Source organism: Hemicordylus capensis, chromosome 2 (assembly GCF_027244095.1).
Source record: "Hemicordylus capensis ecotype Gifberg chromosome 2, rHemCap1.1.pri, whole genome shotgun sequence".
Classification (NCBI taxonomy): Eukaryota; Metazoa; Chordata; class Lepidosauria; order Squamata; family Cordylidae; genus Hemicordylus; species Hemicordylus capensis.
Window position 1 is genome coordinate 139,484,258 of NC_069658.1, and position 144,179 is coordinate 139,628,436.

Sequence of the window (144,179 nt, forward strand, 5' to 3'; positions counted from 1 at the left end):
CGTCCCCAAAGCCAATTTCTGCCAGGCATCTAAGGGGCGGGTATGACTCTCCTGCTGAGATAGCTGGGGTCACGACCTCTTCCAAAATCATCAAGTCTCCCTTCCTCCTACCTAGCCCTCCCCCCACCCCAGCTGCCTTCCTTCTGTAGTTTGTAATTTTAAGGATGCAGTATTCAAAAAGGCCCAGCATGACGATGCTTTTAGAGTTGAGTGCTTATCAGACCTGCTCCATTTCTTGGCTGCCCTCCAGGGGCTACACCTTTGGCAATTAGCACAGAAGAGGAGCCCTGCTAGGCCGCACCAGAAGCCCATCTAGTCTCATATTCAGTGGCTAGTCAGAGATTTCCAGGAAGTGCCCACACACGCAGGGCATGCAGGTAGCAACCTCCCCTCTTCTTTGAGTCCAGCATATACGTATTCAGAGATATTTATTTATTATTTATTATTAAAACTTTTATACCGCCCTTCCAAAAGGCTCAGGGCGGTTTACATTAAAACACCATTAAAATCAGTTCATAATTAAAACAGAAATAATAAAGCATAAAAGCAATAATTAACAATTAAAAACATCGTAAAGGTTGAAGAGATGTGTTTTCAGGTATTTTTCGGAAATTGCCAGAGATGGGGAGGATCGTATCTCAGCAGGGAGCGCATTCCACAATCTCGGGGCTGCAGCCGAGAAGGCCCGTCTCTGTGTAGCCACCAAACAAGTTGGCGGCAACTAGAGACGGACCTCCTCAAGTGACCTTAATGGGCGGTGGGGCTCATAGCGAAGAAGACGCTCTCTTAAATACCCAGGGCCTAAGCTGTTTAGGGCTTTATAAGTTATCACTAGCACTGCTTCTGATCCTGGAGGCCCCATTTCACCATCAGGGCTAATACCTAGTGATAGATTTCCAAACCCTTCAACATTTTACGGATGGAAATTGAGATCCTCATCTATACTTGTACACCTATGTCTCATACAAAGACCATTGTCTGGGTGCCTGCTCTCCCCCACCCCACCCCAACGCACACACATTTACATTTCACTTAAGCGGAAGGCGCATTCATCTAGGAGAGACCATAGCACACCTGTGTTGAAAGGACTACACTGGCTGCCAATACGTTTCCAGGCAAAATACAAGGTGCTAGTCATTACCTATAAAGCCCTAAACAGCTTAGGCCCTGGGTATTTAAGAGAACATCATCCTCTCCATGAACCCCACCACCCATTGAGATCATCTGGAGAGGTTCACCTGTGGGTGCTACCAACTCGCCTGGCAACTACTCGGGAACAGGCCTTCTCTGTTGCAGCCCCTGGACTTTGGAATGCGTTCCCTGCTGAAACAAGAGTCTCCCCATCTCTGGCAACTTTTTAAAAGGCATTTATTCACCCAGACTTTTAATTGGACTCATGGTTTTAAATTTTTAATGTTGGTTTTAAATTATTTTAATGTTAATGCTTTTAATGTTTACATGATTGTAGTTGTTTAATTGATTTAGTTTTGCTTTTAACTGTTAATTGATTTTAATTGTTTTTATTTTGATGTAAACTGCCCAGAGCCATTTTTGGAAGGGCGGTAGATAAATCAATCAATCAATCAAATAAATAGTGCAACATTTGCTGTCTGGATAGGTAATTGGTGGGGAGGATGGAAGGCAAAGAATGCCCTGGCGTAACTAAGAAAGAATCAATTTATCCAGAGATTTAATTCTCAGAGACTCAGGGAAGGGGGTGGGGAAACCTCAAAAATAGTGGCCAACATGACACACTTGTTCCATCACTAGAACACTCCATTCGGGGGCTGCTGCAGCCACTCAGTTAGGCAGCCCCTCCAACACTGTTAAGAAAGAGCAGTTGTGCAAGCGGTGTTACCACAGGTTTTCCCATTGCAGCTAATGGTAATAACTTAGTAGTATTGCTTGTGCAGCTACTCGTTCTTATAAGTATTGGGACTGCCTGCGTGGTCCATAGCACAGAAAGCTGTGCATTCATGTTGACCAGTAACTCTAGTGCACAAGTGTGTACACTAACACAATGTTGACTGAAACAGCAACTCCCCAAACCCTTGAGGACAAAGGGGGTCAGGGTGCAATCATGCACTTGCTCCCACATCAGCTCCCCAAGAGGCTCCATGGCCACCCGCCCTTCCCCCTGTCCCTTCCCTTGTGAGGTCAGTCAGTAAGAACCCAAGCCTGCCCACCCATGTCTTACTAGAAGCATCTAGCAGCGTATCTTTCCTCAGGATCGGAGTATGCAAACTCCTGGGAGAAGAGCTGAGCATGTGGGGGGCATCTGGGAAAGAGTGGAGATCAGAAGGCTGGTAGTAAGACATGGAAGCATCTTGGCTGCTCTGGAATGCCCCACCTAAGGAGGCCAACCCTCCAGCACTGGACTGGCATCTCCAGGATTTGGTGTCAATCTCCAGGTGACTACTGAAAGCAATCCTAGTGTTGTGAATGGCTTGATATTTTATTTTATTTCACATTTTATATCCCGCTCTTCCTCCAAGGAGCCCAGAGCGGTGTACTACATACTTAGGTTTCTCTTCACAACAACCCTGTGAAGTAGGTTAGGCTGAGAGAGAAGTGACTGGCCCAGAGTCACCCAGCTAGTTTCATGGCTGAATGGAGATTTGAACTCGGGTCTCCCTGGTCCTAGTCCAGCACTCTAACCACTACACCACACTGGCTCACAATTGTGATATATGTTTTAAAGGGCGGTGTGTGTGTGTGTGTGGGGGGGTAATCTTCCGGAATAGCTTCAGTCAGAGTTGGCAACAATAGACCCACCTGGTCACAGAGCACTATAAGCAGCTGTAAAGGTAAAGTTGTGCCATCGAGTTGGTGTCAACTCCTGGCGGCCACAGAGCCCTGTGGTTGTTTTTGGTAGAATACAGGAGGGGTTTACCATTGCCTCCTCCCACACAGTATGAGATGATGCCTTTCAGCATCTTCTTGTATCACTGCTGCTCGATATAGGCGTTTCCCAAAGTCCGGGAAACAAACTAGCGGGGATTTGAACCGGCAACCTTTTGCTCCCTAGGCAAGTTACTTCCCCGCTGTGCCATTAGGTGGCTACCATACATGCTGTACCCACAGTGATATATGCAAGGACAGGTGGAGCATACGTACAGCAGAAGACCAATTTGGAGGGACTACAAACCCATGGACTACAAAAGGCCATGTACCACTTGTGGCCTACCAAGCCCTACATGATCCACCAGCCATATCTTGGGGCTTGCTGGCACCAGGTGGTTGACCACAGTGCTCCCCCTCCCTGGTGTGTGCCGTCCCAGAACTGCAGCAAAAACAGGAAGTGATGGTTAAGTGGTGGACAACCCCTTTGGCTTGATGGGTGACAAGTTGCTCAGGCCTGAGCAGCAGAAAACCTTGCAGTTAGATAGAATCAGGCCTTGAGAAACAAGGACTGAGTTTCAGTCAGCACAGCCTGTGCCCACGTTGTGTTTCTCAGGCAACTGGTGGTGGGTGGTAGTTCGCAATAGCAATTGTTTCTAAGAAAAAGGAAAAGGAAAACACCCAAAACCAAAACTCTCTCTCTCTCTCTCTCTGGTTGTTTAGTTGAGATTTGTGACTGGAGATGGAATGCAGTTCTGGATGGAAGAAAATCTACTTTCTGAAGAGTGTTGATAAAAACTGCATGGGAACACAATACTGGGTGGGAGTCTCACTTCCAGGTATAGTGGACACTTTCAGTGTGTTTTGGTCATCCCCTTGTGCCATAGTGACCCTTCCTTTGGTTTGTGTCCTCCTTGGCAATGGGGCTCCACATGCATTGATCTTTAATTGACCTTTTAATGTCTCCTGCTTGTGTATACATTACATTTTTGCATCCTTTACCTGTGGTGAATCAGTTTCCACCATCCAAGTGTTTTGCTACTGTTATGATTTTTGATACAGAAGCTGATGTATAAACCTTTGGTCGGATTGAATATGGAGGATTCCATTGCTGTAGCATCCTAGTGGACCCTTACTGTGCTGTTTTGACCAGCTGCTGGGGGAATTGATTTTCGTTAGCTTCTAGCTAATTAACAAGAAGACAGGCAATGATTATTTATCACCCACTCCCCACGGGCACACACACACACCATCTGAACTTTGCCTTCACAGAAGGGAAAATCAAGGTATGCTTTGAATTTCAAAAGCAGTGTCTGCTATTTCAGATTGGTCAGCGACTTGTAATTGCGGAGGAGACAGGCTCTCAGTCATGGCTGGCAATGCTTATGTCTGGGAGTAGGCAGCAAAGGGACAATGACATCAAGAACAATCAGGTCAGAACAGCAAGCAGACAGAGGAAATGAACCCCAAGATGTAATTCGAAAGGAACTTTATAAACAAGCCATGACATCCTGGATTCCATATGCCATCTCAAGCAGTAATTTACAAGCCAAGTGCCAGGGTATGCTAGTGTCCTATGAGAGGGCGGCTATTGTGTCATGAAAAATTAATTAATTGCATAATATAAGGCTCCAGTGAGCACAAAGTCATAAACCACAGAGGAGTTTGCCTGCTGCCTCTCTGCATGAGTAATTGTGCTGGTTTTTCCTTTGCCAGGGGTGAGTAAACTATCAAGACTTGGCATCAGTTGTGATTGGATTCAGTCACTCCAGATGCAGATCCTTGGCAGGATTACTTTGTTTCAGAGGAGGCTGCCCGTTCATCCATGCCTGAGTCTTGTTCTCCTCTTGGTGCCAATGAGTCCACAACACACACAGATCCATGGCACACCAGACATACAGGGAGTAGAATAAGTACATCCTTTTGCTTGTAACAGTGGGGGTTTTGACTTAGAAAAAGGTTTTAAATTTTATTTTTATATTTGTTTACCACTCTCTGGTAAAGAAAATAAGATCAAGATCATGGTTAGGCATGGTGATTGAGTGGGTCGTGGCCTCTCAGCTCCAGACAGTCTTGGAGGAAACTGATTATCTGACCCATTTCAAACTGGCTTTCAGGTGGGCTATGTGGTTGAGACTGCCTTGGTCAGCCTGATGGATGATCTCCAATTAGGTATTGACAGAGGGACTATGACTCGGTTGTTCCTTTTGGATCTCTCAGTGGTTTTCAGTAGCATCAACCATGGTATCCTGCTGGGTCACTTTTGTCGTGAACCCCGAGTCTGACATGGAGTGCTAGGATGAAGGGGTCATGACACCTGAGCCTGACTCTGACCAAGAGGATTCATAGGATGAGGCAAGCTTTGAGGGGCCCTCACATGCACCAATGGAAATGCCAGCACCTGCTGATCCCCCTCAACACACCTGGGTTGGAGGATGAACCAGAAGCACCCCAATCCCCACAAGCAGCCACCCAGCTACAGTGCAGCCGGTGCTTAAGAAATAGGGCACAGCCCCTTTAAGACATTCCGAGCTCAGGAATTTAAGGCCTCCACTATTTGCTGAAGCAACTTGGTTGTGGATGTGTGCTCTCCTGCTCCTAGTTTCCCTGGCTTCTGACTCTGCTTGTGTTTGGTCTTTGACCCAGCCTGCTGCTAACAGACTGATTTTGGCTTCTGACTCTCTTTGCTTCTTTTGACTCTGACTTGCCTGTTCCTAATGGACTAATCCCTGGCTCCTGACCTCCTCCTTGTTTGACTTTGCCTTGCCTGCTCCCACAGTGTGCTTCCTGCCATACCTGACCAACTCAGGTACAACAGTTTTAGGGATTGGGAGGCACTGTTTTACAGTGGTTCTACTCGTATCTCTTGGGCAGATTCCAGATGGTGTCACTTGGAGACTGTTGCTCTTCAAAGCAAGAACTACTGTATGGAGTCCCGCAAAGTTCCATATAATCTCTAATGCTTTTTAACATGTACATGAAACTGTTGGGAGAGATTGGGGGGTTTGGTGCAGCATGTTACCAATATGCTGATGACACCCAAATCTATCTCTCCACATCAGCTTAATCAGGAAATGGCACAACTTCCCTAAATGCCTGCCTGGAGGTGGTAATGGGCTGGATAAGGGATAACAAACTGAGGTTGAATCCAGATAAGAGAGGGACTGATTGTGGGGGGATGGGACTCAGCAGATGGTGTATATCTGCCTGTTCTGCATGGGGTTACACTCCCTGAGAAAGAACAGGTACATAATTTGTGAGTATTCTGGGACCCAAAGCTCTCTTTGGTCCCTCAGACTGAGACAGTGGCCAGGAATACTTTGTATCAGCTTCAGCTGATAGCCAATTATGCCATTTCTGGAGGTAAGCAACCTTAAAACAGTGGTACATATGCTGGTAACTTCCAGACTAGACTTCTGCAATGTGCTGTACATGGGGCTGCCTTTGTATATAGTTCAGAAACTGCAGTTGGTATAGAATGCAGCAGCCAGCTTGATCTCCAGGGTGTCCTGACTAGACCATATAACACCAATTTTAAGAGAACTGCACTGGCTGCTGCTATGTTTCTGAGTAAAATACAAAGTGGTGGTTATTAGTTTGGGCCCAGCTTGGGCCCAGCTTCTCCCTATAGGATACTCTGTTGTAGAGCAAGTGAGAGGACAGGGGCAGGGATGTGGAGTGGCTATGGTTTATAAGAACAGTATATCCCTTACCAGGATCCCTGTCAGAACACCTGCCTATACGGAGTGTGTGTACTTGAGTCTTGGAACCAGGGATAGATTGGGACTTCTGTTGGTGTACTGATCACCCAGCTGCCCAACAGAATCCCTAACTGAGCTGTCAGATTTGGTTGCAGAGTTGGCATTGGGGATGCCCAGGTTGTTGGTGGTGGGTGACTTCAAGTTTCACTTTGGGACTGAACTGTCAGGAGCAGCTTGGGAGTTCACAGTGGCCATGACAGCTATGGGCCTTTCCCTAGTGGTCTCAGGGGCAAAATATGTTGCTGGTCACACGCTTGATTTGGTATTTTGCTCTGATCAGGGAGGTGTTCAGTGGGTGGGACACCTATGATTTCCCCATTGTCATGGATGGACTACCACTGGGTGAAGGTTCAATTTGCAGCCACTAGTCACCTCTGCAGGAGTGAAAGGCCTATTAGGATGGTCTGCCTGAGGAGGCTACTGGATCCAATAGGATTCCAAGAAACCTTGGGGGGCTTTAATATTGGCTCTGCCGGTGAACTTGTTGACACCCTGGTGGAAGATTGGAATAATGAGCTCACTAAGGTGATAGAACCGATCGCTCCTAAGCATCCTCTCCAACCTGCTTCTAAATTACCTCCATGGTATACGGAAGAACTGCAGGAGCTGAAGCAGCTAGGTAGACGACTAGAGTGCAAGTGAAGAAGGACTTGGCGCAAATCTGACAGAGTGATTCTCTGCTATGTGTTTCTCTGCTACTATTGCGTCCGCAGGTTCACATCCAGTAGAATTGTCAAGGGTGGTGAGGGAACCAGAGGAGAGCTGGTCTTGTGGTAGCAAGCATGACTTGTCCCCTTAGCTAAGCAGGGTCCTCCCTGGTTGCATATGAATGGGAGACTTGATGTGTGAGCACTGCAAGATATTCCCCTCAGGGGATGGTGCCGCTCTGGGAAGAGCAGAAGGTTCCAAGTTCCCTCCCTGGCAACATCTCCAAGAAAGGGCTGAGAGAGATTCCTGCGTGCAACCTTGGAGAAGCCGCTGAGCTATGGTCCGACTCAGTATATGGCAGCTTCCTTTGTCCCTGACTTATACAGGCTCCTTTCTCTTTGGCTTTGGAACCATCAGTTAGCCTCTGTGAAGCTTTTAATGATTTTTTTGTAGACAAAATCTCTTGTATTCGAGCCGACCTGGATTCCATTTTTGGTACAGAGTCTTTAGTGGGGATATCCAGCAACTCCTCCTGTGCGGTTATATTGGATCAATTTCAGTTTGTGACTCCTGAGGAGATGGACAAGGTGCTTGGAACTGTGCATCCTACCACCTGTTCTCTTGACCCTTGTCCAGCATGGCTTATATTATCAAGCAGGGAGATTGTTGGAGAGGGTCTGGTTGAGATCATAAATGCTTTGCTGAGGGAAGGCAGGATGCCTCTTTGTTTAAAAGAGGCAGTTAGTATACCTCTTTTAAAGAAGCCTACATTGGATCCCTCAGAGTTGGGCAATTATAGCCCTGTCTCCAATCTCCCATGGTTAGCCAAGGTGATTGAGAAGGTGGGGGCCTCTCAACTCCAGGCAGTCTGAAGGATGAAACATTATCTAGACCCGTTTCAGACTGGCTTTCAGGAAGGTTAAGGGGTGGAGACTGTTTTGGTCCACCTGATGGATGATCTCCAAAGGGGAATTGACAGAGGGAGTGTGACTCTGTTGGTCCTTTGGGATCTCTTGGTGGCTTCTGATACCATCGACCATGGTATCCTTCTGGATCGCCTGCAGGGACTGGGTGTAGGGGGCACTGCTTTGCAGTGGTTCTGCTCATACCTCTTGGGCAGATTTCAGAAGGTGTCACTTGGAGACTGCTGCTCTGCAAAGCAAGAGGTTTTGCATGGTGTCCCTCAGGGCTCCATTTTGTTTCCAATGTTTTTTTGACATCTGCATGAAACCGCTGGGAGAGATCATCAGGGGATTTGGTGCAGGGTGTTATCAGTACGCTGATGACACCCAAATCTACTTCTCTATGTCGGCTTCATCAGGCAATGACATAACTTCCCTAAGTGCCTGTCTTGAGGCACTAATGGGCTGGATGAGGGATAATAAACTGAAACTGAATCCAAACAAGACGCCTGACACCTCAGATGGAAGTGGTGGTCAGAAGTGCTTTCGATCAGCTTTGGCTGGCTCGCCAACTGCGCCCTTTCCTGGAAGTGAGTGACCTTAAGACAGTGGTGCACATGCTGGTAACCTATATATATCTCACATTTATATCCCACTCTTCCTCTAAGGAGCCCAGAGTGGTGGACTACATACTTAAGTTTCTCCTCGCAACAACCCTGTGAAGTAGGTTAGGCTGAGAAAGAAGTGACTGGCCCAGAGTCACCCAGCAAGTCTCATGGCTGAATGGGACTCAGGTCTCCCTGGTCCTAGTCCAGCACTCTAACCACTACACTACACTGGCGGGTGTAGTTCCTTCAATAAATATGGATTTCTTCAATAAATATGCTCCATATACTTGTGGCTTTGAGAGGTTAACTGCACTTGTGGCTGCCTAATTACTCTGATAATTTGTGTGTGAGTGTGTGAAAGGGTGGGAGGGCAGGAAGGGCTTGTTACCAAAAAGAAGACCCAGAAGGAAAGGTCTAGACTTGTAAGATGTGGATAAGCCAGTGGTCACTTCAGATGTGAGCTCCTAGTTATAAGGGATGGTTCTAGCAATGACATTAATGTCCATGAAGTTTTTCACACAGGGCTTTTAAAGCCCTTTAACTCTCATCTCCTCTGGAATGGAGGGTCTCACATATCAGCCAGATTTACCCTGAGCCAGATTTACCCTGTGAGATATAGGAAAGCAGTTTACGCACAATTTGGGGGTTTTAATTGTGCGTTAGAGTGTAGCCCGATTTATATCTGGGGTAACAAAAATCCATTATTTGCTTCCGTTTGTGGGGACAACTTTGAGTTCACAGTAAAGCCTCCCAGTAAACTCACGGTAAACCCTGCTGTGTGTAAAAGTCCCTGGTCTAATTGCCAGCCGGATATATCAGGGAAATGAAGATGCCTCACAAGTTGGGAGCAGCTGTAACCTGGCTGCTGCCAATATTGTGTGAAGTAAGCCAATCACAGGGCTTTGTGGGCGCAGGTAGTTGAAATCGACTTGACGGCACACTTTACTTTTTAAGCCAATCAAGTTCTCTTCCTCCTTCCTTGGTATATACTATTCTGTTTTCCCAAGGCACTGCTACCTCCTGTTTTCCCTGCCCCTTCCCTGCCCTTCTTTTTAGTATCCCCTCCTTCCCATTTTTACAACTTAAATTCTACTAGTGGTAGAATTCTAGGTTTTCCCAGAGTTCTCACAGAGCTGCTCTCAACATTTTAATGACACCTACGTGGCTGGAGTCTCTATGTGGTACTATGATTTTAATGTTAAGAAGCTCCTACCTGTCCTACACCTCTGTGACATTAGAACAATTCAGCCAGTCACAGCCAGAGGCTTTGCCACCACACGCTCCCTTAGCACACGACAATATCAATTTTCACAGCAGCTGATCCTTGAGCTTAAAGTTGAAGTAATGCTTGCATTGAATGTGTTGGAGACAGAGAAGGTTTTTGGGCAGTCTGACAGTCAAAGTTTAAAGCAACTGCTCCTTCAAGGAAGATGCATGTTTTGCTTCTCCAAGGGTTCTCTGATTAATGCTGGCTTTAAAGGAGGTGGACTATTGACTTGGATATTTTGGTACTCCAAGTAAAAAGTCACATTAAAAACATATTGCCTCATAAGGATCTCAGATCACCTAGATAGCTGTTTGTTTGTTTATATTTCTATACTGCCTGATATGTGCATCTCTAGGTGGTGTACAAAATTTAAAATATTTAAAAGTTACAGATTAAAATACAATAAAAACAATATAATAAAATAGTTATTAAAACAAGTTTTTACAATTATTAAAATTGATTCTAATTAAAAGCCTGTGAAAACAGGAGCGTCTTGAGTTCTTCCTGAAAACAAACAGAGAAGGAGATGCTCTTATTTCAGGAGGGAGCATATGCCAAAGCCCTGAGGCAGCCACAGAGAAAGTTGCCACCAAACAAGCCAGTGGCATCTGTAACTGGATCTCTCCAGAAGATTGTAACAGGAGGCAGGGTTTATGACAAAGGAGGTGCTCTCTTAGATAAAGGTGAAGTGTGTTGTCAAGTCAGTGTCGACTCCTGGCGACCACAGAGCCCTGTGGTTGTCTTTGGTAGAATACAGGAGGGGGTTACCACTGCCATCTCCCACATAGTATGAGATGATGCCTTTCAGCATCTTCCTGGATCGCTGCTGCCCAATATAGGTGTTGTCCATAGTCTGGGAAACATACCAGTGGGGATTCGAACTGGCACCCTCTGGCTTGCTAGTCAAGTCTTAAATAGTCGGGACCTAATCTGTTAAGGGCTTTATAGGTAAGAACCAGCACTTTGTATTTCACCCAGAAACATATCGGCAGCCAGTGCAGTTCTTTCAAGACTGGTGTTATGTGGTCCCTTCGTGTTGTCCCAGAGACCAATCTGGCTGCTGCATTCTGTACCAATTGTAGTTTCCAGACTACGTACAAAGGCAGCCCACATAGAGTATATTACAGTAGTCAAGCCTGGAGGTTACCAACATATGTGCCACTGTTTTAAGGTCATTCACCTCTAGAAATGGGCATAGGTGACGTATCAGCCAACGCTGATATAAAGCGCTCCTGGCCACCGCCTCAACCTGAGAAACCAGGGAGAGCTTTGGGTCCAGGAGCACTCCCAGACGATGTACCTGATCTTTCAGGGGGAGTGCAACCCCATCCAGAACAGGCAGAGCCAAACATTTTACTGCATAAAACCTAAATTTGTTTGTTTGTTTGTTTGTTTGTTTGTTTGTTTGATTTATATACCTCCCTTCCAAAAATGGCTCAGGGCGGTTTACATTTATGCCGTAAAGAGCCATGCCTAAAATAAAATAATAATGCATAGAGCAAATTTGTAGTAACGCTAGAAGAACCTTTAATGTACCGATGGCAGAGTTTAACAGCAGGTTTGGATGATCCATCTGACTGGCCACACCTGTGTGTTAACATCCTGCATAATTTTCGATGAGGCAGTATATAAATGTGATAAATAAATAAATAATTTGGAGGCATTTGCCAAGCTCTGACACAGCTGGTTCCTTTTGTGAACCACCTAGAACCTTCAGAGTCTGGCGGTATAGGTAGTTAGCAAGTAAGTAAGTACGTGTGTACATACATACATTCTTAAATAATGGAGTGGGCAGGGCTGATTGCATGTACTGTCTGAATCAGACACATAATTTGAAAATATTTATGGACAAGTGTTCAGACCTAAAAGATACCCATTAAGAACAGAAGTAGAACGTTTTATACAGTGAAACATCCTGAAGCAGAGACAAATTGTTGAATGAGATGGGCTTGTTTATGAAGACACAATCACTGGGTATGCTTTGTTAATTTTGATTGGCAGGTTTGGGGAAAGAAAAGGGTTAGATGGACCAGTGGAAGGGCTGGGGTGGGTTGTTGTAATATGTGAGATGGCTCACTTTTTGAGCCATTTGTGGCACACTGGAATCTGGAGGAGCAATATTCATTATTTATTTATATTTATATTTATATTCCACTCTTCCTCCAAGGAGCCCAGAGCAGTGCACATAGTTGTTTCTCTTCGCAACAACCCTGTGAAGTAGGTTAGGCAGAGAGAGAAGTGACTGGCCCAGAGTCACCCAGCAAGTATCATGGCCGAATGGGGATTTGAACTCAAGTCTCCCTGGTCCTAGTCCAGCAGTCTGACCACTACACCAGAGAATTGTGAGGCACAGAATTACTAAAGATGGACTTTGGATTCATTTGGGTTCTATCATCCGGGAATAATTTTATTTGGTGGGGGGGACCAAAGTGGCAGACAAATGCCATTCTGAGGCATTTGCCAAGCTCTGATACAGCTGGTTCCTGTACTGTCTGAAAGCTCAAAATGCACATCTTTGCAGAAAATGAATAAAAAGAGGATAAAAACTGGCACCCGGTTTTAATAAAGCACACGCCCAGTCCCCCCCGCCCCCCAGCTTCTGAATCTCTGCAGAGTGTGGAGCCCATGGACATGACAACATTGCAGGCTCTGCATACATCCTTTGCCTAAGAACTGGAGAATCTAGAAGGAAGACTGTTTGGACAACTTTTCCGCATTGGGGACTGTGGAGCAAACATGAGGGCAGAACTGGGAGGGACAAGCATGTCAGCATGAACATGTTTTGCACATGCCTATTGAACTCATACAAGTGATGAAAAAAAAATCCAACTATACAGAGCCAGTGGCTGCTTGGATTAGGCAGGAAAGACTCAGTTATATTGTTTTGCACTTGCAAAAGCAGCAGGACATTTCAAGAGCAACCTTTGCCAAGTTAGTTATTCCCTTGCGAGGAGTGAACACTTGAGGTTTATGGTGGTGTTGTGATACTGTATTTCCCCCAAAGGAAGAGGACCCTGAATTTAAGATGGCTCCTGATTTTTAACATCAAAGAACTTGGGGGGGAAGTAAGTAAGTACATTGGATTCAGGTATATACGGTATTTATTTAGTTCAAAAACATGTAAGCTATGCTCAGGAGAGCAGGCAAGCATCCAGTCAGATACTGCTAGTTTCTATAGTAGCACAACTCCTCCCACCCCACAAAGTAAACAATAAACTTGGACTCCACTCTCTTTATCTGTCAGATTAGCTTCAAATCTCAGGCTGTGCTCCCTTGTCTTCTGGCTACATCCCAACAACTGAAATCTTTCCTTGTTCCCATTCCTCTCCAAGCAGATGGGATAGGCCCAGTAGCTGCCAGCTATCACCACATATTGAACACATGGATTTGCCTTATGCTGAGACCATTGGTCTCTCTAATTCAGTATTGTCTACACTGACCCACAATGGCTCTTCAGAAACTGAGGCAGAGATCTTTCTCAGTCTTACCTGGCATTGCCAGGAAATTGTGGACGATGCAAGTCATTTAATGGTACTGGAGAAAGACATGCTGTTCTGGCAGCTCCAGGTCTTAACACTCGCATCAGTTTCGGAGGATGAAAACAACTGAAGGAAGCCCGGGCGGGTGCTTGGCTGGGCGGGGGGGGTGTCAGTCATGTGACTGCAGTGGGCCCCCAGACAACTGTCTCCTCTTGCCCTATTATAGTTACGCCCCTGGCACCTACTGCATATAAAGCATGCACTTTATCACCGAGCTATACCCCAAGCATCTTCAGATATTAAATATACAAAAGCCTTGAGAGGAGGGGCATCTGCCTATCCAAAGATGCTTGCAGCAATATTTACAATCAAGTGGGGTACTACTCCATTTTCTAGAAGCAGACAAGGGGGAGAAATCTAGAACCCTGAAGCCTCTTCCTCAGTGAATGGTCAATGTTGTACCTTGCCAGTGCTTGGGAGAAGATGCTCTCACCCTCATAGCTTTGAGATGAGGTAAGAACACTTCTATTTGCCATTCTGAATTTCCACAATAAGTGCTCAGCCACCCAATTGGTTCTTGTGATGGAAGAAACTTTGTTTTTCTCATAAGAGGACTGGGTGTGTGTGTGTGTGTGTGTGTGTGTGTGTGTGTGTGTGTGTGTGTTCTTGCCAATATACCTTTAATGGTATTTTTTGTGTGTGTGTTGTTTGCTGCAGAATTCATTTGATCAGAACATATCTGGCTAAGCACCAACTGTATTACACTCATTACTCTTGGGAATTAAGCCCGAGTCTTCAAAGCCACTGGTTGCCTTTGTAAATGCATGACTTGCCTCCAGAAAACAAAAAACTGAATCTACAAATAGCCAAAGCAGCTATTAAAATCTCTGCATGGAGTGGCAAGGTTTTGGAAGTTCTTGTAAAAGGTTTTCAAGCTGCAGGTCTCTTATTCTTGATTGCAGTTTACTGAGGTCTGAATTCTCATTATGACTCTATCTGACACAATGGTCAATCAAAATCTACTCCATTTTTTGCTTCAGTGGGAAAACATGGCTAATATGCAACATGACAGGCCATGGAACAGCATGTAGTGTAATCTTATGACTGTTTCATAATCACTAGCAAGAGACTCACCTACCCCATGGCTTTCTTCAGATGAAATGCGGTCACCCTATGGTTTTGCAACAATTGAAAATCTTCGATGAAAAGCAGTTGATTTGGGTAGGCTGAAGTGTAATAGGCTGGTTAAAAATACGAAATCAACATTTGGTTTTGTTTAAGTGGCCATGGTATCATGTCAACTAGAAATGTAAGTTCTCTTTTCTGTTCTCCTTCTTCTGAGTAGGGCTGAGCCCCACCCAAGGTGTGTGTGTGTGTGTGTGTGTGTGTGTGAGAGAGAGAGAGAGAGAGAGAGAGAGAGAGAGAGAGAGAGAGAGAGGGAGATGCCACCGGCTCATCCGGTGGCTGTTCAGCGATGAGCCTTCTCCATTGCTGCCCAAGGCTTTGGAACACACTTCCTGCTGAAATAAGAGCCTCCCCATCTCTTACAACTTTTAAAAATGCAGTCAAGAAGCATTTGTTCACCCAGGCTTTTAATTGGATATTTTTTTATTGTGCTTTAATTATGCTTTAATAGTTTTAACTTTTAAATTATAATTGTTGAAATGTTTTAATCTTTTTATTGGTTGTTTTTATTCTCTTGTAAACTGCCCAGAGAACTTGCGTTTTGGGTGGTATAAAAATATGTTAGATAGATAGATAGATAGATTCAGGCTGGTGGTGACATTGTTGGAGGCAATTTTAGGTGACATTTTTGTAAGTTACAGGGGTTAGCTTGACACTGGTAGCAGTGGCAGCAGCAGTGATTATTGTTCTTTGTTTTGCTTTTCAGCCTTTTATTTAAACTTTGTTGCAGTGCAGCTCTTTTTGGCAGCTGAAAACCAATATTTCCCCCCCAGAATACCCTGGATGCAGCATTGTGACACACACACACACACCACACACACACACACACACACTCTCTCTCTCTGTTATGACTGGCCTTATACTTGTTGGAAGTGAAGGACTCTGCGCTGGCTCATGCCTCAGTGACAGAGGGGGACAGATTAGTGAGTCTGAGGCCTAGAGGGGTCGAGACATTGGTCATCGCTTCTCTACTGCTCTGACATTATCCCTTTGATATGTAGATTGCTACTCTCAGGGACTTACTTACTTACTGCCTCTTCCTCTTTCCCTTTCTTCTCCCTTGCAACCCACACGCTCCTCTCTCCCTGCACCATGTGTGCAGAGATGCAGAAACCATCCCTCTGCATCCAGCTCGCTAGATAGATTAGAGAACCTATCTCTCCACTTTCCTATCTAGAATGGAGTTCTCCAATAAAGACTCCTTATATTGATTTGAAACTATGAACTGGATCCAAGTTTCTTTTATTCTCAGCCTACACGCATGCCTAGGCAGACTCCGCTGTGTTGTGCCTCAGTGCACTCTACTGTAATAGAAGGGTATCTCTCACCAGAGAGACTTCCCAACAGTACTAATAACCATTTCTCTCTTGGCCTTAATCTTTCTTACCTGCAAAGAGAAAATAATAATAATAATAATAATAATAATAATAATAATGATGATGATGATGATGATGATGATGATGTATTGCCTTTGACCAGAACTGTTTTTTGCAATTAACCAACCAATACAGTGGAACCTGCAGATTAAATGGCTCACATAACACAGACAGCCCCGTTGATAGAAAAGCAAGGAATGCATGCTGGCTACTGAGCTCGCAGAGCTTCCATGGCTCTTAAGAACTGTGTCACTGCTGTAGCAACGCTGCTGTCACTGAGAATAATGAGAGCAGCCTTGCTTCGATGGTGATGCAATTCTTAGGAGTCATGGAGGTTCTGCAAGCTCCGTAGCAGTGAGAGTGCAGTTTGCCACCACACAGAGCCAGTATGTCTGCCCTTGCATCAGTCTTTAAGGAGAAAGAACCTGCACAAGCAAAAAACAATCCTGTGTTTCGGTGGTATACAGAGTTCCACAAGTCCCCTGCCCTTGCCACTGTGATTAAAAGGTCTGTGTGGAAAGACAACCTATCAGATCGTTGGATATTTTGCTAAAATGTGTATGAGCTGGACAGTTTAGTATCCATTTCCTTCCACTGTTCTGTGTCCCCATTCCCTGTAACCTCCATCTGACCGATTCTGTCTGGGTCGCTAGGAGAAAACAAATGAATAAACATGTCACCATTCAGAACTCATTTGTACCTCTCTGGCATTTGTTTCTTTACTAGTTGTGCATGAAGCAAATTGAACCTATTGTTTCAATGTTTCATTTGTTTCAAAATCAACGCAAACCTCTAGTGTCCAGAAATTACACAATTTGCTTGAGAGACTTGCTGGTAGGGATGTGCGAACTGGTTCGAATCCAAACCCGGGCAGTTTGGCGGTTTGGATCTGAACCGAACCAGTCATCAGGTTCGGGTTGCAGGTTCGAATTCAAACCGAACCGGGGGTGGTTCGATTCAGACCGGTTTGGACCAGTTTGGATCAGTTTGGACACCCAAAAATTGGTAGGATGGTAGCTGGCACCCAGGGGTACCTGTCACCCAAACCCCAAAGCAATCGGACACCCATACGATTTTTTATGAATTTTTGAAAATTATTTGTATTTTTTTCTCATAGGATATAATGGGACTCGAACCAGGCCATTATTCCTTATTGTGGAGCACCCATGGGTGCCAACAACCATGCAAACTCTGAAGCAATCAGACACCCCTATTTTTTTTTATGAATATCTGAATTATTTTTAATTACTTTTCTCATAGAGTATAATGGGACCCAAACCAGTCCATATCCCCTATTGTGGAGCACCGAGGGGCACAAAAGCAGGGTGGGAGGTAGACAGACAGGGGTGCCTACCACCCCAAAAATCCCAAGGCAATTGGACACTCCTCTGATTATTGGTGAATTGTTAAATTATTTTTGAATTCCTCATAGAGAATAATTAGGATTGCAGCAAATGTATAGCTTCACGTCGGGGGGAAAGGGGTGTTGTAGAGTGGAGTGTGGTGGCTGGTAGTTCCTAGGGTGGGCAAGGAAGCTATCAGAATTACTTGAAAGGAATTGGGCAAAGGGGTGATTTTTAAGTGATTTTTTAAGTTTACGCGTCTTTAAGATTTTTCTCCATAAAGAAGCATGGAGGTGTCAGTAAATGTATAGCTTCACGTCGGGGGCAAAGGGGTGGCCTAGAGCAGTGTGGGGTTGGTGGTAGTGCCAGGTAGGGGCAAGGAAGCTACCTGAATTTTTTCAAAGGATTTGGGCAGAGGGCTGATTTTTGGTTAATTGTTGAAGTTTACGCGTCTTTAAGGTTTTTCCTCATAATAAGTTATAATGGAGCTTTCAGCAGCCCCATAAGTGCACTTGGGGGGTGCTGGGGTGGCCCAGAGCGAGTGGTGGTGTAGTGCACATAGGGTGCCAACCACCCCCATGGGGTTTCTAACCCATGGGGTACAGGGTTCTGTTGTTTCTGAGGTATTGAGTGTGGATTCTATGATAGCATATTAGAGTGGATTCATGGTGGCTCATTGAAAATCTCAAATAAAAATAATTTTTAAAAATTCATAAAAAATCGTGCGAGTGTCTGATTGCTTTAGGGTTTGGGTGACAGGTACCCCTGGGTGCCAGCTACCATCCTACCAATTTTTGGGCGTCCAAACCGGTCCGAACCGGTTCAGATCCGAACCGAACCAGGGGTGGTTCGAACAAAACCAAAACCGAACCACCCCCTCCTGGTTCGGACCCGGTTTGGATCCGAACCGAACCGGGCGAACCGGTTTTGTGCACATCCCTACTTGCTGGGGCCCATCAGAAGCAATATTTGATGGAACAAACAACATACTGAGCTGCTAGTCCAAGCCCTCCTCTAATGAGACAAACAGAAAACTTGTACAGCAAACTCTAGGACAGGTAGTAAGAGAAACAGAGAGAAATGTGCCTCCCTAAGTGATATGCTTTCTCAAGAACTACAATTCCCTGTCCAGTCCTTCGTTCTTCTTGTGGACATTTCCTGGGCGCAAGCTAGCTGTGGAGTGGCAGCAGGAAGGATGGATGAGGGCCATAATAACCAGGTACAATGACATCAAAGGGGCAGTGGGAACCAGCCCCTGAGCATGAAGAGAGGATTGGCAGCACTGTTCCCTCTAAGGTGTGCACATGTGCACGTGCTCACAAGTTTTTGGATGTCCGCTCAGTACATTTTAGATCCCGCTCACGTTGAATCAGGAAGGCCCCACTCCAAATGCAGGTGCGCACACACTGCCTTGATACCACATAGTGGCTAGAGTGCTGGACTAGGACTGGGGAGACCCGAGTTCAAATCCCCATTCAGCCATGAGACTTGCTGGGTGACTCGAGGCCAGTCACTTCTCTCTCAGCCTAAGCTACTTCACAGGGTTGTTGTGAGGAGAAACCTAAGTATGTAGTACACCGCTCTGGGGCTCCTTGGAGGAAGAGCGGGATATAAAATGTTAAAAAATAATAAAAATAATAAAAAAGAAAATAAGAAAACTCATTCCGCACAGAGATGAAAAAAGGATTAGAGGGAACACTGACTGGCAGCTTGAGATTGACCTCTGGAGTGCATAGAAAAACTGAAAGTAGACCCAAGGACAGGGAAGAGTGTTCAAAGGGCCCTGGTGGTCCCTCCTGTAGAATGAATACATATACATGCCCTTGGTGCTTTCCAGATTAGACCCTGCAATGGGGTCATGATGGATCTCTGAAGTGTGCTTCCACACTTCCTGTGTTGTGACACCGCAGTCCCTATGCTGACAGCAGGGTGCCGTTCATATTTCCAATGCCTTGTTTCGAATTTAATCGCTGCAATATAGTGCTATAACATTGTATATCTGGTGTTTAAAAGTTGCTGTTTGGGGGGGGGGTTGTTAGTTTTTGTGAGACTGCTCCCCTGCTGGGCACTTTGCTATTTACGTTTTGAATGCGATTTGCCTGAACGAAAGCATTTTGCCGCTGTTGAGCAGCTAACATGGAAAGCGTCCTGACTGCTGCCATGCCTGGTTTTAAACACAGGCTGTGCTTATATTGTAGTCAGAAATGTTAGGAGTTTAAATAAAGGGGACCAAAAAGAACACCAATCAACCCTCCAATTTTTCAAAACAGGCAAGGGATCAAAGGGAAGGAGAGGGGGACCCAGAAAGATGTTAGGTGCGGGCACTGGTGGGGGAAGGAGTTTCAGGAATTGCAAGTCTGGTCTCTATGCTTTGCTGTGGTTTTCAAAGTGGAGTTTCCATGATGCCTGAAGTGGAACCATACTGCAAAGCATTCCTCTACTTTTTAGTAATGCACACACACACACACGTCAAGGATGGTGCACTCAGCAAGAATAATCTTAGCAGAGAGATTTTATCCTGTGTAAGCGAAGGCGGAATTCCTTTTTTAAGGTGGCACTTCAAGGTTTCTTTTAACGCTTTCATTTAAAATAGTTTTTTAACATTTTAAAAGCCTCCTGATTAATTGTGTGGGGGGGCATATTTATAATTGATCAAAAGCTTTTTACATTCTTAACCTTTCTCATTAATTAACTCAACACAGCAATCCTACTGGTGATATTTCCCTCCCTTCCCCCAGCCCCTCCTGCAGTGTATGTAAAATATGTACTGTTTCCCTGAGTCTTGGCAACACAAGAATCTCACCAGACAAAACAGATGAAGAGTGGGAACAGAAATAGAGGAAAATGTGACGTCGAACAACCAACATATATTATTAGTATTATTCAACTTCATTTCTTAGTGCTTGTTGGTAACATAAATAAAGGCTCATCAGGTACCTTGACCAAGCCAAGAACCTTTAGCCAAACCACTAAAGGTTTATGATCATCCCCACAAATCAGCCAAAACTACTGGTGTCTAACTAGCAGGAACAAAATTTCTGAAGAAACGTGAAATAGAAAAGCTTCCAAGTAGTTCCTTGAAATTCAGCCAGGAGTGTTCTTTGGAATACTAATAACCCATCAATAAGCCTATATGATCAGAATACCCAGATCTCTTCCTTGAGACAAGGCCTGCATAACAAACATACAGGCCTTCTTAGATCACGAATTCAAGGTCCACTGAGGAAGTAAGACCCATCTTAGTACTGACACCCAAATTTGTCCAATATACATATATTAATCAGCACATGTCAGGGTGCTGGAGTGAATTGGGCACATTTAGGGAGACACGACATTTTTTATAAGTTTGGGGAGTGGGTCCAGTGGGAATATACTGTACTTTATCTTATAGCACATCTCTGTGGGCTTCAGTGGCAGTGCTTGAAATGTTGCTGCTCCTACCGCCAGCCAACACCTACACCTGCTAAGTTGTCCTGGAATGTATCAGGAATAATGTGACATCACCAGTGCATTCTGGGGCAGCGGGCGGGACGGAGGGTAATGGCGGACAGCAAGTGCTGTCTACCAGGAACTGCAGCTTCACTTCAAGTGTTGCTGCTGCCCGCAGCAGATGTGCAGCATGTTCTGTAAAGAAAAGTAGTATGCCATTTCTAATCATGCAGAAGGCTCTGGGTTCAATCTCTGACAATTCCAGCTTAAACAAACAAAAAGGAACAAGTCTGCTGACACCTTGGAATCTTGCAATCAGTGTTCCCTCTAAGACAGAGCTGCACAACTCAAATGCCCTGGTGGGCCGGAACCATCCACCACTTGGCATGCAGGGGCCGAGGTCAAATTTTTAGCACATTATTACATTACAATTAAACATACTATTAATTACTTGTGGATCTATTCCCACTGTCAATGGACCATAGTTTTAACCAAGGACAGTGGCCAGAGAACAGGTCCTGTCTTTGCTCAATCATTGGGGCCCCTGGAGTGCATGCTGGCCCCAAACAAATGCCAAGTCCTCTCCTCTCCCTAAATTGTTGTTGCTTTCAGGATGCAATGCTAGGCATGCTTACATGGGAGTAAGCCTCACTGGAGCATATTTCTGAGAAAGCATGCACAGGATGGCACTATGAGGCAGTTTCCAGCTCCTATGTTGCTGCAGGATACCTGGGGGCCAGTAAAATAGTCCCTGTGGGCCGAATCTGGCCCCCAGGCCTTATGTTGTGCAGGCCTGCTCTAAGAGAATGTCCCAGATGTTGTTGACTACAACTCCCAGCCTCCTCAGCCAAAGCCCACTGCAGCTAGGGATTCTGGGAGAAGCAGTCAATAACACCTGGGATTCTCTCTTATAGGGAATACTGCTTGCTATTAAAGTAAACAGTAGTGGGTTAGATGTACCAATAATGTGACTCAGTATACAACAGTTTCATCTGTTCAGCTTGATCCTGAAATTATTTATAAACGGATGCTGCTAGTAGTAGTTATTCTGAAGCAGTTTGCAAGTGTTCTCTCTTTTCAGTGTTTCTCCAGTGCTGTTCCAGCATCAAAAGAGGAGTGGCTTGTCCCACTCTGTTAGTTAGGAACGCAAATTGCATCAACAAATGTTGAGCTGTGTAAAACTTTAACATGAAGCATGTACCTATGAAGAATATGGTCAGGAAGGTCTGAGGAGGCTAGGGAAGCTTGTTGGGATGTTCTGGGGTTTTTTTCTTTTCTTTTCTTTAAAGAGTGGCAGTAATTCATAACACACTTTTTTCCTCCAGCAGGCTCCTCTTTCTTATTAGGCAAAGTAAGCAAGATTAAACCAGAGTAAGCAAAGTAATCCTGTTCTAAAAAGCAAACAGCCACCACTGCCACACAACAATTAACGTCATGGTGGTGGTGGTGGTTTCTCCTCCTTTCTTTCGGAAAATGCAAAAATGGCAAGGGATAAGTCAGTTTTGCAAGCCTCCCTTACCTCCTTTGTGTAGAGTGGCCACTGGTGGAAGGGAAGTCATGGGCGGATGATGGTCCACGTGCGGAAATTTGTGCACGGTGGAAGGTGTCTGGATTGTGCCTGTTAATCCCAGCGATTGTATGGGCACCTACATGTCTTGATGCTTGGACTCTGTATGTGAAGTTTGGATGCTCCATTTTTCAAAGTTGCAAACTGCATTATTGGGGCTTACATATATTTGGGTATAGGCATGTAGGCTCTCGTGGAAACTCACCAGTCCTCTTCTCACAAATTCTTCATGTCAACCTGAGGATGGGGTGGCAGGACTGCACGTGCTGTCTCTACCCTGATTACAATCCACCCACTGGCAATTTATCCCAATGGGCGTCACCCATTGTGGCTAGGGATGATGGGAGTTGTAGTCCAACAGCATGTGGTGACCCAGGGTTGGGAACTTCTGCTGTACATTAATCTAGGGTGGAGGAATTGGGGAATGCACATGTTGCATGAAGCAGTCCCTTAGACTTGGAGCTCTGGAAGAAGCAACTTCCGAATCATGGAAAACTTCATAAAATATTTTAGTTAAGCCCCAAGAGGTTGAATGTGGGCTAGGTCAATTGCAGTATGGTGTAATTAATCTGGTAAAATCTCAAATATATTGTGTTTTGATTATTTTCAGCCCCAACTGTTGTGCGCCATCATCAAACACTGACTGCAGTCCCCTCCACATACTTACTTCAGAGTAAGTCACCCTGAAATCAATGGGGCTTACTTCTGATTAAACATGGTTAGAATCAAGCAGTTTGTTAACATTATCTGTTCACAATAGGACATTTAGTTTTCTGCCTCTGACAGCATCTGCTTCTGGCTTCTGAGGGGTGGGGACAAATGGATGACTCTCTCCTTAGATCTTCTCCCATGGGAAAGAGTGAAGAAATATGGCTGATGACATGCGAGAAATGGCTGTTACTCCTGCATTCATACATGGCATCCATAAGGCAATGGAGTTTGCCAATGCTCCCTATTAATTTTACTTTGCAAGGAGGCATGAAACATTTAGACTCGGTATGAAATATTCAGGTTCCCCCATGATTATTTTTGAAAGGATCCATGAATAATTTAAAGATAAATGTAATAACACAATTGAAAGCTCAAGTGCCCAGATTAGAGGGAGAGGAAGGGAAAGAAGAGGGGTGGGGGACCCAGGATTGGAAAGATGACAGGCCTTGCAAAGGTATAATGAAAACGTCTTGGACTGAAGGTCATACAACAAGTGAAGGGCCAAAAATTATTCACTGAAATATAGGTTTGGAAGTTAGAAAGTTCAGTCTGACCTTCTACAGAATTGAAGTTGTTAACCCATAACTCCTGCTTCGATGCCTGTCACTCATGAGTGCGCCTCTCTCTCTCTCTCTGCACACACACACACACACACACACACACACACACACACACACACACACACACACTTCCTTTTATTCTGCCCTTCCTCTAAAAAGCTCAGAGCAGTTTACATGGGCCCTCCTTTTATCCTCACAATAGTTCTGTGACTTAAATTAGGATATTCCAGATGACAATCTGACTTGCCCTGCCCACCACACAATTAAGGACATGAGCTTGCATGTCCCACCCCCCTACCCTACCTCCCGCCGCTCCTTATGTGCTGTTCCACTTTTTTAAATCACGGAGTGGGGTGGGAAGCGGTTTGTTACCCCTCACACATCTAATTTAAATACCACTACGTCCCACTTTTTCACAGCTCCAATTGTTCCCCACCCCAGTCTCCACTCAAGAGTCCAGGAGCACAGCCACCACTGAATGACGGATGGAGAAAACAATGCTTCCTGGCCACCGGTGTCCAGGGGCTGCCCAGCCAGCAAAGAATGTGCTTGCCCGCTGGGAGAAGCTGACTGGCGGCACATCAAGACCAGGAGAGCTGGTCTTGTAGCCTCAAGCATGAACGGTTCCCTTTGCTAAGCAGGGTCCACCCTGGGTTGCATTTGAATGGTAGACTACATGTGTGAGCACTGTAAGATATTCCCCTTAGGTGGTGGGGCCGCTCTAGGAAGAGCATCTGCTTGCTTGCTTGCAGAAGGTTGCAAGTTCCATTCCTGGCATCTCCAAGATAAGGCTGAGAGAGAGTCCTGCCTGTAACCTTGGAGAAGCCACTGCCAGTCTGTGTAGACAATATTGAGCTACATGGACCAATGGTCTGACTCAGTATAAGGCAACTTCCTATGTTCCTATCCATGCCCCAATGCCAGCCATGCCCTGTGATGCCAGCATGGTGGCATGCTTCTGATGCCAGAGCAAGGGACGTGGACCTACTGTCCATCAGCCTCTCCCATCTGGCAAATCCTTTGTTCTGGCTGGGTGCTTCCTTTTGCTTTCTTACTTGTGAGGGAGAGAAAGGAAGCACTGACCAAGTGAACAAAGTGCTCGCTGGCTGGGAGAGGCCAACAGGCAGCTATGTTGGCATCAGGGGGTATGGCCAGTCACAAGGGGTGTGGCCAGCAGGAGGGTCTATTTTCAAGGTCCCAGGATGGAGTTCCGACCTTGCTATGCCCCTGTATGAGTCAATAAATCATCCTTTGTGCATTCAAAGAGCACTAAGAAAATGGCTGAGCAAAAGGCCTTTTCCAAAGCCACAAGTAATAGGTAGGATAGAGAAACTCAGATTCTGGTACCCGGAAGGGATATAGTATTATTATTACTATCTACATTTTATATGCAGCTCTTCCTCCAAGGAGCCCAGAGCGGTGTACTACATACTTAAGCTTCTCCTCACAACAACCCTGTGAAGTAGGTTAGGCTGAGAGAGAAGTGACTGGCCCAGAGTCACCCAGCTAGTCTCATGGCTGAATGGGAATTTGAACTCGGGTCTCCCCGGTCCTAGTCCAGCACTACACCACGCTGGCTCTGTATAGGGGCAGAGTCCAAAAACAGCTCTGGTGAGGATGGACTGGAGTCCAAACACTCGTGGTGGAAAAACCTGGTGCAAAAGTGTCTTATCAGTTCAGGTGTGCAGTTCTAGCTGTGAGGAAACGAGACTGACTTTCTCTTTGCTATTCTGGCAAAGAACAGCTAAAAAAAGAAAAAAGAGACAGGTATTTTTTAAAATATAAAACCCGGAAGCCAAAAACCAAGCAACTAAGCAGACCAGCTTGTTTTCTGGTGTTGACAACCCTCGCAACAGGTGAGCAACTCAGCTAGAGACCCCAAGTCAGCTGGTCCTCAGACTTCTCAAGGCCGAGGCATGAACTGGATACACCTTATGAATATTGCATGCTCCATTCTCCGAGTGTACTCCAGGCTCCCATCAACAGCCTCAGTGTCAACATCATCAACAGATCCTCCTACCTTGTTCCTGTCACAGCAGACAGTAGAGTACAGCGGATTCTCTTCTGAACAAGACCTGCATAGTATATGCTCCAGCAGTTATTAAACACATCACTCACTGTTGATGTGACCTTCAGAAGAGATCATCAGACAGTCGAGTCGGCACTGCACAAACTGATCAGTACCTGATCAGAATTATTTCTCGTGTAGGCAGCGCTTGCCAAGGGAAAAATTCCAGTCACTGCCCATATCCACTCCCCAAATAATAACCACCATGCCAAGTCTTATTTGCCTGTTTACTGCAAAAAGGTAATCTTTTGATGCATCTAGTTCACTGCTGCCATAATATATAAGCCCTCTGTGACGTGCTCAGGATGCTAATAGAATGATGTGGTAGTATAGTGCCCAAGGCTGTAACCTGGTCAGGATCTCACCTCAGCTATGGATTTGCTGGGTGTCGTTAGGCAAGCTCCTGTCTTTCAGTCTCAACCCCTCTCCCTTGCCCCTGGGGGACAACAATATTGGCCTACCTTACACAGTTGTTGTAAAGATGAGATAACCTACTAATTTCACATACATTATATTGCTTTCTGAATCCAGTGCATTATAATTCTAGGGTTCTTGTTTCCTCTGGGTGTGTATTTTATCTTCTCATGTGTACATATTTTATTTTGCTAACTTTTTATGATGGCACCTTTATGTCGATTGAACATTTAAGTACAAACATATTTTAATATCTGCACTTTCTGCTTTGTTCCTTGGCCACCAGTAATGCAATGATCTGGAATTTAATGGAAACCCAGAGGCCAGGCCCTGTGACTGCGGAGTGATAAGTTAGCATGTTGGCCTAGGCCTGGAGAGACATCTCTGCTCAGCTATAAAGTTAACTGGATGAGCTTGGGCCAATCACTCTCTCTCAGCCTAACCTACCTCACAGGGTTGTTGTGAAGATAAATGTGGGGAGGAAGAACCACATATGTCACTCTGAGCTCCATAGAAGAGGGGGCAGGATATGAAGCCTATAAATAAATCCTCAACTTACTCCCCCCACAAGGCAAAAGACTTATCAGGGAAGCAGAGGAGAGATATAAACCCATACATTTAAAACAATCACTAACCAATATGGAGGTTGCTGTTTGAATGAATGTTGCTTGTTGTTTCCTACTAAGGAATGATATTTGGCTTAGAAGGCAGTAGGGAACTTCTTATACATCTGCAGCAGGATGTGAAGCAGCAAGTTAAGGTGACAGCTGTCAGTCACTGCAACATGAGAAAGAAGAAAGGAGAGAAGGGGAGGAAGTGGGGAAAGGTGGAAAGAGATTCAGGTTATGGCTGCCCACCTCTTGGCTGCTCCCAGTTTCCTCCCAATTTCTGTCTTAAACGTTACACTATTAATTATTTGTAATTACACCATTACCAATAGGTTACACTGTTTAGACAGTTGAAAGAAAATTGTTGCATTGATTGCACAAGTACGTGTTTTTGGCCTGGATCCTTCCAAAGAACTTCATAATTAAATAAGTTGTATTACTGGCTGAATATAGGAGTGTCTCAGGGTGTTCTGCTGTTTTGTTTTATTTATTTATTTATTTAGCATTTATATACTGCTTTTCAGGCGAACCTCCCAAAGCAGTTCTTATCACACAACAGTATATGCAACACTACCAAGAATAGTTTGCATTGGTTTTTAAGTTTCAATAGTGGAATGGCATCATTACTGTTTAGCTACTGACAAATCCGTTCAGCTACCACACAAAACTCTTGGGGGACTTAATAACATCAACTATAGTTGATGATTGAGTTGATGTGATGGTTGGTGATTAGCATAGATTTCCTGTTTCTCTCCTATGTAAATCAACTGCAGCTAAACTAAATATGATAAGCAAAGTTCACATTTCCTGTTTCTCTCCTATGTAAATCAACTCCAGCTAAACTAAATATAAAAAGCAAAGCAGAGTTCAGATTGGACGTTGTCCTAAATTCACAACATGCATGTCTGAACTGTTATAAGGTGCAAGTCTTTGCATCCAGCATTTGTAAAAACAATTAGCACTTACAATTAGCACTTACTTAAAAACAATTAATCTTTAGGATCATCATCATCCTTTATCACAGTCATAGACCAGCATAATTAATCTTTATGTAATTAGCTATTTCTCACCTTCCACTGGGTAATGCTGCTTTTTAAGTGGCTAACTTAGGCAAGGTTTTGCACACTACCAATGACATGTTTACCTCACCGGGCAGCCTGAACTAATGCAGATTGCATCGGACTGATGAAACTTAATCCTAGATGTCCTTTCTCTCCAGTGAAGCACTCAGCACCAAGTACAAAAAGGCAGTGGTGGCACCTGCATAGGGGCAAAATGGGCACAGCCCTCCTAAAGATCTCCACCTGCAGCTGCTGCCATGCTATTCACATAACTATAAGTTGCAAGCATAATTTTGAATTCAGGAACCTATGCGTGCCCTCTATCTCTCAAGAATCAACTGCTCCAGGACCTGCAGTTTGTGTGGCTACACATGTGCCTTGTGTGGCTCCAGGCTCTGTGTCCTTGATGGACTATATTAGCATAAGAATTCCCTCCCCAATGTTAATATTAAAAAGCCTCCTAGCCAATAATCAGCTTTTTGTTTGTTGTCACAAGATGGGTTAGTCCTCCAGCAGCCCCTTCCAGGTCATCCAGGAGCCTCAGCCAATAAGGAAAGGCTCAGCTATGATTGATTTACCTGACCACTAACCAGAAGCATCTGGAGTCAGGCACAGTTTTTGAATAGGGCTGGAAGGAAGTGGGAAGCCCTATTTTTATTAGAGAGAGCATAATGTTTTGGTGTTCCATCTTTTGTGAAACGTGGTTGTAGATTTTGCAAAATGTGGGCATTCAGTCTGCAAGCAAATGGAGTTCAGAAAAGGTAGGAGCTCAAACAAGCCCTCAGAACGCATTGAATTTCTCCAGCATTTGCTGGGAGCTTTAATCTTTTCCTTTACTTTTTTCTGTTTGAAAATTTCACTAGCAAATCTTAGTAACATTCAGATCTAGAAAATGGGGTGGGAAAGGGATGGGATATAGTGGACTGACACTTCCTCTCGGGAGTTATTTTCATAACAGCCACCTCCTTTCTTCCCCCTTATTCTGGGACTTGAAAGAAAGCCTCCTTCATCTTTCTCTTACTCTCTCATCTCTCGGGAGGGAGTCTTGTTTTTTTTAAGCTTCCAAGTAAAACAAGGTATAAGAATTCTGAGATTATTGCCTTCTATTTTATGAGCAACCTAATAGGCACAGCTTGGATACCAGGGAAATACAGAATAGTCAAATAGCTGCACCTCTCCCTATAGTCATAACAGCTTTTGTTTGCTGTTGGTTGGTTATTTTGGTTTTTTTTAAAGCTTTTTTTGGGGGGGAGGTGAGTGGTAGTTGTATTGAAAGGAGAGATCTTCAGCATAAATTCTTTGGTCAAGTCTGTGATCTATATGGTTTAATTTTCAAATCTGATAAAGTAAATGTTGCATAGAATTGCAGCCAATTCTACACAGTTTCCAAGTAAAGCCTTAATGCACTCATGGGGCCTTACTCCCAAGTAACTGTTATGTGCATAGGATTGCAGCCAGAGGCGTAACTATAGGGGGGGCGGGGGGGCACGTGCCCCAGGCGCCATCTTTTCTGGTCACGTGGGGGGCGCCGCCATGACCAAATTCTTTTTAAAAAAAATTTAATTTTTTGTTAATACAAATGTTTCCTGCTCAGTGCAGCAGCGCTGCAGCAGTCAAGGGAGCGCGTCGGTGCCCCCTTCCCCACGAGCAGTCCCTTCTGCGCCGCCTGCGCCCCCCCCCATTGCTTTGCTGGCGCCTGGCGGCCAGTCAGTGGCCTGGCTTGGCGGCGGTGGCAGGCGCTTGTGAGGAAAAACCTAAGTATAATGTAGTATGTTGGGGGGGCGGTGGGGGGGGCGCCATTTCAGTGCTTGCCCCGGGCGCCGTTTTCCCTAGTTACGCCTCTGATTGCAGCCTAAGTTTATATTGTGAGAGAGGGAGGGAAAAAAGGCTTGAATTCTTTTTAAAAAGAGTGCATGTGCATCTTTGTGAGAAGGAAGGAAACTAGTGGGCTCTCTCTGCGTGTGGTGCGGGCTGGGGGTGGGGGGCAAATACCTTGTAGTATTTTCAAGCAGAGCGAAATTTGAAACTGCAAATAAGTGCTCAAGAATCCAACCCCATCCCCACTTCAAGTGGTGTTCTTAGCCAAGTCCTGCATGGGGAGGAGAGAGCTGAGATTGCAAGGAGGGGGAGAAACTGAGACAATGTTGATAGAAGGGATGGAGCTACTGAGGACAAGAAGAGGCATGGAGACTTGAGAGAGAGAGAGGAGTCATTGCTACTTTCCACACTGACACCCACCATGTACCACTTTAAGGGCCGGATTCCTTTACTCTCAGCCAACCAAGGGGTGGATTTAGCGCTAAATAGCCAGCTGCCAAGTGCTGGTTTGGATTATGGAGATTTTGGCTGAGACAAGTAAACAACTTTACAGCCTGGAGAAAACCATGGGATTGCTCTTCCATATCTTTTAAACTTGTCTTTGGACCTCCTTACTCTTAACCACACCTATGGTTACTCCTACCCCATTGGACCGGTGGTTCCACATTACATGTGAATGCAGCCATTGTCTAACTTGTAATTTCAATGAGACTACTTGGAATAATCTTCCTCATCATATCAGCCAGTATTATTATCCCCAGACAGCAGACCAGGGAGGTAAGGGGCTGCAGCTGAGAGAATAGTGAGGCTACACTATTCTCTCCTCCCAGATTTCTGGCAGAGGAAAGCTTTGAGCTAGGAATTTCCCAGCTCACTCTCATTTCTAGGACATGGACTCTCTTTTTTGTAAACTGAAGGAAATCAAATTGAAAATGGAAGTTTTCAATAGATACATTTTTGTGCAAGGAGAAAATATTCAAGAGGTTTCTCTGGGTTAAAGCATGTGGGGGGGAGCCCTTGTAAGTGCTGCCACAGGAGGGGGATTGCCCTATCTTGGAGATGCCAGGGAGGGAACTTGGAACCTTCTGCTCTTCCCAGAGTGGCTCCATCCCCTGAGGGGTATCTCTTACAATGCTGCTCACACATCAAGTCTCCCATTCACATGCAACCAGGGCAGACCCTGCTTAGCGAAGGGAACAAGTCATGCTTGCTACCACAAGATCAAAGGCTGCAGTCTGGAAGTGCCGTTGGTCTGCTCCTTTTCATTGCACCAGTGCTTCCTTGCTCTGGATATCAGCCAGCGTTCTAAACCCTTGGAGCAGGAATGGAACAAACTACAAAATGAGGGTTTTGGGAAAGGACTACACAAATAGGGTGGAGCCTGAGCAAGTTCCAAGCCCCCTTCCCCACTGTCCCTGCCATGCCTCCACAGCTACTCCACTCCCATGAAGTTAAACAACACACGTGAGCGAATAGGTGGGGTGCAGGCTCCCCATCAAATTGTCCATATACCTCCCTCTCAGCATACCTGGAGGTGACGCGCTGCACCTTGCCATATAAGCAGAGACATCTTCAGACATCTGGTTTTGTATTGCAGCACCCCCTTCACCAAAGGCTCCCTCACAAAACAAGCATGTTCTGGTAGTATTGTTGAGACTTTCATATCTGGGATAACCATTAATGGTTTGGAGTAAAGAAGGTACTGGGTGATGCTATTAGGTTAGGCATATTTTTATAAACGACTATGCAAGGCTGCCCCAGTCATGATGCAGATGGAAAGCAAAACCGTCTGTAACTGAATACAAAATATCTTAGTTCAGACCTAGCCAACCTGAGGTTTCTCCAGTTGCTGTTGGTTTACAACTCCCAATTTCTTCAGCAACAATAAATGGTCTTAGGTCAGTCTTAGTGACTCAGATGAGTGAGCAAGCTTGGCCTAGAGGTTTTTTACAGGGGTCAGTGAATGTCACCTGTCCTGCTCCGATCTACTGGTGTAAGGAAGCTTTCTGTCCCCTCTTTTGGCCAGAGCTGACTTCCTGCTGTACATTCCCCTGGAGACCAACTCAAGACCGGTTGCAGGTTCCAGTCTTGGCATGTATGCTTGGAGTTGGGCCTAAGAGTGGAGGGAGAATTAGGGTTGCTCTGACTGCAGCCGTTCCGGAAGATGTTTTTCGCCAATGTGAAGCCATTCAGATCTCTGGGATTGTTTTGAACAGTCATAGGTTGATGCGGATTCCTGGGGACTCTGGGCCAGTCCTGGAGGATGCTTGGCAACTCCAGGAGGGACCCTCAAAATACACTTTTTAAAACTGGGCCCAGGAAATCCTGCTGGTGACCCTAATTGGTATGTGAATGGTCTCGTCACTATGGTGTTCTTAGTCAATGTTAGCGGGGGTGGGGGGGGGAGAGCAAGCCATTTACAATTTGATTGCATGTGTGCTGTATGAATATTAAGTACTGCTCTGTCTATTTCCCCCTCCCCTCCTCACCCTTGCTCTGTGATTAGGCAAGCAAAAGCTAACGTTTGACTCAGTCCTATAGCATACAAAAGATACTATAGCCAATTTACATCTACAAGAGGCTTTCTCAGGGTAAAGAATAAAACCTTACTGTGCAAAATGGTTGCTGCACTGAGGCTAATCAATACTTGCCTGATGGATGGCCTGCCAGGAGTCTTTCAAGCACATCAATTCAGTGGCTAGATTTTCTGCTTGCTCACTGCTTAACAAAATAAATAGAGACGAATCAAGGCATTTAACATTAAGCTCCGACTCAGGATTCAGCTTGTTTAAAATGCACTGCCATTCGCAGACTCCTTTCTTGTTAAAAATGCAAAGGTCTGAATCATTTTTTTAAAAGTGTGTGTGTGTGTGTGTGTGTGTGTGTGTGTGTGTGTGTGTGTATACACACACACACACACACAGCAGAATCAGGTCCTAAATAAAAGCATGCTTTAGGAGCAAGTCTTTTAGGGAAATTGTACTGTTTTTGAAAAGAATAAAGGAAACTATTCCCTTCATTTTCATGGGCTGCAATTTCTTATGCTAGGGATAGGCAACTTAGACCCAGGGGGACATGTCTATGACCCCTTCTCATTTGACCTGTCATCTTTCTAGCAGCCATAACATACCTCAGCTACTTACTCCCAAGCTTTCTTCACAGGCAAAGTACAAAATATGATGTACAAAATATAGGGGCTAGGTTATTTATCATTATTTTTATTTATTATATTTCTATTCCACTCTTTCTCCAAAGAGCCCAGAGTGGTATACATGGCTTTGTTTATCCTTACAACAATCTTGTGAGGTAGGTTAGGCTGAGAGATACGTGACTGGCCCAGAGACACCCAGTGAGTTTCATGGCTGTATGGAGATTTGAACTCGAGTCTGCCTGATCCTAGTCCAACACTCTAACCACGACACCACTTATAATGGGCTTAGACAAATTATTGGAGGACACGGCTATCAATGGCTACTAGTTTGAAAGGCTATAGAGGCTAAGGAAGCCTCTGAATACCATTGAAAGGTGGGAGATGGTGGGGGTCAGTATTCTCTCTATTTTTTTTCATCTGTGTGCGGCATGAATTTTGCTCTGGGTGGCAGTATCAAGGCAGTGTATGCACACGTGCATTCAGAGTGGGGCCTTCCTGATTCAGCCTGAGCGGGCCTGATCCAGCAAGTCTCTTCTTATGTTCTTACTAATTGAAACTGGACAAACATCTCTGCTGTGTTAACTTCACTGGCTTCCAGCTTGTTACTGGGCCCAATTCGAGGTGATGGTAATTTCCTTTCATGCCTGAAATGGCCTAGGACCAGAGACCTCAAGGGCTGCTTATGACCATATCAACCTGTGCAGATGTTGAGATCAGCCTTGGAAGCCCTTCTCGGTTCCTACCTTATCAGAAACATGGGAACTGTGAAGGGGCTCCTCTCCTCTCTGTGGACCAGCCTATCTGGTGAGGTTCACCTGGCACAAAATCTATTTTCCTTTTGGCACCAGTGAAAGCCTTTTAATTTGTTCAGGCATTTGAGATCATTTGACTTCTATGTGCTGCTGAGTCCATAACTGTTATTTATTGTTGTCTTTAATTGTTGTAATCCAACCTGAGAAGTTGGTTAGCTGAAGAGCAGGGTAAAAATTATATGTATGTATAATTTAATTTAATTTAAATGGCTTTTTCACCCCTCTCTCCTTCCCAGTGCAGATCACAGAAGTTCCATAAGACTTCTCCCTGTTTGGAATTTAGTTGTTCTTGCCAGTTGAAAAACATGCAAGGGTTCTTTAGGTTAGGAGCACACAGAAGGCATGTCTGTGTTACACAGCCCTTTTTGCCTATGTCTTGGCTTGCATGAGAGTGAGTTAGTTGGCTGGGTCAATATTGCACTTGCTCAGTTAAACATATGATCCCAGTTGAAAAGTAGTTACCAGCAAAAGTCTTACAAACACATGCTATTGCAGGGGTGCAGATCCACCCCCCAACAACCCAAGCATTTGAGGATTCCCCCACCCTGTCATTTTTCTGAACTTGTGCCAAACTAATAACCCATATCTTCAATCCAAAACCCCATATTTTCCCCCGCCAAGTGTATTTCTTCTTCTTCCCCCAAATTTAAGTGTGGAGTTGCTCCTCAAGCTGTCTCTCTGTCTGTACCCCTCTGCTATCTATCCATATAATACACTAAGGTTGTATGTGGCAAGCCCTGCCCCTGCCGCAGCTGCAACCAATGAAAATGCAGGGGCGAGGTTTTCACGTACAACCTTTGTCCGAGATGGGAATGGCAGCAGAGACAGTGATGACAGGGCTCAGCGCTGGTGGCAGAGGGGGCTGCGAAAGCTCCTTCCATGGGCCCACATTTTGGGGCTCTCTGAGAGAGCCCCCAAGTGGGCCATAAACAGCCCAACGACATTTGGGTGGCAGGCCGGCTATCGCCGCTGCCAGTGCACCATCATCGCCCATCCTCTCTGCCACCCTGGGGTGGGTTAAGGTGGGGGAGGTGCCAGGAAGGAGGTTTTGCCACCTCCGCTGCCATCCCAGATGACAGGGGGTGGCTGGGGTGGGAGGAAGGCGGTGCAAGGAGCTGAATTGGTGGTGAGCAGGGAAGACAGGGGGAACTAGCATGGAGATGCTCTGTACCAGGCCAGCTAGTTCTACATACTATGTTTTCTTGATGTCAGATGCTTATACTTCAAGCATCATTGCTGTTATCTGGGATTTTGAATACAAAATCCAATAGGCAGCAACCACAAGTGGGAAATATTGTAGCAAATGGTAAGCTTGGTCCTCCAAGAAAACATTGATCAAATTTTGGTATCTGCCCAGCTACTGTGCTATCAACGGACATCACACTCTTCAGAGCAGTATGCACAAAAGAAAAAAGGCAGTCTTTGTTCAGAAGAATTTACAGTCCTAAATGTTGATAGTAGTGGAAAGGGATGGGATGGGCTGTGAGGCAGGCATAACAAGGGATGAATATGGGCAAATGCAGTTGCAGGTATTTGAGTTCTGTTATAGAATAAGACTAAGTTATGTCTGGACTTCATAGAAAAGGTGGGTTTGAAACCCCAGAACACTGGTAAGTGAGATTGCTTGTGTGTTGCACAATCGCCAGCCACCTCTTGGGATCCTTCGATCTATGCAGGAGTGGCCCATGTATGTTTGTGTGCAGAATCAAGGTCCTGCTTTCTGTTCCAATGCCATTGCCATGGACAAAGAGGGCAATGTAAGGGGGTTGGAGGTGCTGAGAATGTGCTGGATCCTTTGACAGGTTGCTGTTTTAAGCAAAGAGGCCTGGATGATAGGCAGCGAGTCCCTGGTTCTCTTCTGCAAGCTTATTGGTGCCCTATGCCACCAAACAACTAGAAGATCCAGACTAGTTTTCTTCTTTGACACCTTCTCGTCCATCTTGTGTAGGGCACGGGCAAGGAGACCTATCTATGCTAGCTAGTTTGGAATATTTGTAAGTATGTTGCTGAATACTGCACACTTAGAGGTTTTTACCAGGTGAACTGTAAAATGTCATAGTGCTGTAAAAGGTACATAAACAGATCACAGTATATAGTATTGGCTATATATTTTATTTATTTATTTATTTATTTATCTATTTATTTATTTATTAGATTTGTATACCGCACTTCCAAAATGGCTTAGGGCGGTTTACAGCATGATAAAAACAATTAAAACAAGTTAACAATTAAAATCAAACTATTAAAACACAATAAAACCAATGAAACAGCTAAAACCTTGGAAATCAGGGCAACAACTTAAAACAATTTAAAACAGTTAGTAAATCATTTAAAACCCTGGAAGCCAGGCCAAACAGATAGGTTTTAAGGGCTCTCTTGAAGGACAGCAATGATCTCAAATTACGAATTTTTGCCAGGAGTGCATTTCACAGCCCAGGATGAGCTACAGAGAAGGCTTGCCTCTGTGTTGCCACCAGATGAACCGGTGACAACTGGAGACAAACCTCCTCAGATGACCTTAACGTGCAGTGGGGATCATGTAGAAGAAAGTGCTCTCTTAGATAACTCGGACCTAAGCCATAGTGATGATATGAAAAAGGCATGTGGTTGGAAAGGGTGGTTACAAAGGATAGATGCCAGAGAACCATCTTAGCTTTATTACATTTTTATTCCCCCACTCCTTCTCCAAGGAGCTCAGGGCAGCATACATGGTTCTTCCTATCTCTATTTTATACTCACAAAAACCCACCTCACCGCCTAGAGTCTTGGCCATTCCAGAGGAAACCCAAGGTGGGGAGGGAACGCTGCAAGAGGAAACTGCATGGGCCCCCCCCCCCCATTTGCATACAAAGAGGTCTGGCTCCGTTGCCAAGGGAACTCAGTCCAGAGAGAGAGGTCACATGACCGCCAGCAAGGAGACTGCTCCTGGAATGAGGCCAACTGGGACTAATGCCTTTATATGTTTTCTGTGTAACTAATTTGGCCACAAGGTGGGGAACTGTCCCAAGAATCAGACAAAGAAAGCTGACTTTACAGAAAGAGATTTAAAGGGCTTTAAGACTGCTGATTCAAATAAGAATTTCAGTGTTTCCCTGTTTCAAGGAGATGGAAAATTCATATTAGATAGTGGTTCCACGAGTCATATATCAAATTGTTTGGATTTCTATACTGAACTGTTTGATATTCCTGAAGAGATTGTTCATTTGGGCAATAATGCTACAATTAAAGCAAAGAAGAAAGACGAAGGAATTTTGTATTGCGAGTTATTGGATGGATCAACTAATGAGTTTTTTGTGAGATATGTTTTGTATATCCCTGACTTCTCAAGCTCCTTGCTTTCAATATCCAAGCTAGAGAAACAAGGCTGTGAACTGTATATTAGAAATGGACAATGTGTTGTTACCCAAAATGGAGAAGTTTGCCTTGTAAGCTCTGAATGCAAAGGCCTGTACAGAGTACAGGAGCAACCTGTACCAAAGACAGACAGAGAAAGACCAGCCCGGTCCAAACCTGAAACATGCCAGCCCAATGAAGTGAACCTTGCTCAGTCATGCTCACATGAAAACTGCTTGCAACTGTGGCATAGACTCCTGGGACACAGGAGCTATGAGACGATCCAGAACATGAAGGAAAGGGGATTAGCTGATGGCATTGATTTTGTACCATGTGACATTGTGACTAACTGTGTTTGTTGTCTTGAGTCCAAAGCAGTTAACCAGCCATTTCCTAAGCAGAGTGAAAGGAAGACCAGAAGACCCCTGGAGCTGATCCACAGCGACATATCTGGACCACTACCAGCAACCATCAGTAATTTCAAATATTTTCTCACATTCATCGATGATTTCTCATGATACATGATTGTAGTTCTACTAAAGGAGAAATCACAGATGCTCAAGAAACTCCAGGACTACATGGCCATGGCAAGCACCAAATTTGAGCGAAAGCCAGAGATCCTGCACACAGACAATGGAGGAGAATATATGTCCAGTGCCACACAGCAGTTCCTGAGAGAACATGGAATTGTGCATCAAACCATGGTAGCTTACAAAAGAGAGTCTCATAAAGGAAAAATAGAAGCCTCCTGGATATGGTAAGATCCATGCTTGCTGATGCACACCTCCCACAGAAACTATGGGGAGAAGGCATCATGACTGCTACATACATACAAAACAGAATGCACACAAAGCCTGTAGGAACAACACCATATGAACTTTGGCATGGTCATAAGCCGTCCATGACGTATTTGCGTGTCTTTGGAAGCACGGCTTACTCATACATCCCAAAGGAAAAAAAGACTAAGTTAGGGTCTAGGGCCACAAAATGGATTTTTGTAGGCTACTCAGCACAATCCAAAGGCTACAGAATTCTGGATCCTGACACCAACAAGATAACCATAAGCAGATCGGTGTATTTTGATGAGAATGAAAGAATGCATCTTCAGAGGGGGAGAATGAAAGAATGCATCTTCAGAGGGGGCCTACACCGAAGCAAGCAACCAAACCAAGCACCCTGATGACTGGATTATGCTTCCTGATCTCAGAGGAATTGAGGAGGAGGAGACAGCAGATCCAGATCCAACCACAGTCAACACAGAGACCCCCAGCGGTCCACCAGATGCACCTGAGATAATGGAAAGGACCACAGAGGGTGAGGTGAGGCGCTCAACGCGCTCAACCAGAGGTGTTCCAGCCTCGAGACTGTCCTACCTCACAAGAATGGCGGAACAACCAGAACCCTCATCATGGGGTTGGGTTCTCATCATGGGAGGAAATATCCCAGCTACCACAACCAGAAGCCCAGAAGTGGAAACAAGCTGCAATTGAAGAGCTTGAGGCTCTACAGAAAAATAAAACCTGGACTCTTACTAAGTTACCTCAAGGGAGAAAAGTTATAGGCTGCAAATGCGTTTTCAGACTCAGAAATGATGCTGATGGTGAGATTCAGCGCTACAAAGCCAGATTAGAGGTGAAAGGATATTCACAGAAATATGGAGATGATTGTGATTAAACATTTGCACCAGTGGTCAAACATATCACAGTAAGGACTCTTTTAAGCATTGCTACTAGCAAAGGAATGCATATTGAACACCTAGACGTGAAAACTGCATTCTTGCATGGCGAACTAGAAGAGGACATTTACATGCAACAACCACCAGGTTTCTTAGAGAAAGGCAAAGAGAACCTTGTATGCAAACAGCAAAAGAGCATTTATGGTTTAAAACAGGCTGCCAGAGCATGGAACCCAAAACTAAACGATATGCTGCTTCAAGCAAATTTCAAAAGAAGTGAAGCTGATCCCTGCCTGTACACCAAATGCAGAGATGGCAAATGGACTTACATTTTGGCGTATGTTGATGATTTGATTCTTGCCTATGAGAATCCAGATGACAGCAAGGAAATAATGCATCATCTGAATAGAGATGTGGAAGTCAAGCGACTTGGCAACATTGCACACTACTTGGGCATTCAAGTACAAAGAGAGAAAGATGGAAGTTTTCTCATCAACCAAGAACAGAAAATTAAAGACTTGATAAACCTGCTCAGACTGGAATATGTGAATCCTAAACCAACTCCAATGGAAATGAAGTACATAAAGCAAGAATATCAAACTGAGCCACCATCTGACAACCATAGATATCGTGAAGCATTGGGTACGCTTCTATACATTAGTACACTCACTAGGCCAGATATTAGTACAGCAGTTGGCTTACTTTGCAGAAAGACTGCATCACCAAGAGTCGAGAACTGGGATGCAATTAAGAGACTTGTTAAGTATCTAAAGAGTACTGCGCACTTTATGCTCAAGCTGCCAGCTAACAGTGAACAAAAACTAGAAGCATACATAGATGCAGACTGGAGTGGAGACCTAACAGAAAGGAAATCCACCAGCGGTCACATAATTTTCTATGGAGATGGAGCCATAAGCTGGTCAAGCACTAAGCAAGACATAACAGCATCATCAACCACTGAAGCAGAATATGTATCAGCTGCACAGGGCTGTCGAGATACAATGGCTGTGTCAACTACTGAAAGATCTAGGTATAGATGTACCACAGCCCATACCAGTGTATGAAGACAAGCAAAGCTGCATTCAACTCTCCAAACAAGAAGATGTAAAGAGGCGTAGCAAACATTTTGATGTGAAGTACCATGTAGTGAGAAATCTGCAAAAGGATGGACTAATCAAGCTGATCTACTGCCCAACAAATGAAATGCTTGCAGATATACTCACCAAACCACTACCAAGACCCTGCTTTGAAAAGCTGAGAGAGAAAATGAATCTTGTGAACTGAGTCACGAGACATTGAGAGGGGGTGTTGGAAGTGAAGGACTATACGCTGTCTCTTGTCTCAATGACATAGGAGGACATACTAGTGAGTCAGAGGGCTAGAGGGTCAAGACACTGGTCATCCCTTCTCTACTGCTCTGACACTGTCCCTTTGGAATGTAGATTGCTACTCTCAGGGACATTTCCTTCCTGCCTGCCTTATCACTTCCTCTCTCCCTTCTCTTCCTGTTCCTTCTACCTTGCAACATGCAAGCTCCACTCCCTGCACCATGTGTGCAGAGATGCAGAATCCATCTGCATCCAGCTAGCTAGCTAGATTAGAGATCCTAACTCCTCACTTTCCTATCTAGAATGGAGTTCTCTAATAAATATAATTTATATTGATTTGAAACTATGAACTGGCTCCAAGTTACTTTACTCTCAGCATACATGCATGCCTAACTAAATTCCGCTGTGTTGTGCCTCTGTGCACTCTGTTATAATGAAAAAGGGTTTCTCCTACCACAGAGAATTCCCAACAGTATATAAGAAAATTTTAATAAACAAAGAAACAAACAAACCCTATGAGGTAGGTTAGGCCAAGAGATAGTGACTAGCTGGAAAATCATCCTTCAATGCAATGTGAGCTTTAATTTGCTTTAATAAACTTTAATTTGCTGTTTTAGCTGCTAGTAGTGGTGGATGTTGCTGGTAAACGTTTAAAACAAAGAGATAGGATTTTAAAACACAAATGCCATCTGTGGTGTTTGGGGGTGTTCTATTTGTTCCTTTGTTTTGCCAAATGAATGTCACAAACAACACAGAATATTATGATGTATGTTTGACACTTCAACATCAGCTGCGATGGCGCAGTGGGAAAGCAGCTTGCCTAGGGAGCAAGAGGCTGTTGGTTCGAAGCCCGCCAGTGTGCTTCCCAGACTGTGCCTAGTAAATATATATTTGTAGTCACCTATATCAGGCAGCAGCGATATAGGAAGGGTGCTGGAGGTGGATGCTGACTTCTGTGACAAACGGCAAAGGCATCATCTCATATTTCACAGGAGAAAGGCAATGGTAAACCCCTCCTGTATTCTACCAAGAAAACCACATGGCTCTGTGGTTGCCAGGAGTCCACACTGACTCAACGGCACAATCTTTCCTCTCCTTGACACTTCAACACCATTCTCTCTTCAGCTATTAATCATCTCAATCTCTTTCCTTTAATAAAGTCAGTTTCTAGCACTTACATTTGCACCAAGAGGTAAAAAGGTAATCGCAACATGCCCCCAAAGTACAAAAAACAGGAAAGAATACTGAAAAAATCTCTCTTCTATTTTGCAGAAATCAGGGCTAATACCTGCATCTTTCTTAAGCTAAGCTGGAGGGAATGAGCAACGGCTTAGCTTCTGGTTGGTTGGTTTTGAGGTTGTTTTTTTTAACATCAGAGATTTAAGAACTCTGCCAGAGAAGAATTAATTCACAGTGTTTGTAGTTATACCTCTTGTTTACAACTTCAATAACTTCTCTCTGTTAATCTCCTGCTGATGAGTCTGCTAGAGCCCCTGGATAAATAATTATTGGATTTAGAGGCCTACTTTGCATCAGCGCAGACAACCCTCTCTCAAGGCTTCCTTCAGGTGAGTCAGAGGAAATTTACTTGACCAGAAGTCTTTATTTAGTGAATGTGTAGAGGTGAGATCCTGTAGAGCACAGTGGGATGCAGGAAAGATTAGGGTAGGGAAGGGATGGGATAGAACTCAAGTATTTCTTTTATTGTTAAATTTATATACCACCTTTCATAAAATATCTCAAGGCAGTTTAGAGCAGGTAGATATCTGGGTGAGCTTGAAGTAGGTAAAGCTGTGCCGTTGAGTCGGTGTCGATTCCTGGAGACCACAGATCCATGTGGCTTACTTAGGAAGAATACAGGAGGGGTTTACCATTGCCCTCTCCTGCGCAGTCTGAGATGATGCTTTTCAGCATCTTCCTGTATTGCTGTTGCCCAATATAGGTGTTCACCATAGTCTGGGAAACATACCTGAGGGGATTTGAACCAGCAACCTCTTGCTCTGTAGGCAAGTTACTTCCCTGCGGCACCATTAGGTGGCTTGGGTGAGCTCAGGGACCCTTAAAACTGCCCTCCATTGTCCCATAGACCCTGGAGGTCCTGTTTCTCCCCTTCCTCTGTATCTGCCTTGCTTCCATTTTCTATCTTGTCTAATATGCTCTTGTGAGCAAGTGGCACCATTAACTATAATGACATTTAGACGAATAGGATCCACTTATTCTGAGTTCCAACCCAGTGTCCTTGTGACTGCTTGACAAAAGAGAAGAAGCTGGAACATAAATTAAGCATTTTGTATTGTTTAGAATATGACGTGGTTGGGAGGCCAGTAAGAGGGTGCTGGGGCAAGCCAGGTTGTGGTGGGCCCTGGGGCAAAGCCCTGTGATGGGCCCCTCATGGTGCTCTGCCCCGCTGTGTATCCCCAACTAGGGATGTGCAAAAAATTTCGGGCACAGATCGATCTGTGCCCGAAATGAGCAATTTCGGGTGATTTGGGGCCGAACCGAATCACCCCTGATGCCCCCCAATATTTTGGGGGGCCGAGCTGAATCACCTGAATTTTGGGGCCGAAAAATTCGGGTGATTCGGCTCATGACCGTTTTTTTTGGGAATTTTTGAAGTTTTAGTGACTTTGGGGCAGTTCGGGGACATAGCATGGGATCTGGGCAAAAAAGAGTGGGCTGGGGTGGTAGTGCCTAATGGGTGGAGGCTACCACCCCAATTTCAGGGGGATTGGGCAGAGGGCTGATATTTTTGGGGATTTTTGAAGTTTTGGTGTCTTTGGGGCAGATTGGGGGCAGAAAGTGGATCTGCCCTAAAAGAGTGGGGTGGGCTGGTAGATAGTGCCTAATGGGTGGAGGCTACCACCCACCCCCAATTTCAGAGTGATTGGGCAGAGGGCTGAATTTTGGTGAATTTCTGAGGTTTTTCTTCATAAGGTGCAGTGTGCTAGATTGATCCATTCATCATGTTCTTAGTAAATGAGAGTGTGAAAAAGTGAAAGTGGGGTCATGAGAGTTGTTTAATTGAAAAAAATCTCATTTGCTATCATCGAATGAGAATTCACACCTCAGAAAATAAGGGAATAACATCCCTTCAGAAAAACTTCTGAGGGGACGGGTGAAATTGGGGACGGGTGGTAGCCTCCACCCATTAGGCACTATCTACCACCCCACCCCACTCTTTTGGGGCAGATCCACTTTCTGCCCCCAATCTGCCCCAAAGACACTAAAACTTCAGAAATTTCCCCAAAATCAGCCCTTTGCCCAATCCCCCTGAAATTGGGGTGGTATCCTGCACCCATTAGGCACTACCACCCCACCCTACTCTTTTTGCCCAGATCCCATTCTATGCCCCCGAACTGCCCCAAAGTCACTAAAACTTCAAAAATTCCCCAAAAATCAGCCCTTTGCCCAATCCTCCTGAAATTGGGGTGGTAGCTTCCACCCATTGGGCACTACCACCCCACCCCAATATTTTGCCCCTGGGCCCCTTTCCCCCCTGAATCGATTCAGATTCAGATTAAATCCGAATCCGAACCGAATCAAGGGTGATTCGGGTGGCCCATATTCGGGCACAAAACAGAACAGGGGTGATTCGGTTCGGGTCCCAAACCGAATAACTGAAAATCCAAATTGCACACTCCTATCCCCAACTCTGACCATCCCTGCTCCACCCCCATGCATGCACCCACACCACCTGATGGGAGGCTGGGGTAGGGGATGCCATGGCATTGGGCAAGGGGGATGATGAGGACAGGATGGTTGATGGACTAGATGCTCCCTCCCCAGTCTTAGTGGCGCATCTCTTGCTTCTCCCCCTTGGTGAATGGCCTTGTTCCTCAAGTCCTCTACACTACTTCAGGGGACTCTCCTTTGCACAGGGGAGAGCAGAAGGGGGCAGCAGGGCTTAGTCTCTCGTGTCACTGCAAGTCTTTTGCAGCACCAGTGCCTTCTCCCACCTGCCTTACCATCCACAAATGGAAGGTTTCCATTCAGTGGCGCATCTAGGTAATTTTGGAGCCCAGACCTGAAGGGCTTCAGGGGGGCCCCTTTAATTTTTTTTTTTTTAAGAAAAGAAAACCTGCATTTGCAAATGTCCTGGACCCAGAAGCCTGCCCCTGCCCTGCCGATCTTTGCCATTTTCTTTATACTTCAAAGTTGTTTATTTCTTTGCCGGGAGGTGGGGGGTGAGCCCAGCAGGCCTTCCGTGTGGCAGTGGTGGGCACAGTGGCTGGTGGGCCTGTCCATCCGGGCTTTGAGCACCAGCGAGATGCTTCAGCACTCCTGCGCAGTGCAAGTATTGAGCGTTGCAAGCCCGTGATGTCACATGGATCATCTCTGTTTCCATTTGCAGATGAAGAGGCAAGTGGGAGCAGGCGACAGCACTGTGGTAACCTTGCAGTGCCTCTGTCTGTGGGCTCTGGGGCTTTGGAGGTCAGACAGGAGCCCTCAGCCAGGGCCCAGATTGACTGACCTCCGACTCTGGCTCCAAGAGAAAGATCCCAACGTAGCACAGATGCATTAAAGTGCTATCTCGTTTGGTATGACCCAATTTTTCCGAGGTAGGAAGGTTTAGAAGAGCTTTTCAGAGAGTTCATTTCCTCGCAAGGCAAGAGTACTGATGGCAGCCCTACCCTTTGAAGCAAACCTCATCTCCTCGCCCCGAAAGCATATCCTTAGACACTCCCAAGTTCCTTTCTCGCAAGCTGAGTGCAGGAACTCAGTCTTTCTTCTACTTTGCTGGCTATATTCTGAACTCATACTAAAGAGTTTTATTATTATTATTATTTTAATATTATTATTATTTTAATATTTTATTATTATTACTTTAAAGAGTTTTAAACTCTTACTAAACTCTTTCTTTCTAGTCTTCACCCGAACAGATGGGGTGTGTCCAGCATTCAGTAGCAGCCATCAAAAGCTGTCTATGCTCATTTGCAGTCCTATCTGAAGCATATTTACTCTGAAGTAAGTCTGAATTAAATATGGCTTCTTCCCTTATAAGCATGTAGCCTTAAGGCAGCATCTTCTAGTCATCCATTCTTGGCCACCTTTAGCTAAGGAGCAACCTTAGTTAAAGAGCAAAAGAGCAACCAAAATCTCTTGCACAGAGCAGAAGAAGGGTTTGATTTTCTAGTGAAGTTCTAACTCTGCATATTCATCAAGGGGTGAGGTTTCTTTCTCCTAGATCAGGTGTAGCCAACTTTTGCATTCTTGGAGGCTGCCCTGTTTTCCAGAAGGAAGCCTAGAAGCCGGAGGTTTATTTTGTCACACACACCGACCACTTATACATGGTCCAGCTCTGTGATAGAAGAAGTGTCATTTCACATAAGATTCATGATTATGGAGCACCTGCCTTCAGACATCACCTGATGCAACCCATTGCATAAGAAACCCAAATGAGCTGAGATATTATACTGGAGCTTTTGAAAGTGCTTTTATATCTTTATGATAAAAGGCAAACTTCTTACCACCACAATTAACATTTGGGAGGCTTACAGTGGTCAGATGGGAAGGGGCTATAGTTCAGGGACAGAGAACATGCCTTGCATGCAGAAGGTTCCATGTTCAGACCCTGATGACTCTGGCTAAAAGCAGGATCTCAGATAGCAGGCCTGTGTTGTTACACTGAGTGGTTGGAGATCCAGTTCCAGATGGCATTGACCTTTTGCACCAATAACCTTAATGACTACTAGGGGCATTGGGAGTAGAGACAGTCAGGGTCCATTTCTCTTTCTTGTTTATCTCTGCCTCTATGACCCCTCTATTGATAGAGTGGACTCAGGAACGTCCTGGGAGTGGATTCTTTCTCCTTCTCCTTCTCCTTCTCCTCTTTCTCCTCTTTCTCCTCCTTCCCCTTCTCCTTCCCAGAATGTCTAGCTCTCTCTCTAACCACCATGTTTCTATAGGTCTCTCTCTCTGACCACCATGTAGCCAGCACTTAAGTATAGTTCTTTTCTATCATAATGTACGTCTGAATAAAGTAGATTAGTTCAACCTTACATGAATCTCCACACTTATCATTTGCAAGCTATTGCCCCTGAGACCCTGTTAACCTCTCATGTAATGAGAATGAGTTAGCTCCTCCAATACTGTGCTATGTGAGTAATTACCCCGAACATGAGTAACCAAACAAACCCATCAGTCTTGGCACAGCCTGCCTTACGTACCTCGTGGAATCTGACATCTGTCACTCATTTAAAATCTCTGTGACAGATATTGCGTTCTGCCAGGAAAGTGGGGCAGGATATGCTGGGACGGGTGGATTTGGATGACACAACCAATATCTACAATGGAAAGAAAGGCTTGTGTGGGCATGGGCGTGGTGCAGGCTCCCAGGGCAGCAGCAATCTCGGTCACTGCCATTATGTCTGAACCCACCCAGTAGGATGAGCATACACACTGCAAGCATACCCCCTGCAACTGCTTTCAGCTTCAGATAAACTCTTTTTCTCTCTACAAAATGTCCGTACATCAATAATGTTCTGATGATAATAGGGTGGTGAGTGATTGCAATGAAACCTACCTAAATTCCACCCAGTTATTTTTCTGTACTTCAAACATTTTGTGATTAACTGGGCTGTAGTTCCTGAATTTTGAAACATTTGCTTTGAATATGCCTAAGTAATGGCTTATACTTAAGGAAAACATTTCTATTTACAGTCCTAGCTGTATGCTTGACCACCCAAACAGTGGCAATAGTCTTGGCAGCTACAAATTGCTCTAATAAAACAGCAGTGCCATAACTTTACATGGCATTTTACAGGATGCATGTAGGACACAAGTGAAATAAATCACTCCACAGCTTTGTTATTTATCTTGCATCTCATGATAAATGGCTGTTTTGTTATACTTTGCTTAAAATGTTTAGTAGCAAGTTGGCCCTTTTATGTCTATGGTAGAAGATCATATTGCCTAGGAGAACAAATGATCCCTTAATCACTTGGCTCTGGTGACTTTGTTCACTGTGGTGTCAGGAATTCAGCAGAGCATTTCATTGCATCTGCTTAACTTTTATTCCAGTTTTGCTTGTTTGGGGCCTCAGTGAAACTTGTTAGTTCCACTTATTTCAGAGGGACTTGCAAACCAACATGGAAACTAACAGGAAAAAGGAATGCTAGCTGTCCATTAAGAAACTGAGACTGGACTTCAGAAAAATCACACAGTAGGACCCATATGGCACCATGGCAGAACTCACACATGTACAAGGTCCCCACTTCAACCATTGCCATCTCCTGCTAAAGGATCGCAGGTAGCAGATTTTGCAAAGATCTCTGCCTAAGACACTGGAGAGCTGCTCACCAATCAGAATTGACAGTATCAGGCTGGGTGGACCAACCAAATCTTGGGTTTGGCATATAAGGCAGATTAATATACTGCATCTAGACGCACAACACAATGAATATTTATACACTGCTTTTCAACGAAATCCCTGAAAGTGGTTTACTTAGAAATAAATAAATAAATAATTTCCCTGTCCCCAAAGGGCTCACAATCTAAAAAAGAAACCTAGGAGACACCAGCAAGAATCAATGGAGGGATGCTGTGCTGGGGATGGGTAGGGCCAGTTGCTCTCCCTCTGCTAAATAAAGAAAATCACCACTTTAAAAAGGTGCCTCTTTGCTCAGTTAGCATCTATAGTTATGTTCAGATGCTCCCAACAATGAAAAAAGCAAGATTCTGGCACAAGCCTTGTAGAGCAATCTTCTTTAGTTCCTGAGTGAAGAAGATGTAATATCAGTTGTATAGTCATGAGGCCAGTGTGGAAGCGCTCACACTGTGTATTATACAGCTGTGCCTTTCCCTCTCTATAGTTTAGAGCTGAAAAAGTTAGTTAGTTGTTTATTTATGATCTTAGATCAAACATAGAGCTGAAAAATAAAGTTCTTTGCTGCAAAAGCCAGCTGTAGTCAGTGCCAACTGGCTAGTATCTATAACATCCCTCCAACTGGAGCAGTGTTGTAACAGTGTTTTATTAAAAAAAACACTACACCCACACATTTATCAACTATAAGTATGTAAGTGCACTTGCAGTGCTTTAAAACATGAAATGTCTGGGGTAGGGGAGAGGACTGAAGGCTGATTCAGTGCTCAGATTGATAGAATTTGTGACTATTGTGAAATTGTGATTGTGCAAATTGTGAGAAAACTGGACTCTGAATGAAGACTCAAGTCCTCTTTGACTCCTCTTTAAATATGATGCCTGTCTTAAGAGAACTGAGATTCTAGGACTTTGGACAACATCATATTTTTAAAAGCAGCCATATTTTAAAACTGAACAAGGACTGAAGTACCAATCCTATTGGCCCTACTCACGGATTCCTATCATGCTAAGGCACAGGCAAAGGGCTTTTTAACCACCTTCCCTTTTATTGAAACAGAGGTTTTGGAAGAGACTTCCCTTTGATATAACTCAGTTGCTTGCTTGCATTTGCTTGTACATGGGAGTCAGGAGCTGAGGTGCACAAAGGAAAGGTTTGACAAAGGGAAGGGAGGGGCAAGTGTTAAAGAGTTCTTTGCCTATGGCTTAGTCTTCATAGGAGAAAGTAGCCAGGATGCATAAAGTTGTAGGTCTTTGGAATAGGTACCATGTTGGGGGCTTTTAAGCCTGGAAGCCACCACCACTACCTGTTTAATCACTGATCAGTTAATTACTGATTGTGTTAAATATTTCTTTTTATCAATGCCAAATCTACCATCAATCTTCTTTAAAATGGATGCCAAGTTCTAATGTAATGAGAGATGGAGAGAAATTTCAATCACTCGTCATTTCATAGACCTCTCTCAGGTCTCCCCATACTCTCTCCATTTTTGTACACCTGAGCTTTTCCAAGTCTAAAATATCCTTTTTGAGATAGCGTGACCAGAGCTGTGCACGGTATACTCGGCATTTCTTTGTGCCCCGACCTGATATCACCATAGTCTACCTACCATTAGTGTTAGACCTAATGCCAGCCTATTTTCCAGGCTACTCTGAAGTGACTTCTCTTTGCCTCTGATTACAGTTAGCTCTGATATGGTACAACTTGGTCCTTCCCATTCTCTGCTGCTTCACACACTGTTCTGCTAAAAAGGACATTGCAGGCAGGGTTGAACTAATAATGTACAAGGCCTTTAATGCTCTACATAAACAACTGCCTGCTTGCCTAGGTAGCATTTTTGATCACCGATGCTAGCTGAAGTATATCACAACTGATTTGGAGAGAGAGAGAGAGAAAACGTACCTTGTTTTCTCTTGCGAATTCTAATTCTTTAGCACCATTTTCTATATACTCAAATACAAGAAGAAGGATGTTTCTGAATCTGTAAGCCATTTGAATTACTGGTAATAGTAAAATCTGCTGTCTTATTCGCTTGTGCAGTGCCTGATAATCACTAAATATTAATGCATGTTGGACAGGGTAATTAGCAGCAACAAACGGTGCTGGTACATATTTAATATAGCTTTCAATGTATTAAACAGCACAAAAACTTGACTATTAGGGGTTTGGGTCAGATCATGGAGGATAGGTCTATCACTGGCTATTAGTCCTGATGTTGATATTGGATCTCCATGTTCAGTGGCTTGTATATCTCTGAATACCAGTTGCTCTGGAGCAGAGATTTTCAGTTTTGGGTCCCGAGATGTTATTGGACTTCAGCTCCCATAATCCCCAACCAAAGGCCACAGGGGCTGGGGATTATGGGAGCTGAAGTCCAATAACATCTGGGGATTGAAGTCCAACAACATCCAGTGTTGAGAATCCCTGCTCTGGAGCAACAGCAGGAGAGGGCTGCTGCCCTCAAGTCCTGCTTGTGAGCTTCCTGAAGGCATCTGATTGGCCCCTGTGGAAACAGGTTGCTTGATTAGATGGACAGATGATGTCACTTGCTGATGTTATTAATAGTTGGTCCATTGATGTCAATGCGGGTTTATGTCAATGGGAAGTTCAGCTGTCATGAACTAGAGGGATCCTGTGCACAGCCTCCTCCAGCCCCCAGCATGAATTCAGGGCATTTTAGGTAGGGTTAAGTAACTGCTTCAGATGCTGGATTGGTGGGGGATGTGGTGGGGGGCCATTGTATACATGCACCTCTTACTACCACATCATTTAGCTGGCTTGGCTGCCCCATCCTATCTGGCAGTGAGCATACTGCTGCTGCCTCATTCTCTGCCCATCATTCATTTCCTCCACACTTCTTCCACTTCCTTCCTTAACCTCTGCCTTTTGAAAAGGCAGGAGTGTGACAAGTGGGAGGTGAGTAGGAAGAGGAGCAGCAGTGTGGTGGTGTCACCAGCAGCACCAGTGCCTCTCCAGGTTAGGAAAGATGGGGAGGGAGATCACTGTGGGTGGGGAGATTGAGGGGGATGGCTGTGGGCAGTGCAGGACAGGGGAGATATCTGTGTATCAGGTGGAAAAGGGAAAATCACCACAGGGTGGGTGGGAAAGAGTGTACTGCAGAGATGAGGACCAGCACCAACCCATACTGCCTCAAATGCTCTGAGTGGGGATGGGGTGGCTTGTGCCAGGACAGATGTTAGCAGGAAGATTAGAAGGACCCAAACCTTCCTGGGGTCAGGCTTTTTCTAGTCAGATAGCCAGGCCAGAGTATCTGACTGAGAGTTCAGACACTATGCAGAACTATGGTTTACTTTAACCGGTTCATTTAACAAGCCTGGATTATTAAGAGACAATCATCAAATCTTGGTTTGTTTTACAGTATCATGGTTTGTTCAGGTCCCACCTCTTCTCTTTACCTCCCATGATCTAGGCTTGTCTCTCTCCATGTGAGAGCCTTGCAGGTTCAGGCATCATATGAAACCATGGTTAGGACAAACCAACCAACCAACTTCAAATTTTGGATCCAGATTGTGGTTTGCTCAAAATAAGCACAGTTTGTTGACTGGTGAAGATTCATACAAACTAATCACAGTGAGACAAAATAAACCATGATTCTGTATGATGTGTGAACCCTCCCTTTAGATCAGAGTAGTACAAGCTTATGACATTTTGTTGCCTGAAGCTGAATAGAAATGGCACCCCTCTTTCTGCTCCCCTCACCCTTTCTCTTTCCCCCCTAAAACAAAGGAACATTCAGTTCCTTCCTTCCTTCCTTCCTTCCTTCCTTTCTTATCAGGAAGGGGGAGGCATGGTGGTGTTATTTTGACTTCCTCCTTCTGCAGGCCGTCTATTGGAGAGGGAGGAAGGCTGCTGGATAGGATGCTATACTGCCCCTGATTCATGGTAGGAGAGGCCCTGACTTGGATAGCCAAGCTGAGGTCAGTTCCTAAAAGGCAATAGAAACAGAAAGAGAAGCAGGCCACAGAAATGATGGGATCAAGAAGTCGGGGGAAAGCTTGCAGGATTTATAGTCCAACAACATCTGGAGAGTCTCAGGCTGGGCACCCCTAGCCTAAGTTGCAGTCGGCAAGGTCGATAGGCAAGGAGCAGATCCCAAGCCCAGCTGCACACTGTCAATGCTTTGTTGCACAAAATATGCTAACAGGCAGGGCTGCCAGCTCTGGAAGCTGAACATCCTGATACTTCAGTGGTGCCTGGAGGATCCCAGATGGAGCCTTATGAGTCCAGTGGTGAAGACCAGGGCAGAGCCAGCAGTGGCAGCTGGGCCTGAAGCAGTTTCTGGAGGTGGAGACCAGCACAAGCAGAGCCCTTTCTCACGATCTGTGAGAAAGGGCTTGAAGAGGCAGGGTAGGGCAGGAAGCCTCAAAAAGCTCACCTACCCCACAGGCAGTGTTCTCTCTGACAAGCTTTCCCAGATGTTATTGACTATGGCTCCCAGAATCGCCAAGCAAAGGCTATTGCAGATGGGGATCCTGGGAGTTGTAGTCAACAACATCTGGGAATCCCTGTTAGAGGGAACCCTGCCCACAGGCCCCCGGAACTCCCATAGTTCATGGTGCATTATGGGGATTCCCCCGATGCTGGCCGGGAGCCCCTGCGAGCAGCCAGGGCTGGCAGACAATTGAAAAATGGGGCTAAGGGAGTTAGCTAGTTCCCTTAACTCTGTTTAAGGGGGTGGCTGTCTTGGTGGGTTTGCCACTGAGGTGCCGCCGGGATCGGGTGCGATCCCAGTGGTTCTCACGCGCGGGCAGGACTGGGCTTGGCTTCACTAGCCTGGTTTTGCCTGCACATGAGAACGGCCTCATGGTCTCTTTATAGATGGCAGGAGTGGAGAACTGAGGCTCTCCAGCTGTTTCTGGACTACACCGTGTGGCTGGGGATGTAGGGAATTGTAGTCCAACAGCACCTGGAGAGGCTCAGGTCGATCACCTCTAACCTACAACTATTTATTTTTTTTTAAAGCTGAGGGGAAAAGTAGTTGCCAATGCCCTTTGCTTTTCTGGCCGCCAGCCAGAAAGCAAGAAAACCAGGCATGCCATTTACTTTCTGCTTGGTTATCAGCTATACTGTCAGGAGAGGAAACTGTAGGGAAAGAAGACAGTGACTAATCATGATGGGGGGCGGTGACGGGGTGGGGAGGGAGACAAAGCAAAGAGGTAGTGAAGCTATTAGGCCCCAGGAGGCCGGTGGTTTTCCATAGCTCTAGGCCAGCTCCTAAAAGGCTTGCCATTTGGGCATGCTGTGAACAATGACCCCGATACACCCCTCTATTCTGATCTTGTCGGAAGTTTCACAGTTGGATCTCTTTTTAGGCTGATATTTAACACACCCAGTGCTCCATTCAGAACTTGCATTTTGATAAATGTCAATGGAGAATGTGCGAGTTATTTAGAGCCCACCTCTCATGTTATACTCATCATCACCTCAAAAGCAGTAACTGGTAAGGAAGGCTCTCCTGAGCAGCTGATTGTTCCTAGGGGTTGAGAGAGGGAGGAGCAGGGACCATTGGCTGCTAGGAGGAGGTGAGACAGCCGGAGACAGACAACAGAAGGGGAAAAGGCAGCCAGAGGCTCCTGCTGCCTGCTGGGTTTGTCCATGGTTTGTTCTTGCTTTCTTTGCCTGTTTCCAGAGGGGCTTTAGAAGTCTCAGCAGTCAGCAGCCCTCTTTGAGCATTAAACTGAACGCATGGAGAGAGGGCAAGGGCCGCAGATCAGCTAGCCTGCCATACACTCTTGTCGCTGACATATTCTGCACTCCCCTGCATTCAGTGCTTGATCTGAGGAGTTTCTCTCTGCGTTATGGAATTCCGAAGGGCCTCCAGACTGACTATGGGGAGAGCACAGGGTGTGGTGTGGCCATTGAGCATGTTGGTGGGGTGTGTAGTGAGCCAGTGTGCTCCTCCCTCTTCCCTCATTTGAATGCCTGAAGGGAGCTAGAGCGTGGCTTACAAGTGGTGTGTGTGTGTGAGAGAGAGGGGGGGTGGGGGGTGGGGGTGGGGGTGGGGGTCACCAGGCTGACACTATACTACCACACTATACTACCTGTGCTGGGAATTGGAGAACCTGTGCACTGCTGCCCCATGTGGCAGCCAGCTGAACTACAGGCATGGAGTTCTCAGGCCTGTGTTGACCCCGCCCACCCAGATGGTTCATTGGATCTCTCCAGAACATGAAGAATACAAAGGCTGCCTGTCTAGGCTCAGACGTTGCCTCTGTTTCAAGCTTTACTTGGCCCTTGTGTATTGTGCTTGCTGGTTTGACGATGTGGCTTCTCTGACCTCTGCCTTACCACTTAACCCCTGGCATTTGGTTTGTCTACCTGGCTGGACCCTGGACTCTGTTCCTGACCCCTGGCTCACTGCTTGGCCTCTGGTTCCTGGTTTGTCTGCTTGGCTTTGACCCTTGCCTTTGGTGTGGACACCTGGCTTGCATCCTGACTCCAGTTCAGTTCTAGTCAGTTTCCTCACTCCTGGTTCTCTTCTGGACTCAATTTCCGACTTCAATGTACCTTCCAGTGGTTGCCCATGACAAGGGATAGCCCAAGGCATTTGCATACCTGAGGCAAGGTGAAAAATGCCCCCCTTACCTTTCTCCTCACTTAGAGCCCTCACAAAGGTTTTCAAGGGTCGGGTCAGAAGCTTCTGATCTGACCCTTGCAAGCATTCTGTGTGAGAAGGAAAGTTGTCAGCAGCTCCCTCTCTTCATACAGAGCCATTGCAAAGGTCAGACTGGGTGACATCTGCAAAGCCTTGGAGGGAAAATGTGCCCCTCTTCCTCCTACTTGGTGCGGGGGTGGTGGTAGGGTTGCCAACTGTCCCTCATTATGCAGGATGTCCCTCATTTCAGAGATGAAATGTTGGTCCCTATAGGGACAGTATCCATCCCTCATTTGTCCCTCATTTATTCAAAAGCATATAATACAATTACATATAAGTCAATGATACTCAGGCTCTTGATTACCACTTATTCTGGAACTTGTGTCCCTCTTTCTGGCAATGAAATGTTGGCAACCCAGGTGGTGGCAGCAATCACCATTCCTGCTCCTCTCGCTGGTCACATCCTGTCCTTTCCTTGTTGATGGCGGGATATGGGACGGAGGAGAAAGGGCAGCAGCCGTGGCTGATGTGCCACAAACACGTGATTTGGGTGCAAGGGTGGGTCCAGGTTGGAGGAGGCGGCTGGCACTGGGCCTGCAGAGGCCGTCAGTCCTCTGCCATTCTAGGTGGCAGCCTTGTCTCACTAGCAGGGCACCCCTCCCTGTGACCCAGTGCCGACAATGGTTTGTGGTTGTGATGCCCATTTCAATGAGACAAGGAACTTCAAAAGTCACTTTGGCTGCCTCGATTTTTTTATTTATTTTTGCTCTAGAGCTTGGAGCACCTTATAATATGGGCAGCCAATTATGCCAGACTGAAACCGGCCACCTGTATCTACCTGCTTATTCCTGCCTTTTTGGCTGGTAGATATTGTCATCCTATGCCGCTACAGGTTCTCAGTTTTAGCTTTTGTTCCCAGTTCTTTTGGCCTACTGAACCATGTGGGCTGAATCCTTGATTATAAACTGCCTTGAGTCATTTTGGAAAGGTGGTATATAAATTGAATGAATGAATGAATGAATGAATAAAACCAGCTCTCCTGAGCCTCACCTGACTCAGTTCTGATAGCAGCCCTACTTGGTAGACTTCTCCCTTGGTGCAGCGTCTGCTCATTTTTTGTTGAGGCCTGTCTGCTTTTTAGTGGCATGTTGTCTTTAGTGGCAGGAGTTGACACCAACTAGATGGCACACTTTACTTTACTTCCAACTGATATGCCTCTCAGTCTTGCATTTCAAAGGCTACAATTAGAGGTCTCTGCATACCCACTTGGCAAAGTATATACTTGAATTTCTCAGAAATGGCAAATTGCATCCTATTCTTTTCTCATTTATCTTGATTTATATTCCCTCCTGTCCCAGGGGCTTTAATTGGGCAAAATAAAGGAGGAGGAGGAGGAGGAGGTAATATATTTGTAAAAATTGAACATTATTATCCCCATTAGGTCAAAAGTTAACAAAAAGAAACCCCTGTCACAAGTTAAATTATGCACCACATAGAAGATGAATAATGGTTTTGTTGGCAACATGTAAGGTGTTTTCAGCAACTCTGACACCCTCATTTCCTTAGGAAGAAAATGGAACATTCGCTCGCTTATCTTCTAACCAACTCATTATGAAAGAGAAATATCTGCTTTTTCTCACATGGTGCACTGGCAGAGCAGCTCTGGGTATACTGTGCCTCTCCCTAAAAACCTTCCAGCAGATTTTGTCCTTATCTTTATGTTTCCTCATGACTTCTTGATTATTACAACTCAAAGCATATGAACAAGGGCTCTGTTTGAAAGTTTCTGAGCAAGAAAAGTATGGCAGCAGGAACAGAGGATCATTTGCTGCTTCCCCAGTTTGTAGGAGTATTCTATGGTTCTCCTGCCCATATTTATTTATTTTTACATTTATATTCTGTTCTTCCTCCAAGGAGCCCAGAGCAGTGTACATAATTAAGTTTCTCCTCACAACAGCCCTGTGAGGTTGCTTAGGCTGAGAGAGAAGTGACTGGCCCAGAGTCACCCAGCAAGTATCATGGCTAAATTTGGGTCTCCTCAGCCCTAGTCCAACACTCTAACCACTACACCACGCTGCTTAGGAGCAGCAGGTATTATAAGCAGGCATTTGCATAAGCAAATGACCCATTTGCTTAGTGTTGGAATTTTTAGACCGACACCATATAGGAACACTTGCTTACGAAATCAGAACTATTTCTCATGCTGAAATAGAAGTTCATAAGAAAGATAGGATCAGGAAGCTGCAGTCAGACCTTTAGTCCATCTAGCTCAGTAATAATATCTACACTGACTGGCAATGTCTCTCCAAGGTTTCAGGTAGGAGTCTTTCCCACCTCTACCTGGAGACACAGGGATTGAACATAGGACCTTCTGCAGAAGAGATGCTCCATCACTGAGCTACAGCCCCATCCCCATGGTAAGGTGATTGCTAGTGATATTGGTAGCACCTACAACACAAATAATATCAGAAATTGAGAGGACTGAAGAAGGGGTGGATGACAACCTTTGGAGATCTCACAAGCCAAATAAGTACCTGGGAAGTAGAGAAGAGAACAGGGGTGGATTAACCTTTTTGCTGGCTATAGGCAAGGGCTTTTGCTGTCCTTATTAAAAAAGTATGGGAGGGGGCAAGAGGAAAGTCCCTTTCCTGGGGGGGGGGAAGTCCCCCTCCACTTTTTTTTCAAAAAATGCATGATGTAGCTGCTGCAGGGACTGGGAGGGGGAGTGACCGGATAGTTAAGGAAAAATTAATTGCCTAAAAGACCGCCTGCCAGATGGGGCGCGGTGGAGGTGGCTGGCTTCAGGATGGTGGTGGTGAGGAGGGGAGTTCCCCCGCTTGTTTACCTTTAGAAGCTTGCCACTGAGAGCGGCAAGCTTAGCTCCTCCCTCCCTCCTCGGCCCCTCTTAAGTGATTGCACACAGGCAGGCTGAGATTCCGCCTTCCACTCTGCTATAGGCTGCAGCAGAGCTAGAGTTTCCACTCGCCCCCCTCCCCGCAGCTATTACCACAGCCATGACTTTGAAAGAAAATGAAGGAGGCAGGAGGAGGACTTCCCTCTTCCAGCAGAGGCAAGGCAAAATTTGAGGAGCCACTGCTCCTCAAATTTTGCCCCCATAGGCAGACGCCTCCTCTGTCTCTGCGTTAATCCGCCAGTGGAGGAGAATGACTGAACCTTCCCTTCCAGATTTGTGTATGACAAGATCAGAGATTCTTGGATACTTTGAGGGACTGGGAAATGTTAATCAGTCTGAAAGAAAGGATTTAACAAATAGGAATCTATCTATCTGTCTGTCTATCTATCTATCTATCTATCTATCTATCTATCTATCTATCTATCTATCTATTTCACTAAGACGGTCCATGTGTGGATCAAGGGGAATGCATTGGGGAAAACTTGTGAGAGCCACTGAACTCTCTCAAGGAACTCTCGTGGAGAGGCAGGGGGAGAAGCAAACTGGCCCAGAAGGTCGCAGGGCACGTGGCGAGGGGGTGGTGGAAGCGAGTGAGACAGAGGCAGGGGGAGAAGCAAGTGAGAGGTGGAGGGAGACCCGAGGGAGAGCTGGGGGCAAGTGAGATGGAGGCAGGGGGAAAGCAAGCGAGAGGTGGAGGGAGAGCAAACTGGCCCAGCAGGTTGCCGGGCTGGTGGCAAGGGGGTGGTGGCGGGGCCATGCCATGCCCGGCGGGGAAGGGAAGCGCGGCTGGGCTGGCGGGCAGCAAAGCTGTGCCGCTGAGAAGAGCCTGGCTGGTTGGGAGGCAGAGCTGCACCTCGCCCGGCGGGGAAGGAAAGTGCTTCCAGCGGATGGGGAGGGAAAGGTGAGAGGAGGCGGCAGGGGAAGGAAGGCGCAGCGACAAACTAGCGGCGCAGATGCCATGCACCAGGTCTGCTAGTTATTTTAATTTTCAGGAATGCAAATGGCATTCACAGTTTATAACTGCACAGCAATGGGCTTCTGAACAGTTATCATGGAACAGATACAATAAGTGACTAGATGAGTGAGATGCTGGGCCCTTGGGCCAGTTGCACAGAATGGGCAAGGGTCCTAAATCATCCAGCACCATGTGAAATAGCAAGGCATTCAGCCATTTTAACTGGTGAGAGTCAGCAATCCCAATAGCAAGCTGGCCAGCTATCTCAGCAAAGAACTCTGCTGAGCATAGCAAGGCAGTCAGACCTTTGGATGTTAGAATTCATCATAACATGTAAAATCCTACCCTCACAAAAATTACATAACTAGTATAGTCCAACCTCACAAAAAGTACGTAATTGTTCAAAGGCACTGTGTGTGTGACAATGCGCAGTGATATGAAACCTCTGCCTGTGGTGTTTGATCGATGATGGCTGTTTTACACACGTGCACCATCATTTGAAGTTACACATGCTCATCATGTGATCAGTGTATGTGTAATGTGTGAATCAGTCCCAGGCTAACCTATTTTATCATTCCGAACAAAATAAGTCCCATGGTTAGCCCATTTGCCTCGACACATACAGAGATAAACATTCTCTCTCACTCACACAGACCTATCCTTAGCCACTCCTCCTCAATGATCTGTCTGTGTTTCTTCTCCTGTTTTTCTGTGTTTCATGTGTCGTGGAAGGTCTATGCCAGGCCTGCTCAACTTAGGCCCCCCAGCTGTTTTTGGACTACAACTCCCATAATTTTCAGCCACAGCAGCCAATAGCCAGGAATTATGGGAATTGTAGGCCAACATCTGCAGGAGGGCAGAAGTTGAGCAGGCCTGGTCTATGCAAATACCTGGGAGGAAGGGAGTGGAATATTGCCCAGGGCTAAGCATGCAACCTCAATGAAAATTCAACAAATATGCTGAGCGATGTCAAGCCAGGACGTCAAGAGTGGCTCCAAGCACAGATGGGAACAGCAGTGTTCAAACACCAGCGCCCCCCATGGTTGGCAAATGGATGAATCTTCTGGATTAGCCAAGCCTAATTAAAAAAACAAAAACATGAAGTATAGCTTTCTGACACTGCCTGCAGAATAGTACCTATTCCACAATTCGAACTTTTGCAATTTACCTTAAGGACTTTAGGTGGAGAACACAGACTCCAGGCGTAGTATTTACTTCCAGGTGGGGTATTTAGTCTGGAATTATCACTCTTGGTTCACTCATTCTTTATGGGAGGGGGTGTCACATGACATTGTCACCCATCTGCTGACAAACCATACTTTCCCCAAACTGAAAACACTGGCTGAAATGATGAGGAAAATTACTCAGCATAGTCCCATTGAAATTAAAAGGGCAAGTTAGGCAATGCCTTTAACTTAATGCTCCCTAGTATCTTTCCCTTGTTATCATTGGATAGGCACTGCTCGAGTTGGTGAGAGAACTGTGTTAGGAAACTCCATACCTATGGTCTTTCATCTGAGGCAATCCTCTCTTTGAGATTGGTAAGGGCCAAATAACTTATTAAATGAAGTATCTGGGATATTGAGTTTCAGAATGACCTGTCAAGGACACCTAGGTCATTCAGCCTGCTCACTGGTAGGATGAGAACTCTCCCAACAGATTATCTATCCCTCCTCACCTTCCATAAACTTAGATGGGCCTTCTCGGGGGGCCCGTATGAATGCCTTCCCATTGGAACTACTGGCTGGCAGATATAGCAGAATTCCAGTTGAGCAGAGATATTGCCTCTGTAACTTGGAGATCACACATCTTTTATATAGGTCTTAGTTGAAGGTTAATTTGCCCTGTTTTACATAACCTGCCAGGACAATCAGACTCGAATTCTATGTCAAATATTTGTTAACAGATGCAAATCCGTCTATCATACACACCGCTTTGAAATTCTGTTGTTCTGCAATACAGGTTCGATGTGCTCTGCTTGCTAATGGTTAGATCCAGTGTACAGATATGTTATCAGTATGGCTATGTTTAAATTTTACATTTGTTTTATATGTTTTGATATTGGTCAAAGACTGTAATAAAGACTGACTGACTGGCAATGCCTTTTAACTTCAATGGGACTACTTTGAGACATTTTCCTCCTCATTAACCCCTGCTAACTGGGCAAAGAGGCACCTTTTAATATGGTGATGCTCTATTTAGCAGGGGGAGAGTAACTGGCCCTATCCACCCCCAGCACAGTACCTCCACTGACTGTTGCTGGTGTCTATCTTATGTTTCTTTTAGATTGTGAGCCCTTTGGGGACAGGGATCCATCTTACTTATCTATCTATCTATCTATCTATCTATCTATCTATCTATCTATCTATCTATCTATCTATTCTTTCTCTGTGTAAACTGCCCTGAGCCATTTTTAGAAGGGCAGTATAGAAATTGAATAAATTAATAATAATAATATAATAAATAAAAATTCCAGCCATTGTATTTATTAATGGGGGAAATCCAATTTTAAAAAACCAAACAAACATCAAAAGCTCTTCAATCTCTCCCAGGTGTATAGTAGACCAATCATAGTGCAACTGTCCCATTCCTTTTTGGTGAGGTGCTTCATGAGAGAGCATTCTCTGTATCCCTCTAGGCATTTCATGTCTCCGGCGGTTTTATGCCCTTCCTCTCTGGCAATGGGACTTTCTCACTTTAGTCCTTCCCTTTTTAAACAGTATTGCCTTCTGTCAATGTTTTGCTTTCTAAGTCACAGCAAGGAGTGAGAAAAGAGGATTTAGGATTGGAATTACAGGGAGGGAGGCGGCGGCTGTGTTTAACCCTGTAAATGCATTAAAATCACCCCACCCCAGATACCCATGTATTTAGGACTGGGGAAGTGAGGGTTGCACATCCCACTGCATGTATGGAAGCAGAGCTGCTTTTTCACTTGCACATAAAGTAGAAAAGCAACAAGTGCTGCTAAAATGCCCACATCTGAGAAGCACTCCAGGTCTGGATTCTGATAGTCACCCAAAGCCCTGGCCTGACCCTGATAAGAAAAGGGCAGGATGACCAGCAGAGAACACTGTATTGTAGCAGTAGCTTGATTGCCCATCTCCTCTTGCTGGTCATAGTGACAGGCAGATATTCTTCCTAGCCAGTGACTGGAGCTCTGCCATTTGTAGTTTTTAAATGAGTGAATGATAGGCTTCTGAAAAGTCTATAACAGCCCCAGTGTGAAGCTGGTGCCCTGGGACTGGATCAACAATCCATCTCACTTACATGGAGTGGTTTAAATCCACTGCTTTTGAAATCAATAAATCACTTACCTATTTGCATGTGGAGCAGTGAGGCCATCATTGAGTGCTTATTAAATTGTTCATACTCAGTGTTATTGCAAGCACTGACCTTTTTCAATTTCGTTTATAATTCTATCAAACTCCTTAAAAAAACCCAACACAAAACCAACTTGGCTCTTTGCCCTAACGATATCCAATCATGGTGACTTCACAGCTTGGTTATATAGCTCATGAAAAGGTTTCATTGTAGCCATTTGAGGTTTATGGTCTGTAAATGTCTGTGTCTGCTGGCCCTGGTTTTAGACAGTAATGAAATTATGTAGCCGAATCTCTCCAGAAGTATGTTATTTCATATACCTCTATCAGCATCTCCACAGATGTGTGCTTCCATTTTCAAAAAAAGAGGTGACTGTAATAACCTATGGAGATAAGGAACTTTACGAAGCTTTTCAAAATCCACAGGGCCAACTGCTTGTTCAGATTCTGAGGTATGAGTTTTTTTAGATGACTTGCAGACTAGCTCCTCGCATAATTTGACTATGCCAACATGTAAGGATACATCATAGCTATATTGCAGGGCTGACAAGAGAGTAGGATTGTGCAAGCCGGCTCAACCTCAAGCTGGCTCAAACATGAACTGACTCGGTTCATGGGGCTCGACCTTGAACCAGGCCCGGTCCAGCCCAAGGTCGAGCTGAACATCCCGGGCCGGGTCAGGCCCAATTGGGGGATGCCAGATACATTAAAATTAGTTATTTTAAAAATGGCAGACTTACCGCTGCCGAAAGCTTTGGGTGCTGTGGGGGTGTGTGTCTCTGGCGGTTCCCCCCCCACTAGCCTCCCCCCGGACTCCTATGGGCTGTTTCGGCCCTCTGTGAACATGGTGTACATTTTTTAGGCCACTGGACATACACGTAGGCCATTTGTATGGTCAGATTGAGACCTGGCGATGCAAATGGCCCACATGCATGTGTGGTGGCCTAAAAAATGGCTATTACACATTCACAGAGGGCCGAAACTGCCCTGAAATGGCCCGTAGGAGACCAGGGGGGAGGCTGTCAGGGGGAGGGAGAACCACCAGAGAACCGCAGCAGCACCCCCGAGGCTCCCAAAGCCCTCAGCAGTGGTAAGTCTGCCTTAAAAACAAACCAACCACATGTTAACGTGTTTGGCACCCCAAACCGGGCCTGAACCAGTTTGAACCGAACCAGGCCCCCAAGTGCCAAAACCAAACATATCTGGTGCGGTTTGAGTCTGGTTCAGACCTGAACTGAACCAGGCAAACTGGTTTTGTGCACATCCCTACAAGAGAGCATCAATTTGACCATCCCTGAGAGCTGACATTAGTTTTGCTTTCAAACATGCTCTTCAAAATTCTCCCCTGAAAGTGTTGATATCAAATATTCTCCAGAACTTTGCTCTCTGCTTAAATATTCTAGTATTTGATGTCTGCAAAATCCTTCACATCTGAGGCCACAGAGATTGCTCCAAAGAGCCTGGATATCTGTATCTGAAATTCAATGATATTTTAGGGCATGTGCCCTATATATTATCCAGGCTGACAGGAAAGAGGGAATCTGAGACCCCCTGCAACTGGCATGCGGTGATATTTATTATGAGACTGGATTGATAGTTGTTATAAAGTCTGGGAGTACTTCTGGATCTACACCTCTCCCTGGTTTCTAAGGTTGAGGCGGTGGCCAGGGGTGCTTTCTATCAGCTTCGGCTGATACGCCAGCTGTGTCCGTTTCTTGAGATGAATGACCTCAAAACAGTGGTACATCTGCTGGTATCCTCCAGACTTGACTTCTGCAATGCGCTCTATGTGGGGCTGCCTTTGTACGTAGTCTGGAAGCTTCAGTTGGTACAAAATGCGGCAGCCAGGTTGGTCTCTGGGTCATCTCGGAGAGAACACATCACTCCTTTGTTAATAGAGTTACACTGGCTGCCAATAGGTTTCCGGGCAAAATACAAAGTGCTTGTCATAACTTATAAAGCCCTAAATGGCTTAGGCCCTGGGTATCTAAGAGAACCTCTTCTTCATTATGATCCCCACCGCCCACTGAGGTTATCCAGAGAGGTCCATCTCCAGTTGCCGCCAGCTCGGCTGGTGGCCACATGAGGACAGGCTTTCTCGGTTGCTGCCCCGAGACTGTGGAATGCGCTCCCTGCTGAGATACGATCCTCCCCATCTCTGACAATTTTTAGAAAGCATTTGAAAACCTACCTCTTCACCCAAGTTTTTTTCTGTTCTTTAAATTTTAAGGTTTTAATTCATGGTTGATTTTTAAATTGTAGAGTTGTTTTAGGTTTTTGTATGTATTTTAACTTGTTTTATACTGTTATTAACCGCCCAGAGATGAAAGTTTGGGGCAGTGTACAAATGTGATAGATAGACAGATAAAATGGTATATCACAGTGGTTTTAATGTTCTGCCTTCACAGAACACTTTCCACAGTGACATTTGCCAAGAACCTTCTGAGGGTCTGCCACAGAACTGCTGCAGTGGATTCTGGGACATACTGTAGAGCACACACTTCACATGGGGTTCTGTTGGCACTCATCATTGCCCTTACGGTGAACTCAAAGTGCACCTGAGAATGCACTCAGCCTTCCCCTGTGGCTGTGCATTGTAGAGGAAGATAGAGGGAATTAACAAGCTGTCTGTTCTTCTGGTCAAGGAATCCCATAAGTTTCCAAAGAACCCAGTGTTCCCCCCAATCAAGGACAGGCAGCCTTTACTCCCTAGCTTCTGTTGAACTACAATTCCCATCATCCCCAGCCACTTAGTGGCTGAGGATGACTAGAGTTGTAGTTAAAAAAAACCAGCTGGAGAGCCAACATTGCTTACCCTTGCCCCAGATAATAGTCTAAAAACTCCTCGTATATATGTAACAGTATTTTATATCTAACATGTGATAATGTTTTGTTATATAGCATATTAAATGTGACATTTCATGATGATTAGTACTGGACAGTTGACAATTTATTATTCTTATCAGGAGTTTGCCAAAATTAAGACAAGCTATTGGGAGATGGCAGCAAGTCCAAAGCAGCCGAATGCAGAATGAAAAAGTTCACATTCCAAAGCCACATTTGGATTTTTCTTCCAGGTTTCTCAGTTAAAAATGTGAAGGGAGAAATTGGAACATCCAGCTAATGTTTTGAATATTTGTGAATTTTCATACCAGTCCTATATAATGTTGTATGACTTCTAGATGGGCTTGCAAGTGTAAGGGGAGCCAAAATTTATGCAGCATCCCTCTAGGACAGATACATAGGTTCCTGCATGCAAGTATACTTGCATCTTAGCCCTCTTCAGGCATTATAAAAAGTAGGGGATTCTGAACTTATGTACAATATCTCCAAGAGCATGTTCTGAAGCCCACATCCCCCCACCCCCCACACATACACACACTGTCCATGGTTATAGCATTTGTCTGCATTCCTGAACAGAGCTAAATTCATCCTGTAATTGGAACCCTTGCATTCTGTTGGCATTTCAATGGCAGGAAGAATCTGTACACAAGTTATAGCATTTGTCTCTGCAGACAAACATTGTAGCCATGAACAGATGAGGTGAGACCTGGAGTGGAGTATAACGGAGTGGAAAGTGAGGCTTGCTAAGTTTATTGAACAAAGTTACTAAGGTGTATTACTTAACTATTACCAAATCATAAACAGTCCTACTCTGCGTGAAAGATCATCCTAACAGAAAAATAAGTCTGAAGCATCCAGCAAGAAATACAGACTGACCAGTCTACAGAACTGATGATTGACACAAACATTCTAAACTCTTCCACAAACCTATACACAGATATACAGGCAATACATCAGCGACAAGGACAACGTATATACACATAAATCCCAAAAGGACCAAGCTTCTGAGTAGATCAGTGCAGGGCAGGGTTCATGAGCACAGTATATATGACTAAAGCATCCCCACTTTTAATAATGCCTGAACAGGACTACTACAGTGTGAAAAGCAATCTCCAGTCATCTTAATCCTAATTTGTTTCAGATGAACAATCTCTCCGAACACTTCCACATATCAGAGTTGATATAGATATGTCACAGGAGAATTTCTGACTGTGCCATTTCAGACTGTAAATGGAGACTGTATATTCCAGACCTTGCAAGGAGAAGTCTAGGACAGAGCTGTTATGTCTGAATTGTATCAGTTTTCTATGGACAGGAAGATATTCAGACATGATATTCCCCAGCTACAGTTTGGAATGATATGCTTTCAGAAACTATTGTGGCATTCATTTGATAAATTCTAAGTTGATAGCTGGACAGAATTTTCAGAAGTTAGCCAATGTGGTAAAGACTGGGTGTGAAAAGCTCTTATGTGGCAGCAAACATGCATTTTCAATGTGCTCAAGTATGGTAGAGATCCATGGTCAATACTGCATGTAAAATTGTTTGTGTGTATGTACTGATAATGACATGTGTGGGAAAGCTTTAAAGCACCGTCAAAATATGTGTACATTCTATTGTCTTAGCACTAATTCAAATGCTCAGGTAGGCATGTGGTATAGTTCACCACATGACTGTATCATCACTGTATCTAAGTGTGCCCTCATAAAAAACTCCCTTCTCATTTAAGGTGGGTATTTGAGAGGACTGTATCACATGAGAATTCGACACAGAGGTGCGTTCAAACCAGCAGTCCTCCATGAGCATTTTGAGTGGCATGAACCACTGTACCATATGGTCACTCGGACATTTGAATCCTCTCTTACGTCCAAATGAGTTTGGTTAGAGCTGGAGTGGTAGTTACTTGATGATATTTATTTTATTTATTTAGTTTTGTTTTATTGTGTTTTTATTGTATTTATGGCTGTGAATTGCCTAGAGCTTTCTTAAATGAATAAATAAATAAATAAAATAAAAGTCAATTTTATTTATTTACTCATTCATTCATTCATTTATGAAGGCTCTAGGCAGTTCACAACCATAAATACAATAAAACAAAACTAAATAAATAAAATAAATAACATTGTTTTCATAGTTTATTTTATTATGTTTTTATTGTGTTTATGGTTGTGGTCAGATGTCCTGTGTGACTTGACGGCTTTGAGATTAGGCAAAAGGAAGATCTCAATTAAAAATTAAAAGTTGGATCCATTCATTTTCCTGTAGCTCCAAATGGATGGATTGTATTTTGGTTGTTCCTCTCCATTGCCACTAAGGGGCATTGTTTACTTTCATACTAGGTAAAGGTTTTTTGTGTGTGTAGATGATTGTATAACTTTTTGCTAAACAAGCTCATGATGAGATTATCTGTATTTAAAAAAGACTAAAGTAGGCTTTGGGATCAGCAAAGAGGTTATCTTTATTTCTCTCAGATATTGAATAGAACTCGCTTTCCCTTGCTCAGATCCCTCCTAGATATTCAGTATGAAATACTAACAATTGCACATGCATCAGAAGATGTATGACAGAGAAGGGGAGTGGCAATCAACTCATTTCAACAGGATGTATTTTTAAGACCTCTAAGTCATCTACATTTATGTTGATTCCTAGGATTATTATGTACGGAATCAAGATTTGTTCTCATAGAACAAATGAGAACAATCTCATCACTAATAACAGAGCTTCCATCATGATTTTATTTACAAATAAGTTGTCAGGTGCTGAGACGATCTCTAATACTCGAATGAGAGCAGATGTCAACAGAACAAAAGGTTAGTGGGAACCACCGCTAAATAGAAATAAGCAAATATGCTGAGATGCAGTCACCAGATGCTCATGAACAAAAATACTCATTGAACACTATTACATTCCAAAGACAATCTGTGTCTACCTAATAGGAAGCCACATGTGAACTCCCTGATGTAGAAAATCACTGTGGCTGCTGTTACTGATGATGATGGATTGGCACAAATGGAGTTGGGCTAAAGTGTAGTACTAGAATTTGCTGTGGTGGATGTGATTGCCATTAGAGCACAATTTATTATGGCTGGGGATTATGGGAGCTGTAGTAGCCGCAAGGTAGGCATCTGGAACGCAAGTGGAGAAGAACTCGGCTCAAATTTGGCAGCACACACCATAGAGCCCAGTTGAAGGTTGATATGGCTGCAGTGCGTGCAGCAAAAACCAATTTTGGTCTGCGCACATTGCATCTGCAGATTCATGTTCAGCAGAGTTATCCTGGGTTGTGAGGAGTTTCACTCAAGCTCCTTCTGTTTTGAATCAGTCCCTGGAGACTATATACTGCTCTAACGCTTTTAATGGGTTCTTTGGGGATAACCTCCAACTTGGACTCCACTATTTCTGCAGAGTCTATTAAGGGGTTGTCCAGCAATCCCTCTTGCAGTATTAGATTTGATCAGTTTCAATCTGTGACGCCCGAGGATGTGGACAAACTACTTGGAGCGGTGCAACCTACCACTTGTTCTCTGGATCCTTGCCTGACTTGGCTGCTTCTATCTAGCAAGGAAATTATTGGAGGTGGCCTAGTTAATCATTAACTCATCACTGAGGGAGGTAGGATGCCTCCCTGTTTGAAGGAGGCAATGGTTAGACCACTTCTTAAGAAGTCTTCCCTAGATCCCTCAGCAATGGATAGTTACAGGCCAGCCTCCAGCCTCCCATGGTTGTGCAAGGTGATTGAGAAACTGGTGGTTAGCCAGCTCCAGGTGGTTTTGGAGGAAACATTATCTATTCTAGACCAATTTCAAACTGGTTTTAGAGCAGGCTATGGAATTGAGACAGCCTTGGTTGGCCTGATGCATGACCTTTACCAGGCAATCGACAGAGAGAGTGTGACTCTGTTGGTTGTTTTGATCTCTTGGTGGTGTTCAGTACCATTGGCCACGGTATCCTTCTGGATTGCCTGGAAGAGTTGGGGATAGGAGGCACTGCTTTTTAGTGGATCTGCTCCTATTGGGTAGATTCCAGATGGTGGAGCTTGGTGATGGATGCTCTTCGAAATGGGAGCTATTATATGGGTTCCTCAGGGTTCCATTCTGTCACCAATGCTTTTTAGTATCTACATGAAACTGTTGGGTGAGGTCATCAGGAGATTTGGTGCAAGGTGTTATCAGTATACTATGACACCCAAATCTATTTCTCCTTTTCATCACCATCATCAGGGAAATGGTAGTTATTTTTTAAATGCCTGCTGGCAGGCAGTAACAAAAGTGCATGAGAGACAACAAATTGAAGCTGAATCCAAGCAAGACGGAGGTGCTCATTGTGGGGAATCGGAATTTGAGAGATGAGTTAGAACTTCCTGTGCTGGATGGGGTTACACTCCCCCAGAAGGAACAGGTTCACAGCTTGGGAGTGCTCTTGGATCCAGGACTCACCCTGGTATCTCTGGTGGAGGCTATGACAAGGAGCACCTTCCATCCGCTTCGGCTGATTCATCCTTGAAGAGAATGATCTCAAAACAGTAGTGCATCAGCTGGTAACCTCCAGGCTTGACTATTGCAATACGCTCTACATGGGCTGCCTTTGCACGTAGTTCAGAAATTTAAGTTAGTTCAAAATGTGATAGCCAGACTGGTCTCTGGGGTAACCTGGAGAGAACATATTATGCCTATTTTAAAACAGTTGCACTGGAAAAATACAAAGTGCTGGTTATTACCTTTAAAGACCTGAGTGGCTTAGGTCTGGGTTACTTTAGAGAGTACCTTCTTCTGTATGATCCCCACTGCACATTGAGGTTGTCTGGGAAGGTCCAGTTACCACTGGCTCATCTGGTGGAGACTCAGAACCGGGCCTTCTCTGCAGCTGCTCCTGGGCTGTGGAATGAACTCCCAGCAGAAATTCGTAGTTTGGGCTCATTGTTGGCTTTCAAGAGAGCCCTGAAAACTTATCTGTTTGGCCTGGCCTTCCAAGGGCGTTGAATTGTTTTTTTAAAAACTTAAAACTGGTTTTAAATTTGTTTTTATATCGTTTTAGGACAATTGTTTTAAATGGTGTTTTGTTTTCATTTTCGTAGACCTCCCAGAGTCTTTCGATGCTTAGGGTGGTATAGAAAAGTAAGTAAGTAAATACACACATACATACATACATTAAATAAAAGTTCAGCAACAGCTGGAGGGCCAGGTTTGCCCACCTCTGCATGAGAGGCTTCACAGGCATCCTGAGTCGTCATTTGTACTTGTTTACAGGGCACCTGAGAAGTCATTACTGACATGCAGTTCCCACAATGTCGACAGTTAGACTGAAGGATCTTTGAGGCAGTGATCTTTCTTTTTGGCTTAGGCTGTAATGTTATTGAGTGCATTGACAGTGCTGAATAAACTAGTAACAGGTTATTTTATGATTCATGATCTATAGCACTTTAGCTTACACACTGGTTTATACCTTATACCAGTGGCGGCCAGTGAGGGTGGCCTGGGGGTGGAGGGGTTGGCGGCAAGAGGTACCTTTAGAAGTCTTTACCGGTAATACCGCCGGCACCTGGAAGACAGAAGAATCTTTAGGTTTTCCATTCTAGAAAGTGTTGAGCAAAGCTAACCTGTTAGAAAAGACAAGATCACTTTTAAAAGTGGTCTACTGTCTCAATAGCTTATTTATGTATTGTTTGTTTCCCCCCCTATGTAAACTGCTTTGAAAACTTTGGTTGAAGAGCGCTATATAAATACTCGTAGTAATAATAATAGGTTAATTTTCTTGCTAAATTTCATTCTAGCTCAGGCCCCCATCCAGGAAAGTCTCGGGCTCCACTTCAGAGCCTCGGTAGCTTTCTCTTCCACTAGTACCTGAATTGTGATTAAATAGCAGTATTTATTTAAATGTAACAAACAAAACCATACATATATCCCATGAATCCAAAACTTCTCACGTTCTCCCAAAGTCTGGATGCACCAAGATAAGTCTGTCTTCTCTGGTCTAAGTCATGGATAATTCTGGGCTTCAGTCTATTGGGCAGTGTCTGACATTTACTCACGGACAACATTGCAATAAAGCAAGTCCATTAAGTGGCAGCAAGCAAGTTCCTATGATTCATCTGATCTTCACAGCTTCATCTACCTGTAACTGCAGAGCAGGACCCCAGCTTTTAAGAGTTTTCCATATTATCCACTCCATAAAGACTACAGCAAGGAAGGAAAACACAAGCTGCCCCCGCCCACCGCCCTGCCTCTGTGCTTTCAGGCAACAGGGTCTTGAGCACAAAACTTGGCAATCTTCTTTCAGGTCCTCAGCCCAACAACAGTTCAGCTCTTACAGACCTCGTAATAAGACCCAATAGTAAGCAATCAGCACTTCACTCACAGTGTGTGCCCCCTCAACTCATTGATCCACATAGGTTCCCAAGTGGGGAAGGCTGTGGTGGTGGGGAGGCAGGAGCCTAAGTGCCTTTCCCTCCCACACGAACAGAGTTCAAACAGGACTCGGCCGCCCACACGAGTGGCATGGCAGTGATGGCGATCAGGAGGCAGGGAAAGGAAGCCGGGCCGCCAGATATCCCACAATACACTGCGCGAACGGCGCAGTGCATTGGGAAATCTCCCGGCTGCTCAGCCCGCCCCCCACCCCCACCCCTGGTGTGTCTTCACTCACCACTCAGCATCTGGGAAGTAGCCATAAATAACCCAAGCAGAAACTTATTTCCTAACCTATTATAGACTTGTATAGTTGTCAGATATCTAAAGAAATCCCACCCAACATGCATATAGCAATAGCAGCAATAGCACTTACATTTATATACTGCTCTATAGCTGGAAGCTCTCTAAGCGGTTTACAATGATTTAGCATATTGCCCCCCAACATTCTGGGTACTCATTTTACTGACCTCGGAAGGATGGAAGGCTGAGTCAACCTTGAGCCCCTGGTCAGGATCGAACTTGTAACCTTCTGGTTACAGGGCAGCAGTTTTACCACTGCGCCACCAGGGGCTCAGTGGTAAAAAGACCCCTTTTCAGCAATGCATCTTGGTTTCCCTTATGTATTATTTAATCATGGATGCAGTACCAGTTTCCACCATTAGATAACTGCAGTTTACATTTTTCTGACGTTTTACTAGTAGGGGAGGCCCCGTCATTGTCCGAGCACAGGCATTTTGTGTAGAATAGATCATTATACTTATAGGAAAAGTATACTTCTCAAGAAATTAAATATATGTAATAGAATTTTTTATTAATGTGCTTGCAAAAGGGAAGTAAAAACAGTTTGAAATCTGTAGTATGTCAACTTCAAACACTATTCATTTTATTGAATAATTATCATATATGAGCCATTTTTGGAAGGGTGGTATAGAAATGGAATAAAATAAATAAATATTAAATTTGAATCCTAGTAAATTTGACTCTGAGAAGGATCATCTGCTTCTCTTGGGCATGATATCATTTTTGAATTATTGATCTGATTATTGAGTATTAAAAATATGTTGAGAACAATTAACAGTTAAAATCTGATGCTTATATTCAGAAAAAATACAAATTTTAATTTTTAACTTTTCTCCTAGCATATTCCAAAGCTAAAAGTAGTGCATTTAGCTAATTTAAGTGACAGGATTGTGTATGCAACATTTGGTATCTGTAGGTAATCGGGAAGTATGACTTTATTTTGCATAAACACAGTCACAATCAAACTCTTCAAAAATATATAATAGATAGATCTGTATAGCACCTAACAAGGTCCTTATGCAAGAAAGTCTGGTTTTAGTCTTTGTTTCTGACAGTTTTGCAAATTCCAAAATTTGCCCACTTCTGCCTTCTTGTGGATTTTAGCTTGCATATTTTAATCAGCTATCCTAGATGTTAAGCAAAAAGGACCTTCTTGGTACTGCTGTTTGGTATTTGCAATCCATATCTCGCTTAATTTAAACACCAATTGCATTGTGTTGGAAATGTCAGTAAAGAAGACACTTTTTTGCACTTTCTGCAAATTGTAACGAGGCAGAAAGTATCAGGGATGGCAGAAACTGCTTGCTTCCACTTTGGAAGAAATTGGGCTGAACTGGATTTCTGAAGAAAGATTCCACCAGATTAATTCTGAAATCTAGTGGACACCAGAAGAGCTATCCCAAGCACAGACTGGTGGCTGCTAGCCCTTGCTGCATATGCCTGAAGGCCTCTTCAGAATCCACCAGACCTGCCAATGGAATATAGGCACCAGAGCAGCCTCCATGCTTGCTGCAGTATCACCTCATGATAATTTGTCTTGATGGCGCCAAAGTGCAATTGGGAGTAAGTCAGTAGTTTAACCATTGATAAGACATCACAAAAGTACAGAGAGTAAGGAACCTGGATCTTTTATTTGTTTGTTTGTTTGTTTGTTTGTTTGTTTGTTTGTTTTAACATTTATATCCCGCTCTTCATCCAAGGAGCCCCCAGTGGTGCACTACATACTTGAGTTTCTCTTTCACAACAACCCTGTGAAGTAGGTTAGGCTGAGAGAGAAGTGACTGGCCCAGAGTCACCCAGCAAGTATTATGGCTGAATGGGGATTTGAACTCGGGTCTCCCTGGTCCTAGTCCAGCATGAACCAAGGAGGCTTGCTGAGAGGCTCCCCTACAGCTCAGGCCCAGAGAAGGGCTCTTGTAATGTACATGGCTGCTTAATTATTCAAAATCCACATAAAGAGTCCAATAAATATTGTATTGTGTATTTTCTCCCCCATGTTTCTGGTCTGTCATGATTTAACGTGTGTGTTTATCTCACATTTAATGTTGCGTTGTAAGTCGCCCAGAGAACAATTTGCTGTGGGGCGTCTAACAAAGTGTTGTTATTAATAATAAGAATAAAATCAGCACAAGCGCAGCTGCCCTTGAGACCAGCCACAGATTCCAGTCTTCATCACCACGGCCAATGGCTATTATAATAGCAATTCCCATAGCTCTTTTCGTCGTCTAAAATGCCATTCCTAACTTGGTGTTTTCAGATTCTAAGAAGGTTTGGACAAAGTAGTGGCAGCTCTTTTGTGAACATCAAGTTCCCTGCTCTCCCTGCAGGGACTCATTAAAGGCTGCTGCAAGGCAAGTAGAGATAGCAGTCCTGGCAGAGCAGCTGACTCAAATTCTAGCTGGAACACAATATGAAATCAATTGCTCAGTGACTCATCGGCCGAACTTACAAAGGGCCACATACTGCCTCTTCCATCCCTAAAAGACCTAGACCCTTGACTTACTCTCAGTACCATTTAAAAGAGAGATATTTTCTAAATGCAAATCCTTTGGCTGTTGCTCAAATTTCCATATGGAATATTACACACACACACACACACACCCCAATTCTGGATTTCCCCCCTTTCACGTATATGGTGTCTGAGTTTGGCTTTGGTTCATTGCTGAGAATAACGTTAGTTTAGGGAACTCTGCCGTTCACTCTCTTTCTGCCAACTTTCACAGAATAAACAAACCTGGATGACAGGCTATAGAGGGGACTGAGTCAGACACATTCCTTCTCGCCCACGCTGGATCAGAGCTTAATGTGTGCCAAGATTCACCAGGGCTTTGCCCCAGCATCTGTTTTCAGTGCCAAGGCTCAGCTCTGAAAGAACAGACAAAAGTGCCTCTGAGCAGATGCGGAGTATGATTTTCTTCAACGCCTAGCCATGGCAGAACATCCCCACACATCGGGGTCAGGGAGAAGAGCTTCCAAGATCAGAAGGTGGTGTTTCTAGATGTGAGCCCCAGATGTGTGGGGTTAAAAAAAACACAGAACAAACAAAGCACTGTGGGGTGCATTTCGATATGTGGAATGAATTAGGGCAAGGGTTCCCAACTGGTGGTACCTACACCCCTGGGGTACTAGAAGGGCTCTCAGGAGGCCCCCTTGCCTCCTCACACTGCAGAAAATAGCTGTGTGATTTGTTCCCCATCTGAGGATCCCCGGCTTGAAGATGACCCATACTCAACAATGTGTCTGTTGCAGAAGGGGAGGAAGGAGGGTGAAGACCCTCCTCCTCTGCTCCTGGCTGGCTGTGCTCAGCCTATCCCCTCGCCTCAGCTTGACAGACAGGCTTCAGCCAGCATGTTCTCATGACAGAGCTGCAACACCTTCTTGAGTGTCTGCTACACATGTGGCAGAAGCTTACATTTGCAAAAAAAATGAATCTGTGAAACAAATAGTCTTATTTAGGGGGAAGAGTTATATAGGCAGCACCCTTCCCCCTCCTCTCAGAGATCTTGATGGAGAGGCTGTGTATGATACTTTACAGAATAGTAAACAGGTCCCTGCCCCAAGAAGCTTACAATATAAGTTGTATATGATAGCATGGCCACAATCCATCACAGAGTTAGATGCATTCAATCCCATTTATATCCATGGCTGGCATTATGAGGGAAATTACCCACTGAAATTAAAAGCACAAGTTAGGCATTGGGCATTCAGCCAGTGGGCTTAAATGTGCTAATATTGTGTTGGATTGTGACCTATGTTAACCGCTTTTTATATTTTGATTATGCAATTAATACATTTGGGGGTTTGTAATGCACTAAGTTGTCCAACATCTATTAATTGCAAGGATAATCCTTCTTTGCTCTTTGTGCTTCAGCTGCTGTTCATGATGATACTACGCACTTGATCTGAGCCAAAAGGCCGATGGAAGGAGCAATTCCTCTTTGTTATGTCTCTTCCCCACCACTCTGCCATATCATGACATAAAATGTGGTCTGTGCCATTTTGTTATCTTTGGTGCCTACAGTGTACTGCAAACTTTTCTCCCCTCTCTTCTCGTCTTGACACAAGCCTGACCAGTGCATCAGAGCTGCCCTTGGGCACCTTGCCGACCACATGGAAAGCTTTGGCTAAGGCCTGGTACGTGTGCTTAAAGCTTGCATAACTTGGATAAGTAAGTGAGTAAGCAGCGGTTTTGCTGTTTGGGCCCTAGGTCATGACAAACGCAGCAGTGCACCATTAAGTGAGAAAGTAGCTTAGAGAGCAACACCAGCCTGGTTTCCTCAGCAGGAGCCAGAAATGCTGAAGCATAGTTAACTTCAGGGGTTTGGAAGACGGCGACTGGGAAGGGTGCAGTTATCTGCTTGTCATAACAAGCTATATAACCTGCCAGGCACAGTCTCCACCGTTAGATTTTTAAGTAATATGTGTTTTGTGCTTAATCTCCTGTCCATATGCTAAAGATATGTAAGGCTGCCATCATGGGAGCTTGGGAAACGTAATTGAAATCCATAAGCCTTGACTACCCTCCCCGCCGCCCCGTTATTGCCAAATTATATATTTTTAAAAACCCTGTAGCCTTCTAAAAAAAAATGTGGGCAAGGGGATCAGAAGAAAAGCTAAGGGGCCTGCACCTCATCTACCCCACTGTAATTCAGCCATTGTGTAGTATTTTCTCCTTGCATATCTCAGCCAAGCTCCTGGATTCTAAAGTGAGCACCAGTTACAGCAGCTCTCTTTTCAAATTATTTGGTGTTTGCCAGATGTGTATCCTACTGCTTCTCCAAGGAGCTCAGTCTGGTGTTGGGGCTGTCCCATTTCATCCTCATAGCGGCTCAACAAGGTAGGCTAGACTGTGAGTGTCAGATCCAAGCGGGGAAGGACAAGGTGAGGCTGAAGCAGATCTCTCCAAATGATGAAAGCAGCAGAGTCCCCTTATTGTTCAGACCACAGAACAAGCTGTGGAGAGGAGAGCTGGTCTTGTGGCAGCAAGCATGACTTGTCCCCATAGCTAAGCAAGGTGTGCCCTGGTTGCATATGAATGGGAGACTAGAAGTGTGAGCACTGCAAGATATTCCCCTCAGGGGATGGAGCCACTCTGGGAAGAGCAGAAGGTTCCAAGTTCCCCCCCTGGCTTCTCCAAGATAGGACTGAGAGAGATTCCTGCCTGCAACCTTGGAGAAGCCACTGCCAGTCTGTGAAGACAATACTGAGCTAGATCGACCAATGGTCTGACTCAGTTTATGGCAGTTTCCTATGTTTCCTAAGCTGACCTGGAGGCTTTTATAGATGTCACATGACCCTCTCTGGCCTACTGATAGAAGTTTCTTTTGCCAGCTTGGCTGGTCTCCCTGCTATTCCATCCTCTGGCCAGAGACGGGTGGTAGCAGACAGGCTGAATCCTTGCCTGTCATTCTCCGATTCCAGGATCTAGTGTGGGCTTAATTCTTGACAGACAGCAGGTTGCCCAAGGCCATCCAGTGAGCTTTGAGGATCTGAATCTAGGTTCAAGTCCAACATCCTGCTCATTATATCACTGGATTTCAGATGCTAAGCAATGCTGCAAGTCATTACCAGAAGTGTGATATGAAAGTAGGGAGATGCAAGGAGAATCGGAAATGTGTCAAGCCAACAAGGCAAATGTGTCAAGCAACAAACAATAGCTTTGCATTCTTCAGCATATGATCAAAGCTGAAGACAGAGAGGCTGCATTTCCAGAACTCTAATGACTCAGTCAGGGTTTCCTGATATCTTCTAGGAGGAATGGTCCACATGTATAATGATATTGAATGTCAATGCAGATGCAATACATTCCCTTTCGCAGAGGAAAAGGGAAGGTCCCTGTGCATATAGCCCTTTCAGCTACACTCTGAAATGTGAGGCAAGCATTCATATGAAACCTCATAGAGGAAGAGCCATGGTGGAGCAGGGGGGGATGGAGTGGTGGACAGGAAAAGAGTCATGCTCCCTCCCACCCCCATGTCTCTGCTCCCAACTGTGCCCTCCTGAATCAGCTTATCATTTAACAAGGGTAGTTGGTGGTCTACCTTTACAGACATTTAGCACTTAGCACTTACATTTATATACCGCTTTTATAGCCGGAGCTCTCTAAGCGGTTTACAATGATTTAGCATATTGCCCCCAACATTCTGGGTACTCATTTTACCGACCTCGGAAGGATGGAAGGCTGAGTCAACCTTGAGCCCCTGGTCAGGATCGAACTTGCAACCTTCTGGTTACAGGGCGGCAGTTTTACCACTGCGCCACCAGGGGCTCTTTGCCTGTAATGTGTAGGGCAGGAATGCTAGCTTGGGTTCATCCCATTGTGCATCTCAGAATACTTATCATTGACACACAGCATATTGGAATAGTTATCATTGGCTTACATGATGCACAGACCCCCCTTGATGATAGAAGGAGGGCTGCGGGTCCACAAGGAGCTTTCAGCATCCCTGGCACAACAGCCTGTTCAGTATGTATAAATCTGTACCTAAGGGTCTTGCAGCCCAACAAGAACATTTAGAGATGTAAGTTTTGGGCGGTATAAAAACATGTTAAATAAATAAATAAATAAATAAATAAAGACAAGCAGAAAGCGCTTTTGGAGGCAGGGGAGAGATGCACAAATGGCTCCCTCTCCCCTTCCGTGCCCAGTTCGTTGTGCATCATATAAGCCACGGAATCGAAACAGAAGTCAGATTCTGGACTATATTGAAATTATTATTTTAAGAGCATGAGAATATGATTTAAGCACAGATACTGTTGACATTTTCCTCCAGGCCAGACTTATGTTAACCATTACAGCTAAAGTTAAGTATTTCTAAGTTGTATTGATTTCTGTGGGAGCATTAAGCACATACTTAAATCTCTACCACTGAAATCAGTGGGAGAAGAGGTGCTTAACGCTGGTGAGATTGTGCCCTACATTTTCTATATATTATTGCAGGGCCGCCTCAGGTTTCAGGGGGCCCTCGGCAAACTGACCTCCATGCACCTATCTGCCCCCCCACCCAATTAATGGTGGGGCATAGCTTGGTGAATGGGATGGGAGGGAGGAGGCAATATCAGAACAGCCTTCTTGACTAAGAAAGCACACCCACACACCATTACTGCACAAAAGCTTTGATCACAGAGGTCATCCCAGGAGATTGGCAAGGGGCCTTTCTGAGGGCCTTGGACCCTCGGCAGTTGCCCAACTAGGCCGCCCCCTTACGCGGGTCCTGTTATTGCAAATATTTATCCTTTCAGAAGAAGACCAAATTATGGAGAACTTCATGACTGAATTGTTCAGGTCCAAAGTAAACTGAAACTTAGTAAACCCACAGTTCTCATCAAACATTTACTTCCCTTCAAGAACAGTGATAACAAGCTAATTGTAACGGCATGGTAGTGCTCTTCTGCAGCTAGCATGCATTTCAGCAGGGCTTGTGCAGGAGAACTTCCCCCCAAACTCTGCACAAGTGCAGAACCCGTGTGGTAACTTTTTAAAAATTGCCTGTTTTTGAAGTCCAGGGGTAGGGAAGACATATGTATACATATTCACAACACAGTTCTTCCAAGATCCCTTTGACCCAATTTTGACATTATTGGGCATACCACCTGAATAGAGAAGGAATAACCCCTGATCAGTGGAACTAGCTAATGAGAGCCCTTCTTGCAGCTAAGCATATAGTTCTACAAAATTGGAAATTTAGACACTCTGCAGATATGGAAAATTGGGTCTCTGACTTGATCACTCTTGCAGCGCATGAATGTCCCCCTTTTTTGTAAAAGAATGTGTTTTTCTAAGTACAAGAAAATCCAATCTGAGTTTCTGGAACTATTTTCAGTGTAGGAGCAGAATAATCACCCCCCTTTCCTTCTCCCCCCCCCCGCCTGATTCCCTTTTCTTCCTTTATTTCATCTATCTATCTATCTATCTATCTATCTATCTATCTATCTATCTATCTATCAAATTTATACACCGCCAAAAATCTTGTCTCTGGGCGGCAAACAAATGTTGAGTGACAGTATTTGAAATCTGGGATTCTGCAAGGAATCTGTTCTTCTGCTTAATCTAGTTTATAGTGGAGCAATATTCTACCAAATGACAAGGAAAAAAACAACCCTCTGACCTGCTCACGTGCATTTCACAGCACCTTGATCCACAGAAATGAGCAGGTGACTTTTTCAGAATATAGAGATGAGCACATCACCTGTTAATGTCTACAGATCAAGCTGCCATGAAAGGCACAGAAGCCGAGGCAAGTGGAAAAAAGCTGGCAACCCTAACTTAACCTAGTTACTAGAAGTGCTATTTCATATTTCAGTAGAGGGAGAAGGGGACAAAGTCAAGGGAGAACAAGATTCACAGCAAGGCTCAAGGTTTTTGGATATATTCAAGATTAAATTGCCACCCCACCCACAAAAGTGCACTTTAAGAGTATTTATTATGGTTATTTTCTTTTAAATAGCTAATAATAGCTATCGCAATATTATCAGCACAGTTCAGACTCACTTTTTCTGATGCAAAGAAATGTGTGCCTTTTGCATGCCTACCTAGTACATAGGGCCATTTGTTGATAAGAATAGTTGCTCATTATGTTGACAGAACAAGTGATCTCTGACAAGGGGCCAGAAATAAAGGTACTTCTGAAAAATAATTGCACATGGTCTGAAATGCATGAATGGGTTGCAGTGTCCCCTCTCCCTAAATGGTGCCCCTGATAATCTTACTCAGATTAGTTGGAAGTTCAATGGAATTTGCTTGCAAGGAACTGTTCTTAGAAATCCTAAAAAATAAAGTTATAACAAAAAAACCACTGGGGGACCCTACATCATAATGGCATCATTATCTTCTCCCTTGCCTGCAAGACACTTCATTCGATTCTTTTAGTCCTCCAAGGGAAGCAACCAATTCTGCCTCCTGTGGCGTTAAATGGATGGTGACTGGAGCCTGAATTTGATTATAACGAAGAGCCAAATTGCACCCCAGAGAGCCATACTTGGAGAGGAGGAGGCAACCCACACAAGCACATGCTAAAAACGGCTGGTGTGTGTGGGAGTCTTGGAAAAGAGATGGAAACAGCATTGGCAGGCATCCACCTCCTGCACAATGCATGCCCCCCCCCCCCGCCCATAGGTTTGTAGTTTCAAAGTTTAGAGGTGGCCAGGGTAATTGCACCAGCAACCTATCATTGTCTAGAAGAAAAAAGAAGAAGAAAGCAACAGTCTTTGCAACAGTACCTTCCAGAGAAGAGGTAAAAAAATAAAAATAAATTAAAAAACAATTATTAACAAATATTTTTGAAATGTGAAAACATGGTTTTCATGATGTCCAAAGATCTGCCTTTCTCTCTACCAAACCTCATTATGTTTACATATCATACACAATTTCAGTCCATTGGGACACTCAAGGATGTTGCTGAACTTTAATGAAGCATGACTTAAAAAGTGAATCAGGATCAGCAAGCCCCACAGAGCTGATCATGAGAATAAGGGCATGATTCCCTTATAATACCCTTAAAAGGGCAGCCCAGCCTGGGTTAGGCTGTGTGTGTGAAGTGCCAGGAGCGAGGTTGCTCTCTGCCAAGCCCCACTTTCAAACCCGGCATTTAGCTGAGGTTAAGCAACCCCTGCGGTTCACGTAACCTCAGCCGGTAATCATCTGGGTGATCGTAATCATCTGGGTGATCGTTGCTGGGTTAAACAGCATCCCACTGCCATTTCTGCTAACATTTCTGCTAACTAACCCCTGCTAACTGGGCAAAGAGGCACCTTTTTAATGTGGTGATTCTCTTTATTTAGCAGGGGGAGAGTAACTGGCCCTATCCATCCCTAGCACACTACTTCCAGTGACTGTTGCTGGTGCCTATCTTATGTTTCTTTTTAGATTGTGAGCCCTTCAGGGACAGGGAACCATTTCATTTATGTATTTATTGTTTCTCTATGTAAACCGCCCTGAGCCATTTTTGGAAGGGCAGTATAGAAATTGAATTAATAATAATAATAATAATAATAATAATAATTATTATTATTATTATTATTATTATTATTATTTTATTATTTCTGGCAGCAAGCCAGGGGTGGGGGGGGGAGGAGTGGCTGTGCCAAGTGTGGTGGCTGCTCCAATGAGAGCTGCCGCCACTCTCGTGCCCCGGGGCACCCTGGGAAGTGGGAGAGGGAAGTCCTTCTAGGGTCTCCCTTTGCTGCGCCGCTGCTCATGTGAGTGCGGGGCATGGTGGAGGGGAGGATAGCAGCTGCTCGTCTGCCAGGGAAGGCAGGCCAGCTCCTGCCTTCCCCGCAGTCCGCCCACCGTATGCATGACCTCACTGTCGTATGCATGACCTCATTGGTCGTATGCATGACCTCACTGTCAGAATTTCAGGGCAATCCTAGTCAAACAGCTTCAATTAACCAGCATGTAAACAGGATCGATAACAAGGATCCTGGTTAAATGTTCGTCAGTCAGATCGGTTTGACCAGAATTGCCCTGAAATTCTCACAAGCAGCTCCATGGGGCTCGCTGATCCTGATTAATGTTTTGGCCAAGATCCTTGTGAGTTTGAGAACGCAGCCTTTTAGTTCAAAATTTCAAAACAGCCTTTCTAGGAGATGCTCAAGATGACTTAAAATAGATGAAAATAAAACAATACACGATAATAAATAACTATTAACAGAAACAATAGCTGAAAACAAACTCAGATTATATAAAATAAACTTTTTGAAAAGGCTTTAAATATAAAAAAGAGCAGCAGCACAAATTCATAACTCTGGGCAGGTTTGTTAGTGGGGTTTTTTTAGGAAAGTCTCCTGAAACAGCAGTCTTCTAAAAAGCAGGCGGTGAGAAGGCCAGGCAGGACGCTCCTGGAAGACAGTTCCAGAATCCAGATTCTGAATGCCACAACTGAATAGGTTCTGTCTCTGGTATCCATCCCCTGAATGCCCAATGAAGTGGAGTGGAGTTCTCTGGGCAGGCTTGTATTGGGGGAGGTGATTCTTGAAATTTTATTTATTTAATTTATTTTTACCTTTATATCCTGCTCTTCCTCCAAGGAGCCCAGAGCAGTGGTCCCATGTGGTCCCAAATATTCTGGTCCCAGGTGGTTAGGGCTTTAAAAGTGAAAACCAGCACCTGGGATTCAGCCCAGAAGCAAATTTATAACCAGTGAAAGCGGTTCATTTGTATAGTGTCTTATTTTTGGGTGCTTAGGCAATAATAGATCATCAGTCAATCATCATCATATTGCAGGATCAGTGTAATCTTAGGGGAGATGAGTTAGTCTTGCAGCAGTGAGCATAAATTGTCCCTTTGCTAAGCAGGATCCACCCTGGTTTGCATTTGAATGGATGACTGCATGTGAACACTCAGTGGTAGAGCATCTGCTTTGCTCTACCACTGAGGTCCCAGATTCAATCCCTAGTACCCCCAGGTAGGGCTGGGAGAGACTCCTGCCTGAAACTTTGGAGATCCACTGTCAATCATTGCCAATCAGTACTGAACTGGGTGGTCTGACTTGGTATAAGGCAGTTTCCAATGTAATGTAATGTAATGTGATCTGATCTACCAGCTTCAGTCAAAACTCTGGCAGTCACATTTTGAACCAATTGAAGCTTCCCAGCTGTCTTCAAGGGCAGTTCCACAAAGAGCTCATCACAGCAGTCTAACTTGGACATGACGAGAGCATGAATGATTAAGGTCAGGTCTGCTTTCTCCAAGAAACAGTGCAGTTGGTATATAAGGCAAAGCTCATAATAAGCACTCCTGGCCACCACTGTCACCTGAACATCCAGGAAAATGGCTGGATCTAGGAGTACTCCCAAATTGTGCTTTGGGGGAGTGCAAAACATGCTGTCCAATACAGGCTGAACACGAGGTTCTAGCTCACCACAATCCCATCCCAACCTCTGTTTTGCATGGATGGTGCTTCTGTTTGTCCATTCTCATCCAGTCTATAAGAACATAAGAACAGCCCTGCTGGATCAGGCCCAAACCCTATATACTCCAGCATTCTGTTTCACACAGTAGCCCACCAGATATCTATGAGAAGCCCACAGGCAAGAGCTGAAGGCATGTCCCCTCTCCTTGCAGCTGGTATTTAGAGGCATCTTGCCTCTGAGGCTGGAGGTGGCCTATAGCCACCAGACTAGAAGCCATTGATAGACCTGTCCTCCATGAATGTGAGCAAATGCTGGTTCTCTTATACTTAGCAGGGGGAGAAAAGCAGACCCTATTCAACCCACCATAGACTCTCTTTCAGTAGTGGTTGCTTGTATCTTGTGTCTATGTGTGTATGTTTAAAAAATTCTGAGCCTTTTTGGGACAGGACCCCCCCCCCCGATTTCTCTGTTATGTAAACAGGTTTGTGAACTTTTTATTGATAAGTGGTATATACATAATTCTAAATACTAACTAATAAAAATAACAGGGTTGCACTCCTTCACCTATCTCGCAATGTGGGTCACTCACAAGGGTGACCAAGGCAAATTCGGTTCCAAACCAGGCATAAAACCAGATTTCAAAGGATCTAAACAATCTGATATAGCCAAGAAAATCTGAACTGGTTTACCACCATGTGCTCAGGTATCTTTCCCAAATATGGTGGATTGGAGAGGAGTTGAAACTCAATGGTAGGGGACATGCTCTATATGCAGAAGGTCCCAGACTCCATCCCAGTATCTCTATGTAGGGTAGGGAATGCCCCTGTCTGAAACGTTGGATAGCTGCTGCCATTCACTGTTGGCAATGCCGAACGACCTGGACCAATGTCTCAGTATATGGCAGCTTCCAACATCTCTATTATTTGAAATGGGGAGAAAGTTGCTACAATTGACAGGTTCAAGGGATTCCCCCCTCCCCAGAAGATATTTCACCATAGCCTCTTTCAGAGATTTCTGGAGGGGCTTTAGAACCTTCCCTTCCCTCAAGGAAACATTTACCTCTGCAAACCACTTGACTTAATAAGTCAGTGTTGTATTCTGTCCAGTAATCTTTTGTATTTCGTTGTTTGGACATTTGCCCCAGTGCAGTTCCTATAGAGAGTGTGGGGGAGGGGTGAGAAACGAAAGAGGAGGGAAAGGATAAGGAGAAAATGGAGTTGTTGTGGAATAAACCTTTAGTTAAATCTACATAAGATCATGTCTTTGGATGTATGAGGGAAGCAGCTATAAAACAGTTGGTATGGACAAGAATCAAGAGGACATGCAGTGAGTCTCACCTCTCCAAGGATTTTGTCCTCATAATTCCCTAGTGGAGAGAGATTTCTAGGCAAATATCAAAATGAATGGGACTTCTTGGACATGCAAGAGATCTATGTTATGATATGAATGATTGCACATAGATCTAGAGATCTAGGTTAGTGGGTCTGTTTTTCTGTCTTATAGCTACCATTTTGAAGCCATCACAATATCTTGCAGTGGAGGATCATAAAACATTTTTAAAAATTTAATGGGGGGGGGAATGATCACAAAAACTAGGAAAAAATCAACAAAGTCAATGAGATAGAATAATGAATGAATAATAGCCACCATTATATTTAAACAATTAAGCAAAAATTACCAGTATATTGAAATGGAAGCACAGCTCATTCCTGCATCAAGTGATGCTTACAAGGGGAAGAACTAATTGTCTGTGAGACATCCAGATTAACTTCACCAAAGGCAAATGAGGTTAGGCTCCCATACTTTTAATTGTTATGCAGGAGATGGAATTTCAGCTGGTGCATTTCCCCACACACATGCCACATCCCCTCTTCTACACAATTGTTAAAGGTTAGCAAAATGTATACTGTATTGCAAAGACCTCTGGACCAGAATTGCCTCTCATCTCCTCTGCACACACAGACACATTTCATCTTCCTGTGGGATGCTTGCCAAGAAGACCAGGCCACTCACCATGACAGTGCCCTCAAGTGCAGTGTTTTACTTATTCCTGTAAGAGTGAATACCAACCATTTGTTTACATGGGAGCAGGGCTCAGTCAAGGATGCCATTATGATGAATATTATGATGAATATTTATATACTGCTTTTCAACAAAAGTTCCCAAAGCAGTTTACATAGATACAAATAAATAAATTAAATTAAATGGTTCCCTGTCCCCAAAGGGCTCACAATCTAAAAAAGAAACATAAGATAGACAGCAACAGCCACTGGAGAGATGGTGCGCTGGGGATGGATAGGGCCTGTTGCTTCCCCCCTGCTAAATAAAGAGAATCACCACCTTAAAAAGATGCCTCTTTGCTCAGTTAGCAGGGGAAGTGCTAACCATTAGAGTGAACCTTAGCCCTGGCTTGGCCATCCATTAAGAACCAAGCTTGCTCCTACCTGCATGTGCTATCTCTTGGTTATGCTAAGCAGGCCTGCTCAACGTAGGCCCCTCCAGCTGTTTGGGGACTACAACTCCTATAATCACCAGCCACAGTGGCCAATAGCCAGGGATGATGGGGATTGTAGGCCAACTTCTGGAGGAGGGGTGAAGTTGAGCAGCCCTGTGTTAGAGTGTGATGGTGGAATGTTGGGACCTAACTTGTATATACATGTATTATATACAGAAGTCTTGTTTGCCTTTGCATCTGGTCACCCTCATCCAGATACTTGGCCTAAAATCTTAATGCAAACTGGGAGAAGTCAAATTCTCCCAAGATACTTTTGCTCTGCTTTCTTAAATCTCCAACACCCACCCCTTATCTTTTGCAATAGCCCTCTCTGTCTGTCTGCTAAGCACTCCCTGTCACGCCATCAGATCCCAGACACTCTCCTTTCTCAGGGGGATTGTGTCAGAGAGACAAAGCTCAGAGCTGTGGAATTTAAGTACAGCAACAATCCACTCCCTCTAGGCCTAGCACTGTAGACCTTGGTTTCATCATTTGTGAAATAAATAGTCCCTCTTAAAGATCTGGGACAAAGATTCTGCAGGAGAAAAAAGCTACAGATTTTGAGAGAGTGAGTGAGAGAGAATGGTACTAGGCTGTAGACAGACAATCCTTCTGATTAACATTGAAGGTAATAGGATACATCACTTCCCAAGGACTTCAAACATATTGTAAGGCCCTGAATACCAGGGCATCAAACATAGAGACCTGGAGCCTTATCAGGCCCATATGGATCCCCAATATGGCCCCTGCTGTTGAATGATTGATTGATTAAGTGCTGTCAAGTCAGTGTTGACTCTTAGTGACCACATAGATAGATTCTCTCCAGGATGATCTGTTTTCAACTTGGCCTTTAACGTCTCTCAGTGGTGCATTCATTGCTGTCGTAATCAAGTCCATCCACTTTGATGCTGGTCGCTCTCTTCTTCTCTTTCCTTCAACTTTCCCCAGCATTATGGACTTCTCAAGGGAGCTGGGTCTTTGCATAATGTGTCCAAAGTATGATAGATTGAGCCTGGTCATTTGTACCTCAAGTGAAAATTCTGGATTGATTTGTTCTATGATCCATTTATTTGTTTTCCTGGCTGTCCATGGTCTTCTCAAGTCTTCTCCAGCACCAAAGTTCAAAAGCATCAATAGTTTTTCTGTCTTGCTTCTTCAAAGTCCAGCTTTCACATCCATAGAGTGTCATGGGTAAAACCATTGTCTGAATGATTCTGATCTTTGTAGGTATAGACACGTCACAGCATCTAAATATCCTTTCCAAGGCCTTCATTGCAACCCTACCAACTGCTAGTCTGCGGTGTATTTCTTGACTGCTGGATCCTTTACTGTTGATGGTCGATCCTAAAAGGCAGAAGCTCTCCACCACTTCAGTGTCTTCATTGCCAATTCTGAGGCTGGTTGCTGAACCTGTTGTCATTAGTTTAGTCTTCTTTACATTTAGTTGTAGTCCCATTTTTCCACTGTGCTTCTTGACTGTCATTACTAAAGCTTGCAGATCATCTGCATTCTCCGCTATCAGAGTGGTGTCATCAGTGTAGCGCAAGTACCCCTGCTGTACTCCACAATAAATCAAATAGATATTCTGTTATGGAGGTGCTCCAGACTGCAGTTCTTAGTGGAGCAGCTGTCATATCGAGTGAAAAGCTTGCAGCAGGTCAATGTTTCTCACACTGAAGGGCGGGGGTGGGTGGGAGGCAGGCTGGCAGGCAGCAAGGTAGGGCCTTTAATAGCAGCAGATCCTCTGTTTTGCCCCACCCTTATTGAAGATACTCTAGGCCAGGGGTTCCTAATCATCCCCAGCCACAATGGCCTTTGGCCTATGCAATGAAAGGCTTGCAGAGGTCTTTGGAAACTGATGCACAGAACTGTAAAACTGAGACAGAATATGTCTTTTTGGTGGTTGGGGGTGGGAAACCAAAAGTGTGCCCTCAGGTGTTTGATACCAGGTGGGACATTTGGCCCTGCAGCTTATTTGAATGTGATCTTCTTGATGTACACACACATACTTTTTTCTTCTTCATCCCACCGTCCTCTCTAGTCAAGCCTGTTTTCCAGGTTTTTTAATTGCTTCCTCTGAAAACCTGGGCAGAGAGATGATGATAGTGGGATAACTGTGCAAAGCATGGACAGCAGTGGCTCCATCATACCACCTTCAGGTCTCTGAAAAAGCTATCATGTGCCTTTTGCCAAAAAGAGACTGTTTCTGCAACCATTAAAAGCAAGTTGGATTTCCAGGAATGTTCTCGTTGATTGACAAGAAATCACTCAATTGATCCTGCAAGAAATCATGCATGTGTACAGAGATGAGACTGGAGTGCCATACATACCATCCAAAGCGCGATAGTGAAAAACAGGCACCCCTTTAAAAAGAAATGGACACCGTCCTCCATGAAGTTCTCTTGTGCAAGCCCCACTGAAATGCATGGGAGTTCTGCAAGGCCACACATGTGCTCTTTTTCAGTTCCCAGCCATTCCAATGCCATTGTGCAGGAGAACTTTATGGAGGACTGAGCACAGTGAATGCATAAGGGGTTCATGGTAAAATAGCAGCTCAAGGAGTCAACTGCTCTTATGTGGACAGGTGGCAAGAGATCCACACTGTGGCATAAAACAGGATCTTCAAAGCGAGGCATTTCCCAATAGCCCGCAAAAGCACATTTCACATGTAGATGATGCAAGTTTTCCTATTTTTGTTTCCCCACACACCTCTCACTCCAAAAACACCAAGATATTCAGAAACTGAAAATTCAGTAACATGTGCTGTTTTGGTTCTAATTGAGGTCTGGAGGTTGCGGGATTACATATTATGTATATGGAAATACATTATAGCTTTGGAGGAAAAACAAGAATGTATATTTCAAATTATAACGAAGTGTTCTGTTGTTTTGATCCACCCTGGATAAGTTAAAAAAGTAAATACCTTAACCTTTTTTCACCCAAGCCTGCAAAATCAAGCATTTCATTGAATAATAGTATCATGCTCCGACATTTCTAAGTAGTAAAGTAGCTACTCCCCACCCCACACAATTCATTTCAACTGCAGAACCTTCTCCATAACATTTAAGTGTTACATACTTTTGATCTGCCTACTAAGGGTGTTTTTCTTCTTCTTATTGCAGGAGTTCTCCACTTTGGGTTCCCATATGATTTTGGACCACAACTCACATCATCCCCAGCCACAATGGGCTTCGAATCCAAGGTTGAGAAATGTTTCCCAAGGTTTCCCTTTTCACAGGGAAAGTCTGGTGCAAAACTACGGATATTTTCTGTTCAGCAACAGGCTTAACAAGGTTCAGCAGTGTAATCCTGATGTGGTTTCAGCAGGGGCCTTTTTGAATGCTGATGAGCAGTGGGGAAGAGCAAGATGCAATTGGCCTAATCTCTTCATATCTAATAAAGAGTAACTGATAAGGAGTAACTTTAAAAAAACCCCAACCCAGTTACATTCGAACACAAAAGTACATGGGTTACACATACACATACATGGGATACACATGAGAGTTTTCTGGCCCCTGGCAGTTGATGATGCTATCTAGGTCCTGGGCTCTTGCTTGCAGAGAGATGAGGCCAGAAGGCGCTGCAGGTAGATTCAGGTGCTGGCTGGTGATGGTAACACTGTGACAGTCCACAAAAGCAGCCCTTCTACTAATCTGTGTTATGGAAGGACAAGTCCCCTTGGTATTATGGGTACCAGTTCCCACCATCACCATCACTTTTATCATTGTCATCAATGGAAGAGTAAGCTCACTACAGCAGCTATGATGCTATACACACCCTTGCTGCCACCAGCAGAATCGATACCAACTCCAAATTTACTACCAGGACCTCTTCCCTTCATATAGCCAAATATACTACACTCAGGTCTCTGAGGTGTGCATAACCAGTAATATCTGTTGTTTTCTGTAAAACATTTTCCCAAAACACAGTTATCAGTGGACACCTCCATATCATATGATATGTCAGCTCGTAATTGTTTTACGCATCTGGAAACTTGACTGAAAAGCCAGATAAAAACATACTTTTATACAATTTTTAAGTTTTTATAATATTAGATTATTAATAAAAGCAACCACATATATAATTGTAGTCTTTGTTTCCATCTCCCTCTGTTCAGTGCAAGCTTGCCTGTCCTGAAGTCAACTGATTGATTGGGTGAACTTAGTTCAGGTGAAACCAAAGGTCTGCTTTTGTAAATAACCTTATGAAACTCTGGGCCTCTTGTTAGGAACTGGGTGCAGCCTTTTCCAGGCTTGGGCAAAAAGTGTCTTGCAAAAGAAAGGTTTAGGGTATTTCTTTGGTTAGAATTAGAGAATTAGACTCTCCAAAGAGATAGGCATTGCCTTTACTGAATTCACAGAACTCTTTGTTAAGGTTGCCAACTTCTTTTCCTGAAGCCCAGGGGCTTGTGCCTTTAGCCACAGCAGCTATCTGATTTGCCTTTCTTCCTCCTAGGACCAGCCTATTCATCCAGATAAATCATACAGTATAGAATTCCTGGGGCTGTCCTATTTCAGTCTGCATATGGAGGATTGTGTGTTTGAATGCTCTTTCTGCATAAACAATAGTTCATTGCATGCATAAAACTAGACAAGGAAGTTATGCCACAGCTAGCACCCACTACATAATAATATAGTAGGTGAGTTAATTAGCCAAATTGTCCACCAGAAACGACAGGCAAGAAGTACTTTTCAGACCATCTCAGTCTTCTCTACTACTCTGCAGTAAGGAGCCTTGAGGGAAAGTGGTGTGTGGGGTGTGCTAGTAATACAGAGATCCTATGTTAGCGACACTTCTTGGTTTTATTTATCTATCTATCTATCTATCTATCTATTTATTTATTTATTCGATTTCTATACCGCCCTTCCAAAAATGGCTCAGCACGGTTTACAGAGAAATAATAAATAAATAAGATGGATCCCTGTCTCCAAAGGGCTCACAATCTAAAAAGAAACATAAGATAGACACCAGCAACAGTCAGTGGAGGTACTGTGCTGGGGGTGGATAGGGCCAGTTACTCTCCCCCTGCTAAATAAAGAGAATCACCACGTTAAAAAGTGCCTCTTTGCCAAGTTAGCAGGGTTAACTGGGTATTATATGTCACATCCCCCCGCCGCCTGTCATGCCCTCGATCTTGGACAGCGAGGAGGAAGGGGAAGCTGTCAACTTTCCAGGCGATGCAGGAGTGTCTGAGGGGCAGAGCCCGGCTGTCAGTGGTCATGAAATAGCTGTGGTTAATGATTCAGAACAGGCACAACAACCTGAGGCAGCAGAAATTGCGAAAGACCAATCTGAAGAAGAGCTATACAACCAGCCCCCGCTGACTCCGCAACAGCAGCGTGTCACGAGACGCCAGGATCAATTGGAGACTATTAGGAGAAGCAAACGCCTATTGCAGAGGGCTGATAAGCCTTGAATGCCTGCCAGCTGGGAGCTCTCGGCTTGCACTAAAAATCACGTCACCAGTCTTCTACTCACTGCTAAAAAACAACATTCATCATCCCTTGTGCCGACAGCATGCAGCCAAGTCCGGTCGAGACAAACTTCCCAAGCCGTATCCAGTTTCAGCAGCTTCACTGTGTCTCGTGATCTTCCCTGGCAGTCGGCCAGACTTTGACACCGCCAACCCCATTCTGGGCTTCTGTATTTTTAACTGTGGTTTGGACTGGAGTGTTAGGCCGTCTTAGGTGCACGGATCCAACAGATCCCATGCTGCGCTCCCAGACAGTCCTGATCTGCAGACTGGGAGACTGCAAGCGGGGAGAAACTGGCTGTGTGGGCCTCCTCCTTCACATGAAGGACAGCTACAGCAGCCAACCAAGAGGGAGGAGATTCCTTCCTTTTGTGCAGCTTGCTGATGGCAGAATCTGGATGACATGATGCTGCCTTCAAATCTGAGGTTTTGGCAGCAAAACTCAAAGAAAACCGAAGATTCCAATTCAGTTTGGCGGGGGGAGGGGGACTGACCCGCAGTTCAGTGAATCTGTGGGTTCACAGATTCATACGACCACAATCTCAAACCTCTGGTATAGTTGCCTCTGGTTTAGTGTTATGTCTGAAGGCAGCCTTAATGACGCAGTTTCTTAAGGTGGTCAGCAGATATCACTGGTTTTGACATGAGTACTTTGAAAAGGAAAGGAGTGAGGTACCTGAAACACATAATAGTAGAACTTTACTAGCTGCTTGCTCTTCAAGAGGCCCAGCCTCCATTGAAAACCATGGGCACTTTTAAGGCAACGAAACACTGGCATTGTTAAACCAGAGGTCCAGGCGGCAAACCTCACTACAAACCGAACGTACAAATCAGAGTCTGGGGAGGGAAACCGCGGGTCCATTTTCTGTCTTAACTGCAGTTGCCTACATTCGGACATCCAGAAACTAAAACCATTCACTTCCAGTTTAATGTTATGTGCAAATGCAGCCAATTAAAAGTAATTAAGCTTCTGATTAAGTTTTCAGCCGGTATGGAGTGTACATCAGGTCTGAATTTTCTAAACCTTTAAATGTCCTGGAAGGTGAAGGGAAGAAAGGGTTTTGGAGCACGAGTAATCAACCCATGGCACATATTTAAAGATTCTCTGTATTACATAATCATAATCATAATCATAATCATAATCATAATCATAAATAGGGTTCCCTGATCTGAAATCCAGAGACTGTCATTTATCTGTAAAGCTCCTGTGCGGTGGGAGACAAGGCAGCTGCCGTAGCTCCTCTTAAGCTTGGCATCTACACCCTTTTCTGACCTGCTGTAAATAATCGTCATGGTGGCAAAACTGCTGCCTGCTGCTGCAGGACAACTGTTACATTCAGCTGCCAGGAGGTGGTGGAGTGAGCTGCACAGTTGCTGAGTGGACAGGCTTGCACAGTACAGGCTGCTGTTCCCCCACCTGGAAGGCCAGGTAGGAATTTTGCTGCCATGAGGGATTATTTGCAACAGACCAGAGAGCAAGGAGGACACCAGGGCCAGGGAAGGAATGGACAGGGGAACCAGAGCTGTTTTTTTCTCCAACTGCAACAGAAAGAGAAAGACAATTTCTGGTTTTTGGGCCTGGCAACTTAATACATATTAATTAATCATGTTATACTACCTCTGGTTGCCCCATTTCCCTGATCACTGAAACACACACACACACACACCCCATGCTACATCAAAACTATTAAGGAAATCACCTTCTTAGTTTATCGAACTAAAATCCCTGAAATGCTTTCATTATGAATAATTTGAAACAAATGACACACAGAAACTTTCTTGCCTGACACATGAAAACTACCTTGCCTGTTTCCCAGGTATTTGTGAGATTTTGGTTTCTTACAGACAATGTTATTAATGGCTCCTCCAAGGCAGACTCCACAGGGGCTACAGCTTGTAGTTAACTCATGCTTGGAGTTTGATCTTTGCAGAGCTTTAAGCCTCTTAGGAAGACACTGAATGGGGTCTTTATGTAAGTCAAACACAGAGCCATTTATTACCTCTGGAGATCATTGCATAGTGAGTAAGCAGAGTGGTTTGTAAGAATAACTGTTTTCATTTATCTCCATTCTCCTATGACAACATCAGGATTATGTAAACACTAGAAAAGGACTACAAATGCAGATTAGCTATCTCTACTCCCCACCCCAACCCCAGATTTTTGCCAGCCACATATCTTAGTAGCAGCTTTATGTAAAATTAATAGTTTACATGAGAATTAAGTTAGGCCTATACAATTTGTTAAAGTTGCCAATTGATTATAGATTATACGCATTAAAAAGGTAAAGCGCGGTGGAGTCGGTGTCAACTCCTGGTGACCACAGAGTCATGTGGTTTTCTTTGGTAGAATACAGGAAGGGTTTACCATTGCCATCTCCCACACAGTCTGAGATGATGCCTTTCAGCATTTTCCTATATCGCTGCTGCCCAATACTAGCAGGGATTCAAACCAGCAACCTCTTGCTTCCTAGGCAAGTTACTTCCCTGCTGCACCATTAGGTGGCTCAGATATAGATATTATCACCTCTTAATATCTGCAGATAAAGCTGCTGCTAGACACAGTTCAGTAGAAAATTTGGCAACCCTATGAGCACTGAATAAGAGGGGACAACACTGGTGGCTGGACATGGGAGTTCAGATAATAAACTGAAAGTCTCCTGATGCTCTCCAAAATGCTTATTTTCATAGTGTTGGCCATTTTCTTAAAATTCTGCTCAACGGTTTACTTACTTACTTACTTATTTATATACTGCCCAAACCTCAAGTCTCTGGGTGGTTTACAACAAAACAATAAAAACAACTGATAAAAAGATTAAAATATTACAACAATTTAAAATTTAAAATGTTAAAACGATTAAAAACACAATTAAAACAATATCTAATTAAAAGCCTGGGTGAACAAATCCGTCTTGACTGCCTTTTTAAAAGTTGTAAGAGATGGGGAGGCTCTTATTTCAACAGAAAGTGTGTTCAAAAGCTTTGGGGCAGCAACGGAGAAGGCCTGTCCCTGAGTAGCCCCCAGATGAGCTGGTGGCACCTGCAGATGAACCTCTCCAGATGATCAGAATGGGCAGTGTGGTTCATAGCGAAGAAGGCATTCTCTTAAATACCCAGGGCCCAAGCTGTTTAGGGCTTTATAGGTTATAACCAAAACCTTGTATTTTGCTTGGAAACTTATCGGCAACCAGTGTAGATATTTTAAGATGGGAGTGATATGGTCTCTCCTAGATGACCCAGAGACCAACCAGGCTGCTGCATTCTGGACCAACTGCAGTTTCCAGACTACGTTCAAAGGCAGCCCCACATAGAGTGCATTGCAGTAGTCAAATCTGGAGGTGGCCAGCAGGTGTACTACTGTTCTGAGGTCATTTATCTGAAGAAACAGACACAACTGGCGAATCAGCCAAAGCTGATAAAAGACTCCTTTGGCCACTGCCTCAACCTGGTACACCAGGGAGAGGTTTGTGTCCAGAAGCACCCCCAGATGGCGTACCTGCTCCTTCTGGGGAAGTGTGACTCCATCCAGAACTGGCAGATCAAAACCATCTCCCAAGTTCCAACCCCGCACAATAAGTACCTACATCTTATCTGGATTCAGCCTCAGCTTGTTACCTCTCATCCAATCCATCACTGCCTCCAGGCAGGCATTTAGGTAGGTTATGCCTTCTCCTGATGATGCTGACATGGAGAAAAAGATTTGGGTGACATCAGCATTCTGATAACACCCTGTACCAAATCTCCTGATGATCTCTCCCAGCTGTTTCATGTAGATGTTAAATAACATCAGAGCCCTGAGGGACAACATACCGCTGTTCAGTTTTTGAAGACCAACAGTCCCCAAGGGACACCATCTAGAATCTGCCCAAGAGGTAAGGGCGGAACCACTGCAAAGCAGTGCCTCCCACCCCCAACCTCCTCAGCTGCTTCAGAAGGAGACTGTGGTCAATAGTATCGAAAACTGCTGAGAGGCCCAAGAGGACCAATAGAGTCACACTTCCTCTGTCAATTCCCAATTGGAGATCATCCATCAGGCTGACCAAGGCAGTCTCCACCCCATAGCCCACCCAAAAGCCAGTCTGAAACAGGTCTAAAAAATCAGTTTCATCCAAGACTGCCTGGAGTTGGGAGGCCACCACCCTCTCAATTACCTTGCCCAACCATGGAAGGTTGGAGGCAGGCCTGTAGTTGCTCAACTCTGAAGAATCTAAGACAGGCTTCCTCTGAAGTGGTCTAATAATTGCCTCCTTAAGGCAAGGAGGCATCCTGCCCTTCCTTAGAGAAGCATTTATGATCTCTGCTAGGCCTTCTACAACAACTTCCCTACCAGATAGTATTAGCCATGCTGGGTAAGGGTCAAGAGAACATGTGGTAGGCCGCATCACTCCAAGCAGCTTGCCCACATCCTTATGAGTCACAAACTTAAACTGATCCAGCCTGAACACATAAGAGGAGTCGCTGGACACCTCCGATTCAGACACTGCAGTAATTGTGGGGTCTAAATCCAAGTCGGCCTGAATATGAGATATTTTATCCATTAAAAAATCGTTAAACATGCACAGCGGGTAATAGATGGTTCCAAATTCTGATTCAAGGGAGGAGCAGCACTTACTAGCCCTCTCACAACACTGAACATCTCCATTGGACGTGACCTTGCAGACGCAATACGGGCTGAAAAGAATCGCTTCTTTGCTACCCGTATTGTCAGAGAATAGATCTTCAAATGGGCTCTATGTTGCAATCTGTTGTATTCGAGTCAAAGCTTCCTCCACTTGCACTCCAGTCATCTACCTTGCCGCTTCAGCCCCCGTAGTTCTTCCGTATACCAAGGGGCCAATTTTGAAGTGGGTTGGAGAGGATGCTTAGGAGAGATCATGTCTACTGCCCTGGTGAATTTGCTGTTCCATTTCTCCACCAGGGCATCAACAAGGTCACAAGCAGAGCCAACACCAAATCTCTCCACAGCTTCTTGGAAACCTATTGGATCCAATAACTGACTCAGGCAGACCATTCTAATGGGCCCCTCACCCCTGCAAAGGTGGGGAGTGACTGTGAGTCCAACCTTAACCAGATGGTGGTCCGTCCATGACAATGGGGAAATCACAGGAGTCCCCACCCACGGAACACCACCCTGATCAGAATGAAAGACCAGATCAAGCGTGTGACCTGCAATGTGCATTGGTCCTGAGACCCTTTAGGATAGGCCAATAGTTGTCATGGTCGCTATGAACTCCTGAGCTACTCCAGACAAATTGGTCCCAAAGTGGACATTGAAGTCCCCCAGCACCACAAACCTGGGGGACTCCAACGCCAAATCCGAGACCAAGTCCGTCAGCTCAGTTAGGGAATCTATCAGGCAGCGGGGCGATTGGTACACCAACAGAAGTCCCAGTCTATATCTGGTCCCCAAACGTTGGTACGCACATTCAATATGGTCAGACACTTCAACAGGGATCCTGGTCAGGGAGAGCTTATTCTTATAGACCACAGCCACTCTACCTCCCTGCCCATGTCCCCACACCTGCTCCGTCCTCAACAGAATACCCTGGAGAGAGAAGCTGGGACCAGACTGGGCCACCAGCCTCCGCCAACCAAGTCTCTGTAATACATACCAGATCTGCCCCTTCATCCAGAATCAAATCATGGATGGTTTCTGACTTGTTCTGGACAGACCTGGCATTACAGAGGAGCAAGGTGAGGGTCTGTGGGAGGTTGGTACTGGTCTCCAAGGTCAAAGAGCTGGCAGGACAGCAGGAAGGAGAAACAGCTAGATTTCCCTTCCCCTGTAATGACTCGCTGACCTGCCAACTTTACTTCTTCCATTTTCCACCACCACAGGAATAGTCATCCCACAGTCAGTGGACACACACCCCTGTCTCCCCATCCCCAGACAAACCAAGACACACGTGAAACACCTAGGACCTAAAAAGAAAAGAAAAGAAGAAGAAGAAGCAAAAATAAAATACCACCTGGCCCTCACCCTCGTTGTCCTCCAAGGTGGCTTCTCCAAAGGGGTGACCCCTGTTGGTGTCACCCACTTGGTGGCAGGCCCACCACCACAGAGCAGCAGTCCTTTTATAAGCTCAGAAAGATGGCTAGTCTGGGCAGCTGGTCCTCAAGAACTGCTGACTCACTCCCCCTGGCCCCAATCCCACACAGACTCACCCACAGGGCAGCAGCCACAGCCCCACAAGTTGGGGCACACAGGCTGACAACAGCAGACAGCAGCTACACAGGCTCTCATCACTGGGCAGCAGCTGTCTCTGGGAAGCCGTTGTTAAGGTGTCCTCCTCCCTGCAAGGCTCCTGGCAAATGGTGACACTGCATCCAGGGCATATGGGTAAAAAATGGTCATTGCTAGGTGACTGAAAATGTATCTAGGAACTCTTGGAATGTGCAACAGCAAAAGCAAGAGTCTGCCTTTTATTTTCTAGAAAAAAGAAAAGTAACAAAAATGCATGCTATTAATAAAATGAATAAAATTTTAGGAAATAGGAAATGAAATGAATCAGCACTCAACAAATCCAGTGAAAATTATTTTTCCCCTTTATGGGGTATTCTTCCTTGCATGCAGCTGCTTCTCTGCTTATCCTAATTCTGTTTTATTTGGAAAGCAGAAGTGTGGTTGTCAGAGACAGGAGAATCTGTTCCCATGGCTCAAATGATTTGTTTAAAAAATATATGAAGACAAAAGGGAGAGGGAGAGTTCAGAACTTGTTGGCAACTGATGCTCCTCCATCCCAGAAAGACAAAGCTCTGCAAAAACTAAATGTTTTCACTCCGACACCCCCCGCCCCCCGATCACTCAGCCAATCCTTTCCTCACTCTTGCACATTTATGTAGCCTGGCCAAGGACTGTCTGGAGCAACGGCATATTTCTCTTGCTACAGAAGTGGCCAAGGAGCCATGTGAGATGCAAGCACTTGATCCACAGAGAGGGGAAATAACCAATGGGAGAAGAGACTTGGCTACCACACCCACCACCCAGCCCTGGAAAGAGAAGAGGCCAGCATCCGTCTCTGTGTGTTGTTGGTTTTTTGGTTTGTTTGTTTTTTTTACATTGCATGCTTTTTAAAAAATGGCTGGCAAGACAACCAGATGAACTTGGCGGGTGGTATCTGGCTCTGTAGCTTTATTAACTAAACTGTACTCAAAAAACGCAGCATGATCTGTTTTAAATCCAAAGCCTGGATTTTTCTGGAATCAAGCTTTTATTGTCTACATCCATTCCTTGTATAAATAAAACAGAAGATCCTTTCTACTGTAAAGTGAAAGAGAAGAAAGCTAAACACAGCCCCCCTACCACCACAACCCTGACTAGTAGATTGAAGAGATGTCAGCTTTGGCAATTAGAGAGAGGATTAGGGACAACCAAAGAACAGAGTTGCCATTCTATCTGGAAGAGACTTATATAAATGAGAGATGCTTTCCAGCCACTGAGTAAAATGGAGCAACCTAAAAGGCAAAGACAGAAGGAGGACAATACTAGATCATCAACAGGTGCTCTGAAACAGAGAACCCCTAAGCTTCCTTCTCCTAATTTTTATTCTCCCTCTTGTCAATGACCATTATGGCCCCCGAAAACATTCTCCTCCCAGCCCCTGCCTGAGTGTGACTTTGTTTTGTTGTGCTTTTATGTGTATAAAATTGTAAAAACAAACCTTTAATAAAGCTATTAATAGAGTTGATGTCCCCCACCGCCGGAATTTTGGGTTTCACCTGGATTTTAAGCACCTCACCCAGATTGCTTAGCCCACCCAGATTCGCCCGGATTTCAGCTTCCATTAAAAAAAAACACACGGGTTCCGACCAGAGGCATATCTAGGGAAAATAGCGCCTAGGGCAAACACTGAAATTGTGCCCCCTGTCCAAGCATCTGACACCCATCTTTGAGATAACTTTACCATAATATCAGCTGAAAAATACAAGTCAGGCTCGTTAATCTTATAATATTTCAAAAACTATTTAGCAGTGGACTTAGCCAGACCAAAAAAATGCTGGAAAACTACAAATTTCAGTATGCGGGGGCTCATGAAATACCCAAATACTATGTGGAGGTGTACTTGGAAAACTAAACAGAAGTGCCTGTCTAATTCTCTACTATGCATTGTAGCATCACCATTACATAAGTTTTAAAAATCAATGGAGAATTTGACATTTCCCAGATACTCTGTAAATAGTTAAAGGATATGCAGAGTAAACTGTGTCACTGCTTGGAATATATTCTAGACTTTCAGAAAGACAGTTAAAATGAGAGAAAGCAAGAAACTCCCAGTGGGCCTTAATATTAAGGATTTCACACTGATTCAAAGACAAACTCACCATTAATAGCCATATTAGCAAGACATCACATTTAACTCACTTATCACAAGAAGCAAAGTAAGAACAAATGAATACAATCCTAGCTCATAAGCGTAAGCTCCGCATTCACAAGCCCTGATTCTCTGTACATAGTGCCAATCAGAATATGTGTACAGTGTCTTATGTTATATTATATTATATATTTATTTTTACCTGTAGCCCTTTTGTGGGGGCTTCCTAAAGGCTGGGGGGTTGCAAAGGTTCCCCCTCACCCCGCTGGCCTCTAGGGCCTCGCAGGGACCATTTGAACATGTGCGGTGGCCATTTTTAAAAATAATCTGTTAAAAAAAAGGCCACTGAAAACAAAATGGCCACTGTGCATGCTCAAATGGCTTCTGCAAGGCCTGGCATGACCTAGGGCCTCACAGAGGCCATGTGAGCATGCACGGTGGCCATTTTGTTTTCAGCAGCCTTTAAAAAAAAATTTACAAAATGGCCCCCCCTTCTAGTGGCGCCCGGGGCACGTGCCCTGCCTGCCCTACCCTAGATATGCCCCTGGTTCCGACAAGCACAGAAAGCAGGGTAGTTCTAAGCTTCTAAGGTAGCCTGTGGGTAGGAGCATTTCCCTTCGCCCTCTGACCCAAAATGATGCTAGGGTTGCTAGGCCACAATCAGAAAACAATATCTATTCCAGATGCTACAATGTGTATCAAGGAGAGCAGGGGCGGAACATATCTATGGGCAAAGTGGGCGGCACTCACCTTAAATTTCATTTTCACCATGTTGTCTCTGCCTCCATTTTGTATGCCTACTGCTTCCCTCTGTTGTTCCTTGCTGCTCTTGCCTGCAGCCTGCTACTGTTTAAGAGTTGTGAGGTGGGCGACAGTAGCACCAACCTGAAATAACAAATGAAAAGCCCAAGATCTTTAAAAAAATTAATAATCATAAGGCAGGAGCCAAAAAGCATGTTCACTTTTATTTTGCAAAGTGGGTGGTCCTAGGACTGCCCTATTAACCAATCAGATAGGGACTAAGCTGATTGACTCTTCAGGTAGCCAATCAGAGTGCCCAGAGGGTGGGGAATTCTTTCAGCTGCTCAGAATAATCCAATCACCATTTTGGTTAGAGAGCAAGTAGGCTCTATAGCTGCCCACAATTGGCTCCACCTCTCACTACCTGTGGCTCCACCCATCACCTGCCCTGCCTAGCACCCCTTCCCCCCAAGAACCACCAGCTCCACTGAAGGAGAGAAACAGGAGCAGACAACAGCAATTGTGGGAAGAAGCTGCGTCTGCCTTGTCTGCTAATTTATTAGTGGTTTAAAAGTAGAAGGAAGATCTCTTTGATGAAGTCTAGCAACTCTATCAATGACTGGAGCAAACATCCTATCAAATCATGGGGCTGATGGGCTAGAATATTCAGCTGGCCCAGAATGCATCAGTCTGGGGCTAGCATGATAAGTCATATTGTACCAATCTTGTGTAAGCGTCACTGGCAACTAATTGGTTTCTGGGCTCAAATCAGGGTGCTGGCTTTGGCCTATAAAGTCCTAAATAGTAGGCTTGTGCACAGACCTAAAGGTTGGAGTAGGGTCTGACCCGAACTTTACCAACCCTGCAAATGTCAGGTCGGGGTCCTTTGGACTCCTCCAAAAGTCAGGGTTGGATTTGGGGTTGGGATTGGGAACAGGTCAGAGAGTCAGGACAAGCAGAATTTGTTTTTAAATAAGCATGGATACTTACTCTTTTAACCCGAAAGAAAAGTATCACACAACACCAGACCAGCGTCGCAGAGAAACGTAACAGAAATCCAAGAGGAAGTGATATGACATCAGAGAATTGTGTGGAAAACCTGGAAATTGGCTAGCATCTGCGGATAAAGGATTTAAAATGGGCTAGAAAACTTTTTTTAAACCTTCAAAAAAATTAAACATGCAAGTGGATAGATAGGGCAGAAGATGGAGCGCCCCCACCCTTGCACCTGTGATCACAAGTGGTGGGGGGACCATCTCACTGCCATTTGGCGTTCTGGAGGATGCCTATTTTTTACAAAGGGGTTGGAAAAGTCCAACTTTAACTGGGGTATTTAAGTTTGGGTTCGGACTCTTTCCAAACCCCTCTGATTCCAGTTACATCGGATCATGTCCGATTTTACCAGTCCCAACTTTGCACAGACCTGCTAGCAGGCCTGCTCAACTTAGGCCCCCCAGCTCTTTTTGGACTACAACTCCCATAATCCCCAGCCACAGTGGCCAATAGCCAGGGATTATGGGGTTTGTAGGCCAACATCTGCAGGAGGGCCAAAGTTGAGCAGCCATGGGGGCCACAATATCTCAGGAACAAGCTCTATCTCAGGAACCTATCTCAAGAAACAATATCTCAGAAAATTTGCTCAGCTTCTGAAGTCCTCCTTGAAGTCCTGCCCTAACCAAAGTTTGGTTGGTGAGAGTGAGAGAGAAGAGCACATGCCCCCACCTTTCTTCTGTGGTACCCAGACTATGCTGTGTCCTCCCCAGAGAGGACTATTTGCCCCCCTCTTTGCCTGCTTATATATGGGCACATAACAGGTTTATTTCATAGGGCATTTTTTTTTTAGTTAGAACTTTTAGGTTTGGTTATTTTATTGCCTCTGCTTATATGGCTTGATGACTTGTGCATTATATTCTTCTGTTTTATTGTTGTATTTGTGTTGCTGTATGTTGCCTTATGAACCTGCCTTGTCAATTTGCTTTGGATATTTATATCTAAAGTTGAGATATAAATATTATTTAAATAATTAAACAAATCCCCAAGCAGATGTTTCCCATGGGCACTTACACAAACGTTAGGCAGGAAGGTCAATTTCTCCACTCTTCAGGAGGATATCAAACACCTAAAGCACTCGATAGATCCATATCCGGCCTATCCTGGATCATCTCCAAGGAAGGAGATACCAGAACTTTCCTAGGCAAATCCTTCCATTGGTCAGCAGATGTTACAACCAGGAATGTTTTCCTCATAGCTAATCAAACCATACCTTCCTGAAATTTAAAACCCATTGCTTCATTTCCTGTCCTCCTGCAAACAGGCTTGACACATTTCACACAGCAGAACAATTTGACATGATACTTTCCTGGAGTCCATACTCTCTCCCGATGAATCTTCCTTTGAGTTGTATATTTTAATGAGTTTCTAAACAAGGAAACTACCTTATTAATGCACTGTAAAATATGCTAGTTTATCCAGCATAGAACTAGGCACATATATCTATTCTGGAGCTCTGATTCTGTTTCTCAGAGATATTATTTATATATTTGTCTGTCTGTCTGTCTGGTATCTCACTTGTGTCCTGCTTTATCTTAAAGGACCTCAATGCAGCTTGGGGGCTTCCAAGTTTTTCCACCTCAGTCCTGCTAAACAGGTCAGGCTGAGTGCTGACGACTTGCCCAAGGCCACCCAGCGAGCTTGATGGCTGAGTAGAGTAATCCAGATCCAACATTTTCTCTTATGGAGGCTGGATTTGTGTATGCAAGTCAAGAATAGAGGAGGTACGCCCATTCCTTGTATACAATGGGGGGGGGGGATACACACATTCCTTAAGCAAATTTGCTGCTTAAATCATTCATTTTCCAACTAGTTTATAAGGAGATCCAGCTACACAATGCATATCATATTACTCCAGGAGGAGGATTGCTCTGTCCTGGCAGCGTGCGTCTTCAAGAATGTCTACGAATTTTCTTGCAGCTGCAGATAATTGTAATCAGATTGAGAAGAGTCTTCATGCCATGGCCTAAATATGCTCAATCCGAAGCTAACGGGCTTTAAGCCTTAAATCCTGGGGAAAACAGGCTTATTGTTGAATATTATTTAGTTCCTCAATCTTAATTCTCCTATTAAAACCAGCTTAACTTTGGCTAAGTTGTGCCCAATGAAAATTAATTTATTTTTCAGAGTTCTGGGATAAATTGACAAGAGGTGATACTTCCTTTCCCCACCTAACTTTCCCAACCAAGACTTTTAAAAATGGCTACTTAAATGGGCCATCATTAAAGCAAAATTATGCAATTTAGGCCTCATTGGTTCCACTAAGAAAAAGCTGAACTAATGATGTTTAGTATCTATACTTAACAGCAGCAATGGGAAGATTATTCTAGTTCCAGCCATTGGCCAGAATACCAGCAACAGCTAGGAACTTGCATACCCCCTCCCTTCCAGATCGGACTTTGCTGCAGTGTTTGGCTGCCAATGGCTACAGAGGCAGGGAGAAAGACAATCATTCTGGACCAAGTTATTTACTGAACTGTTCACTTGCCTCCAAATGAGAAATTTGTTTTGGGGACTTTCTCCCTCTAATGTGGATTGCTTGGATCTTTTAAGATGGACTTGGGAAATAAATCACATGAATGAATTCAGCTAGCACTTCAGCATTTTCAAAGTGCTCCGTATTATTTCAGTCATCTACAAACCTGTAGAGTAGGTTAGTATTAATTAGTATTAGTATCCTTTATAGTGACTTGGCTTGCATAAGACCATCTTGTGAATTCATAGCTGAGATGAATTAAAGACTTTGCAGCTCACTGTGCTACAAAGTCACATTATAGGTCACTGTTATAAGTAGGCTCAAGTGCTGCCTCCTCCTTTCTCACCTAAACAGGTCTCCTTCAAACCCTGCTACTTAACTGTTGTGAACAGTACAAAGGTGATACTGAAAGAAACAAAGGCAAAGTTGAGAGCTTAGATTTCAAAATGGGAGGGAAGGGATTGGTAGTTGTAGGACCAGGTATTGCCCATGTGATAGAATAGTTGGCATGTCTGTGGGCAATCTGTTCCAGAATTCTGTTTGAGTTCCAACAATATTATTTCAGATTCTGCAGTACCAAATTTTCACCATCATTTCCATTACATATATGCCCATGCCTTTAAGATATGTTCCATGTAACTGAGACTTGGCTAGATGAAGTGTCACTGTTACTTGGCAAGATGATTACAGCTGGATATTTGGTACAGCACCAATCAAGTAAATAAGTAAAGTAAAGTTGTGCTGTCGAGTTGGTGTTGACTCCTGGCGCCCACAGAGCCCTGTGGTTTTCTTTGGTAGACTACAGGAGGGGTTTACCATTGCCATCTCCCACGCAGTATGAGATGATGCCTTTCAGCATCTTCCTATATCGCTGCTACCTGATATAGGTGTTACCCATAGTCTGGGAAACATAGTCCATAGTCTGGGAAACATACCAGCAGGGATTCAAACCAGCAACCTCTTGCTCCCTAGGCAAGTTACTTCCCCACTGCACCATTAGATGGCTTCCACCAATCAAGTACTAGAGGATAAAATGATCTGAAGGAGTGGAGGTGATATCTAATGATAGCTGGGCCTTCTGAAGGAATCCAATATCTGATACTTAATATACAACGTGTATTCTTAGAAATGGAGGCCAGAGAATGATCTTTTACTAGCTGCTCTGATGCACAAGTTCCCTACCTGAGGTTGTTCAATTGGTCCCAGATATATCTATTTTCATTTTATACTGCACATTCCATTAATGGCCCCAACATGGCTAACAAAGAAAATTAAAAAAGGTTTAATGCAATTAAAATAAGTAAGAAGTTATACCATCATTTAAAAGAGATGAGTAACAGTAAAACCATCATAGAGCAGATGTTGAGAATATCTGAATGAATTGTACCCACTGGTCTTAAGTTGACATAGGGCAGCTTGACATGACTGTGGCTTCTATAGAAACTATGTGCCTTTTACTGCATAATAATTGGTCTAACATATTTGGTGGGTACTGATGTTCTTCAGTGGCCTGGAAACATGTGCTCTGATCACTGAAGACATCAAGAAAACACAACTGTCATGCTCAGTCTTCTGTCTTTTGAGATTCTTGATTACCACCTTCTTCCTCACTGAAAGTAACTACCTGGCTCATAGCAGGTGCCTGAAAATTGAGAAGGTATTTGTATGAAGTAATGTCCCATGCAGTCATTTGCTGGCTTGATTTTGGCCAAGCTGTAGTGCAATGGCTATTAAATGAAATGATTGTTTCCCCATTGTGTATTGTTTAGCTAAAAAATAAATATGATTTCTCAGTGGGCACTCATTGCTTGAAGATGCTTTTTCAATGGTTAGTAGCTTCAGGGTAGGTCTATCGGGGCTGAGACCAGTGTTCTGCTGTCTAGGGGTGTGTGGCTAGAAAACTGGAGAGTTAATGTTGTCAGTGATGGAAATGGAGGATTGGTTTTTTTGCAGCTGGCTGAGAGATGGGGATTCAAGGGCTTGCTGTTGGCTTTTGGGATTCTATGTTGTTTTAAAGACTAGCACTGTCAGCAGGGGCATAACAAGAGTGAGCCCTGGAAGAAAGAGTAGAGGATCCTTGCCCCACTACCTTCTTCTTGAGAGAGGTGGGCACATAAGAACATACGAACAGCCCTGCTGGATCAGGCCCAAGGCCCAGCTAGTCCAGCATCCTGTTTCACACAGTGGCCCACCAGATGCTGCTGGAAGCCACAGGCAGGAGTTGAGGGCGTGCCCTCCCTCCTGCTGTTACTGCTCCGCAACTGGTATTCAGAGGCATCCTGCCTTTGAGTGACGCTGGGCCAAATAGCAGGCCTGAGCATCGCTCTGAATTCTGCCGCCATGCGCCACCATTGCCACTGTGGGGGAGGGGAGGGAAGGACACACGCCCCCCCCCCGCTGCAGCCATCTCCTTGGCCGTGCTGTGACTGGAATTTGGGGGGAGGCAGCGGCGAGACAAATGGCGGTGGTAATGAGGTAGGAGGCGGTGGTGGACAGTGGCCCCACGAGGGAGTCCAGCGGCAGCGGCGGCAGGCCCTGGCAGAGGGGGCAGGCGAAAGTGGCAGGGACAGAGGGAGCCCAGCAGGGAGAGAAAGCGTTGCCGAGGGATGGGGAGGGAAAGCTGTCAGTGGCGGGAGGAGGACGGGGACCTCCAGAACGACGGGGAAAGGACTCTGTCACCAAGATTGCTCCATTCATTCTCATTCTCTCTCACACACACCAAGACTTCTCCATTCATTCTCTCTCTCTCTCTCTCTCTCTCTCTCTCTCTCTCTCTCTCTCTCTCTCTCACTGCTCCATTCTCTCTCTCTCTCCCACACAGACACTCCAAGACTGCTCAATTCATTCTCTCTCTCTCACTCACTCATGCCAAGACTGCCCATTTTGGCAGAGGTGGAAAGGAAGAAGATTGCATTTTATTGTTATGTATTTTGTACAGATTGCATTGTATTTATTTTATTAGAATTTTTAATTCAATTTATTTTATTTTAATTTAAATTAATCTTGGTCTGCCAGAACTTCAAAAGTTAAATTTTGATAAAATTCATTTTAATTAATTTCACTTTAATTTGATTTAATTAATTGATTGATATTAAGTTTTACTTTAATAATCAGCACCCTAAAAATTGACCTCGGCCCCATGAGCCATGTCGCGGTCAGTTTCGGCCCACCAGGTCATTTGAGTTGTGCACGCCTGGTGTAGAGAAAGTGGATAGAAAGATATTCTTCTCGCTCTCACATAACACTAGAACCAGGGGTCATCCCATGAAATTGATTGCTGGGAAATCTAGGACCAATAAACGGAAGTACTTTTTCACACAACACATAATCAGCTTGTGGAATTCTCTTCCACAAGATGTGATGACAGCTAACAACCTGGACGGCTTTAAGAGGGAATCAGAGCAAGCCGTCACCCAGATGGTGCCCCCCCCCCGCAGGGATCCAGGGACATTTGTCTCCCCTAGGTAAAGTATACCTATACCCCAGTTTCATTTTCAAGCAGCTACCATGCTGCAGTTGTAACAGAACAGTAAGTTAATAATCAATCTACCTATTGCAGGGCTGCAGAACTTGTTGGACAAATCACATCCTCAGCCACAATCGCCAATAGTCAGAGATGATGATAGTCCAACAACAGCTGCAGGGCGAAAATTGTGCAGCCCTGATCTACGGGATGGAGACAATGAGGTGCAGAAATCATTACTCTTAGAAGGTAATGGGTTGACATTTGCAGACAACTTATAAACTGAAGAAGTAATGGGAACAGGCCTTGAGCTTCCTTTGGATACCCAATATCTAAAGCTGTTTAAAAGGCTATGGTCTTGAGCTGTTTCTGCACAAAACACTTAATCTGCTTTTTAGATAGCTAGAATTGATGTTTGATTTAGTAAAACTCTTTTCTGCTTTCTGTACTGTTTTAGCCATATACAAGTTGAGCATCCTTTATCTGAACTGCTTGGGACCAGAAGTGTTCCAGATTTTGGACTTTTCCGGATTTTGGAATATTTGCATAATGAGATATCTTGAGCATGGGATCCAAGTCTAAACACGAAAGGTTACTGTACATTGTATTTTATTTACTGTATCCAGGGGTGTAGCTAGCCCGCTGGCGGCCCGTGTGCGGCCGCGGTGGGTGCCCCGATAGCCCCACCCCCTGAGTCTGACGTCAGACGCGGGGGCGTGGTCTGTCTCCTGAACGGAGCCTTGAGGCTCCATTCGGGAGTTGCTGCTGCTTGCCGTTTTTAACTGCTGAAGGGGCCGTGCAGCCCCTTCGGCAGTTAGACGAAGCCTGGTGCTGCGCAGGGAAGAGCTGCTCCTGGGCTGCATTGCGAACGCAGCACCAGTCTTAGCTCCTGAAGGGGCAGCGTGGTCCCCGCACGGGAGCTAAACTACCGCCCCCACATCTGACATCAGATGCGGGGGGCGTATTGGGGCCACTCTCGTGGCTCCTGATTGGCCAACGGCCCCGGTTCTTTGAACCCGTTGGCCCAATGGTGGCTCCGCCTCTGACTGTATCCCTCACCCCCCTCAGCAACTTTCCCTTCCCATCCTCAATTTACACTTCAGCTGTGGCAGCTCCAGCTGCCAGGCTTGATCTCCCCAGCTTGCCTTCGTCTCTAGTGCCAAAGCGAGTGAGTGAGCTGAGGCGTTTTTGTTTTGTTACGAGGTGCTCAGCCACAACGAGTTGGTGCTGCGGGCGCACGCCATGGTGGTTTCCTGATTTTGAAGCATTCTGGATTTTGGATGTCTGGATAAGGGATACTCAACCTGTATACATATTAACATAAATCAAGCTGCAACATATCATACTGAGTCAGACCATTGGCCCCTCTAGGTCAGTCTTATCTGCATTGACTGGTAGCAGCTTTCTAGTGTTTAAGGCAGGGATCTTTCCCAGCCCTACCTAGAGATGCCCGGTATTGATCTGGGAACTTCTGCATGCAACGCAAGTGTCATAAATAACACGTGAAATACTGAAGGCACTGTCAGCAGTGCAATGTGTGAAATGCCTTGTTTGAAATGCCATACATTTTGTTAATATGGTTGTTATTAATACTTTATAATTGTGTTTGTTCTGAGTAGTCATTCTCCTGAGCCCTAGGAATATTGCAAGTATTCAACAACAACAACAACAACTAGCTGTCCCAGGCACAGAGCATCTGTGCTTCTAGTTCTCCCTCGTTCTTGGCCCCTCGTTCTCAGCCCTCCTCCCTCCTCTTCCTTCCTCTCTCCTCTAATGTTTTTTCTCTCTGGCCGGCCACCTGGCCAGCCACTTTTTCTAGGTGAGTGCCACTTTCTACCCCCCGCTTTCTCTTCCCACCCACCCGCCACCACTTTCTCGCCCCCGCCACCACTTTCTCTCCCTGCCTGCCTGCCCACCCACCTGCCTTTTCACTGGCCTGTCTGTTGGACTTATGTTCCCCGCCGCCGTCGCTTTCCTCTCCCCCTCCCCTTGCTTGTGAACTCTTGTGAGAGCTGCCACACATGGGATTAGTGGCAGGTATGCCTAAGATAGAGAGAGAGAGAGAGAGAGAGAGAGAGATACATCTATCAGATAACTAAATTTGCACCATCATTCCCACATTACAGCAGTGCATACTTGCCCTCTATAGTATTTTACATGTTCACAGTTTTATACTGTCCTCCTGTGTATTTTAGACATACCCTGCATATAATTTTATTCTCTTACTAATGCATTGTATCCACACCCCGCATAACATTCTATGCTTGTACTTACTTATCCTGGTCTAAGACTGTAATAAAGATTACTTGAGTTACTTGTCACAGCCAATATCCCGAGAATGCCTGAATCTCATCTGTTATGTGAGCAAGATTAGCACATGTATAATTATGGTCCAATTAGGGTGTAGTGTTTCTTCCCAGATATTTATATATGTGGGTTCATAAGTTCTGATCTATGATTGTTGATGTCATATGTTAAGTTTGCTAGATTCTGTATTCACTCCCCACTTCCCAGTTACTTTAAGTTATAAGATCGGGTTGGAAAAAAGTCCTAAGCTGAACTTTCATGCCTGTTGACGGTTGCTGTGTTATCATGGCCAGCCATAACCCCTGGCAATGTGCCTTGAGAGCATGGAGACTGAAAAAGTTTGTTTAAAAATGTAATCATGCAAATACAGCAACTTATCAAAAGTCTCCCAGATGGTGTTCTCTGAACATACTCAGAATTCAAAAGATGAATCCGCCCCCTGCCCCGCTTAACAAGCAAAGAGGTACCTTTCACAGTAGTGGTTCTCTTCTCTTCATATTTAGCATACTGTCCCTGTTCAGCCCCAGATCAGCATCCTCCAGTGGCTTCTGGTGATGTCTAGCTTGTGTTTCTTTTTAGACTTTCCCTTTGCAGGGACAGGGAATCATTTTCTTATTATTCTTTTCCTGTGTAAACCTTGTTGAGAACTTTTATACACTCCATCCCCATGAACATCTTGCAGTAATGAAGACAACCAGAAGACCCAAGGGATGGCCAACCAAATATGGACATAGCGATATTATATAATTCGTTTACCAGCTACTAGAGAGATAACCAGAAGACCAGATAACCAGATACCCATCAGAAACTTGTTACTCAGAATGTTTGGTACAGAATGTCACGTAACCCACCAGAAAGATGTATCCTAAGAGTATAAACATTAGGCAGACTTAGGCGAGAGGGTCAGAATATACACCAGGGATTCTCAATGTTGGGTCCTCAGATGTTATTGGACTTCAACTCCCATAATCTCCAGCCAGCCCCTGTGGCCTTTGGTTGGGGATTATGGGAGTTGAAGTCCAAAAACATCTGGTGACCCAATGCTGAGAATCCTTGATATACACCATCAGACCAGGGAACAATAGTTTTGGCTATTTGTTCCCTCAGGCTTGTTTGATCAGGAAGCAGAATAATCCATAGCCTGATATCTTCTGGAACGGTGAGGCCCACTATATAGTGTGCGTGTGCGCATGCATATACGCACACTTGGGCTGAATAAGGCAGGCTATAAGTTAGGGAGGGGTTAAAGTTGTGAGTCCAAAGTGAAAGCAAAGTTGAAATGATTAAAAATCAAGCTAGCTTCATGGTGATTTTTCCCCTCTTCAGCAAAAGATTCCTAAATATGTCAGAGGTTTTGCTTGATGATAAAACTCTGGATCATTCTTTCTAGTCTGAGGAGGGAGGAATGGATCTTATTTTGTGAGAGAAATAACTCTTTTGTCTCTGATCAAAGATCCACGACAGTTATACTTCCAGCAATCTTTGCCATTGCATGACTGAGTCAAGACTCATGTGGAAACCATTCTGTCAGTCAGCACTTAGGGCACCATACCTAGCACCCTCCCTGAATACATGTTAAATGTTGCAAATGAGGATGTCAGGTTCATCTTCTGAGATCCCCATGAAATAATGGCAGCATACCTCTCCCCTTGACATTTGCTGGAGGCAAAACTTGCCTATAGCAACATTTTGAGGCTTAGCGATATGGAGAAATGGTCTGTGAAAATTCTTCAATATTTCTCCTTGGGAAGAACCCTGACATTGGTCTTTGGATTTTGGTTTCTTCTTGAAGAAACCCTGACATTCTCTTTCAAATTTCACTTTGGAGAATATGCCATTCCAACCCTAGATTCTGACTCTTGTGCATCCAAAGGAATCCAAGGAATTTCTAGCAAAACCAAAAGAGCAACATTTTTTAGGGGGAGGTTCTGATGATCCTTACCTAGAACCAAATGGTTATTAAGGTAGGTTTTTAGTCAAATAGTGCTTTCATCTGCCTCCCATCTGTCTTCTTTTTGGGAGTTCAGGGCTGGCCAAGATATTCTCCATGCAGTGAGCAAAGATTTGGGACCTGAGTCCTAAAGTGAATTTTTGAAGTAAACGTGGAGAGGAGACTCCTGCAAAGAATTTGAAGGGATACAAAGAGTTTTGGTGACATTTCTCAGAGTATGGCTGTGGTACGTCTGCCCAGTTACAGTTATGCCCCATCTTCCTAAGCAACTTTTGCAAGCCTATTTGAATGAATGTGAGATGCCATAGTGTGCCCCTGCACAGCTGCCATTCCTTTTCATTCCTTTCAACCTCTGTGAAGGGAAGGTGCTGGATTGTTCCCCTTACATTTGAAATGTTTTTCCCTTGAATATCTAGGAAATAATCTGATTATTCATATTTAGATGCCAGAAATTGGCACATTGTTTCAGAGTGCTGTTAGAGTTCTGAAAATTATATTTGGAAGTTCAAATGCAATGAAATCTGATTAGATCTATTGCCAGAACAAGAAAGGCAGGGTTCTGCTAGCCAGCCACTAGGCATGCAACCCACTCCAGTACAAAACAGTATGCATGTATCATCAGCATATCGATAACCTGTGAGAAAACATGAAGCAGGAAGGTGAAGAGATGTTGTCAGAAAGATTGCTGCCTTTACAAAGTCATGTCTTTTTTTCCCTTTGAGGAGGGGCAAAATTTGTTCTGGAGGGTGATTTGGAGGTGGAAATTGGGTGGAGAATGAATAATCAAGAGATGTTTTACCCAGTCTCCCATTAGAAACCTGTTGTCTAGGAAGAGGTTGCTTTAGTTCAAAAAACAAACGAAACAGTGGTGAGTAGTGATGAAACAGTAGTGAGTAGTGATGAACGTCATGTGAAGTTTGAGTCTGGGTATGGTACAGATACCTGTACTTATTTATTTTGTAATCGCTGCTTTTGAGATTGGTCAAAACCAGAGGGCACCCACACGCAGAGGTACACCTCGGTAATTTTGGAGCCTGGACCTAAAGGCCTTTGGAGGCCCCCCCACTCTGAAAATTAAGCATAATTGTGCTCCGCTGGGCGACCACATCACCCAAGACAGACTAAAGAGTATTTGGGGGCCCCCAGGGGCTGTGGAGACCCTGGACTTCGGCCCCAAAGTCCAGGGGTAAGAGCACCTCTGCCCACATTACCCCCGGCACCACTTTACAGTGAAGTGCTCACTCTATAGTGAATTCCCGCTCCCGGTCTTGGTTGACTGGGGAAAAAGAGCTCTGCACCCTGTAGAAAGGTTTCAGCCTCAGGAGTCTGGCATGCTGTGAAGGTTTGCCACTTGAATATGCATTCTCTACTCATTTTTTTAAAATGATAAATCGTCCCCAGTGCGTGAGATCTCTGAGCACTCGGAGCAAGCAAGCCATCTCACAGCTGCAGCCTTAAAATGGCAAGGCTTTGCAAGGCATTCCGAAAACCACTCCGCTTTCATTCCCTCCACGGCATTCGCCTTACCCCTGCTCAACGAAAACGGCCGCAGAAAGACTTCTCCGCAAGAGCCTGTGTACATTGCAATATCGGACAGTTCTCTCTCGTGCTTCTTGTGCTCCTCCCCTCACTTCTGCTGAGTAGAGCCAATAGGTGCGGAGCCTCATTTGCATATTGCCATTCACATAAAGCGCTCGGGGGGACACCAAGCGCGGCGGTGGCAGGCTCCGGGTGGTTGCCTTCCAGCCTGCTGCTCAAGGCGGAGTCGGTGCACGTCGGTGGGCTGCTTTCGCTGCACTGCACTGGAGGGAAACTTTTTGCACTGACATTCCCGCCACCTTGTCCTGCCTTAGGTTTGATCCGACCATTCGAGACGCTTGGAGCAATGGGCAAGGGAGCTCTGCTGGCAGCCCTGTATGTTTGGTGCTACTGCCTCGTCGCCCTCCGCGCAGTCCTTGCTACCGAGAGCAGCGGCGCCACCACCTCCGTCCCAAGTAAGTCCCTCCCGCCTCTACAGCCCGGCCTGGCTCCACTTCTGTAAAGCAAACGTCACCAAAGCGGGGGCGGGGGAGCGCTGCCTGGCACTCGTGGCGGACTTGGCACTGCAGCACGAGGGGAGCCCCGCTGAGGGGAGCCAGCGAGGAGGGGTGGGGCTGGAAAAGCGGCGGCGGCGGCGGCAGCAGGTTAATGCGGGGAGCTGGACGGGAGGGAACCTGCCTGAGGGCGGGAAAAGAGACGCCTGAAGCTCCAGCAAAGGGCGCTGAAGTCGGCTGGGGAGAGAGGGCGGAGTTCGGCGAGAGGGCAGAGGAAGCGCCTGCCTGCTTGGAAGAAAGCCCCGCTGAGCTCAGGACTTGCCGCTTCAGGCGTGCATAGAGCGACGGCCGGGGTGGAGAGGGCACTATCGAGCGGGCATCAGGGTTGCTGCCAGCCCTGATGCAGGACTGGCCTGGAGTCGCTAGAAAGCGGCGTCAACCTCCACGTGCCTGTTGGCAACAATCCGGGACGGGGGATATTTTAATGGCTTGATATGGGCAGCGGGGTGGAGGGACACTCAGGAATAGCTTCTGTCATCGTTGGCATCCTTAAGTGGGCTGAAGGGGAGGAACTTGTACTTGTGTTTGAGAATGGAAGGGGAAAATAGGGCCAGACCTGGCAGCGCGGGGGAGCTGGTGGTCCCTTTGGGCCAGACGCAGCCTACCTGTGTGTGTGTGTGTGTGCGCGCGCGCGCGCACACATAACTGGCCTGTTTTTGCGGCTTGCTGAGAATGCAGATCCAGATGTGGTGTCAAGTAGCTGGCGGTGTGGGTCATAAGAATATTGGATCGGACGTTTCCAAGACAGGCTGTCTTGGCCAACGTGTGAGGAGGGAGAGGACAGCGGAGACAAAGGGAAGGGACTGCCAAAGTGGAGAAAGTTCACCAGTTTCACCAACTGTGAAGGCAGGTGTGTGTCAATGCGCCGCACATATGAAGCGGTTACTACTAAACAGCTGGGGCTGGTGACGAGTGGCCTGAGAAGCGGTGGTCCAATGATTGAAGCTTGAAGTGGATTGGGAGGAGTTTGGGGCGAGAGAGGAGGTGCCTCGGAGCCTTGGCGGCTCTGTTCTACAATAGCCTTGTTTACTTTGAGGAGCAAGGAGACACGCGGCAAAGGCGCGCCGTGGGGAAGGAGGGAAGTCTGCGCGGCGCCTAGTCTGGGAGAGGCAGGCTGTAGCGGGACATATACTGAAACGAAAGGTCGCTGAAATGCATTGGTTCCTTCTTGCAAATGCTCATAGGGATGCACTGCATTTGGGAATGACGTAGCAAGTACGACTTGTCCCCATAGCTAAGCAGGGTCTGCCCTGGTTGCATATGAATGGGAGACTAGAAGTGTGAACACTGTAAGATATTCCCCTCAGGGGTTGCAGTTGCTCTGGGAAGAGCAGAAGGTTTCAAGTTCCCTCCCTGGCTTCTCCAAGATAGGGCTGAGAGAGATGCCTGCCTGCAACCTTGGAGAAGCCGCTGCCAGTCTGTGAAGACAATACTGAGCAAGATAGACCAATGGGGTCTGACTCAGTATATGGCAGCTTCCTATGTGACTAGCCACTGCTGCACAGTAGCGTCCAGGGACCGTCCTGGTTCGAGTAGTATGGTCCTCGCATGGCCGTGCTCGGCCTCCAAACGAAGTCCGCGTAGTACGTGCCCCAGCGATATAGCCGCAGATTCACAGGTGTAGGCGCTCCTCATGGCCATGCCCACCGCAACAACCAAAGAAGCCCAGAAGTACGGAGGTGCTCGGTTTCTGGGCGTCCCCCTTCCGCTACACCCCTGCCTGCTTGCCCAGGTGTAGCTAAGGGAGAGCAGCCCCTGTTTGCCCTTCTCTTTGGCAGCCCCTTGGCGTGAGGGAGAGAATGAAGAAAATAGGGAGGGGGGCTGGGTGCTCTGTCTGAACCCTTCTGTTCAGTTGTAGCTAAGGCCCTGCGCTTGCCCCCAAGTGAAGAGCCGCCTTTCATTCTCGGCTGAGAGTGGGGCGTGTGTGTGTGTTTGGGACGAGGGCGGTTGTTGTTGCCGCTGCCTATGCCTGTCGTCTCCCTCAGCTCAGCAGCTTCTCCTCCTCCAGCAGCAGCAGCGGGTTAATCTTGCCGCGTAAGGCAGTGGGGCAGGCACGCTGGAGGAGTGTGCTGGGCGGGGAGGAGGCCCGCCGGCGGCGGCTGCGATGACCGCTAGTAACTCCTCCGCGCGTGAGCCCAGGAATGCCTGGAACGTAGGCCAAGGTCACCCTGGTTCAGGGGCTGCTGGGAGCCGGCGCAGCCCTTGCGAAAGGGAGGTGGTGCTGAGGGAGAGTCGCGGCTGCCGCCTTGGCTCCGAGTGTCTGTGTGTGTGACTGACTTCCATGACGGGGAAAGCCCGGCTGGGAGGGGCCCTGGGGAATGGAAGCGGCGGAGAGGGGGAGGAAAGGCTCCTGGAAAGCTGTGCAGGAGCCAGGAGACGGCGAATGCAGGAGGGCGCTTGCCAAGAGTTTGTTTGCCGCCGTGTGCGCGCAGAAAACCACTCTGGAAGCCGCACTTCGAATGTCTAGGCACCTGCATCATTTACATACATGTGCACTGAGACGAGATGCAGCTCTGCCTTCACTCCTCAGGGATTTGGCTCTTGGAGACCATGGTGGAAAAGCTGACATGTGAAGAATATCTGGGAATCACATTTGATCTGATGATGTCTCTATACCAGTACAGTCTCTGTTTTCTGGTATACAGGTGAAACTCGGAAAATTAGAATATCATGCAAAAGTCCATTAATTTCAGTAATGCAAATTAAAAGGTGAAACTGATATATGAGACAGACGCATTACATGCAAAGCGAGATAAGTCAAGCCTTAATTTGTTATAATTGTGATGATCATGGCGTACAGCTCATGAGAACCCCAAACCCACAATCTCAGAAAATTAGAATATTACATGGAACCAAGAAGACAAGGATTGAAGAATAGAACAATATCGGACCTCTGAAAAGTATAAGCATGCATATGTATTCAGTACTTGGTTTGGGCCCCTTTTGCAGCAATTACTGCCTCAATGCGGCGTGGCATGGATGCTATCAGCCTGTGGCACTGATGAGGTATTATGGAAGACCAGGATGCTTCATTAGCGGCCTTCAGCAATTCTGCATTGTTTGGTCTCATGTCTCTCATCCTTCTCTTGGCAATGCCCCATAGATTCTCTATGGGGTCAGGTCAGGCGAGTTTGCTGGCCAATCAAGCACAGTACACTGTATACTTTTCAGAGGTCCGATATTGTTCTATTCTTCAATCCTTGTCTTCTTGGTTCCATGTAATATTCTCATTTTCTGAGATTGTGGATTTGGGGTTTTCATGAGCTGTACGCCATGATCATCACAATTATAACAAATTAAGGCTTGACTTATATCTCTTTGCATGTATTGCGTCTGTCTCATATATCAGTTTCACCTTTTAATTTTCATTACTGAAATTAATGGACTTTTGCACGATATTCTAATTTTCCAAGTTTCACCTGTATGTCCCTAGCAAATCACTCTCTCTGTTTGTCCTCTTCTCTTCCTCAGAGCGTTTGGGCGCCTTGAAACAACTTTTAATGGGAGTTGCTAGATTTGCTGTTCTTCATGTTTCACATCTCGCCCTCCCCATGCCTCTAAAAGTTTAATCTCTGAGTACATAAGAACAGCCATGCTGGATCATGCTCAAGGCCTATCTAGTCCAGCATCCTCCTGTTTCACACAGTGGCTCACAGGCAAGAGCTGAGGGCATGCCCTCTTGCTGTTGCTCCCCTGCAACTGGTATTTAGAGGCATCTTGCTTGCCTCTGAGGCTGGTGGTGGCCTATAGCCACCAAACTAGTAGCCATTGATAGACCTGTCCTCCATGCACTTATCTAAACCCTCTCTCAGTGCTTTTTTTTTTTTAAATCATAAAACACAACTTTTAAAGGAGGCTTTTTAATGCTCCATTTTTTGTTATATCTGGTAGGTTCTTTAGCTTTTTATCAGTTTTTATCTTTTAAAGTAACTTAATTTGAACCTAATAATGATTGTGGTTTTTAATCTTACTTTTAATTTGTTTAATTTGGTTAATTTTATTATTGTTGTGAGCTGCCCAGAGCAGTAGTGCACTGGAGGGGCAGAGTATAAATATTTTAAATAAATAAAACCCTTTTAAAGACATCCAAGCTGCTGGCAGTCACCACATCCTGTGGCAAAGAATGCCACAAGATAATTATGCATTGTGTGAAAAAGCACTTCATTTTCTTGGTACTAAATTTCTTGGCAATCAGTTTCATTGGATGATCCCTGGTTCTATTGTTATGAGAGGGGGAGAAAAACTTATCTCTCTCCACACCATGCATGGTTTTATAGATTTCTATCATGTCTCCCCTGAGTTGTCTTTTTTAAAAAAAACAACAACTAAAAACACCTAGGTCGTAGTCTTACCTCGTAAGGAAGGTGCTTCTACGTCCCTGATCATCTTGGTCACCTCTTCTGCACCTTCTCCAGTTCTTCTCCAGAGGTATGTCTGTGCATATATGCATGAGCATGAACATGAACCCTACTTTATGCTGTAGATAGTGAAGTCCGTTTTCAGATTAACACATTATAAGATGATGATTTTCTAGTATATTTTTAAACAAAAAAGCCAAACACTCTCTCTGCTTTTAAATCAACAGAGAAAAAGTTCCTGCAGGATATATGAATACAGTAGGGATGTGCAAACTGATTTGGGTACAAATTGATTTGTACCCTAATCTAGCTGATTCGGGTGATTTGGAGACAAAACAAATCAGCCTTGTTGTCCATTGGCTAGATTCAGGTACAAATCGAATCACACCTGATTCGATCCGAGTTTCAAATCCCTCCTGTTAATTCCCCCAGATTCCCAGCTTTCATTTAAAACAACAACAACAACAAAAGCTAAGCTCTAGCCCTTGTAGAAGTGGAGTTATGGAGCAAAATGTATGGTCACTATTATTCAAGTGTGTGGATTCTTTGGTGTATAATAACTTTCCCTCAATGACTCCCTATGAGGATTCATTACACACCTTCATTTCTTCTATTCATTTTGACTGTCTTTTTGATAGTGCCAACTGTCAATTGCCATGTGCCAACTACACCTCACTCCCACCCACAAGGCAGTGGGGTACTATTCTGTTTATGTTCTAGGACTTTTTCAAGTGTTTAGGCTCTTTGGTTCTAATAACCTTTCTTCATAGTGAATCCCTATGAGGATTCATTACACAGCAAAGAGTCTAAACACCTCAAAAATTCCTAAAATATAAACTGAGTACCCAGTGGCTTGTGGCTTGTGGGGTAGTTGGAACATGGGATCCCACTCATTCCCCAGCCCCACCTGCAAAGCAGTGGGGTCAAAATGAACAGAAGAAATGAAGGTGTGTTATGAAGACACCAAAGAATCTAAACACTTCAAAAATACAAAAATAAATAAATAAAATAAACTGAGTACCCCAGTGTGTGTGTGGGGTGTGTGTGTGTAGTTGACACATGGCAGTTGGCACTGTCCAATGATAGTCAAAATGAACAGAAGAAACCAAGTTGTAGAATGAATCCTCATAGGGATTCATTATGAGGAAAAGCTATTATATACCAAAGAATCCAAACCCTTGAAAAATGACTGCACATTTTGCTCTATAATTCCACTTCTACAAGGGCTAAAGCTTAGCTTTTTAAAAAGAAAGAAAGAAAGAAAGAAAGCTGGGGATCCATATTAGGGTTAGGATATGGCAACTTCAAATCCCCATTGTTTCCTATGGTGGAAATGTTCAAAATCAGTAAAAACTAAAAAAAAATCATTAAAAACCAACCAAGTGTCCCACTGGCTTGAGATTTGGGTAGTAGGTGGCACCCATGGGGACCTATCGACCACCCAAATTTTGTGCCCCTAGGACCTTTCTAAGTGGTCTGAATTGGTCCGAATTGTATCAAAGCAAATACAATTAGAATCTGGGGTGATTTGGAGGGGGTAGATTTGGATAGAAAACAAATTGGGTGATTTGTTTTGGGCACAAATCGAATTAAAAAAATCAATTTGTGCACATCCCTAGAATACAGCAGGTAGGAGCTGTTCGCAACATGTAATAAAGCAGGCAGAGGGCTCTGCCAGTGATTCCTGCTTGGTAAGATATCAGGAGTGTTACAAATAACATTAAAATGCCCCTATTTTCATATCTGAAATGCTGGAGGGTGTATTGTCTACACCAGCTGATTTATCTGGTGTTGTCACCACGTGTACATGTAAAACAAAATTTGTCTGGATGTATGTTCAGAAATAAATTTATTTCATCCCCATGTGTTGTCCCTCCCCCCATTATCTCTTTTTCTGTTGGGATTTTTAAAACTTCCACTGCAACAGCACCACCATATGTTCAGACAGTAGTGATAATTGTCTCACCTCAGTTAAAGGAGCAGTCAGTGATGTTGTTGGCTACTGTGTATAAACCTGCCCCTCTAACCGACTCCAACCTATATCCGCCCCCTGCTGATTGTTATAGAACATAGATTTTTCTCCCACTCAACAGCCCAAGAAGAATGGAGATGTTGGCAACTTTGTCAACTGCATCAAGGTTCTCTGGTCTTTCTTCAGAGGTATGTGGAGAAGGCCTTTTCAGTTCCCCCACATGAGCACACTTCACCAAAGGAGCACAGAAATATTTACCTTTTAAAAAAAACCCCAAAAAACCAACAACAAAGCATTGGGTGAAATCAACCCCTCGCCTCTCCCCTCTCAGCAATTCTGTTCTGACTGACCAAGCTTTTTGGAACTTCCTGCCTAGATGGGAGGAAAACATTGTCCATTTATCCAATGGCAGCATGGGATGGTGAGAATGGAGAGTGTTGCCTTTTCCTTTTGCATGGGAACTAGACAATGCATAGTCACCAATAAACAGGGTTTGTGCTAGTATAATATCAGTCAAATAAATAACTTTTTTTGTCAGTTGAGAGCATCTTTCATCAATACATTGCTCTTTCAAAGCATGCTGGGTGAAATACACTGATTTGTATTGGCAGTTGGTTGTGCAAAATGGCAGGACTCCTGTTCCCTTAATAGTTGTGACAGACAGAAATGTAGCAAATGCTGCCTTATCCCAAACTGCATGCCCATACTAGGAAATGCTTCACCAATTGAATTACTGTCCTTGTCCCCAGCCCCAGCTGTTGAAGGTGCAGGAATATTGCCAGGAAGGAAAGGTTGATGCAGAAACATGAGACAATTGTTCATCTGTATGAAACAAGAATGGCAATCTTTAATATATTGCTAGAAAAATAATATATTGCTAAAAAAATATAAAAACTTAGTATTAGTAACTGTCTAATTATGGCTTTCTCTAGTTAAGGTAAACAGATAATATGTATGTGACTGGTAGAAAGTCTGAGGCTTTGCAGTTGGTTGTACTCTATCTGATTGCTGTGATGATCACTTCTATGCTTCTTGTTCATACCCTTGAGCAAAAAAAGGATGTACAATGTAAGAATAGCAGTGTGTGTATATTTTGGCCCTAATATGTTGTCTTTGTCTAACTGGCTCTTGATACTGTGTGTGTGTGTGTGTGTGTTGTGGAGTGGGTGGCTAAGGTTACACTTACTGGGAATAAGGCTCATTGAACTTGGTGGGACTTAATTCCTAGTAAACATGTATAGGATTGCATTTAAACCTCCATCTTCTGCAGATTTATTCATAGTAAATCCCATTGAGTTTAGTGGGGACTTACACAGGTGTGCATAGGACTGCAGCCATGTGGTTGCAGCCACAACTTTATGTTCTGCCAGTGCCAATTAGAACATCAACATTATTGGCTAAGAGCAGAGATTCAGAGACCAGCACAGATATGTATACCTGATATTTCACTAGCACAATTTTAGCTAATCAGTTCAAGGTGGACCAAACAGGACCACACAGCGTGGCATAGATTGTTGGAAAGTTGATGCTCTGTGAGCACACATTGCTAAAATGCAGAAAATGAAAAGAATGGCAATGAGATTCCTTCAGTTAAGAACAAAAAATCTACACTTTCATAACTTTCCCTTCATAATAACTTTGCAAGGCTTTCATAATCCCCTTGCGACTATCTCACTTGTATCCCAGTTAAGCACCCATTCCTCCAGGATTAAGTTTGGCTAGTTCAATACTGAGCATTAATGGTTGGGCTTTTGCTCTTAATCTGTGGAGCTATGCGTTTGCCCATGCCTCCACCCATGCACTATTGACTGTGGAACTGAATTCACAACAATCTTTAGCTCAATTTCGAGTGAGTAAAATAAACTATGTTCTGAGGTGTTGGATTGCCAAATTAGTAATGTGTTACTATAGGAAGTAACAAGTGCGACTCATTAAAGTGTATCTTTTTCCATTTCAGGTAAAATGCAACATATTTCAGTTTTGCTTGAAAGGGAAAGTATAAAGGTTCTAAAACTGTTTTTAGTGTGGCTATATAAAATTTTTGGCCAAGACTTTAATGCAATTGATGCATGATGTTAACCCCTTATCAACAGTAGAACTGGTTGCTACTGGAGTCCTATAGTTGCTTCTGTAAGTGTGTGAATATGACTATGTTCTTATCTTTATTTTATTAGGGATTATTTTAGTCTAGGTTAATTGAAATTCTACCCTGTGACACTGGATTAATCCAGCATTTTGTAGTACATCTGATTTGCCCCAATATTAGTTAATGATGAAATCTGTTTGGAGGTCAAATAGTACATACTGTGCTTGCTGTAGAGATAGTGATAGTCACTTCCAGAGAAATCCTGTGATTTCTTGTTCTTATATCATGTTCGTTGTAGATTTTAATGAAATGCCTTATTTGCACTATGGGTAGGTTGTACAGTGCGTCCATATAATTAGCAGAATGCAATACAACATGTATATAGCAGATTTGTGATTAAAATACCTTGGTCATGTGCATCTAATGACTATCCAAAATGTAAACTGAGCACTTTTTTGCTATTTAGAACTACTGTTTAAAAATTTGCATACCACTGTTCAACAAAAAGGTTCACCAAGTGGTATACATAGCAAATGGAATGAGAAGATGCTTCCCTATCCCGAAGGGCTCACAATCTAAAAAGAAACACAAGGCAAGCACCAGAAACAGCCTCCAGGAGGGACGCTGCTGGGTTGAACAGAGACACTGTTCTGCTAAGTAGCCACATAGAATGGATGATGCTTCCTTACAAGGTTATTGTAAGGATTATTGATCCAATCCAAACGTGTGCTTACATTTCTCCCCACTGAAATTAATGGAATGTAGAATATTGTTTAATGCATGCATAATGTTGAATTGCTTCACTAACCTTGAGCCTGCCCATATGACGTGAGCTGCCTGGGTTACCCCAGTCTGGAGCACTGGGAGCCCTCTGGTCCTGGCTGCTGCAGGCCTGTGGAGCCTGACTTTTCTACCTGTCTATTTACCGAGGTAGGATGAACTGATGGTTGGTTCTACCTCAGCAGGTGATCCTGTGTGTGATTGCCACGGGTAGCTGGGCTTCCCACTGGCCAGCCACCATTTTAGGCAGCAAGGAGAAGCCACACAGAGCAGAGTGGCTGCTCTACTGAGAGCAGCTGCTCACGCAGTGCTCTGTGGGATGTGGGAGGACTTCCTGCTCCCAATCCCATCTCAGGACTCCACTGTAGTGCCAATAGTGTCCAAGGTAAGCTCTTGCTTCCCCCTCCCCCGCCAGCCCCACAGCTAAGGTCGTGTGAACGACCACCTTGTCTCTTCTTTCTTGGAACATAGAACATAGGAAGCTGCCATATACTGAGTCAGACCCTTGGTCTATCTAGTTCAGTATTGTCTTCACAGACTGGCAGCGGCTTCTCCAAGGTTGTAGGCAGGAATCTCTCTCAGCCCTTTCTTGGAGATGTTGCCAGGGAGGGAACTTGGAACCTTTTGCTCTTCCCAGAGTGGCTCCATCCCCTGAGGGGAAGATCTTACAGTGCTCACACTTCTAATCTCCCATTTATATGCAACCAGGGAGGACCCTGCTTAGCTAAGGGAACAAGTCATACTTGCTACCACAAGACCAACTCTCTTCTCATCACAACTCTCCTCTCCAGCTCTCCTCTCATCTTCACAACAGTCCTAGAAGGTAAAAACTTAACACGGGCTGGATTGTGTCCATCATGTCTGGGATGCTTTGAATTCTCTGCATGCTTACAATTAAATACAGTGCTTGCTATTATGTAGAAGTAAGATGGATTGAGCACTGTGGGGCTTACTTTTGAGTAAACATACATAGGATCGAGCTGCACATTTCAATGATTTTGATTTCTCTATGTGCATGCAGTCCAATAAATATTGTTTCTGATATGCTGCATTGATGTGAGTAGATGTTGTATGGGAGCCTTGCTTCATAGAGAATGTTCTCTCACTGAATTTAAACTAGCACACTTCTCTCTTCCATTCCAGTGCTCTTACTTTCCCCCATTTCTAGCATTCTCAGAATTGCACTTCATTGGTTGAAAATAATGTCTCCCTATTCCTCATCTGGCTTATAGGGTTTTGTAGATCTAGACAGCTTGATATTTGTAAAGTGTTTGAGCTCCTCAAATGTGCTATATAACTTGCTCTTATGCAAAAGTGTGTATGACTAAGACTTCCTTAGTAAGAGTCGTATACACTTTTGCATGAGAGTAAGTTACAGGTTAATGATGAGCTAGCAGGCAGCAAGTTGCATGAAAAATCAAGCTATCTTGCTAGGCACAAACTGGTAAAATTTATGTTTATGAAATAATTTTCACACTGGAGATGCATAGTGGCTAAATACTGAAAAGGACATAAACAAAATGCAGGTTGGAGTGGTGTTTCCTGTTTGGGACATAAATTCTTCATGATCAGAAGAGGGATGTGCATGAATCGGTTCGGAGGGCCTTTGAACCTTCGCTGGCTTGAAGGTTCGGCGTGGGAGGGGATGGCTTGAAGGGTGGGGGAAGGCTTTAAGTGTGGGAGCAACGCACACAGTCGCACTTCCTACTTCTGGCTACATCTGGTAAATGGCAGCACAGAGTGGCAGGGAGGTACACTGCCACCCCAATGGGCTCTTAAGGACTCGTGCGCCAGCAGGGGAAATGCGGCACGGTGAGGTATGTTCACCCACCCCTGCCCTTAAAGCCATCCCCTCTGCGGTTGAACTGGCCCCTGCCTTTTCCATGCACATCCCTAGACCAGAAGCCTTTATTATGAGCTTCCTGTACATATTCTGCATAGTTGAAAGCTCCTCTTATTCCATTCAGAACTTTGTTGATTCATCACCGAGTGGAAAAGCAATAAGCTGCAGTTTCACTTAAGACTTATTCAGTCATGAGGACCTTCTTTTTCTTGGTGGGTAAAATAAATGTTTATACATTTAATTAATATAACTCTAAAGAAGTGGATAAGAAACTTGTAATGGATTGAGATGCTGGTTTATGTGTATAATTCTTTTCCAGGGAGTACTCATTATGACTTGCAATGATAAGATGCAAAAATTGCCATAATATTCAAATAAAATCAATAATATCATATAAAAACAATAATATAAGCCCATACCAGCTAGCTAAAAAAAACATACAATGCATCAGCCTGGAATGCCTGCTTGACCAAAAAGCCTTCAGCCTGTGATGGAATATGTATTGAAAATGAGGAAATAAATGCATATTTCTTGAAGGGAGTTTTATAAAGTGGTCAGTGAGCATTCACGGTGTAAAATACATTAATAAAATGTTCCATATGTTTGTTTTGCATAGATGGGATTTATTTCGAGCTAGTCCTAATAAATGCACAACATAGCATATATGAACCTAGTCTCATTGAAATGTTTCCCTTCAGAGGCAGGGGAGCCAAAGAGTGAGAGGCTCCAGCTTTTGAGAATCCTTTTCATGGAAATAAATGAACATAATTGCTTCCTTTACTCCCCCACCATCACACACACACCTCTTAGCCCTTCTGGCACCATTGCACAGAAGTCAGTGGGACAAAGTGCTACTGATTTCAAAGAGGGCAGTATATACTTGGACCTTTGAGATGGTGCATACATTTTGTAGACATATTGATATTTAATTTTTAAATGGAAATGCTCTCCTTGAAATTACTGGTATTCCTGCTATTGAGGCTGTGTTAAAAGTGCAATTATCATGGACTAGTCGACAAGGAGACTAGTGGCTTATTTGTATATATTGAATTGATTTGTTAGTCTGACTTTTGTGTTTGCCACTTAGTGTATTTGAAAACCTGTTAGTATATATCTTAAATGGATCTAATGGAAATGTGGTGCTCAAATGTTCTCGGGACCTCTAATAAATCAGAGTGCAGCACAAGATTAATGCTGGCCTTGCATAAAAACATTTTGTGCATACAATGCTTTCCAGTCTCTCCTTCACTTTGCTTACTTGATATATGTCCTTGAGGGTCCCCCAGCCTTCAGGGACATATTTTTAGGAGGTACTGGGGCCAGCAGAGGGAAGGAGAGGAATTGTGGGGTGGGGGAGAAATCCTTGTATACATTCTAATGAGAAGGAAGTTTAGTCTGGATTAGGCCCACTGGCTTTTTTTTAGTTATGACAAAACTTCAGTCACATCAAGACTAGACGTAATCCCCACTGTTCACAAATGTCATACACTGTACTTTGCTAGTTTTGAAACCAAATACATTCCCAGAACATTGTGAAACTGTGATTGGAAATGATCAGTTGAGTGCACCGTCAGGCAAACAATGCAGCTCAACTATCTGGACTCTTGCTGGGTTACAAAAAAGTGGATAAATATTTGCTCGCTCAAAGTAGACCATGTAAGAGTTGAGCTAGGCACAGGCTTATTTTATATTTCCTGCACTCATTTAGATTTATACCCTGCTCTGTTCCATAGGCTGAATGTAGCTTACAATATTTTTCTTAAATAATCCTGTCCCCAAAGAACTCACGCCCACAAAAAGGGTCTTTGGAGGGGAGGGGGCAGATGATCTGTTGCAGTCTGATGGCAACAGCTACAGAGGACTTGAATCAGTAAAGGACTCTGCCGGGGCCATATATGTGTTTTATGTGAAAACATTTCTATGACCAATATGCCTGTGAAAGCGTTACGTGTAGCATCTCAAAAGTGCTTGGGCTAATTTCATGCAACGTTCATAAAATGGGCTGGTGCCAGCAAGGACATCTTACCTTATCAATGTTACAGTGCAGATCCAGGAGCCTGTTGAATCAAAAGATACAGAACCCAGGGCAGGACATGCAGATGAACTGATGGAGCTGGCCCACTTCTTAGTGGTTTTGTCTTCTCCTTTATCACAGATGTATGTCTGGCGGCCATTCACTCATATGTGGTAAAAGGAAGTTCTGTACTTGAGGGGAATGATGCAGTGGAAGCAAAGCCCATCCATTCCCACTGCAGTGGGAAGCCTGGCCTTCAAGAGCTTCCTGGGGAGGTGCAATATGTCCTGAGCTACAGGCATGTCTGCCATGTATAGGCCCACTTTCCACACACAACACAATGACGACTGGTTTTTCACACTATGTATGAATAGGTGATACAGGAGGCTCTCTGTATCCGCTCAAATATGGAAACTGAGAACCAGGGGTTGTTTCTTACATTAAGGGGGGGGGGGGTGAAGAGCCACCAAATGGCTCTGTGCTTCAAAATGACGGCCAGAAATTACACTGGTAGTCATTTCTGGCCACTCGGGAACTGCAGATAGGTGATATTTGCCTATATTTCCTGCAGTGGATAAAGAAACTGGGTCTCTAAGACCCACCCACAAATACAGGAAACTGCTATCTGTGAGACCGTTGATAATAAGGGCCTCTTGTATTGGCAGTAGCCCCAGAATGAGTTTATTAGTAGCCAGCATGTGGTAATCTCTGCTCCTAGTGCTGTGAAAGTCATGTAAAATAGATAATGCTCTTTTTAAAAAACACCCTACCAAGTATATTTTGACTTGAAAGTGTATACCAAGAGGCTAATCTATTATGGAGGCAGGCAAAACTATATTGCAAAATATGATTTTTCTTCACTGGAAATAAAGTGCTTTCTAGTGGAAAACAAGAGTGTTTAAAGAGTGTGGGCAACTTGTGGCTCCTTCAAGATTAAACTGCATGGCCTGCAGGATTTTATTAAATCCTAACTCATATATTTGAAAAAAACATACGTTTGTACATCGTGTTTGAATATGTGATAACATAGTCTGTTGTGGTCTTCAGTGTAAAATGTTGCCTATGTTTCTGTTAAAGAGCAAAACAGAAGCTGATGATGAAGGCTGAAGACATTTTATTAAAGTAAAAAAATGTACAGTGAAAGCAGGCTTGTAAACAGCCATACATCTAGTACCTTCTGGAGAGTTAGACTTGGCTCTAGAATGATCAAGCGGGGAGCTTTTGTAAACTGGAAGACAGCCAAAAAAGACTGCCACCAATAGGAGTGTGTTAATGCACATATATGCAATCAGGCTTGTAAAAAAACGTGTAGAATACCTTTTGAGACTGATTTGCGAGGCTGATAGGAATAAGAGAATCCATATATAATATGATGCATTTTATTTAGTCTTCTGTGCCCTTTCTCTGAATAGGATTTGCATGCTTAGATCCATCATTGATGTTGCTATGTATTGGGGAGCAATAATTGGTGGCCCTTGTGTCAGCCGCTCCTGCTTAGTGGTACCACCTGGTCCCCCCAGTTTCCAACTCTCATTTGAGCAGTAATTGTGGGTATAGGACTTGCCAGCATCCTCCACCCTCGATGCCATCCACAGTTGCCTGCCAATAGAACTAGAGCTGTGCCTTCTGTGTATGTAATGTAGAATGACCACACTACTTACTGACTCTTTCTAACTGCTTTAATAAGCATACTTAATTTTCTGTGTTCACTTCAGGAAAACAAAGTACAGAAAAAAAGAGAGACTTCAGTGGTATTGAGAGCAAATTTGCATTAAGGACAGCTGGGATACCTGATGAAGACACCTGTTATATTGTTCCTGGCCAAGAGACAAGTGTGGCAAAATGCAACTTCAATCACACCAGTAAAACCTTTATGGTGATCCATGGATGGACGGTAAGAGGGGAAGATGGTCTTAAACTACTTCAGTAAGAATGTCCCAAAATGGCATACTTGAATAGTTGCCCAACAGTGAACTTGCTGCGAAATTCTCATATATTATACCACTTCCTTGTGTTATTTACCTTCCCTACTCTGAATCTCTTTGCTACACTACAGGGTCATTAACATGACTTACCGGGTGGGCGGGGGGAAGGCTTTGCAAACCTTGCCTTCTCCCCAGATGATAATTCTTTGCTTGGTGGGAGCACGGAGCGCGCTCCCACACGATCCCTGCTGCATTGTGCAGTGTGGATCGCTCTGAGGCCAGGGCTCGTTGTCCCGACCTCCAGGTATCCCACAGTGCATCACGTGCCCAGTGCTGGAGGCGCCCATCTCTATGTCAGCGCGAGCGGCAAGTAGCTTGAGCTGACACATGATCTTGGTAGCTGGATTAAGGGTGTGTTTAAGAAGCTCGGCTAAGAGCCGGGCTTTGGCACAGGGTTTGGCATTGAGGCACCACCGGGATCTGCGTAGATCCCAACAGTTCTCATGGGCAGTCAAGCACAGGCTTGGCTTCCTAAGCCTGGGCTTGGCTGCCCATGAGAACAGCCTCCCTGTGTTTAGGGGGTGGATAGTCTTTAGTGTTCTCGGAATCTCTTAGCTTGTTTTTAGAAATTATGTTCTGTGCTTTTTATAAGCAACTTCACAATAACTATGATCTTTCTTTAAATGTATGTTAAAAATCTCTTGTTACTTTTCTTCCACATCTGTTAATGGGGTATGCTGCATTAGTATATGGAGTTTCCATTTAGCTGTCATGGATAATAGCCTTTTATAGATATATCTTCCATAAATGTGTATTTATTCTGTTTAAATTGTTTTTTTGTTAAGCCATCATCACAACTTGTTACAATGAGTTCCCTGAACTAGTTATAGTAATAGCCATGTAAAGAAATGCCCTTTATGAATTTATCTAATATAAAGCCTAGAAACTGTGACCAGAATCATACATACTTTTCTATAAAAGCTTCTATTTGGAGAGTCTAGTGGGTATGTAGTGGACATAGCCTATTTATTTTGGTCCTTGTCATAGAATGAGAAATAATAAACGTGGTCTGTCTTCCAGGTGACTGGCATGTATGAGAGCTGGGTTCCTAAGCTGGTAAAGGCACTGTATAAGAGGGAACCTCACTCTAATGTCATTGTTGTTGACTGGCTAGCTCGAGCCAGCCTGCATTATCCAATATCTGCTAAGAAGACAGAGGTGGTTGGAAAAGATGTTGCCATGTTTGTTGACTGGATGGAGGTAAGGATTTGTAAGAAAATCTCATATAGCCCACATTCAAGCAGGCTCAAGAAATAGATGGTGAACTACTAGAGAACAAAATAAGACTAGTGAGCTGTTGGAGAACTTAGTTACATAATCTGCAGAATCACATATGCATATTGTTGAACTGTACCAATTGGGACTGTAGGTGCGGGTGGGCAACAGGTTATATTGCCCCTCATTTAAAAAACAACCACCTCCTCCTTGCATATAAAGACCACCACTAGTGTATCCTTGAGAAGACAGGCAAAGATCCTTCCCCGATAGTGTTCTGTCAAGTCAGTATGGAGCAACAGTCCGATTCCAGCAGCACTAGTACATTCCAGTGAGAATGGCATTGTTTTATTCTGCTGCATGTACAGATTAGTTTAGCCCCCTGGAAGTTTTCCACACCAGGCTTTTAGCCCATGTCAGATTCCCAGGGGACAAAATGGGCTCCTAACTCTTCTTGAATTCCAGAATGACTGGAGCACCTCCCAACAACGGTCAGCCTCAGGAACAGCCGGGGAGGAGGTTAGCTTGTCACCGGAGTCCTCCTCCTGGCTTGCTGCATCCAGCCAGTTCCCTCTCCTGGAGAACTCCTGGCTCCCATACTCAGAAGCAGCTCCTGCTCATCAGCTGCCTTGTCTTTAAATGCCCCAGTGCAGATCTGACAGAGCTTAAAGCTCACTCCCAGCCCCGCCCCCTTCCTGACCCTGCTTCCTGTTTCCTGCCACACCCAACCTTGCTGTCTCCCTAGAACTGTTTCCTGCGGTTCTCCCTGCCTTGCCCTCTCAACCCTACTGGGATCCAACCAGCCTGGACCCTTCTCATCCCCACTGCCTCCTGCAGAGAATGAAAGCCCCACAGGAGGGATGCCACGCCCTTCTCCCGACTCCACAGGGCCACCCAAGCAACCAGGTAGCGTGGCATCCTGACAGCCCACATCTCTGGAATGCAGGGGGTGCGTTCACATTTTGGCCAGATTTACCCCGAATCCCCTGCAAGCTATCAAGGAGCACTTCACACACAATTCAGGTTTCTCACTGCGCATTAGAATGTACTCCGATTTATATCCAGGGTAAAAAAAAATCCACTTTTTGTGTTGCTTTTTTTGGGCAACTTTGAACTTGCATTTAAGCCTCACAGTAAACCCGTGGTAGAGCCTGCTGTCTGGGATCGCTCCAGGATCTAGAAGTGGTATCTGTATTCCAGGGATGATGATCCTTTTCTCATGAGTTTTGTAGATCACACATATAGTAGATAGTAGAGTAACTTGTTTGCTCAGAACTAAACGTAGTTTGATGCCTGAATTGTAAAATGGAGACTGTCCAGGGCGCTTTCCAGATTGCACACTCCCACAGGGTCACAATGTATCCCTTAGTGTGCTTCCACACTGCCTGCGGTGTCCCTGCACTGTAAGCAAGTTGCTGTTCACATTTCCAATGCCGCCATTCAGATTTTGTTGCTGCATTGTAGCTCTAGAACATCACATATGTGTCTCACAAAAATAGCTGTATTTCCCCATTGTAGCTTACAATGGATTTCAACTGCAGTTTGAATTCAGCACCCAAGATGTTGCAGTTTACACTACTTTTTGTGTTGTAAGGCTCACTATCTGGAAACCACCCAGATAAGATTGATGATGGAGAGGTCTGATCTAGAGAGGGTATCAATCCTGTTTTACATAGGATTGTATTCCTCCTTAAGATCAGATTTTCATCCTGAGAGTGCTCCTTGATGTACAGGTAGCATTACCATATTTAGTTGACATGCAAGTTGCACTTTCTCCTGTGGAATGATGACCTTGCTACTGCTAATTTTTATTTATTTTACATTTTATATCCCGCTCTTCCTCCAAGGAGCCCAGAGTGGTGTACTACATACTTAAGTTTCTCCTCACAACCACCCTGTGAAGTAGGTTAGGCTGAGAGAGAAGTGACTGGCCCAGAGTCCCCCAGCAAGTATCATGGCTCAATGGGGATTTGAACTCGGGTCTTCCTGGTCCTAGTCCAGCACTCTAACCACTACACCATGCTGGCTAATGTTTGGCAACATTCAGACTAGATCATTGCAGTTCACTCGACATGAATTTGCCTTTTGAAAAGCATTTGAAAACTACTGGTCTAGAATATTATATATTACTATTATTTTACACAGTCAGACAGGTGTTATTGACTGGTTTGTTTTATCCAGACATCGAGTCCTTCCCAAGGACCTGGGATGCCAGAATTTTATTGTCAGTGTTGTTGCTTTTATAGATATCGTTGCAGAATATAGGCTGTTCCCAGTAAAGCTGCTTTTTGTAATTGGCTGATGGTGATTTCTGTGGCCCCTATGGTGTTGAGGTGCTCTTCAAGGTCTTTTGGAACTGCACCCAGGGTGCCAATTACCACTGGGATTATTTTGGTCTTTTTCTGCCACAGCCTTTCAATTTCAATTTGTAGATCTTTGTATTTGGTGATTTTTTTCTATTTCTTTTTCTTCTATTCTGCTATCCCCTGGTATTGCTATGTCGATTATTTTGACTTGTTTTTCTTTCTTCTCGACTACAGTGATATCTGGTGTATTGTGTGGCAGATGTTTGTCTGTTTGTAGTCGGAAGTCCCATAATATTTTTACATCTTCATTTTCTTCAGCTTTTTCAATTTTATGGTCCCACCAATTCTTGGCTACAGGTAGCTTGTATTTTTTGCAGATGTTCCAGTGTATCATCCCTGCTACTTTGTCATGCCTTTGTTTGTAGTCAGTCTGTGCGATCTTTTTACAACAGCTGATTAGGTGGACCACAGTTTCATCTGCTTCTTTACAAAGGCGGCACTTGCTGTTTGTGGTGGATTTTTCGACTTTGGCTCTTATTGCATTTGTTCTTAGTGCCTGTTCTTGTGCAGCCAGTATTAAACCCTCTGTTTCTTTCGTCAAGTTGCCATTCTTAAGCCATTGCCAGGTCTTGGTGATGTCTGATTTTCCACTTATATTGTGCAAATATTGACCATGCAGTGGCTTATTTTTCCATTTTCCTGCTCGGTTCTTGACTTGTTATTTCTTGTAGGCCTGCTTTGTTTCATTGGTGTTGAATAGTTTCGCATTATTGACCATTTGAAGTGCATCTTCTTCACTTCTTCTTCTTCTTCTTCTTCTTCTTATTTCGATTTCTATATCGCCTTTCCAAAAATGGCTCATGGCGGTTTACACAGAAAGATAAATAATATATAGCAACAAATTTATTAACTGATAGTTGCCACTGATAGAGTGCCTAGGCTAGTGCTCAAATACCTGCAGAAGCTTCAGTTTGGAGCCAAAGGTTTTCACCCTTTCCCCTCCCCTGACCCTTATAAGTACTTACTGGTAGAGGAATAGGCTGGCACTGTGTGTATTTGTGTGTGTGGGTATTTGAAGCATGGTGTGAGACTGTAGTAGTTGAATCTGACCAAATTGCTAGCTAACTGGCCACCAAATCTTTGGTCATTTTGGGATAGGACTTCCTCATCAGTGGCATCCAGGATATGGAATCCGCCCCCCTCCCCACCTCACCCTTAGCAAAGTCCACCTTGATCCCGTTCTTTCTTTTAGGTGAAGGGTAAAGATTAGTCTGTATAGAAGACTCTGAAGGAGTGGGGAGAATATACTGAATGGTCCTGCTCTGTGTTTTGTTTTCTGGCTGCTGTTGGCTGATATTTGGCTCTTTTATTCTATTATGTTATTTAGCAGTTATACTTTAGTAATGACCTTTAATGTTATGAGCTGCTTTGGGGACTCTGCCAAAACAGAAAGGCAGGATATAAATGTGTTAAATTAAATAGTACTACTTATTTGGAAAGCCAGTCTTGTTGATTTCAGTGGTTCTTACTTTAAAACAAACATTTTAGGATGGAAATATTCTTTTTTAATGCCTACTTCTGTTTCTTCTATGAAATAACATACCTGTAATGGATTGCATACATATTTGTATATATTTATATAAAGCTGCAGAGATTTTTGGCAAGTTTCCTGCTGTTCATATAGCATTTTTGGTCTTTAAAGGAATGCTTAAATAAATGTCATCAACCAGTTCATTTTGCTGTTAGTGGCAAACAAGCTAAAATTTCCTGTTGATATGTTTATTTGGAAATAAGACCACTGAACTCCATGGGACTTACACCCGGGTCAGTATGCATAGGATTGTAGCCTAAAGTTCTAGTCCTACACACAAACTCTTGGAAGTGCGTCCCATTGAACTTGTCAATCATTACTTCTGAAAACATGAATGGACTATAAATATCTTAAAATTATCATTTATAGGATCAGTTCAGTTACTCCTTGGACAAGCTTCATTTGCTGGGATACAGCCTTGGTGCCCATGCTGCTGGCATTGCTGGAAGTCTGACCACTAACAAAATTAATAGAATTACAGGTAAGCAAATCCTGCTGGCACTGGGATAATGAATGAAAGTGGAATGCTTTGATTCCTCCCTTGGTATTTCCTTCTAGCCTTCTTTTCCAAAAGGGGGAAAGGCTTATGAGGTAGGGGTGTGTGTGTGTTCTTGTGTCCCCTTCTAATAACTTCTGTATGTACAGTTGGATACAAATTCACAATCTCAGGGAACCTTGACAGGGTATCATTCTGCTGATCTGCCATGTTGCTTCAAGATGGTGGTTTCTCAAAGGGTAGAAAACATCCCTTTGTAACCCATATATCCAAGGGCTATAGTTATAATAGAACAAGATATATTTGTCCCATGGCTGCTGATGGAGAGTGGCTGTTTCCCATGGCTCCTGTCCCCTAGGGCAGAGATCCTCAACGTTGGGCCCCCAGATGTTATTGGACTTCAACTCCCATAATCCCCAACCAAAGGCCACTGGGGCTTGGGATTATGGGAGTTGAAGTCCAATAACGTCTGGGGGCCCAACGTTGAGGATCTCTGCCCTAGGGGGTGGTTGTGCTGCTGCACAATGCACTCCCTTTCCCAGTTCCTACCCATTGTTGTGCCAGTGTTGCCATCCGGCCCACTCAGTACTACTAATTCATGGCACGATTGCGTGCATGCCTATCCCAACCAAGTCTTCTCTCGCCCAGTCTTGTCATGTGACCATGACATGGCTCTTCTCTTCACCATCCTTGCTGAAGCTCTGGTGTGCCACGTATTTAACCCTTTGTCTTAGTCTCAGCTGGTTGCAGAATGTGACGGGGGCACACACATACACACACACACGATGCAGCCTTGGGTTGACCGGCTGTTTGTCTTTCTTACATAGGGGGCAGGAGAAGGAGAGGAAGGTGGGCGGGCCCATCTTTACTGTTTGTCTGAGGGCCCACTCCTCTATGCCCTACCATGTGCTGACAGTAGAATACAAGAAAACTGACAGCACATGGGAGGGTGTCCTAGGTATGAGTCACCATGTTGAGAAAAGTGGCAAGTAGGCTCCATTAGTTCTACTTAGAACTACTTATTTCAAATGTTTTCCTTAAACTAGTATGGATCTATGTACAGATATTGTGTTTTGAAGAGCAGTCTAGTCCACCCACCCACCCACCCAGGGAGTAGGTACCATCCTGAACCCCTTGCTCTGATTAGTCATTGGTTTCAGCAGTGTGTGTGGCTTGAAGATTGTATTCTGATCAAACGAATAAGCAACAATATTACAATAGGCAATTTGCCTGTCATTTCTGAGCTTTTCAAATGGGTACTTATCACTTCAGGTCTTAATGTCTTAAAAATCCGGGTTTTTCAGAAAACAATTCATGTAGAAATGGAATCTTTTATAACTATAAGAGCTTCCTGACATTTCAGTAAAGGTTTTAAAGACTTTAAAGCCCATATAACAGTTTAATGACCCTTGGGGTGGGGGCTTTATTCTAGTGATTGTGCATTTCCCCATATTTTTGTTTTTGCTTTAGAAACATTAATTCTGATATTTTTAAAGTATTTGTTTCTCGTGAAAAAAACTTCTTATCCTGAATGTAGAAAAATGCTTTAAAAAAAAAAAGTAAACTACTGCTTCAGTGAGTTTAGCTAAGGTGCTCTGCTCTGTCTGCCTGCTCACAATCTTTGGGGGCACAATCAAAACAAAGTTAAGTCCCATTACTTTTAGTTGGGAAGACATAATCAGAGAAAGCAAAACCTCTACAGACTCAAAGTCCTTCAGGTGTACATCTCATTCAGTAAAGAATAATGTGCACAACTCAGAGCGTTAATATCAATGCGAATTTTGCCATTGACTTGAAAGAGATATGGACTGCCATCCTGACTAAATTACTTGATGGATTCCCATTGAAATGAAGTAGTTCTTTAGAGTAATTCCCAAGTAGTAGTAATCTGGATGTCAGCCAGTGACTCAGCCATCAGTATGCATTTTTGTAGACTATTTTGTACAACAGCAATTTCTAGGTGCTAACATAATTACCTTTTCTACCCATCTTCCTGTGAAGGGCTAGATCCTGCTGGACCTAACTTTGAATATGCTGAAGAATCCCACCGCCTTTCCCCAGATGATGCTACCTTTGTTGATGTTGTACACACTTTCATCAGAGGGTCCCCAGATCTCAGTATTGGGATACAGAAGCCTGTTGGGCATATTGATCTCTATCCTAATGGAGGTGATTTCCAACCAGGTTGCAGTATAGTAGAAACCCTGCAGTCTCTGTTCACAGAAAAAGGAATTCAAAGTAAGTTCACGTCTGAATGTCAAAGGCTTAAATATAACAGAAATGCAATAGGCACTTGTGTTCATAAAGAATATTTGTTTTACTGCAAATTACTTTTTGATTTTTAGATCCTTTACAAAAGCACCTGTTAGTTGAATAATGTAGTCTCTTGTCTGATTCATTGTGCATGACTGAATTTGTTCACGCCGGTTCCAAGCTTAGCTGGATTTCTTTGGTTTGCCAGCCAAATTACCCATTTGTAGTCTGGTGGAAAGAACATGGAATTAAATACAGGCTGTTTTGAACCCTTATGAGAAGTGCAATGGTTGAGCAGCTAAGGAAATATCAGTAAGAGGTGTTGTGAATTAGTCTTGCACATCAGTGTGAAGCTGGGCGTCTCCAGTATATCTGCTCCAGATGGGGACTGGTCTTATATTTGGCAAGCAAAAGACAGGCTGCAATGTGATAGCCTATTTCTCCTATGTGTATTGAACCGTAGAAACAGTTATTTCTCAACTGTGACAAGTTAATGGACTTTAGGCCTTAAGGTAGAGTGATAGTGTCACACATCCACAGTCATTAACTTTGATACTGGTCCCAATTACAGTTCCCTTTTTTTCTCCTCTCTATAGTGAGAACTGGCTCACATCCTTACATATATCTTTAAATTATACCCTAGCTAAATTTTTCATTTTAGCAGGGACATTTTTGGCACTGACAAATAGCACTTCACTTTTTGACACTTTGGCGGGGTGGGGGGGAGGGCAAAGTGTTTTGCTTATTCCTTTGCTTTGATTCCACTTTCCCTCAAACTTCAGTTGTCTTCATAATATAGTGGCATTATCTTTTTCTTTGTGTGTCCCCTGATTGGATGAGTTCCCTCAAGTAACTGTAACAAGAGGGAGACTGCAGGAACAGCTGGTAGGAGGTGGAAGAATAGTGCTGAAGAAGGAGCATCCAGAAGAATCAATGGTGCTAAAAACTGAAAAACAGCAAATTTTCTCACCATCTAGGTGCTTTTAGGACCCAACAAAAACTTCTAGTGTTCACCCCCCAAATTCCAAATTAGAGAACATTCTAAGTAGTCTATATATCTGTGCATCCTTTAAATACTTCCTTTCCTTCAAAGATGCAGATCATTTGGTGAAATGCTCTCATGAACGTTCCATCCACCTCTTCATTGATTCCCTCTTGTATGAAGAAAAACCAATTATGGCATACCGGTGCAACTCTAAAGAAACATTTAATAGGGGGCTCTGCTTGAGCTGCAGAAAGAACCGCTGTAACAATTTAGGCTATAAAGCCAACAAATTGAGAACAAAGAGGAACGCCAAAATGTTTTTGAAGACTCGAGCTCAAATGCCTTATAAAGGTAAGATCACAGCATTACTAAAATGGTGGTTGCCTGCTGATGCTTTTTAATGCTGTTGTTATGTCATTCTCATTACGTGAAAAAACCGATTGGTTTGGGGCAAGATTGAGCAGGAAGGTCTACTGCACAAGCTCCAGTGAAAGCGCGATATTTTTCTTATATGGTGCCCATTAACTCAAAGCAACTTGTGCAGAAGACTTTCCTACAACATTGTAACCCTTTTCCCTGAGTAACATTTGCATCTAAAAAGCTTGACAACTTAGGAAGTATGTAAAGAGAAGCAAGTTGCTTTAACATTGGCTCTTTTGTTCTTATGAAGTTTCAGTTCTTAGGAAGAATTCAAGCACTCTTATTGGCAGCCTGTTGCACTCCAGTATGTGGTGGTGACTACCCACCTCTTGAAATCTGTTTTGAGGAAACGTTTTCTGACTTGCCATGCATTTACAATGCCTTATTTGCCAGTATGAACTGGCAAAGTGTTACAAAGGCACTTGGGAGAAAAGTGTGACCTATGAGGGTGGTAGTAGTAACATGCTTGTTGATTCCCCATCTGATTGCATTGCCAGTGGTTTCCCTTTTCCCCCACACCATTTCTTTTAAAAAGCCTTGATTTACCTTTTTACACACACACACACACACACACACACACACACACCCTCTCTGCTGCTATTACAAAAAAAATAAAGAGATGGGAGCTGGAGTTCCCCCTCTTCCACAGTACTTGATCTCTAGCCCTTAAGCCTCAAGAGAAGTGGAGATTGCACTGGATCTTGCAAATGGGAATTCATAAAAGCAGCCAATTGTATAGATAGAGTAGGAACTTGCCCTCCCTGGCTTTGTGGCAGCTGGTCTTGTGGAGCAAGCATGACTTGTCCTCTTAGCTAAGGAGGGTCTGCCCTGGCTGCATATGAAAGGGAGACTAGAAGTGTGAGCACTGTAAGATCCTCCCCTCAGGGAATGGAGCCACACTGGGAAGAGCAAAAGGATCCAAGTTCCCTTCCTGGCAGGATCTTCAAGATAGAGCTGAGAGAGATTCCTGCCTGCAACCTTGGAGAAGCCGCTGCCAGTCTGTGAAGACAAGATTGAGCTAGATAGACCAGTGGTCTGACTCAGTATATGGCAGCTTCCTACAGTATGTTTTTATGTTCCTCCCCGCTGCAGGCCTGTGCCTGATTGAGGCACTTCTGGCCAGAATATCTGTGCAGGGAAAGCTTTATTTGAAATCTGGTTCTGTTCCATGGGCTCGGGTGGCTTACAGTATTTGTTTTTCTAAATACTCATAGTCCTGCCCCCAGGGGGCTCACAGTTACCTGCACCCTTCCAGCCTTCGCCCTTCTGGAGAGGGGGAAATTAAGCAGGCGAGTGACGGCAGCCCTCTGTCATTCTGAATGTGAACATGTGCACGCGTGCACTCTCCCTCATTGGATCTCTCTTGCACTTGGCACAACTGTGCAATCCAGCCACTGTGTGTGCAGTCCTGGATCACCAGGACTGCATCCTCCCTCCCTCCCTCTCTCCCTCCACAGCTGCAAGCCAGCAGTGCAAAGAATGCTGCAGTCCTCAGCACGGGTTCGAGGGAATAAAGCCCATTGCACAGAATGAGACACTTCTGAACAAACAGGATTTCACTATTAGGCTCCAGTCCTAGATTAGTAGTGCCACCCACTTTTACCTCTGCATAGGCATGGGGATTGCAGAACAGTGGTGTTAAAGTGCTCCCAGCTGATTGTGGGAGAGCAAAATGCTTGAGCAGCACTAAAGGGCCTTAGTGTAGAAAGAACTGTTTCAAATCCATCAATCTGTGGCTTGGGTGGCAGTACAAAAAAACTGCATATTCCTCATGCAATCTGTCATTGGAAGAATTATTGTTGGTACTAGAAGGAATTCTGCAATATGCCCCCCACCCCCAACAATGCTGTCTCAAAACTGGTGTCAGAGGGGTGTCTGCCATGCAGTCCTCAGACTTGGGGTGTTGGACACTGTCAGAAAAACCTTAACTGAGGAAGGGTCTGCAGCCTGTGATTTTGCTACCTCAAGCAGAGTACCAAACAGCACCTCTTCCATTCTCTTTCTCGCTCTCTATTTTCCTTTCAAATCTTCACCCTATTTATATTGAGAAGGGAAGAAAAGCAGCATGGTGCCACTGTACCTTCCTCCTTCTGCTGACATCTATGGAGGAAGGGGCTGAATGGGTTGCTGTGCCACCCCTGAAAACTGGCCCTGAAGCTGCTTTCTGAAGCAGCACATTTCACTCAAGGTAGATCTGGACCTTATAGAGGGATCCAGAATCGGGACATCCAAGGTAGATTCAGATATTCATGCTGAAGTTCACAGCCTGAGTCCTTTATGTATGCACAATAGTCTATGTTGTGGGCACAGGACTGCATGCAAACGAATCATTTCTGGGTAAGACAGATACCTTGCTACCAAAAAAAAGAAGAGCTCTATGGATGCCCTTTGTTGACATAGGTTCATTAAACATGTTACCAGAAGACATACAGCTATAATAAATGGGGAGGAGCATCACACATGTATAAACATGGATTTGTTGCGACAAATGTATTTCTGAAGCGATTTGGAGAAATTTACATTGAAAGAGCTCTCAAATCTCATGCCTGTGCCCTCTCCCTGGCTTGCAAATACATTGGAGCAAATTCTTGGATTTGGTATAAAAAATTAGATTTTGCTACATTTGATTAAGTAATATAATGGTGAGACATTTACAGAACAGTGCTGCCATGCAGAAGTGCTTGAGTTAGGGTAGCAGATTCAAGGACAAGCTTTAAAAAAATTTAACTTTTGGTGTGTCTCCATTGTTTTTCCTTCTCAGTCTTTCATTACCAAGTCAAGATCCACTTTTTTGGAAAAGTGGATGTGACCAGGACAAATGAGCCATTCCGTATCTCTCTGTATGGCACAAAAACGGAAAGCGGGGACATTGCATTCGTACTGTGAGTATAACAGAAACAAATAGTCCATGTTTTCACAAGCTTGGTTAAAGTGTTAACTGTGATGGCTGAGCCCTGCATGCTCCCATAGATCGTGTGAATGAGAATCCAAAATTTTCAGGCAATCCCAGTCAAAACACTGTAGCTAAACCACATTGAACCAGGATAGATAACTAGGATGCCGGTGAACTGCATCCGAGTTACCTATCCCGGTTCAATGTGGTCTAACTGCTTTGTGTTCTAAATCCATAGAGGCTTGCTCCCTTATGGACTGAGTAATGGTTGAAAAAGATACATGGATGAATAAATCGCTGCATTTCTCAAAGCTATATAGAGTACCCCTTGGAGAGAAGCTTGGGCCCCATTTCCATGTGTTTCAGCCACTGAAAAGGGTGACTTACTCAATACATGTGCCATTTAATACATACAGTACATGAGGTATATGTATTTTGTAAAGTGAGAACCCTGAGAAAGGTTCTTGGACCAACTTTGCAGAAGCACAAAAACTTGGAGAAAGACAGAGCAGGGCTGCTTTCTCCACACTTCCAGGGAAGTATACAAAGGAGACATGCACAAGCCATATATCTCACTTTAGCTTGTTACTCTGGAGGCATGGAAAGAAGGGTGATCCACTTTTTTGTCCTGTTTATCCATTTCATTATGGTATATACAAAGTCATGCAGAGGGCTACTGCTCATTAGACTTTTTTTAGGCATCCATGAAACTTAATAAATGAGGAACTAATTGGGCATCAGGACAGAAGAGTAAAATATGGCACTTTTAAAAAAAATCTGTGCTTATGGACTCCATCAACCATGCATAACAAAAATGTGAGGTGGCTGCTAGTTTCTTTCTTGTGTGAGTCATAGAATGATGATGAAATGTTTCCTGTGAGAATCTGATCATATATCTCCAGTATATGCAGAGCTTCCCCTTTTCTTTTCAGGAGTTAAGCGTTTGGCTTATAGTCACTGGATGACTATGTGCCAATTCAGAGAATGAGCCCTGAGGAGCCTTGATTTGCACATCCCTCTTCTTGCAGAGCACTATTAGTAACTTCTCAATCTTGTCGGCAATTTCGTTCAAAGAGGTGAAGTAGGATCATTTATGCTGAAACCAGGATAAAATCTTGGCTCTACTCAACTCTAGTTTTTAGGATTCTGGTTTCACAAACCATAATTTGCCAAAGTACAATCTGCCACAAAAAAGATGGGAAAGTACTAATTATGCATGAAGGGAAATGGCTGGGAGAGGAAGAGGAGGGACCCTGCAAGCATTGCATCTGAATGGCCCCAGTGTGTGTTTATATCATATCATCCTGATTAACACTGGACTGTGTTTTGTCATGTTCCTCTAAAATGTAGGGAATTGTTAATTTTGAGAAAGTTGGTTTCACTTATGTCCACTGAAATTAAAAAAAATATCTGAATTTTTGTTCCCCTGTATAAAATAAGTGAGCAGATGTGGTTTTGCTGTAAAGTTAGATGGAACAAGGACTGCCCCTCTTGTAGTTTTGAGTTATGCCTTAGCTTGAAATCCCAGGGAACTTGGGTATTTCAGAAAAGCTACAGGAGCTGAAGTGGCAAGGGAGAATACTGGAGTGCAAGTGGAAGAGAACTCAATTGTAATCTGACAAGATACGAATGACACAAAGCCCATTTAAAGGCTTATACTGTGGCAATATGTGCAGCAAAGAAGCAATTCTATTCTGCATATATTGCATCTGCAAATTCATGTCCAGTGGAGTTCAGAATTGTGAGGGGATTCTCGGGACCCCTCCTCTCTGAACTTGAATTTGAAGTCTTTATCATCCCATTATGATGCCTTTTAACTTTTTTGTGGATAAAATCTCTTGTATTTGAGCCAACTAGGACTCTGCCGTTACTGCAGAGTCAATGGTAGCGGTGTCCAGTGACTCCTCTTGTTTGATTAGAATTGATCAGTTTCAGTTTGTGACTCCTGAGGATGTAGACAAGCTTCTTGGACATGTTCAGCCTACCACCTGTCCTCTGGATCCATGCCCAACATGACTTATATAATCTAGTAGGGAGGCTGTTTGAGATGGTCTAGTTGTTGTCATAAATGCCTCACTGAGGGAGTGCAGGATACCTTCATGTTTGAAGGAGGCAATTATGAGACCTTTACTTAAGAAGCCTGCCCTAGAGCCCTTCACAATGGATAATTATAGGCTAGTCTCCAACTTCCCTTCGTTGGGCAAGGAGATTGTGAGGGTGGTGGCTGATCAACATGCAGGTAGATACTGATTATCTACACCCCTTCCAAACTGGCTTTAGAGCGGGCTATGGAATTGAGACAGCATTGGTTGGCCTGATGGCTGATCTATACTAGAGATGTACAGAAATCTATTCAAGTCAAATTGATTCAAGCTTGAATTGGGGTGATTTGAACTCAAATTGAATGGAGGGCCTGATTCAAAGTTTGAATCTAATCACCCCCGATTCAAATCAATTTGAGTACCATTTTGAGGCAATTATTTTCCAGGGAGAGCTGGTCTACCGATAGGGGTCAGCGGGTAGACCAGCCTTCTGCCCCGAACTTAGCGTGTCGACCCACCTCAGAGGACTGGTCCACCCAGTCCTGTCTGGGGCAGAGGGCTGATCTACCTGCCAACCCCAATTGGTAGATCAGCTCTCCCCAGAAAAAATGGCACCCAAATCACTCAAATCAATTTGAATGATTTGAGGTTGATTTATCAAGACAGCCAGCCAATCCAGCTGTTTTGATGAATTGATTTGAAGATTTTGATTCAAGATCGAATTGAAAATAATCCAGTTCATGCAAATCTCTAATCTGTACCAAGGAATTGACAGAGAGTGTGAGTCTGCTGGTTCTTTTGGAGCTCTCTGCGGCTTTCGATAATATCAAGTATGGTATCCTTCTGAATTATCTGGGGTGGTGGGAATAGGTGGTACTGCTTTGCAGTGGTTCCATTCCTATCTCTCAGGCAGATTTCAGATGGTGTCATCGGGGATAGTTGCTCTGTGAAATAAGAGTTATTGTATTATGTGCTTCGGGGCTCCATCCTATCCCTGATGCTTTTTAACATTTACATGAAACTGCTGGGTGAGATCATCAGGGGATTTGGAGCAGGGTATCATCAATATGCTGAGGACACCCAAGTCTATTTCTCCATGACATCATAATCAGTAAATGGCATAGCTCCCCAAATGCCTGCCTTCATGCAGTAATGGGATGGATGAGGGTTAATAAATTGAAGCTGAATCCAAACAAGACAGAAGTACTAATGGTGAGGGGCCATAATTCAAGGGATGTGATAGAACTTCCTGTTCTGTTCCCCCTAAAGGAACAGGTATGTAGCTCGGGGTGCTTCTGCTGTCTCGGCTATGGCCAGGAGTGCTTTCTATCAACTTCAGTCGATATGACAGCTGTGTCTGCTCCTTGTAGATAATGACCTTCAAACTGTGGTGCACTCACTGGTAACTTCTTGGCTTGACTACTACAATGTGCTGTATGTAGAGCTGTCTTTGTATGTTGTTCAGTTAGTTCAAAATTCAGCAGCCAGATTGATCTCTGAGGTTTCTTGGAGAGACCAGGTTATGCCTGTTTAAAAACAGCTCCACTGGCTACCAATATGTTTCTGGGCAAAATAAAAAGTGCTGGTAATTACCTTTAATGCCCTAAACAGCTTACCTGGGAGAGCACCTTCTTCAGTAGGACCTTTAAGGTAATCAGGAAAGGTTCATCTCTTGCTCCCTCCAGCTCGCCTGGTGGTGACTCAGGATCAGGCCTCCTCTGTAGCTGCTCCTGGGCTCCGGAGCACACTCCCTATGGATATTGGAACCTTAAGAGTTTTAGCAGCCTTTAAAAGAGCCCTTAAAACATATATTTTTAGCCTGGCCTTTAGTGAGTATTGAGATCTTATTTTGTTTTAATTTATATTTATTTATTTTATCTGTTTTTATATTTGTGAACTGCCTAGAACCATCTGGGTGAGGTAGTATAAAAATTAAACACAAATAAACAAACTTATCTGCAAACCATTGCCTCAGTTTGATTGTGGTGGCCTCTGAAATGACAGTGATATCCGGGTAAGGAGGTAGTTGGTGTTAGATCAACACCTGTTCCTTTTTAAATTTCTCTTTTGATGTGTCTTCCTGGGTTGCTACTACAAGGATGTACACAGT

General features: G+C 44.4%; 1 protein-coding gene and 2 long non-coding RNA genes across 5 annotated transcripts in view; 2 read left to right on the forward strand and 1 right to left on the reverse strand.

Moving 5' to 3' along the window:
- The first annotated feature begins 262 nt into the window (after window positions 1-262).
- LOC128345040 (uncharacterized) lies at window positions 263-89,050 on the forward strand. Its single transcript, XR_008316226.1, has 3 exons — window positions 263-377; window positions 3,565-3,680; window positions 88,090-89,050. It is a non-coding gene; the product is annotated as an uncharacterized LOC128345040 (long non-coding RNA).
- Window positions 89,051-97,640: 8,590 nt separating this feature from the next.
- LOC128345041 (uncharacterized) lies at window positions 97,641-109,843 on the reverse strand. Of its 2 annotated transcripts, none has more exons than XR_008316227.1 (4): window positions 109,254-109,843; window positions 100,481-100,607; window positions 99,500-99,634; window positions 97,641-97,892 (listed from the first exon to the last, which is right to left on the reverse strand). It is a non-coding gene; the product is annotated as an uncharacterized LOC128345041 (long non-coding RNA). The 2 variants fall into 2 exon arrangements; XR_008316228.1 differs by lacking the exon at window positions 109,254-109,843 and adding an exon at window positions 104,199-104,268.
- Window positions 109,844-112,436: 2,593 nt separating this feature from the next.
- LPL (lipoprotein lipase) overlaps window positions 112,437-144,179 on the forward strand; it is a 38,693-nt gene continuing 6,950 nt past the window's right edge. The window contains exons 1-7 of one of the 2 annotated variants that reach the window (XM_053296343.1): window positions 112,437-112,731; window positions 127,599-127,777; window positions 128,889-129,068; window positions 133,350-133,461; window positions 135,478-135,714; window positions 136,823-137,065; window positions 139,896-140,016. In XM_053296343.1, the coding sequence (XP_053152318.1) occupies window positions 112,623-112,731; window positions 127,599-127,777; window positions 128,889-129,068; window positions 133,350-133,461; window positions 135,478-135,714; window positions 136,823-137,065; window positions 139,896-140,016 (1,181 nt within the window). In that variant the 5' untranslated portion in view covers window positions 112,437-112,622. Of the gene's footprint in view, window positions 112,732-112,879; window positions 113,681-127,598; window positions 127,778-128,888; window positions 129,069-133,349; window positions 133,462-135,477; window positions 135,715-136,822; window positions 137,066-139,895; window positions 140,017-144,179 lie in introns of those variants that run through there. The other variant, XM_053296341.1, reaches the window with a different exon arrangement.